The sequence below is a fragment of the Symphalangus syndactylus genome, chromosome 16 (genome assembly GCF_028878055.3).
Source record: "Symphalangus syndactylus isolate Jambi chromosome 16, NHGRI_mSymSyn1-v2.1_pri, whole genome shotgun sequence".
NCBI classification, from domain to species: domain Eukaryota; kingdom Metazoa; phylum Chordata; class Mammalia; order Primates; family Hylobatidae; genus Symphalangus; species Symphalangus syndactylus.
The window spans coordinates 71844965-71989143 of record NC_072438.2 but is presented as its reverse complement, the minus strand read 5'-3'; the positions used below and the strand labels follow the sequence as shown (position 1 = coordinate 71989143).

Sequence of the window (144179 nt, the reverse complement as noted above, 5' to 3'; positions counted from 1 at the left end):
AGAGTCTCACTCTGTTGCCCAGGCTGGAGTGCAGTGGCATGATCTCAGCTCACTGCAACCTCTGCCACCTGGGTTCAAGTGATTCTCCTGCCTCAGCCTCCTGAGTAGATGGGATTACAGGCACCTGCTACTGTGCCTGGCTAATTTTTGTATTTTTAGTAGAGACGGGGTTGCACCATCTCGGCCAGGCTGGTCTTGAACTTCTGACCTTGTGATCCACCCACCTCATCCTCCCAAAGTGCTGGGATTTCAAGTGTGAGCCACCACGCCTGGCCAGCCTTGAGCTTCTTAGTAATTTTATCTTTGAGTTTGTGTTTTAAGTGAAGGTTAACAGTTGATGAGCAATGGGGCACACACAAGGGGTCTTGGCGCCTCAGCTCATACACAGCCCCACCTACCAGCTCCTCCTCTATCCTCCTGGGTGCCTGCTACCCCATTGCACTGTGGTTCTGCCTAGCCAACTCCACACTGCTGCTCACTTCTACCCAGGGCAGCAACCAGGCCTCATTGCGCAGAGGTGTGGGCGGGTGGAATCTCCTGTGCTGCCGTTGCCATCCATCCTCCCGGTAGGTGCCTGGGCACTGTCTCACAGAGGATCAGGGTGAGGCACAGCTCCTCGACCCTCTCTGGTGTCTCCGAGTTAAGGCGGCAGCTATCTCTGCCCTAGGTTGGCAGTGCCTCAGCGACTGGCAGGGGCTTCCGCCCACCCCCGTCCAGATGCCAAATATGGCATGGGTGGCAGAGGCAGCCGTCCCTTAGGGGTCACCCATCCACTATGAGAAGGGGGGTTGACTTCCCCACTCCCTGGCCAGAGCCCCACATTCTCATTATGTGCTTGGCCCTGCAAATGATGCAGCCAGCCCAGCCTATTCCCTGTCTTATCTCTGTGTCTTTGGGCAAAGTACTTCCTCTCTCTGTGCCTCTATTTCCTCACCTCAAAATGAGGGTGACAAAAACAATAATAACTACTTCACGGTGGTTAGGGGACTGTATTAGTCAGGTTGTCTAGGGGGACAGAACTAATGCTATACATATATATATATATATATATATATATATATAGGGCATTTATTAAGTATTAACTCAACAATTAACACACAATCACAAGGTCCCACAATAGGCCGTCTGCAGGCTGAGGAGCAAGGAGAGCCAGTCCGAGCTCCAAAACTGAAGAACTTGGAGTTCGATGTTCTAGGGCAGGAAGCATCCAGCACGGGAGAAGGATGTATGCTAGGAGGCTTGGCCAGTCTCTCTTTTCACATTTTTCTGCCTGCTTATATTCTAGCTGTGCTGGCAGCTGACTAGATTTCGCCCATCCGGATTAAGGGTGGGACTGTCTTTCCAGCCCACTGACTCAAATGTTGTCTCCTTTGGCAACACCCTCACAGACACACCCAGGATCAATACTTTGTATCCTTCAATCCAATCAAGTTGACACTCAGTGTTAACCATCACAGGCACTGTTCGGAAGATTAAACAAGTTGATTCAGGTGATGTCTGGTACACAGCAAGAACTAAATAGGTGATAGCTATGCTCTATAGGATCTCACCAAGTAGAACATAACTTACTCAGTTTCAGGGATTACAGAAGGAAAAGCAAAGTGACTCCTCCCTGCTAATTAATTATGGGACTTGGTTAAAGAAAGAAGTTTGATTGTTTGTCTTTGTCTTTAACTTCTGGCCCAAACCTTGGACTAGATTTTTAACTTCATAGTTTTGTTTGGTGTTTTTTTTTTGAGACGGAGTCTCACTCTGTCACCCAGGCTGGAGTGCATTGGCACGATCTCGGCTCACTGCAAGTTCCGCCTCCCAGGTTCATGCCATTCTCCTGCCTCAGCCTCCCGAGTAGCTGGGACTACAGGCGCCCGCCACCACGCCTGGCTAATTTTTTGTATTTTTAGTAGAAACAGGGTTTCACCGTGTTAGCCAGGATGGTCTCAATCTCCTGACCTCATGATCCACCTGCCTCGGCCTCCCAAAGTGCTGGGATTACAGGCATGAGCCACGATGCCCAGCCTGTTTTTGTTTTTGAGACAAGGTCTTACTCTATTGCCCCCGCTAGAGTGCAGTGGTACAATCATCGCTCACTGCAGCATCAGCCTCCTGGGCTCAGGTAAAGATCCTCCCTTCTCAGTCTCTCAAGTAGCTGGGACTATAGGCACATGCCACCACGCCCAGCTAATTTTTGTTTTGTTTTGTTTTTTGTAGAGATGAGGTCTCACTATGTTGCCCAGGCTGGTCTCAAACTCCTGGACTCAAGTGATCCTCTTGCCTCTGCCTTGCAAAGTGCCGGGATTACAGGTGTAAGCCACCATGGCCCACCCTAGATTTCAAATTTCTAGTTCATGACACCAAATTTCCCATCTTTCAAATCATCCTGTGTCATATAATTACTTTATCCTGACTTTCAGTATCCATTTGTGGTCAGGTTAGTTTGCAATGTGATGATTCCGATAACTTGACACTATTATGGGATCCTTGGGCATGTTGCTTTTCTGGCCAGAAGCCTCTGTGGCTGGTGGCACCTTTGCCTGAGTTTGGTTTGGGCCCCCTGGGCCCACTCATCCTGGCAGGCTGTTCAAGGCCTGCACTGCCAGCCTCAATCCCACGCCTTCAAAAAGTCTGGAGCAGAGTGGCTAGGGGCGTGTGAGTGAGCAAGCACGGGATCCAGCCACTGCACAGTCAGGCATGCTGGCTGCTGCAGTGCGGCAGGCAGCTCCAGGTGCCAGCTCACTGTGAGGCTGCAGCTGAACCAGGTGCACTGCAAGCAGCTTCCATAGCTAGCACCAGGGAATGCGGCGGTGCCTGGAAGCTTGGAGGCTCCAGGAACCACTGGCCCCAAAGCAGGAGTCACAGCCCTGGCTCGGGTAGCTCCCAGGTCTAGACTCCCTGAAGGGCCACAGCTCTTCTCTCCTTCTCTCTTCTCTCCTCCTTGTGGCCCACAATATGGTAAGGGGCATGTTTCAGCCCTGTTTGTGTTACTGCTATTTTAGCGCCACCATTTGGCAGGTCCCAGGTTCTTGTCCTGCATCCGGGAAGAATGAGGTACGCAGACAAGTGGAGGGTGAGCAAGATGAAGAGAAGCTTTATTGAGCAATAAAACAGCTCAGAGGAGATCCTCAGTGGGCAGATCCTCTCCATAGTCAGGGTGTCCCGATGAGTGTTTAGCTCTCAGCAGACAGGACAGCTCTTCTCTGCTGTGCAGGTCGTCCTGACGAGTGTCCTGCTGTCAGCAGAGAGAATAGCTTCTCTCTGCAGCTGGTCACCTTGTCATTTTCCATAATTTCTCCATCCTCTGTTAGAGTCTGGCTGAGTCCAGGCGTTTTTATGGGCCTCAGAGGAGAGGAAGTGCATGCTGACTGGTCCATGGTAGGCCATGGGCGGGCCCAGGAAAAAGCACCACAAGTTCCCCCTCTGGTCCAGGGGCCTGGTGGCCCAGCCCCCAGACTTCAGGCCCTCCCTGGTTTGAAGGTGGGGCTTCACCAGGGACCAGACCCCTTCTGCGCAGAAGCCTGCCTGCCTCCTGCTGCTGTTCATGGCACCCAGGCTATTCATGCCAACGGGCGCCTGCAGGCCAGTGCTGGGCCTGTCCTCAGCACCCCCTTGGCCTCTTTCCCATGCTTGTCAGTACCCAAAGTCTGGAGGGGGCCAAGGTGGCAGGGGCTGGTGTGTCAGTGCTGCTTCAAGACTGTGCACACCCAGCTGGGCTGTGACAGCACCCATGCTCAGCCTCAACTCCACCCCATGATCAGAGGGTGTGCCAACAACAGGAAGAGGCCAGGAAGCAGGAGCAGACACCTGCAGGGGTAAGGGGGGCCTTCCTAGGCCCGCCAACAGTGCAGAGATGCCTGGGTCCGCAGCCACAACCTGGGAGGCTGCAGCCACTCCTGGGAGGGTGGGGCTTCTGCCTGCTTCTGGCTCCTGCCAGCTCCCTAGAGTGCAGTACAACCCCAGGCCCAGCTCTGCCTTAGGGCCCCTCTCTGCCTGCCCCTCTGTGCCTCACCATGCTGCTCCCCAGCCAGTGGGCAGCAGGCTCCGGCGCTGGTGGGTGCTCTGAGGGGTGGGCTTTGGGATCTGTCTGCCTCCTCCCCACACCCTCCCCGTGGTGGTGGCAGGTGAGAGTGGCAACACGGGGCCAGGGGCCAGAGAAGTGGAGGCTCCGAGCCTGGGAGTGGGTTCTGCCTGGCTGTATGAGGGTGGGGGAGCGCAGTCGGCTGCCTCAGGGACACAGGGGTCCTGCTGCCACCACTGCCACTCTCATAGCCATTCCTGCCGCCACTGCCTGTACTGCCCCCAGTCCCAGCTGGTGTGATGGCAGCGGCTGCTCCAGATGGCCCACAAAACACACAACCTAAGCTAGTCGCATGGTGGGAGACCTGAGGAGCCTACTTTTTGTGATCTGTATTCTGCCTTCTTCAAAGCACAAGTTAATGACCTGGTTGGTTTATTCATCAAGTAGGGGTTACCAGTGGGCACTGTGACTCACCTCTTAGCCTCTCCTAATAAGACTGGAAGTTCTCAAGAGCAGGGATGGTCTCCTTTATCACGAGCACCTAACCAACCACTGACACTACAATATTAAGTGAGTCCCTCAGTGAGGACTGGAGAAATGAGGACTCTCACCCATTAGGGTGTGAGTGTCAATTGACAGGGCAAGAGGAAAGGTAATTTTGCAATGTACATCAAAAATTGTCTCACAGCCTGGTACAGTGGCTCATGCCTGTAATACTGGCACTTCAGGAGGCCAAGGCTGGGGGGAACACTTGAGGTCAGGAGTTTGAGACCAGCCTGGACAACATAAAAATTAGCCAGGTATGGTGGCGTGTGCTTGTAATCCCAGGTACTTGGAAGGCTGAGGCAGGAGAATTGCTTGAACCCAGGAGGCTGAGGGTGTAGTGAGCTGAGATTGGGCCACTGCACTCCAGCCTGGGTGACAGAGCAAGACTCTGTCTCCAAAATAAATAAATAAATAAATCGTCTCAGGGCCTTGACTTCTAAAAGTTTAGCCTACAGATATACATGTGTAAAGGTTGTAAAGTTTCATGGTTGAAGGCAGATATTCTGGACTCAGACTGCCTAGGTTCAAGTCCCGCCTCCACCAATTACTAAATATGTGACCTTTAATGATGCATTTATCTTCTTGGACCTCAATTTTCTCACCTACAAAAATGATGGTTGTGAGGATGATAATGGCAACTACGTCACAGGGTTGAATGAGTTAATAAATATAAAGTGTTTAGAGTGTTGACATATATTATATGACAGCCAAGATATAGTGAGTGATTAAAGCAAGGTGCAGAGCAGTATGCGTCTGTAAAAATGGGTGGATTATAGACTACATGTATCTCTTTTTTTCTTTTTCTTTTTTTTTTTTTTTTTGAGATAGATTCTCACTCTGTTGCCCAGGCTGGAGTGCAATGGCACGATCTTGGCTCACTGCAACCTCCACCTCCTGGGTTCAAATGATTCTCCTGTTTCAGCCTTCCGAGTAGCTGGGATTACAGGCACATGCCACCATGCCCAGCTAATTTTTGTGTTTTTCAGTAGAGACGGGGTTTCACCATGTTGGCCAGGCTGGTCTTGAACTCCCGACCTCAGGTGATCCTCCCCCCCTCGGCCTCCCACAGTGGTACCTATCTCTTTATATTTGCATAGAACATCTTTGGATAGATACAAAGGGAACTATAACATTCATTGCTTTTAGAAAGGGAAATTGGGGCTGGGCGTGGTGGCTCACACCTGTAATCCCAGCACTTTGGGAGGCTGAGGTGGGCGGATCATGAGGCCAGGAGATCAAGACCACCCTGGCTAACACAGTGAAACCCCGTCTCTACTACAAATACAAAAAATTAGCTGGGCTTGGTGGCGGGTGCCTGTAGTCCCAGCTACTCGGGAGACTGAAGTAGGAGAATGGTGTGAACCCAGGAGGCAGAGCTTGCAGTGAGCCAAGATCGTGCCAATGCACTCCAGCCTGGGTGATAGAGTGAGACTCCGTCTCAAAAAAAAAAAAAAAAGGGGAAACTGGGCCAGCCACGGCGGCTCACGCCTGTAATCCCAACACTTTGGGAGGCTGAGATGGGTGGATTGCTTGAGCTCAGAAGTGCAAGACTAGTCTGGGCAACATTATGAAACCTTGTCTCTACAAAACATACAAAAATTAGCCCGGCATGGTGGCACATGCTTGTAGTCCTAGCTACTTGGGAGGCTGGGGCAGGAGGATTGCTTGAGCCCAGGAGGTAGAGGTTGCAATGAGCTTAGATCACACTACTGCACTCCAGCCTGGGTGATAGAGTAGGCCTTTCTCTCAAAACAAATAAATAAACAAACAAACAAAAGGAAACTGGGTATTTGGAGAAATTATTGGGAAAAAAATGCCCTTTTTAAACTTTTGGATTTTGAGCCATGAGAATTATTTCCTAGCCCCAACAATAAATAAATTAGTTTTTTTTGCTGTCTCAATGTAGCTTTTTTTAACTGAGGTGAAAGTCGTATAAGATAATATTAGCCATTTTATAGTAGGAATTAAAATAATCTAAATTTTAACATAAAAACATGAGCCTTTACCAAGAACTTCACCATTTTCTGTTTCTGCCTATCTTGGTGTGGGTCACCAAGTCATCCCATCCAAATGTCTGCTCTCAATGCTACCAGCTCTTTTAATATCTTCCTTAGATACTGTTGGAAGTGATCTAGAGTTAGACTCTTTCTGAATCCTTTTTTTTTTTTTGGAGATGGAGCCTTGCTCTGTTGCCCAGGCTAGAGTGCAGTGGCATGATCTCGGCTCACTGCAACCTCCGCCTCCCAGGTTTAAGTGATCCTCCCATCTCAGCCTCCCAAGTAGCTGGAATTACAGATATGTACCACCACACCTGGCTACTTTTTGTATTTTTAGTAGACACAGGGTTTCGCCATGTTGGCCAGGCTGGTCTTGAACTCCTGACCTCAAGCTATCCACCCGCCACAGCCTCCCAAAGTGCTGGGATTACAGGCATAAGCCACCGCGCCCCACCTTCTTTCTGAATTCTTTTTTTTTTTTTTTTTTTTTTGAGATGGAGTTGTGTTCTGTCACCCAGGCTGGAGTGCAGTGACGTGATCTCGGCTCACTGCAACCTCTGCCTCCCTGGTTCAAGCGATTCTCCTGCCTCAGCTTCCCGAGTAGCTGGGATTACAGGCACCTGCCATCATGCCTAATTTTTGTATTTTTGTGGAGACAGGGTTTTACCATGTTGGCTAGGCTGGTCTTGAACTCCTGACCTCAGGTGATCTGCCCGCCTCAGCCTCTCAAAGTGCTGGGATTACAGGCCTGAGCCACTATACCCGGCCTCTTTCTGAATTATTAAGCATCTAGAATCTGTTTGCTATCTTAGTCTGTCCTCGTGAATATGTCTCGGATTGACTGGAATAGGTCCATGTCTTTTCTTCTTGAGAGCTACTGCGAGCTCCTCACGGTCAAAGGCCTCTCCTGCGCTCCCCGATATGCCCTGTTACCAAAGTGCCATCCTCAGTGCTTCGAGTAGATCAACAGATGGACAGAAAAGCCTTCAGGACTTGACTGAACCATGGGAGCCGCGGGGACGAGGACACTGTGCCCTCTACAGGACGATTTCAAAAGTGGTGACAAGAAAGGTATTCTCAGCACAGACTGGGAAATTCTCCCACGTAGCTGCACAGGATAAAGGAAGATGACAAAGGAGGCTGGGCCTGGTTCTTCCCTTCCCTCTGTCACCAGGCCTCCTCTGGGCACACTTACTGGGCCCACAACCACATCAGTCATGGAGTAGAAGCTCAGCTTGAGCTGCAGGCCACCTGGGGGCTATAGAACTGTAACTCCCAGGGCTGGGAGAAAACTCATTTTGAAGACGGGGTCGCAGGGCCCGGAGAAGTAAAACAACTCGCCCAGGATCACAGTGCTGGTCAGTGCCATCCTGACACTTACTCTGACCATGTAACTTCTGAACCCTGATTCTAAGCCAAGTGGTCTGATGCAGGCAACTGAATGCGGTTATTTTATTTTATTTTATTTTTTTGAGACGGAGTTTCGCTCTGTTGCCTGGGCTGGAGTGCAGTGGCGTGATCTTGGCTCATTGCAAACTCCGCCTCCTGGGTTCATGCCATTCTCCTGCCTCAGCCTCCCGAGTAGCTGGGACTACAGGCGCCCGCCACCATGCCCGGCTAATTTTTTGTATTTTTAGTAGAGATGGGGTTTCACCGTGTTAGCCAGGATGGTCTCGATCTCCTGACCTTGTGATCCGCCCACCTCGGCCTCCCAAAGTGCTGGGATTACAGGCTTGAGCCACCGCACCCGGCCTGAATGCGGTTATTTCTGAGCTTTTTCTTTGTCAATCCGGGCCTTATGAGCCAGTCACAGTTCATTTCCAGCTCCTCTCTCTGTTTTCCTCCCTCTCCCCTCTGGGCTGAATTGAAGGCTCTAGGAGTGCACAGAGCCTCTATCTGAGGTGGGATGGGTGGGGTTGCCCATCTCCCCGACTTGGGTCCCAGGGCTGGGCTTGTCCGTTCCTTGGCAGGGAAGGTACTTGGCTCAGAGGGTGCCAACTCAGGCCTGACGTCACTCCTTCCTGCTCCTGTGCAGCTCGCTGGCTCGGTGCTTCCTCAGAGATGCAGCTAAGTCCTTTCTCACCCTTTGGCTGGCTTATGCCATGTCCTTGAACCAGTGTGCTCATTTCCTCTGCTGGGCGGCCTCCCAGTTGCACCTTGGCTCTCTCTCCTAATTACTTGCTGTGTCTCACTTGAGGGCCGTGGAAAACTTTGGAGACATAGAGACAAGCTCTGCGGCACCTGGAAAGGCCATGGCTCCATTTCAACCACTCCATACCATGCGTGTGCATGTGTGCACATGTGTGCATGTGTGTGTGTGTGCATGCAAGTATGTGTGTGCGTGCGTGTGTGGCAGGGTCGAGGGAGTTGGTCAGGAGGTCTACCAGCTACAAAACTCGCAGACAGAGGTGCAGGGCTCAGGCCCATTCTTCTCTTACATCCCCCAAATGACAGGAAAACTGTAGGGAGGCGATAAGTGGAATGACACTACCTCCTTCTCCCTCTGCTCTTTCCAGACCTGTCTCTCTCCTGGCTCAGAGCCGTCATGGCGCGTGTATGTGTATGTGTGCGCAGTCATGTTGGGAGGGAAAGAGAGTTGGGGTGTGGAAGAGGGAAGTAGCAGCTAGAAAAACCTGTTGTGTTCCCCATTTAAATTTCTCTTGGCTCATTCCAGGATAATAGAGGTCAAGTTTAGGCATCTGACTTAGGGATGATCTCCATCCAGGAGGGAGGAATGAAGAAGCTTGTTGATGTCTCAAATTATTAAGATTGACACAATTAAATGCTTTACATGTCATTCAATCAAACAAAGGCTGCACATCACAAATAAAAATAATGTGTTCTCCCTTCTGGATTTTATCTGAGATCAAAGCATTAAGTTTAGATCTGAGAATTTCTGGTTGGGCTGAGCTGATCAGGGAAGGGTGAGAACAACCAGGCTGTCTGTTCTTTAAGCTGAAGGAAGATGACACTGAGACAATCTTCTCTTCCTTCCAAGTTTTGTTCAGGGCTGAATAGGGTTTGAAAATCTGGAAGAACAATGAGAAGACACCTCTTTTCCACAGGGGAGGGCTGCTGGTGTTTGGAGCCTAATGATCTTTGAAGGAAGCTGTTGCTGACTTAGGGGCTGGGGGAACCTTCTCAAATAAAAACAGGCTAGGCGTGCCTCCCTGCTGGGATATTTGATCTTTGCTCAAAGTGCAGTCAGACCTGTTTTGGGCTTGGCTAACCGTTCCCACTCACTGAAGAGCTGAAAGGCTTATTGTTCAGGTGGCTGTAAAAGAAACCAGAGGTTGTGAAAGGCCCACTGTTTAATATTTGTAAAGGTCATCTGCCTCAGGGTTAAAATGTAATCAAACAAATTTTTTAAAAATCCTTTTTGTCCAAAGGTAAAAAAGAGAACATAAGCAATAGAAATTGTTAAGCTGCAAAGAAACATCTCTGTATTTTACAGAGTAACTTTTCTGCTTGGGCATTGTTCATGATCAGCCGTTTCCCTGTCCCCCTACCTCCCTCCAGAACACTGGAGTCTATTCACCATTCATTCACCTGGCCTCTGGAATGGGTTCTGAAAGCAGCCAAGTACAGCACCAAACAAGGCAACCTCAGATGCTGCAAATGTCTTACACACGTTTAAGTTGTCTGAAAAGAAGTTTTATGGGTTAGCTGAACTGGGAGCCCAGAAAGGGGGAGGAGCGGCTGGGGGAGTCCATTTATTTTCTCACCCCATGTAGGACGACATCAACTGAAAAGAAAATGACAAGAGAAACTCAGTTTGGAACCACATAAGGGCAGAGAAGTAATCCATTCATTTTTAGAAAGCTCCGTTCTCCTTTTTTACTGGTCTCTTCATGTCATCAGGACAACACCTTTCCCCATCCCAGAGGAAAGACTGTCACACTCGGTCAGAGAAGAAGCATCTCACAAAGGTCTGTGAGGCTGAACTCAGAAAGAAAGCAGGACATGCATATATGGGGGGAGGTGAGAGCAAGGACTTTGCTCTGGAGGTTACTGTTGGTTATAACACAGGGAGAAGTCAAAGACAAGACGAGAAGGACAGGTTGGAGCCACAGTTGGTGGGGCTTTGAATACCGTGCTAAAAAGTTTGCAATTTATCCTTAAGCATGTTGCAATTTACCCTTAGGATAATTTTTACGCCTTTTAAATTTAAATTTTATGTTATATTTTATTTTGAGACAATGTCTCACTGTGTTGCCCAGACTGGTCTTGAACTCCTGGCCTCAAGCCATCCTCCTGCCTCAAGCTTCCGAGTGGCTGGGACTTATAGGCATGCACTACCGTGCCCAGCTTACAGCTTTAAAAAAAAGAGAATTATTAAGTCATCATTATTTAATAATTATTAATTAATTCACTATTAAGCAGGAAAAATAATTACAGAAATACTAGAAACTAGATATTAGCAATTTTAATCAAATAGAAATCAAAACCCCAAACAAAACAAGCCATAATCATACTACACAGGGTAACCACGAGAACATTTTGGGGAATAATGGTCTATATGTATATTCATATCTATTCAAACAAAAAAGAATAATGACTTACACCTGTTTTTTTGTTTGTTTGTTTGTTTTGAGATGGAGTCTGGCTCTGCCACACAGGCTGGAGTGCAGTGGTGCAAGCTTGGTTCACTGCAACCTCTGCCTCCCAGGTTCAAGCAGTTCTCCTGCCTCAGCCTCCCAAGTAGCTGGGATTACAGGTGTGTGCCACCACGCCAGGCTAATTTTTAAATTTTTAATAGAGATGGGGTTCGCCATGTTGGCCAGGCTGATCTTAAACTCCTGACCTCAAGCAATCCACCCACCTCGGCCTCCCAAAGTGCTGGGATTACAGGCAAGAGCCACCACGCCCAGCCTACACTTGGTTTTATGACCTGATTTTTTTCACCAAACATTATAAAGTAGATTTCTTCATATGTTATTCGCCTACATAGTTATTTTGTCTTTTCCTGACCTAACATTCCTGAGGAGTTGACACCTCTCATGAGTAACAGGGATTGAAAAAGGAATAATATTTAAAAATGAGGCACTCCCCTTTAATTAATTAATTAATTAATATATATATATACGGGGCCTCACTCTGTCACCCAGGCTGGAGTGCAGTGGTACAATCATGGCTCACTGCAGCCCCGACCTCTCGGGCTCAAGGGATCCTCACACCTCAGTCCCCCAGTAACCAGGACTACATGTTCATACCCCCATGCCTAGATAACTTTTAAAATTTTTGCAGAGATGACATCTCACTGTGCCCCCAGGCTGGTCTCGAACTCCTGGGCTCAAGTGATCCTCCTGCCTTAGTCTCCCAAAGTGCTGGGATTACAGGTGTGAGCCACCACACCCAGCCAGCACTCTCCTTTTGACTTACTGTTGTATATATTAATTTAGGTGATTGGGCTGTATTTCACTAAAGTCCTTATGGGACAATTTCAATTGTTTTTAATGTTGCACACTTGCCAATAATGCTTCAGTGTATATATATATACCATATATATTATATATATGCTATATATATACCATATATATTATATATATGCTATATATATACCATATATATTATATATATGCTATATATATACCATATATATTATATATATAGCATATATATACTATACTATATACAGTATATATACATACTATACTATATATAGTATATATACATACTATATATATACGGGGCCTCACTCTGTCACCCAGGCTGGAGTGCAGTGGTACATCAACTGAAAAGAAAGTAACAAGAGAAACTCAGTTTGGAACCACATAAGGGCAGAGAAGTAATCCATTCATTTTTAGAAAGCTCCGTTCTCCTTTTTTACTGGTCTCTTCATATCATCAGGACAACACCTTTCCCCATCCCAGAGGAAAGACTGTCACACTTGGTCAGAGAAGAAGCATCTCACAAAGGTCTGTGAGGCTGAACTCAGAGAGAAAGCAGGAAATTGGATTTGAGGGAGTCTGTTAAAGATGTTAAAAGTTTAAAACACTTAATACTATGCTTAACCAGTTTGACCATGAGGTGAGATTTTTATAAACCTTTTGTAATCCTTTACAATTTTTGTGAAAGATTTTTTTGAGATGGAGTTTTGCTTTTGTTGCCCAGGCTGGAGTGCAATTGGTGCCATCTGGGCTCACCACAACCTCTGCCTCCCAGGTTCAAGCGATTCTCCTGCCTCAGCCTCCCGAGTAGCTGGGATTACAGGCATATGCCATCACACTTGGCTAATTTTGTATTTTTAGTAGAGATGGGGTTTCTCCACGTTGATCAGGCTGGTCTCAAACTCCCAACCTCAGGTGATCTGCCTGTCTTGGCCTCCCAAAGTGCTGGGATTACAGGCATGAGCCATTGCGCCCAGCTGAGTAAATCAGGTTTTTAAGAAAACCCTGTTGTGTTTTTTTTTCAATGTTCAATTTATGGAAAACCAAATAATAACCCTTTAAATTTAGTCAGTATGTTCACACACAAATTTTTTTGTTTTTTTGAGACAGAGTCTTGCTCTGTTGCCCAGGCTGGAGTGCAGCGGCATGATCCCAGCTCACTGCAAGCTCTGCCTCCCGGATTCATGCCATTGGCCTGCCTCAGCCACCCAAGTAGCTGGGACTACTGGCAGCTGCCACCATGCTCAGCTAATTTTTTGTATTTTTAGTAGAGACAAGGTTTCACCGTGTTAGCCAGGATGATCTCGATCTTCTGACCTCGTGATCCACCCACCTCGGCCTCCCAAAGTGCTGGGATTACAGGTGTGTGCCACCGTGCCTGGCCACACACAGAATTTTTTTTTACAAGATTAATTTTTCCACAATTTGCTTCAACTTTTACACTTATGTTATCTAATTTAAAAATCCTTTCATCCTTTAAATTAGGCAAAAATTTACATTCTCATGCCTTTTTATAATCTTTTACCAAAAACATATTTTACTTTCCTCTCACACCTTGTACATGAACCTATTTCTCCAGTAGTCTCAATTACATGTTTTATTGATAACTCTTAACAACTTTTACTTTTGGTGCATAAATTTCCTTTCATGAATCCTTTCACGACTTACACAGACCATCTATGACATGTTTGGACTTTGACTTGTCTTGAACATCTCTCTTTTTAAATAACCAGTTATTTTATTTTAGGACAAGAATTTATTATACAAGGTCTTTCTTATATAAAATCTCTTTTCTTTATAACCTTCTTTGTATAGTTAGGGGGCACTGTTAATTCCACGTTTGCAGGCCTTATGTAGAATCTAAAGCTCCAAAATAAATTGAACAATTTTTAAAGGTCAAGGAAGCAGTTTATGACCTTAAAGCATTTAGTAAACCTAATATCCAATCTGTATAATTTAGACAAAATGTTTTTATTTTGTCAATAATCTTTAAAGCTGTTTTTATTTCCCAAAGAGCACTAAAGTTACGTGAACTAAAAGACATTATAGTTTTTATTTTTTTCAAAATATTTGATTTAAGCACTTATTTATCTTTAAGCCAATTAATTAGAGCTCTTTTATATAAACATTATACACACAACACATATGTAACTACACAGACAGAAGAAGATTAAGTAGCTGTAATATTTTTCATTTACATTTTTAAGTTTCTTAATTGGATTATTGGCTTTTGGGTAGAGTCCTTGGAAGAAACAGCTACGGAAGCATGTAGTTTCTGCGGCCTAATAAGTAGGCACAGATGGAGGGCAAAAACAAATCCCCAAAATTAAGGGTCTCTTTTTTTTTTTTTGAGATGGAGTCTCACTCTGTCACCTGGGCTAGAGTGCAGTGGCACAATCTGGGCTCACTGCAACCTCTGCCTCCCAGGTACAAGCATTTCTCCTGCCTCAGTCTCCCAAGTAGCTGGGATTACAGGTGCCCACCACTACACCCAGATAAATATTTTGTATTTTTAGTAGAGATGGGGTTTCACCATGTTGGTCAGGTTGGTCTCGAACTCCTGACCTCGTGATTCTCCCACCTCAGCCTCCCAACATGCTGGTATTACAGGTGTGAGCCACTGTGCCTGGCCAAGATGCTCATTTTCTTTTTTTTCTTTTTTTTTTTTTTTTTTGAGACAGAGTCTCGCTGTCTCCCAGGCTGGAGTGCAGTGGCGCGATCTCGGCTCACTGCAGGCTCCGCCCCCCCGGGGTTCACGCCATTCTCCTGCCTCAGCCTCCAGAGTAGCTGGGACTACAGGCGCCCGCCACGTCGGCCAGCTAATTTTTTTTGTATTTTTAGTAGAGACGGGGTTTCACTGTGTTAGCCAGGATGCCAAGGGGCTCATTTTCATATTGTATCCTGGATCCCCCTACAAAGGGAAATCCTATTGGAGAAGACAGTGTAATGTTACTACTATGTATTTCATTATATGGTAAACTAAAGCCAATCAATCCATTTTGTAATTAGTCCATCTCCCATGAGAGTCTCATTCTCACTGGGGTTGGAAACATCTCCATGCTTCTTAAGGGTGGCCAAGAGTATGTTTCTCTGATACAAATGTGTAGAGCTGAGTGTTTCCCCATAACTGTCATTAGACACCCCAAAAAATATATTTTCTACCTAGTTATTACACACCAAATCTCTCTTAAAATGTAAAGTAGTTTCTGATAACCCCAAAAGTAACAAATGGTGGATAATGTAATACAAAACAGATCAGAGACTTAGATTTTGAAAGGAGTCTATCCACTTTCAATTTTGGGGATTTCATGAAGAAAACAGGTTTTTCCAAAAACGGGCTCTCTAGCATCTCCTGTTTTTCCCAAAGGGTCTCAGGCTGTTAGGGCTTGAATATCTGTTTTTAATTAAGCTGACTTTTAAAAATAGTGCTCTTTTTAAAAAATCTTTTAAAATTTCTTTTAAATTACCCTACTTTAGCCAGATCAAATGGCCAATATTTCTGACTTTTAAACTTTACCAAGTAACCTTACAGGTGTTCTGAGAAAGGAAAATTCAAGATGGTTACAGAAGGGGAAGACAATCAACAAATGGTAATGGCTATGCAGATATTAAACAAGAAAGGACTTATTTTCTAAGTCAGGAATTGAACTGGGCTGTCACTGTGAAAGGACAAAATCTTAGTTACTGAGTTACAGCACTGGGTGGTTTATATTGCCTTTTCCAGAAGGAGTCTAGAGTAGTTAATTTTGAGCTTGTAATGGCTTTTAACTACTTAGGGTAATTTTTAGAGTTAACTATGACATGAACTTTAAAATTCTTCTTCCTTGGAAGGTGGAGACCAAGAGAAAGTACAGCTATGTTGTCACAAGGTCAAGTTCCCAAGGACATAAAACAAGATGGAGACCTCATCCAGTTTTCTTGTTTGTTTGTTTCAGTAAGGTTTGTTATTAACCAGTTTGTTGAGCCATCTTGAGCAGCGGGCTTATGGGGTTTTAAGCCCATGTTCTATCCTAAAGAACTCCTCTTTATGACAGAACGATATAGGAAGACACATAAAGCTTACCAGATTGGCTATAGTTCAAAAATAGCCTCATAAATCCTTTTTTTTCATTAATCAAAACTTCACAGGAGATAATGATTTTTATCATTCATTCAACCAGTTCGTACAGGGAGAGAGAGGCAGAAGTCTGACTGGTAAGAAATTTTTACTCTTTTGCTGACATGTCAGGCTTCTGGGTTCCCTTTCCCCAAGTGGCCCTAGTGACCTGCTGGCTGCACCACAGCACTGGGGGCCAAGCTGCAACACAAAGGAAAATAATATTTTTCTGTCTCATGGAACCACAGGCAAAAGCCTCTCAATTTTGCAAGTTGCCACCCAGCTGGCTGCATGGAGGCACCAAATATTAAACTGGCAAGGCTCAAACTTGCCCCGGTGGGGCTGTGTCATCTTTAAACCATTTTTAACCAAGAGGGACTTTACTGAGGGAAGGGCCTCTAACCCAATGCCATCCTTTACTCAGGTAAAATGTACCCCATTACTTATTCAAAGTCAGTCAGTTGGTGCTGTAGTCTATTTCCTTTAGATGGGGATAGTAACTAAGTTAAAAGGTTAACAGATTTTAATTTTTGGGAGTCCTTATTTTTAAATGTACTTTAGTCTGTTGTGGTTCATTCAGAACGTTCCACTGTAAGTTACCTTTAGTAAGATTTCATCGTCTCTGTAAGACTATGCTATTTTTGTGTTTAACGTATAAGTCAGAAGGAGCTCAGTTTTCCAGAAATTAAGGATCCCACTTTTATCTAAAATATTGGCTTTACTCTCAGGTGCCCTTGATTAACTTATTCAATGATTTTTTTTCCTACCTAAGCATATAAGAAAAATGAAACAAAGGGGTAGAACACAAACATCCCCATGAATTTTTAAAAGTCAAATCTTACACCCCCTGTAATATTACTGTTTACCACCAGTTTCTTTCTGATTCAGTCAGTTGTAAGAGGCATCTCACTGGATCCAAGCCAAGTAATTACCCACTTCTTGTACTATCTGTTAAAAGAAAAAATTCAGCCAAATTAAATTTAAGGGAGTTTAATTGAGCAATGAATGATTCACGAATCAAGCAGCCCCCAGAATAACAGCAGATTCAGAGAGACTCCAGCACAGCCAAGTGGTGGAAGATTTATAGACAAAAATGGGAAGCGACACCTATGGGTGATGGGACTAGGCATGTACAGGATCATGGGACATAGAGAACCTTTTTCTTCCCAAAGGGGGAAACTTGAGAGCTAATGTGATGCTGGAGAAGATCTCTTTGCTAGTGACAAGTGGCTGTCTGACTTTTGATTCAGCATTGCTGCAGTGGGTGAGTGTTTCTCTGACCTTGCCTTCTCCACCCTGCTGCAAGCAATGCTTTTTTCCCTTTCTCCATTTTTTTTATTACTGAGGGCAATTGTCCACTCTTTGATCTTGCCCAGAGACCACATGCTGAAATTCCTGGTCAGAAGATCATTCCACCCCACTCTGAGTGGCTTGAGTTTGTAACCATGTGGCAGTACTTTCTTTTGGTCTCTGCCATTCAGTGGACCACAAATTTGGAATTCATGTCATAGTAAGCTCTAAAGATTATCTTGAGCAGTTAAAAGTCATTGCAAGCTCAAAATTGGCTGCTCTAAGCCCCTTCTGGGAAGAGCAATGGAAACTGCCCAATGCTGTAACCTGTGAGGTTACTTTTGGTAAAACTCAAAAGCCAGAAATATTGGCAGTTTAGCCTGGCTAAAGTCAGGCAATAAGAGATTAAAGAGGACTTTTTCTTTTTCTTTCTTGTTTTTTTTAAAGAGCTCTATGGATAAAAGTCAGCTTATTCAAGCTGTAACAGTCTGGGACTCCTTGAGAAAAACAGAGGAGGCGCTACAGACCGTTTTGGGAAAAACTTCTGTTTTCCTCATGAAATCCCAGGAATTAGAAGTGAATAGATCCTTCTCAAAATCTAAGGCTCTGTTCTGTTTTGCTTTGCGTTATCTGTTGGTTTTTATTTTGGGGGGTATCAGAAATTATTATTATTATTATTATTATTATTATTATTATTATTATTATTTTGAGACAGAGTTTTCGCTCTTGTCGCCCAGGCTGGAGTACAATGGCGCGATCTCGGCTCACCTCAACCTCCACCTCCTGGGTTCAAGCGATTCTCCTGCCTCAGCCTCCTGAGTAACTGGGATTACAGGCATGTGCCTCCACGCCTGGCTAACTTTGTATTTTTAGTAGAGACGGGGTTTCTCCATGTTGGTCAGGCTGGTCTTGAACTCCTGACCTCAGGTGATCCGCCCGCCTCGGCCTCCCAAAGTGCTAGGATTACAGGCATGAGCCACTGCGCTGGGCCTCAGAAATTATTTTACATTATGAGAGTGCTTTGATGTGTAATAGCTAGGTAGGAAATATAATTTGGGGATGGCTAATGGCAGTTATGGGAGGATACTCAGCTCTTTGTACGTTTGGATTAGAGAAGCATGCTCTTGGCCACGTGGAAGGTAGGGCAATATCCCAACCCCAACACTGAGAGCTAAGACTCCCATGGGGAATGGGCTAATTGGCTTCAGATTGTTTTGCAATGAAATGTAAGTTGCCAGGCATGGTGGCTCACGCCTCTTAATTATAGCACTTTGGGAAGCCAAGGCAGGCAGATTGCTTGAGGTCAAGAGCTAGAGACCAGCCTGGCCAACATGGTAAAATGCCATCTCTACTAAAAACACAAAAATTAGCCAGGCATGGTGGTGCGTGCCTGTAATCTCGGTTACTAAGGCATGAGAATTGCTTGAACCTGGGAGGTGGAGGTTGCAGTGAGCCGAAGTTGTGCCACTGCACTCCAGCCTTGGCAACAGAGTGAGACTCAAAGAAATGCATGGTAAAATATCTGCACTGTCTTGTTCTGTTGTGTTTCTCTTTTGGGGATCCAGGATTCAGTATAAAAATGGGACCCTTCATTTTGGGGGTCTCTTTTTGTCTTCCAGCTGTGCCTGTCATAGAAACTGTATGCTTTCCTGGTCTTTCCCTCCAAGGGCTCTACCCTGAAGCCCATAATCCAATTAAGAAACTGGCAAATGAGGCTGGGCGAGATGGCTTATACCTGTAATCCTAGCACTTTGGGAGGCCAAGGCAGGTGGATCATTTAAGGCCAGGAGTTTGAGACCAGCTTGGCCAACATGGTGAAACCTTGTCTCTACTAAAAATACAAAAAATTGGCTGGGCGCAGTGGCTCAAGACTATAATCCCAGCACTTTGGGAGGCTGAGGCAGGGGCAGGTCATGAGGTCAGGAGATTGAGACCAGCTTGGCCAGCATGGTGAAACCCCATCTCTACTAAAAATACAAAAATTAGCTGGGCGTAGTGGCGCATGCCTGTAGTCCCAGCTACTTGGGAGGCTAAGGCAGGAGAATTGCTTGAACCCAGGAGGTGGAGGTTGCAGTGAGCTGAGATCACACTACTGCTTTCCAGCCTGGTGACAGAGCAGGACTCTGTCTCAAAAAAAAAAAAAAAAAAAAGGTCAACCGCAGTGGCTCACACCTGTAATCCCAGCTCTATGGATGGCCAAGGTGGGCAGACCATGAGGTCAAAAGATCAAGATCATCCTGGCCAACATGGTGAAACGCATCTCTACTAAAAATACAAGAATTAGCTGGGCATGTTGGCATGTGCCTCTAATCCCAGCTACTCAGAGGTTGAGACAGGAGAATCGCTTGAACCTGGGAGGTGGAGGTTGCAGTAAGCCAAGATCGTGCCATTGCACTCTAGCCTGGTGACAGAGCGAAAAAAGAAAGAAAGAAAAGAAACTAGCAAATGAAAAATCTTACAACTACTGGATCTTCTTCTGCCTGCCTATTTATATGTGCTGTGTGTGTTGTTTATGTATGAAAGAGCTCTGATTAATTGGCTTATAAAATGAGAGCTTAATTCAAATATTTTGTCAGAAAAGTAAAAGGTGCAATGTCTTTTAGTTCATGTGACTTAAGTAATTTTTGGGAAGTAAAAACAGTTTTACATGCAAGGTGTGTAAGAAAAGTGAAATGTGTTTTTGGTATATATATATATATATATATATATATATATATATACATTTTTTTTTTTTTTTTTGAGACTGAGTCTTGCTCTGTCACCCAGGCCCAGGCTGGAGTGCAGTGGCATGATCTCTGCTCACTGCAAACTCCGCCTCCCAGGTTCACACCATTCTCCTGCCTCAGCCTCCCAAGTAGCTGGGACTACAGGCGCTTGCCACCACGCCTGGCTAATTTTTTGTATTTTTAGTAGAGATGGGGTTTTACTGTGTTAGCCAGGATGGTCTTGATCTCCTGACCTCGTGAGCCGCCCACCTCAGCCTCCCAAAGTGCTGGGATTATAGGCATGAGCCACTGCACCCGCCCCAAGTAAAATATTTTAAGAAGGCATGGGAATGTGGGATTTTTTTTTTGCTTAAAGGGTTAAATGATTGTTTCAAGTTAGGATAAAGCTGAAGGTTTGTGAAAAATTAATGGTTTTCTTGTTTTTGTTTTTTGTTTGTTTGTTTTTTGAGACAGAGTTTCACTCTTGTTGCCCAGGCTGGAGTGCAATGGCGTGATCTTGGCTCACCGTAACCTCTGCCTCCCGGGTTCAAGCGATTCTCTTGTCTCAGCCTCCTGAGTAGCTGGGATTACAGGCGCCTGCTGCCACGCCCAGCTAACTTTTTTCTATTTTTAGTAAAGACGGGGTTTCACCATGTTGGCCAAGCTAGTCTCAAACTCCTGACCTCAGTTGATCCACCTGCCTCGGCCTCCCAAAGTGCTGGGATTACAGGCGTGAGCCCCCGCACCCAGCCAAGGTTTTATTAAGAATTGGGTTTAACATTAATAGTACATTAATGCAAAGGTGAGACTGGCTTATTTGGTATAAAAATCATATAGGAAGCATTGCCAAATATGAAATGGTGGCTTTCTTTGCACTATATTTGTATAAATACATTATTGGTATGTGTTCCAAAATTATGGGAAACTTCTATAATTCTGATATGACTTAGTGTGTGTTATTAATACTTATGTTATGTAAAGTTATTGTGTGCCATAGAGGTAACCAAAATTCCTAATCTATTGTGGCTTAAATAATGGCTGGTCTAAGAGTTTTTGTCATCCACAAACTATTGTTGTTTTGTTTTAATCCTCTTCAAAAGGTGGTGTATATTAGCTATAGGACCTTGACAAGTGCTGTTGAATGCAGGTTTCTGACAACTTTGAAGACTGTGACATTAGAATAGAGGAAAAAACTTTCAGGACTCTCATGGAGAGTTGAAATGTTCACGAATATCAACAGGAGTTAACTGCATGGACTGAACTAATAGAAGACTGAAGTAATCTTTTTTGACCTTTTGCTTAAAATATTGCTAATCCTTTGTTTTGTTTTTCAGAGTCAAGACAACTTTTCTTTTGAGCTATTTACAGCTTTTAACAATTGTGTAAAGTATATTCCCGTGAACAAAATTTGGACTATATTTTTTTTCTCTCTACCTGATTTATCTTTTCAAAAAAAGCTTATTTTTGCAAGCAAATCGGTCTTAGTATGATTTGTGTTTAGTAAAAATGGGAGACTGGAAAGAGAAAAAATCAGGTTTCAAGAACTATGATACACCTGTGATTAGATTCTAGTCTCATCAGTAGTTTTTGAGTTTTTTTTAATTCTGTAATTTAGACCAACTGCTTATTCCTGTGAACCAACCAGTGATCTTTGGCTACAGCTTAGAAAAAACAAGAGATGAATGGGTACTGTGAAAAAAGTCTGGATAAGTATTCTAATTCTAGGCACATATTGGAATCAGCTGGCAACCCTGTATCAGCTTGGTTCCAACAGTTGCCCAGTTCATGGAAAGTCTTCTATTTAGTTTACTTGGGATAATTTTACTTATTTTGCTTTACTGTTGTGGAATATATTGCTGTTGTACTCTTTGTGTAGGAATGCAGGATAAGCTTACTGAATGTTTTCTTAAATTGAACACTTATTAATCTTCTAGATATTACCTTTTGTTGGAACTCAAAGTTATGAATGGCCCTCACCATACTGATTCTTTCTTACTGAGTGCCTCTCTACCACAAATACAAGAGACCCTACTTTGTTAGGCAGGAATATCATTGCCCTTATTCACCCTGAAGTTACAGAAGATGGATCTTTGTCCCTCTAGAACTCAGGATTAAGGTTTTTCTTATAAAAGGCAGGGGGAAAATATGTCAGAGGCATTCAAACCAGAGCAACTCCATCTTGAATAGAAGCTGGGTAAAATAAGGCTGAGACCTACGGGCCTGCATTTTCAGGAGGTTAGGTATTTGTAGTCACAGGAAGAGTTAGGAGGTTGGCACAAGATACAGGTAACAAAGACCTTGCTGATAAAACAGCATGCAGTAAAGAAGCTGGCCAAATCCTACCAAAACAAAGATGGTGATGAAAGTGACCTTTGGTCATCCTCACTGCTCATTATACATTAATTATAATTCATTAGCATGCTAAAAGACACTCCTACCAGCACCACGACAGTTTACAAATGCCATGGCAATGTCAGGAAGTTGCCCTACATGGTCTAAAAAGGGGAGAAACCCTCAGTTCCAGGAATTGCACACCCCTTTCCCAGAAAACTCATGAATAATCCACCCTTTGTTTAGCATATAATCAAGAAGTAACAATATGTATAAGCAGTTGAGCAGCCCAGGCTGCTGCTCTGCCTATGGAGTAGCCATTCTTTATTCCTTTACTTTCCTAATAAACTTGTTTTCACCTTACTCTATGGACTTGCCCTGAATTCTTTCTTGAGTGAGATCCAAGAAATTGGGACCCCTTTCCAGTAACAATACAATTAAAAATTTTGTCATCTAGAAATATCTTATTTTCCTTTTAGCTCATCTATGTTTTCTTCTTCTTCAACTCCCAATGCCCTTTCTTCTACCTCTTTCTTTTAGTCCAGAGAGCAGACAGGATGACAGGCAGGCTACTCCAATGTGACTGAGATTTTAAGAAGGTAAATGGATTTGGTCTCTCCAATGAAAGGACGGATTTTCTTAAGGCTGTAGCTTGCTTAAATTTCAGGCCTTCTTCCTGATATTTCTTTTGAAAAAAATCAGTGAAGAAAGCACAAGTGTTTCTCTGTGGTTGTCTGTTACATTAAGTAGAGGAGGATTAAATATCCTAATGTATAGGAAATGCCTGATTACAGAATTTAAAAATTTAGAATAAAAAATAACTAGAGATTTTTCCCAAGCTTAACAGATATGGTTCCATGTTAAAGTTGGAAGAATACATAGGTAAAATGTCTGGGGTCTGAGATATAATAAAATCAAATGCCAACAGGGCTAGCCTGGTAGACAAATAGGAAATGATGGAGGCTGTGGTAAACTGCTCAGAACAGGTTATGTCTAAAATTTATCTTCTAAAGGGAGTGGCCCCTACTCTCAGCTTTAGCTAATTGTTGCCATGTCAAAACACAAGCCCTGTGTCATCAAGTTTTCTCATTTTTCTTTTTCTTTTTTTGAGATGGAGTCTTGCTCTGTTGCCCAGGCTGGAGTGCAGTGGCACGATCTTGGCTCACTGCAATCACCACATCCTAGGTTCAAGAAATTCTCTTCCCTCAGCATCCCGAGTAGCTGGGCCTACAGGCATGCACCATCACACTGGCTAATTTTTGTATTTTCAGTAGAGACAGGGTTTCACCATGTTGGCCAGGCTGTTCTGGAACTCCTGACCTCAGGTGATCTGCCCACTGGGGCCTCCCAAAGTGTTGGGATTACAGGCGTGAGCCACTGTACTCAGCCTGAACTCTTAATCTTCATGTATTTTTAATCAGTTCCTACAATTTAATCACCTTTTCATACTTTTATTCAATAGGTTGCTTCTTTTTAGAAAAAGGCTTTCACATTAGGTTTGTTGCTAAACTGAATAGTCCTTTCCAAACTAAAGACCCAATTTCTTTAATATTAAATAGCATGTCTCACTTGGGATTATATTAGAATGAGGTGAATATATTAGCTTTGTATTTAACATAGAATCAGCTTAATTAATGTTAAAAAATATTTTTCAGGCCAGGTGCAGTGGTTCACACCTGTAATCCCAGCACTTCGGGAGGCCGAGGCTGGTGGATCACTTGAGGTCAGGAAATGGAGAGCAGCCTGGACAACATGGTGAAACCCTGTCTCTACTAAAAATACAAAAATTAGCCAGGTGTGGTGGCACTTGCCTGTAATTCCAGCTACTCAGGAGGCTGAAGCAGGAGAATGGCTTGAACCTGGGAGGTAGAGGTTGCAGTGAGCTATGATTGCGCCACCGCACTCCAGCTTGGGGGACAGAGCAAAACTCTGTCTCAAAAAAAAAAAAAAAAAATTCAGGCTTTAAGTTAGTAATATAACTGTTTCATATTTCCAGATTTTATTTTACACCCAATATTATTACACTAAGCAAGATAAAGGAAGACTAAAATTACCTAGACTACAGGTAATCAATAAAATTCACCAGGGCCTGTTGTGGGGTGGGGGGAGGGAGGAGGGATAGCATTAGGAGATATACCTAATGTTAAATGACGAGTTAATGGGTCCAGCACACCAACATGGCACATGTATATATATGTAACAAACCTGTATGTTGTGCACATGTACCCTAAAACTTAAAGTATTAAAAAAAAATTCCTTACGGAATGGGGATATTACGATTTGCTTAATATTCCAATTAACATACTGATAACTATATATACACGATTTGGCTGATGACAAAATACTCTTAATACTAAATTTAAAATATAGTTTAGTTTTGCACCATATAGTACATTATGGTCACTGCTATAAAGCATTTATTAAAGCATGATCCACAATTTGTATCAGAACCACGTACATTTTTTTGTTTGTTTGTTTTAGACGGAGTCTCGCCCTGTTGCCCAGGCTGGAGTGCAGTGGTGTGATCTTGGCTCACTGTAACCTCCTCCTCCTAGGTTCAAGCGATTCTTCTGCCTCAGCTTTCCGAGTAGCCGGGATTACTGGTGCGCGCCACCACGCCCAGCTAATTTTTCTATCTTTAGTAGAAATGGAGTTTCATTATGTTGGTCAGGCTGGTCTCAAACTCCTGACCTCGTGACCTGCCTGCCTCAGCCTCCCAAACTGTTGGGATTACAGGCGTGAGCCACCGCTCCTTGGCTTTTTTTTTTTTTCGAGACAGAGTCTTGCTCTGTCACCCAGGCTGGAGTGCAGTGGCACGATCTTGGCTTACTGCAAGCTCCACTTTCTGGGTTCACGCCATTCTCCTCCCTCAGCCTCCCGAGTAGCTGGGATTACAGGCTCCCGCCACCATGCCTGGCTACTTTTTGTATTTTTAGTAGAGAGGGGGTTTCATCATGTTGGCCAGACTGGTCTCAAACTCCTGACCTCAGGAGATCCACCTGCCTCAGTCTCCCAAAGTGCTGATTATAGGCATCAGCCACTGTGCCCGGCTTTTTTTTTTTTTTTTTTTGACATGGATTTTTGCTCTTGTCACCCAGGCTGGAGTGCAATGGCGTAGTCTCCCACATAAAATTTAAGAAAAACAAAAAGTCTAATTTGGAATGATCCTATAGTGATTGTTAGAAATGCAGTTTCTCTATGTGTACTGATACATAATAACCTCCAAGACTCCAGGATACCTTAAATAAAAAGCAGCAAGGTGTAGATCATACACAGTATGCTATCATTTTTGTAAAGAACAAACACGATGCATCCATTTATGCTAACACACACAGTGATCATCTGTGGAAGGACACACAAAGAGCTGACACTGCCTCTTGGAAGGGAGATAACATAATTGGAAGGCAAGGTAAAGGAGAATACTTGTTTTATGCTATACATCACCTTATACCTGTCAACTTTTTTAATATCATGTGTATGAACCACCCATTCAAATAAATTACCTAATATAGTCATCTTAAATTGCAGATTCTCAGGCTTTTCTGGCCTACCTCAGTAAGAATCTTTGCAGTTAGGGTTTAGAACTCAACTTTTTAGAACAGGGTTTTGCCACATTGCCCAGGCTAGTCTTGAACTCCTGGGCTCAAGGAATCTGCCTGCCTTGGCCTCCCAAACTGTTAGGATTACCGGCACGAGCCACCACGCCTGGCCAGAAATCTTAACTTTTAGAATGTTCCTGAGATGACTCATGAACAGTCAAGTTTCAGACCACTGCTATGAACATTATCATCTTTGTATGACCCTGTATTTGTCCTTTTTTTTTGTTTTTTTTGAGACGGAGTTTAGCTCTTGTTGCCCAGGCTGAAGTGCAATGGTGTGATCTCAGCTCACTGCAACCTCTGCCTCGTGGGTTCAAGCGATTCTCCTGCCTCAGCCTCCTGAGTAGCTAGGATTACAGGTGTGCACCACCACGCTCGACTAATTTTTTGTATTTTTAGTAGAGACAGGGTTTCACCACGGGCAGGCTGGGCTTGAACTCCTGACCTCAGGTGATCTGCCCACCTCGGCCTCCTAGAGTGCTGGGATTACTGGCGTGAGCCACCATGCCTGGCCAGTATTTGTCCTGTACTGGGAAAATTTTTTTAATAAAATGGCTCTGTCAAATTCGAAAAATGGTGGCTCCTCTAAAGGAACTGCTTATAAATTCATAACACATAATAATGTAATGACCATGCAAAAACAAGACTTCTGCTTTTTTTCAGTAAGCAGAAAAATTATTTACAATACTGTTGACTTAAAAAAATCAGGCCAGCCTGTAATCCCAGCACTTTGGAAGAACAAGGCAGGTGGATCACTTGAGGCCAGCAGTTCACAAGACCAGCCTGGCCAACATGGCAAAACCCTGTCACTACTAAAAATACAAAAATTAGCTGGGCGTGGTGGTGCACATCTATAATACTAGCTACTCGGGAGGCCGAGGCACGAGAATTACTTGAACCTGAAAGGCAGAGGTTGCAGTGAGCCAAGATAGCGCCACTGAACTCCAGCCTGGGTGACAAGAGCGAGACTGTCTCAAACAACAAAATCGGGCCAGGTGTGGTGGCTCATGCCTGTAAATCCAGTGCTTTGGGAGGCCGACGTGGGTAAGGACTCCTTGAGACCAGAAGTTTGAGACCAGCCTGGGCAATACAGCAAGGCCTCCATCTCTACAAAAAAGGAGCTGGGTGTAGTGGTGCACACCTCTAGACCTAGCTACTTGAGAGGCTTAAGCGGAATTGCTTGAGCCCAGGAGTTCGAGGCTGCTGTGAACTATGATCGTGCTACTGCACCCCAGCCTGGGGGACAGAGCGTGACCCTGTCTCAAAAAACAAAACAACCAAACGAACTGTCAAAGCAGAGGGTACTAAGGAATATTCAATCCAAGTTACTCTTTCATATAACTAATGTGGGTCTAGCCACAGCTATGAAAACAAGCTATGTAAAAAATACAGAAATAATTATTTTAGTAAGAAACTTTAATGGTACCAATTGCATTTTTGGATGAAGACACTCAAACCAAATGCAAAATTTTGGTCCCAGATGGGCTGAAAACATCTTTAGTACATAATTGGAGGGTGAAGGAAGCAGCCTGGCAAAGTGCTGACCATGAACTTTGAAACTGTCATTTAAACAGTGACATAAGGTGTATAATCTACATTTAGCCATTCTAGGCTTGTTTCCTCATCTAAAAAATATGATGTTTACTACCTACAATTCACTTACGATAGTTTTAAATGGGAAAATACATAAAAAGACCTAGCATGGTGCCCAGAATCAACGTGTAGTAAAGGTCAGTTCCCTTTTTTTTTTTTTTTAAGACATGATCTCACTCTGTCACTCAGGCTGGAGTGTAGTGGCATGATCTCACTGCAGCCTTGACCTCCCAGGCTCAAGCAATCCTCCTGCCTCAGCCTCCTGAGTAGCTGAGACTACAGGCATGTTCCACCATGCTCAGCCAATATTTTTGTATTTTTAGTAAAGACGGGGTTTCGTCATGTTGCCCAGGCTGGTCTCAAACTCCTAGGCTGGAGCAGATCTGCCTGCCTCGGGCTCCGTAAGTGTTAGGATTACAGGCGTGAGCCATCGTGCCAGGCCAGCATTCTTCCCTTTTAAGAGAACTGTGAGGAACGAAATTCTAAAAGAGAGTAAAATGAGACCCAGAAAAATTTAAAAAGGGAAAAAAAGCCTTGTCCAAGTTAAACAGACAGTACAGGTTGAGTATATCTTAGCTGAAATGCTTGGGACCAGAACTGTTTTGGACTGTGAAATATTTGTATCAGTTGAGTATCCCTAATCTGAAAATCTGAAATGGTCCAATGAGCATTTCCTTTGAATGTCATGTAGGCCCTCATAAAGTTTCAGATTTTGACAATTTTCAGGTTTTTAGATTAGATAATCTATATGTGATGAATCTGGGAGAAAAGTCTGAGTCTCCTACTCTATTTCCCCCGTGGTCTCCTATGGTTTCCTGGCCCTCTAAGACTCTGGGGGAAGATTCTGACCCTAGAAAGAAATTAAGCCAATATAGTATTGAATTACAAAATTTTCTGAAAATTATGTGCTTAAGCAACAAACATTTGTCAGGAATAACAAGATGCAGTACTCAATAAATTTGAATATGATTTTACTGAAGCATACATCATTTCAAAGCAAAAGTAGTTTATGTTGTCAATTCTAACATATAATACATTTAAGTCATTATATGAATTTCATTTTTTGTGTATTTCACTGTAGTGCTGTGACAACAAAATGACATCTGTGTACCAGAGCATACATATATCAACAGTAAGATGTAATTTTTCATTACATCACTGCTAGAATATTTAGCTTTGTGTAGGAGACATAAGCATGTTAATAAGATGGCCACACCAAATAATTTTCTGTTTTTTTCCTTAGATAATCTTCATTTTTTATCAGTAATACTTTATCAACCTCACTGTTAACAGAACTGTAAATTATCTGGGTGATGGGGTGTGTGGAGAAGATCATCTGTGTTATACTGTAATAGTTGCTAGAGTAATCTCACACACACCAGTAAGGAACTGTCACCATAATGAAGGGCTAGTTACTGTTGTTAGTTGCACAATGATGAAGTTCTTTTGAAAATATTGGTTAGCCCACTTATATGTGAAAAATGCCCTTTCCACTTATACACAAGAAAAAAATATTCAGAAAGTTATTTTTGGCCTTGCTATGTCAAAAAGTCAACTGTACAAAGATCTACGTGTTAAACCTAAAATTATAATTTTAAAAGTCTATTAAAAACAAAAAAGTCATGCATTTTTATTATCAATTATGCAGAGGCTTTAAAACTGTTGCAAGACCATATAGTATATATTAGCTTTTATACTGCTAATGCACAACTAACAGCAAACTTGATTAGATTAACAGAATTCTGTCTTAATTACACCTTTATATATCACACTAGAGACAAATGCCACAAGATCTGCAGAAACATTCAGTTCTGAGCACTCGAATGGCAGGGTAACTTTTTGTGTTGTAATCCTTCACATATAGAAAAACAAATTCTGCAGTCTCACGTTACAAAAAAACGTACTGCTGTAAAATATTAAGAAGGGGTAAAGGATATCGTCTATAACACAAAGTAACTTACAACTAGTGTCAAAAAGCAAACAAAACCTCTAAATCAAAATACACAGAGCAACTGAAGCACAAATCCTGCATTAAATACAGTGAAGATTTAATAAGACAATGCACTAGTTAATAAAAGACACAAAAATAGGGGGGGAAGCTAGGGCAACCAGAAAATAAAATAATGGGAAAAAATCGGAACTACTGTTTTCCCCCTAGTCGGAGCACTTTTTTTTTTTTTTTTTTTTTGGGTGCCTTTCCATTCAAATAATACCTAACACTGTACATTTTTTAATGTCATAGAAAAACTTGGTTCTTCCATGAAATCCTTTAAATTCTTGATAAATTTTTCAATGTAGACATTATTATGAATGAAAAACAGCCAACAAATGGGCACCTGTTTTTTTAACACTGAAGATTTACAGACAGTTTTTAAAAATTATCATAATCTTTTTTGTCTTTTTTCCCCTCAGCTTCAAACCCATCAACTCCATCACTATCTCTTCTTCGTTTCCTGTTGTTGTGGATGTTAAAACGTTGGCTCATTTGCGGTAATGGATCCATGCCTAGAACTTTGTGTATCTGGCGGAATGCAAGGAGTCTCAATGCAAACTGCAACAAAGAGAGTCAGAATTTTGAGTTAACTGAAAAACCCCAAGTAGTAATACTTATTACATTTACCTCCCTCCAAATGCAACATTAAAAAGCATGTATAATGAAAGAAACATTTAAAGGAATTACTTTCACAACTGAAATAATCTGTTCTCATGTTTTTATTTCCTAGCTTTTCTGTGTGCATGCCATTTTGTTTTCTTAAACATTAAGTAAAAAAAACACAAAACTTTAACACACACACAAAATTACAAAAATTATGAGAGGTGACATCAAAGAAACAAGCAGGATGTTGAAAACAAAGAAAAATGGGAGCTACCTGCTTTAACAGAATGGTTGCTGATGGCCTTCCTAGGCATTTGGTAGACAGTATATAATTTAAGAACTGTAATTATACTCACGTGGATGTACCAAACTTATTTACCTAATTTTTTACTGGTAAACACTAGGCTGGTTTCAGTATTTTTTTTTTTTTTTTTTTTTTGAGACGGAGTCTCGCTCTGTCGCCCAGGCTGGAGTGCAGTGGTGCAAGCTCGGCTCACTGCAAGCTCCGCTCACTGCAAGCTCCGCCTCCCAGGTTCACGCCATTCTCCTGCCTCATCCTCCCAAGTAGCTGGGACTACAAGTGCCCGCCACCACGCCCAGCTAATTTTTTGTATTTTTAGTAGAGACGGGGTTTCACTGTGTTAGCCAGGATGGTCTCAATCTCCTGACCTCGTGATCCGCCCGCCTCGGCCTCCCAAAGTGCAGGGATTACAGGCGTGAGCCACCGCGCCTGGCCTCCAAGTATTTTTATTACTGTATTACAATGAATGCTTGTTTTAAGATGTTTCTGTGCACTTATGTGACAAGTTCTGGAGAAAGAACTTTTATTAATCAGTGGGACCGCTGAACATATAAAAGTGGTAAGTACTAACAAATGAAGCTCCCCAAAATTTATACTGATTAATATATCCACTAGTAATATGTATGCGAGTCTGCTTCTCCCCTTCTGGATACTATAAACGGAAAAATATTCTCACAAGTATGATGGGCAAAACAGTATCTAATTGTTATCTACAACATTTTTGAGACATGGTCTTACTCTGTTGCCCAGGCTGGAGTGCAGTGGTGCCATCACAACTCACTGCAACCTCGACCTCCCTGGGCTCAGATCTCACTCAGCCTCCCGAGTAGCCAGGAACACAGGCTCACACCAACACACCTGGCTCATTTTTCTATTTTCTGTAGAGACGGGGTATTTTCGCCATGTTGCCCAGGCTGGTCTTGAACTCTGCCCACCTGCTAGGATTACAGGCGTGAGCCATCATGCCCAGCTATAACTTGTATTTATTTATTTATTTTTTGAGACAGAGTCTTGCTCTGTTGCCCAGGTTGGAATGCAGTGGCGCGATCTCGGCTTACTGCAACCTCCGCCTCTCAGGTTCAAGTGATTCTCCTGCCTCAGCCTCCAAAGTAGCTGGGATCACAGGCGTGTGCCACCATGCCAGGCTAACTTTTGTATTTTTAGTAGAGATGGGGTTTCACCATGTTGGCCAGGCTGGTCTTGAACTCCTGACCTCAGGAGATCTGCCTGCCTCGGCCTCCCAAAGTGCTGGGATTACAGATGTGAGCCACCGGGGCCAGCCAACGTGTATTTTTTAATCAATCAGTGAGGTGCAGCATATTTTTGCTGGCTCATTTGCTTAAGTTTAAAGATACCATATGAAATTTCCAATAATATCTTTCACGGCTTCCTGTATTTACAGCCTTCTTAAAAAGATCTTGCCTATGTAAAAATTATATTTTTCTTAATACTTTGATAATTTATGTGTGGCTCCTTAAGTCAGTTGGTATGTACTTGTATATATGTATAGCTTAATTTTTTCCTTAGATGATTAGCCAGTTATCTCAACACCACTTTGCTGATGATTCATCTTTTTCCACTGATTTGAAGCATCAGGTCTGTCATACATTAATTCCCTTATATCTAATGGTCTACTTCAAGGCTCTTCCATTCCAAAGGTTTATCTGTCTACTTCTGTGCCATAACTACATTGTTTAAATTTCTGTTGCTTTATAGGATGTTTTGGTATCTGGTAGAGTTGAACTTTTCTTAGCAATTCTCTTGTATTTCCAATTCCAAATGAAAATTAAAATTGGCTGAGTGTGGTGGCTCATGCCTGTAATCTCAGCACTTTGGGAGGCCAAGGTGGACGGATCACTTAAGTTAGGAGTTTGAGACTAGCCTGGCCAACATGGTGTAACCCCATCTCTACTAAAAATAGAAAAATTAGCTGGGTGTGGTGGCGTGCACCTGTAGTCCTAGCTACTCGGGAGGCTGAGGCAGGAGTATCGCTTTAACCTGGGAGGCAGACGTTGCAGTGAGCCAAAATTGTGCCACTGCAATCCAGCCTGGGTGACAGAGTGAGATTCTGTCTCAAAAAATACAAAAAGAAAATTTAAGGCTGGGTGCGGTGGCGCAAGCCTGTAATCCTAGCACTTTGGGAGGCCTAGACGGGCGGATCACGAGGTCAGGAGATCCAGACCGTCCTGGCTAACACGGTGAAACCCCGTCTCTACTGAAAATACAAAAAATTAGCCGGGCGTGGTGGTGGGCGCCTATAGTCCCAGCTACTTGGGAGGCAGAGGCAGGAGAATGGCATGAACCCCGGAGGCAGCTGCACTCCAGCCTGGGCGACAGGGCGAGACTCCGTCTCAAAGAAAAAAAAAAATTTTTTAAATCGATTTTTAAAGTTCTATCCTCTTCTCCCTCTGAAATTTTAATTAACCTTTTTTTTAAAAAAAAAATTAAAAAAAAAGGGGAGAGGGGAAAGTTCAGACCAAATGTTAATTAATCCTCTTGGCTGAAGGGCATATCGAACTATCAGCAGAACTGAGAGCCAAAAAGAGCCTATTGTTTTCCAAGATAAGGGAAGGGAAAGCAAACTTCTCACTGAATCATATCATCTTACCTTGTGCTTTTACTTCATTTTTCTTTTATTAAAATTTATTAAAATCTATTAAAATTCTAAAGCTTAGCCAGGCATGGTGGCTACGCACTTTGGGAGGTAGAGGTGGGAAGATCACTTGAGCCCAGCCTGGGCAACATAGGGAGACCCTGTCTCTACAAATAATTAGCTGGCCATGGTGTCGCACACCTGTGGTTCCAACTACTTGCAAGGCTAAGGCAGGATTGTGTGAGACGGGGAGGTTGAGGCTGCAGTGGGCCCAGATGGTGCCACTGCACTCCAGCCTGTGTGACAGAATGAGACCGTCTCAAAAAAACTGCAAAAACAAAACCAAAAAACCCCTAAAGCAAGTTTGTCCAATCCGTGGCCCTCAGTGTTGAATGTGGCCCAATAAAAATTCATAAACTTTCTTAAAACATTATGAGATTTTTTTGTGATTTTTCTTTTTAGCCCATTAGCTATCATTAGTGTTAGTGTATTTTATGCATGGCCCAACACAATTATTTCAATGTGGCCCAGGGAAGCCAAAAGACTGGATACCCCTGCCCTAAAGCTTAAAGATATGCTAATATCTATTTAATGGGTTGTTTACTTTCAGCCAGAAGCATGTGCCATTCACTATGCAATCTTAAAAATGTACTGATACTGTAGCTGGTTTTCAATGAGTCTAAGTTGCTCCCTAACAGTAGCCAATGCCAAAAGATTCCTTCCTTAGAACACAAAAAAATGTGCATCAGTACAGAAACATTGTGTATGACTGAAATCACTATGATTAGAAAAGAAAATCCTTGACCAGGTGCGGTGGCTCACGCCTGTAATCCCAGCACTTTGGGAGACAAAGGTGGGTGGATCACGAGGTCAGAAGTTCAACACCAGCCTGGCCATCATGGTGAAACCCCGGCTCTACTAAAAATACAAAAATTATCCAGGGGGTGGTGGCGCATGCCTGTAATCCCAGCTACTCAGGAGGCTGAAGCAGGAAAATCGCTTGAACTCAGGAGGTGGAGGTGAGCTGAGATCACACCATTGCACTCCAGCCTGGGTGACAGAGTGAGACTCCGTCTCAAGAAAAAAAAAAAAAAAAAAAAAGAAAGAAAAGAAATTCCTTGTTACTTCATGAATAAAAACAAAACTTTCACTACATGACCATGTCTATGTAAGACTATCTTTGGCACCAATTTAAAAAGATTTCTTAAAATCTTGAAACTAGGGGGACTTCAGAGACATGATTTAATCTATCCCTCCATTTCTAGGGATATACCCACTTAACCTAATTCAAGGAAATTTTACAGTCACTTGATTAAACAGTAACTTTCTCTACATAGTTACAGCCTTCAATGTAACTGGACTCTTTTTTTCTGGTAAAATTCACATACCTTTAAAATGTATACCTTTAAAATGTAAAATTCAGAAGCTTTCAGAATACTTAGAAAGTTACTCAACTATCACTATTATCTTATCCTAGAACATTTTCATTACCTTAAATGGAAACCCCAAGCCCAAAGGCAGTTACTCCCCAACCCCTCTATCCTCAGTCCTTGAGAACTACCATTGCCTATGATGAATATTTCATATAAACGAGATAATTAGGATAAAGTTTTTAAGGTTCATTCATGTCGTAGCATGTGTCAGTACTTTATTTCTTTTAATGGCTGGCTGAATAATATTCTAATGTATGACTGTATTTGTTTATTCACTCATTCATCAATTGATGGACATTTAGGTTGTTGCTACTTTTTGACTATCACATAGAATGCTGTTTTGAACATTTGTGTACAAGTTTTTGTGGGGACATATTTTTTTCAGTTCTCTTGAGTATACACATCTAGATATGAAAGAGTTGCTGAGGCATATAGCAATCCATGTTTAACTTACTGAGGAGCTGCTAACCTGTTTCTCTTTTCCTTTTTTTAAGCGATGAGGTCTTGCTATGTTGCTCAGGCTGGTAATGCACTCCTGGGCTCAAGAGATCCTCCTACCTCGGCCTTGCAAAGTGTTCAGATTACAGGCATGAGCCGTTGCTCACTGAACCCTCAACTTCCTGGGCTTAAGTGATTCTCTCACCTCAAGCCACCTGAGTAGCTGGGATTACAGGTACATGCCACCATGGCCCAGAGCTAATTAAAAAAAATTTTTATAGACATAAGGTTATGCTACGTTGCCAGGTCGTTCTTGAACTCATGGGCTCAACCAATCCTCTTACCTCAGCCTCCTAAAGTCTTGAGATTACAGGCGTAAGCCACTGTACCTGGCCCTAACCTGTTTTTCAAAGTGACTGCTGTTCACACTATTTTAAATCCCTGCTCTGATTTTGAGATAAAGGATAGTTACTGGTTTAGTCATCCACATAGGAATTTATTGCTCCAAAACTTTTCCCCAAAGTTAGATAATTCTAGTTGCTAAGAATTTTGGCTTATACAGCTGCTTTGAAAATCCTGAAAGTCTCAAAGTCATCTGTAGTCAGGACTTGATACAGCATTCTACTTAAGTCTATAATTATTAGGGACTTTTGCCAGTAGTTTCTCTACTTCACTTAAGTTATAAGACTGTTAACTTCCCAGGTGAGAACTAGGAATATTTATCATCATAATATACTAATTCTTTTTTCAGAGAGACTTATAAAAGGTCCTTCCTAAAGATAACATAATAGGGTTTTCTTCTACATTAATAGAAAATATCCGAAGATATCTCATATAGAATAATGAATATTTATACATTTTTACCACAGAGATATTCTTACTAAGCATCAGCCTATTTTTTTTTTTTTTTTTTTTTTTTTGAGATGGAGTCTCACTCTGTTGCCCAGGCTAGAGTGCAATGGTGCGATTTTGGCTCACTGCAACCTGTGCCTCCAGGGTTCAAGCGATTCTCATGCCTTAGTCTCCCAAGTAGCTTGGACTACACGCATTCACATGCCACCACACCCGGCTAATTCTTGTATTTTTAGTAGACGCAGGGTTTTGCCACGTTGGGCTCAAACTCCTGACCTCAGGTGGCCCACCCGCCTCGACCTCCTTAAGTGCTGGGATTGATTACAGGTGGAAGCCACCGCACCTGGCCCAGCCTATGCTAATATTTTATGAGTTTCTAAATGAAGGAATACTCCAGTAAGTAAAACCAATATAGCATTTGAGGTTTGAGTGAGCACCCTACAATCTCTTGTTCTGCATGTGGTTTGTAGGTACTTCTAAGGTCTGACAAGAAGAGAAAATTCTACCATATTACTGGCAATTATTTAGCAGCAAGCTGAATTTGAAGATTGATACAAATCATTCCCATACAAAGACATTTTGGAATTTTAATCATCATCGAGGATTAAGGGTTTATTTTATAATCCATTTCCTTCTTGGGAAGGGATGATTAACCCTATAAATTTTGCCCGTTTAAAGGTATGTTAAACTATGTACACCTACCTATAGAAAGGAATTTTAATAAATGACAAAGGCTGTATCTGGCAGAAGCAACTTAAAAAGGATCACTGGAGAAAAGACATACAGGGGCATACAAGAATAAAGGCAGACACTGTGGAAGGAAATAGGGAATCATTCCAGAGACAAAGGAAGGAAGAGGGACATTAACATGGGCACTACAGGCCACCGAAAAACAAACTGAAATTGACACTGGTACTTCAGATTTCACCAGTTATATATGCACTAATTTATGTGTGCATGTGTGTATAGCTCTGGGCAATTTTATCACACACGCCACCTTATGTCATGTAACTACCATCACAATCAAGATGGTTAACTGTTCTATTGCCACAAGACCCCCTTTAGAGCCATGCCATTCCTTCTTCCTATCCTTAACTCCTAGGAAACACTAATCTGTTTTCCCCCTCATGCAAGTATTATGTCATGAGTGCTACATAAATGCATTATATATTATGTAACTCCTTCACTTTTATTAAGAACACTTCTAAATGTTCTCCTAAATGTCCTCCTAAAATCAGACCACTTTCTTTAAGGTCACGTTTTTAGAAAAGTAAGCATTCTTCTTAATGAATTTTGTTAGTTTTCAAGTGTTTCCTCCTGAATTTCTTTTCCCTTAGATTTATAACTAATTCCTTTAAGTATTAAAGGGAGAAAGAACAGACACTTAAGGCAACTATCTTCTTCCCTAGAATATAAAATGAAAGAAATAAAAACAACGAATGCATAAGAATTTGGTCATGTTGTGAGTCTGTAAGATATCCATAATATTCTATTACTACTCTCTCTCCTTCAATACCATTTCTGGCATAACAATTTACTTTGGTCCTGACATCTTTCAAATTCCAAATTATTCAAGATAACCAATCAAGATCTTAAATCCAACAACTCCTAAGCATCTTAGAGTGGATTATTGTTCATAGCTAGTATGCTTTTTTCCCCTACTCAGCACATTTCTGGAATCAACAAAGGGAAGCTATACCAATCTTAGGTTGATTTTTTCCATTCACTCATTAGGTTCAATGTTTTTTCTTTTTCATAATTATTCAATAGGGTTAATAAGATGATGATAATACTAGCTAACATTTAAGATCCTTCCATATACCAGGTGCTAACATGGTTACACATATTAACTCATTTAATCTTCTCAACAATCCTGTTTGAGACAGATACTGCTTTTATATCCATATTATAGATGAGATGGCAGAGTTGGTAGTCAAATCCAGGGAGTCTGTCTCCAGAGCCCACATTTTTATTTACTTTATTTGACAGTGGCAGGAAAGGTTAAATTATAACAATAATGACCATAAACACCACAGCAAATTACTTTTGTACAACCAGAGGACATAAGAATTTCTGTTGATCTTGATACATAACCTATTACCCAGATTTAATGAGACACTGAAAATATTGCTGTATTTTTATAATATATAATACACTTACTTAGAAATGCCCATATAATTAAATAATAAAATTTTAAACTCTATTAGTGAAATCTAGTTTTGGGCAAGCTATTTTAATATCCTTTCTAGGGGCTTGCTTACTACAGAAGCAGAAGAATGAATATTATATAGTGACTTATAATATTCCTTAAGACAATAACAGAAAAGTAAAACCTTAATGGAGTAACCCAATAGGGCTCTGAATTTAGGAATACTAGTACCTGTGCACTGGATGTGATGTCTTCACGCTGCTGGTCAGTCATTGTTGCCAAGGTATCAAAGGGATCCTTTTCACAAGGATCCAGAAGTCCAGGACTACCTATAGCAATCACCACAGGGAGAGGAAATCATTAGCATTGTCCACTTATAAAAAAAATTATTCAACCAGCAAATGAGTAAACTCTATTTCATTTCATTAAAAACAAAGTAAAAGTTACCTTTAAGAATAATCCCTGAAGAAATGCACTCAAAAACTCTTCTCAGTGCATCCCCAGGGCTCTGAGGGCTAGAAGCACTGCTGATTGCTTTCTCTACTAATAACTCCATAGCCTAAAAATACAACATAAAAATGTGTTTAACAGCTTACCAAAGGAATTACTCATTTTCAAACACTAGAATGAAAAACTAAAATTTTAAAGATTGAAAAAGCTACATAGAACAAGTCACAAAAACAGAAAATAAATATTACATATAATATAAAAACATTCAAAATTAAGGAATAGGCCGGGCACAGTGGCTCACGTCTGTAATCCCAACACTTTGGGAGGCAGACTGCCTGAGTTCAGGGGTTAAAGACCAGCCTGGGCAAGATGGCAAAACCCTGTCTCTACAAAAAAAACCCCCCAAAAACCAAAAATTAGCTGGATGTGGTGGCACGTCCTGGTGGCCCCAGCTACTTGGGGGACTGAGGCGGGAGGATCGCTTGAGCCTGGGATTGTTTACTGGCTGCAGTAAGCTGAGATCACGCCATTGCACTCTAGCAGCCTGAGTGATGGAGTGAGACCATCTCTCTTCACAAACAAAAAAACAAACAAACAAAAACCCAATGCAGTGAGTGGTGTTTTGAAGGGTCTCATGATAAAAATTTGTATTTAGATTTTTAAAAATTGAGATATAATTCACATATAAGATTCACTCTTAAACTGTACAATTCAGTAGTTTTTAGTATATTCACAAAGTTGTTCAATAATCATCATTACCTAATTCTAGAACATTTTCATGATCTCCAAAAGAAACCACAGAACCACTAGTAGTCATTCTCCATTCTCCCTTTCTTCTAGCCCTTGGCAACCCCTAAATCACTTCCAGCTTCTACAGATTTGCCTACTCTGGACGTTTTATACAAATGGAATCATGTAATACGTGCTTTGTGTTTGACTTCTCTCACTTAGCATAATATTTAAGGCTTATCCATGTTGTAGCTTTTACTTAAAGTTTAAATGAGACTACTAACAGCAATTCAAAGAAACTAGTTTGGAACCACTATGAAATCCTTAAGATGATAATGAAAGCTGAAAAGACATTAGTGAGAATCCATACTTTTGGCTATACACTAAAAAAGGTCATGGACTTATTTATCAGAGGTAAAAACTACGTCAACCCATTCACTCCATGGCCATTTCTCAGAATCTCTTTACATTTTAAGAGATGGGAATTTAAAGAAATAGTGCACATTAACAGCTATGAAAAATAAATGATAGCTTCCAGCACGATTGGAAAAAACCTGAAAATAATGAATATTAATAATGATAAATTTAAGTCACAATTTAAAAAATTAAGACAGCTCAGTTTATTACGTTGAAGAATGCAAGAAGATGTTCAAGATTCTTTTTTATTTTGAGAAAGGGTCTTGTTCTGTCACCCAGGCTAGAATGCAGTGGCATGACAACGGCTCACTGCAGCCTCAAGCTCTTGGGCTCAAGTGATCCTCCTACCTCAGCTCAGGATCACTTGAGCTCAAGAGCTTGAGGTTGCAGTAAGCTGTGGTCGTGCCACTGAACGACTGGGACAACTGGCGCAGCCACCATGCCTGGCTAATTTTTGTAGAGATGGGGTCTCACTATGCTGTCCAGGCTGGTTTTGAACTCCTGGGCTCATGCAAACCAACTGCCTTGGCCTCCCAAAGCCTTGGGATTACAGGCATCACAGCAACAGCCCCTCAAGACATTTTTCATTTTTTATGGATTTTCATTTTAAAGTTGTCTTAATATTTTAAGGGACAAGCTTCAGCCATCTAGAAAACTCTATGTATATGTATGGAATATGCATGTGCATGGAATATTTTAAGATGCGAAAAGACTGAGACCCTTGAGGATAAGGTCAGTGTTACTCATCTTGAACCCACTTGCCTAGTACAAGTAGCCAGAAATTTTGTAAATACTTAGTAAATGATTATGACATGGAATGATTTTGGAAAGAATGTGAGAATAATCCTGACAATTCAGTGATAAAATAAACCAAGAGTAGTAATTAGCAAAATATTGATGTTGTGATTAAAACACAAAATTGAAGTCATAAAATATGCAACTTTCGATAAATGCCTCAAATTTTTACTGAGTACTTTTAGCAAATTTTATGAGAAAAGTGAGGATTAAATAATCAGCTACAGTTCAGGTATGTCAAGACATAAAAATATGTTTCAAGTAACTCAAAGCTTTTTCAAAATCTGTTTATTGATTGGCTTTAAGAATCAGGCATTTCTGATTTATACCAGCAGGTAAAAGCAGAAATTAATTAAAAGTCAAGAAAGAAATCAATTATTTATGGGACACAAAAAAGTCAATATACTTAAACACACACAATAAAACTAATCAACTACCTATCTCTGACACCATTTACTGTGAACTAAGCAATTAAAACATATTAATTTTCTAAAGAACATAGCTATTCTCCAAGCACATGTCTATAGTTAAAAGAACAATGAAAATAGAATATAATTCAAAAGTAAAAAGATAATATCAAAAATAAATAGAATCAAATTAAGGATTATAACACTTCAGGTTGTAATATAAAGGGTCTTGGAGGCTATAATTATATAAGAGAATAACTTATTAAGAGTTACTATAACTGGAGATGGAAAAAGCTCCCCATATTAAATGATTAAAAAAATCAAGGATTGTAATATTTGCTTTAAAAGATTTTTTAATTTTTTTTTTTTTTTTTACAGACAGGGTCTCGCTATGTTGCCCAGGATGGAGTGCAGTAGTTATTCACAGGCACGATCATAGCACACTGCAGCTGAGCTTGAACTCCTGGGCTCAAGTAATCCTACCTCGGTTTCCCCAGTAGCTGAGACTACAAGTGAATGACACTGCACTCCACTGCAATATTTGCTTTTATTTTTTGAGAGACAGGGTCTTGCTCTGTTTCCTAGACTGGAATGCAGTGGTGTGATTATAACTGCCTGTAGCAGGCTGGGTGTGGTGATTCACGCCTGTAATCCCAGCACTTTCGGAGGTCAAGGTGGGCAGATCACCTGAGGTGAAGAGTTTGAGACCAGCCTGCCCAACATGGCGAAATCCTGTCTCTACTAAAAACACAAAAAATTAGCTGAGTGTGGTGGCAGGTGCCTGTAATCTCAGCTACTAGGGAGGCTGAGGCAGGAGAATCACTTGAACCCGGGAGGCGGAGGTTGCAGTGAGCTGAGATCGTGCCACTGCACTCCAGCCTGGGCGACAAGAGTGAAACTCTGTCTCAAAAATAATAAATAAATAAACAAATAAATAAATCACTGTAGACTTGACCTCCCAGGCTCAAGTGATTGACCTCAGCCTCCTGAGTAGCTGGCACTACAGGACCCACTACCATGCTTGGCTAATTTTTATTTTTAGTAGAGATGAGGTCTTGCTATGTTGCCTGAGCTGGTCTTGAACTCCTAGGCTCAAGCGATCTTTCCATCTTGGTGTCCCAAAGTGATGAGACTGGCCGGGCGCAGTGGCTCATGCCTGTAATCTCAGCACTTTGGGAGGCCAGGGTGGGCGGATCACGAGGTCAGGAGATCGAGACCATCCTGGCTAACAAGATGAAACCCCGTCTCTACCAAAAAATACAAAAAAAGTTAGCCAGGCGTGGTGGCGGGCGCCTGTAGTCCCAGCTACTCGGGAGACTGAGGCAGGAGAATGGCGGGAACCCGGGAGGCGGAGCTTGCAGTGAGCTGAGATCGTGCCACTGCACTCCAGCCTGGGCGACAGAGCGAGACTCCGCCTCAAAAAACAAACAAACAAACAAAAACAAACAAAAAAACAAAGTAATGAGATTACAGGCGTGAGCCACTGCACCCAGCCCTATTTGCTTTTTAAAAACCCTCATGAAGTGTATTTTTTCCCTTCCCATCTCCAGTTATAATAAGAGTAACTCTTAGTAAGTGGCAGGCACCATGCTAAATGATCACTTACATGCATAATTTAATTCAAGATGGAAAAAAACCCCATAAATTTAAGAAGCTAAAAATAGTTTTGTCCCAGGTCATGTAGCTAGGTGATAAAGCTGAGATTTGAAACCAGGTCTTTCTGAAATCAAAATAATGCTTTTTTTTTTCTTCTTTCCCTTATGTTTTCTTTCCTACTATGTTTCAATAAGTATCTTTCATCAATGGGTGATCCAGAGAGAAAACATGAACTAGTTTCTGTGAATATTAGTTTCCAGCTCTGGTAAAGATAAAGACCTTTGTAAAACAAACAAAACAAAGCCACCTGATGAGATTTCAGTAACACAGGCACTTTCACTGGTGGGAGTGTAAACCAGTAAAATCTTCCTTTAAAGCACAAGTGGCAAACTGTATCAAAACTTTTTTTTCTCCCCAACAAGAGACAGAGTTTCACTCTTGTTGTCCAAGCTGCAATGGCGTGATCTCAGCTCACTGCAACCTCCACCTCCCGGGTTCAAGCGATTCTCCTGCCTCTGCCTCCCAAGTAGCTGGGATTATGGGCATAATCCACCACGCCCAGCTAATTTTGTATTTTTAGTAGAGATGGGAGGTTCTCCATATTGGTCAGGCTGGTCTTGAACTCTTGACCTCAGGTGATCTGCCCACCTCAGCTTCCCAAAGTGCTAAGATTACAGGTGTGAGCACCTGGCCACAAAATTTTAAAAGACACACATTAATTAGCCCAGCAATGGCAGTACTAAGATTTACAACAGGGCTATTACTACATAACAAAAGCACAAAAAATATTCTGCCCAGCTCTTAATTTGTAACAGTCTGGAAACAATCACTAGCACTAGGAGTTCTGGCTAAATAATAGTAGTAGCAGCTATCCTCTTCATTATAGCTACCACTTACTGAATGCTTATCCTTGCTAAGTGATGCTCTAAGTCTTCACATATATTAACCGATTCTAACTATTATAATCACATTCTGAAGGCAGATATGACTACCATTCCCATTTTACAAATTAAGATGTTTATGCTCTTTAAATGGGATTTTATGAATACCTTAACAACGGGCAATTGTACATACAAAAGCCACTTACATAGTCCAGTTGACATGGATCACTGTTGATACATGCACAACAGACTTTGATTTGTAAGCCCATTTGCAGGTTGTTGCATTTTTGTAATATATTTACTCACAGCACTTTATTTTATATGGTGAAATGTATGAAAGTCTTAATAAAAATGGTCATGTCTTGCAGGGAAAAGGTTTACTTACAGCTTTTAGTGATTTAGGGGTATGCATACAGTTAAATAGATGATTTTTGTTAAGGGGTATCTAAATGCTGAGTTAGTTCATGTACCATTTGCTGATTTTTTTGTAAGCTGAGACTGTTTGTTCTTTGCCCTGAGATGTCAGTGTCCTATCATTTTAGAACTCTTTGTTGGTTCTATCAGCAACAGCTAGGAGAACTGCTAGTACAAACCACCACCACTAAAATCTGTATTACTTACAAATATCTCTGAAAGCCAGTAAAATATGTGAAAAGAAATGTTAATGTATTTCAACTGATATTTGGGCAGGAAGAATAATTATAGCAGTTTTCTTCACCTTTCTTTGAGAATGATTCCTTTACATTTGATATATCATTCTTTAAAACAAAACAAAACAAAACAAAACAAAAAACTGGTCCGGAATGGTGGCTCACACCTATAATCCCAGCACTTCTGAAGGCCAAGTCTGGAGGATCCCTTGGTTCTAGGAGTTTCAGACCAGGCTGGGCAACATAGTGAGACCTTACCTCTACAAAAAATTTAAAAAAAAATGTAACCAGGCATGGTAGTATGCACCTACAGTTCTATGTACGTGGGAGGCTGAGTTAGGAGGATCACTTAAGCCTGGGAAGTCGAGGCTGCAGTGAGTCATGATCATGCCATTGCACTCCAGCCCGAGTGACAGAGTGAAACTCTGTCTCAAAAAAGATAACATTAAACATTTTAAAGTGAATAATTCAGCAGCATTATTATACTATGTTGTGCATATCAAGTTCCAAAACATTTCCATTACCCCAAAGTAAACCCCCTTACCCATTAAGCAACTTATCCTTATTTCCATAGAGACATGCACTGTCTCTGTGGATTTATATATTCTTGATATTTCATATAAATGGAATCATACAACATGTGACCTTTTGAGCCTGGATTCTTGCACTTAGCATACTGTTTTCAACGTTAATCAATACGGTGGCAGAGTTTTGGTTTTTTTTTTTTCGTTTTTTTGTTTTTTTTTTTTGAGATAGGGTCTCGTGATGTGCCCAGGCTGGCCTCAAAATCCTGGGCTCAAGAGATCCTCTTGCCTCAGTCTCTTGAGTACCTGGGACTACAGGCATGGGCCACTGTGCCCAGCTCAGTAACAGATTTTTTTGCTTAAATACTCATCACTGTCTAGAAATAAAATATATAATAAACAGTGTGTGTGTGTGTGTGTGTGTCTGAGGGAGGGAAGGAGGGAGAGGGAGAGGGAGAGAGAGAGACAGACAGACAGACATGGTCTTGCCCTGTCACCCAGGGTGAAGTGCAGTGGTGCAATCACAGCTCATTGCAGCCTCAAACTCCTGGGCTCAAGTGATTCTCTGACCTCAGCCTCCTGAGTAGCTGGGACTATAGGTGTGCACCATCTCATCCGGCTAATTTTTAAGTTTGTCTTTTGTAGACATAGGGTCTTGCTATACAAATACGGCTGGTTTTGAACTCCTGGCCTCAAGTGACCTTCCCACCTCGGCTTCCTAAAGTGCTGGGATTACAGGTAGGAGCCATTTTGCTAGGTCTATAATAAACATTAAAAAAATTACATGCCTTTTATAAGTTACTGCAGTTATACTATTATAAAGGTTTAGATAGCACACAGCAATTCTGATATCAGACCAACAGTACAGAAGAACTCTACCTATATTTTATTTCATCACCATGGATTCATGACAAAAGAACAACTAATCTGAAGGCAGAACACCATTTTCAATCCTCACTGCAGTGGTAAAGGAAAGGCCACAAAAGCAGGCTTTGTTACTTAAGGATTTGTTCAAAGTAATCTGAATGCTAAATAAAATTAAACACAATACAGTTCATAAGAATTTCAAATTTATTTGATAAAAGAAAAAAAGTTACTCCTGTTTATGACAATAGCACAGACCCAAACTGAAGATCTCTTGCCTCCAAAACATGATTAAGAAATATATTAGGGCCATGCATGTTGGCTCATGCCTATAATCCCTGCACTTTGGGAGACCGTGGCAAGAGGATCGCTTGAGCCCAGGAGTTTGAGACCAGCTGGGGCAACATAGTGAGATCTCATCTCTACTAAAAATAAAGACATTAGTCAGGTGTAGTGGCATGTGCCTATCGTCACAGGCTCTGGGAAGGTTCAGGTAGAAGGAATGCTTGAGCCCAGGAGTTCAAAGCTGTAGTGAGCCAGGGTTGCTCCATTGCACTCCAGTCTAGATGACAGAGCAGGACCCTGTCTCAAAAACAAATGATAGAATATACACACTACTGCCTTTCAAGAAAAAATGTAATAGCTTGAATCAAACAGGAAAAGGCCAGTGACGAGAACATTCCTGAAGAACAGAGTGTTTACCCTGCTTAGGCTTGGCTCTCCAGAGATGAGGGTGGGGATGACAGATGATTCAACAAATCCCAAAAATTTCACCAATAACTTTCAATTTGGAGAAAGGTAAAATGAATCACATTATAAGCAGTTCCAGAAGAAATTTTCCTAAAAGTAAAAACTCCATCTGACCATCTTCTATCTCACCAGAGAAAAGAAAAACACTAGAATTTGCTATCCTGAAGACTTTGAAAACCAGGAAAGAACAGAAGCAATCAGGAAATCAGGAAAGAGCAGAAAAATGGTAATCATTCACATCTAACTATTTCCAATAATAAATGCATTTGGCTAAAATGCAGATAAAAGAAAAAATAAAGGTAAGATCTTCCAAAGGAATTAGAGGTAGGAAAAAAAAAAACCTCATAGAGCCCCAAATTAGCTTCACATACCCAAATGCTCTCTTGGTTCAGGGGAATATAAATTGTTAGTGAAAAGAAATGGTAAAACAGGTTCAGGAAACAAATGGGAGCAAATCCTGCAAAGACAAAGCTCTAGGAGTCCATTCTTGGGCTGAAACCTGAAACTGAAGGGGTGGCAATAAAATCCAGCACATTTGGAGTGCCATAGTATATTTGATAAAGACACACGAGAGTGTAGCCTACATTTGCTAACAAGGCTGCAGGTAGCCAAATCCTACTCCTTTTCATAAGCAATCCTCCAATCATATCTCACAGGGGAAGGAAAAGAAGAGTTATCAAAGAAGATGAGAATAGATTTGCATGACACCTTTGTACTTGTGTGGAACATAGCATGAAAACTAGTGATAAAAATCTATTCTGTAGGGACTCTGGGTGATAGTCACAGGTCAATGTAGGTTCATTAATTGTAACAAACATACTACTCTAGTGTCGGGGGGGCTGTGTATGTGTGAGGGCAGGGGATATGTGGGAACTCTATATGGTTGACCCTTGAAAAACATGAGTTTGAACTGTACAGATCCACTTATATGGGAGTTATCTTTCATCTCTGCCACCAGAGACAGCAACAGCAATCTTCCTTCCTCACCCTTAGCCTATTCAATAAGAAGTTGAGGGCTGGGCACAGTGGCTCACACCTATAATCCAAGCACTTTGGGAGGCCGAGGGGAGCAGATCACTTGAGGCCAAGAGCTCGAGACCAACCTGGCCAACGTGGTGAAACCCCGCCTCTACTAAAAATACAAAAATTATCCAGACATGGTGGCGTGCGTGCTTGTAATCCCAGCTATTTGAAAGGCTGAGGCAGGAAAATCGCTTGAACCCAGGAGGTGGAGGTTACAGTGAGTTGAAATCACACCACTGCACTCTAGTCTGGGCGACACAGCGAGACTCGGTCTCAAACAAACAAACAAACAAAAAAAACAAAAAAGGAACAAAATGACTGAAGTTAAAAAATTAAGCGGTATACATTATACCTTGTTGAGAGCAGATCTCTTAACCATAGTTTATAAAAATTGAACACATATTAGGCAACAAAAAAACCCTTTAAATTCCAAAAATTGCAAATAGCTGACTACATTTTTTGGATCACAATGCCATAAAAACTGAATTATTATTTACAAAAACAACAGCAACCCTCCTTCAACTGCGCAGAATATAAAAATTCCCTTGGCTGGGTGCCGTGGCTCACGCCTTAATCCCAGCACTTTGGGAGGCCGAGGCAGGCAGATCATGAGGTGAGAAGTTCAAGACCAGCCTGGCCAACATGGTGAAAGCCTATCTCTACTAAAAACACAAAAATTAGTCAGGCGTGGTGGCGCATGCCTGTAATCCCAGCTACTCAGGACGCTGACACAGGAGAATCGCTTGAACCCGGGAGGTGGAGGTTGCAGTGACCCCAGGTCGAGCCACTGCACTCCAGCATGGGCGACAGAGCAACACTCTGTCTCGGGGAGAGGGCGGGGAAATAAAATTCCCTCAAAACTACTGTTGGCTTACAGACAGTATGAAAACAAATTACAAAGCATTACCTCTGCAGCCAAAACTCTGTGTTCATCTTTAAACTGCAGCTTTAAAACCTCTATAACTACAGAATAAATCAATGAATCAAGCATCTAACTCAAGAAGCTTGTAAGATAATAACAGAAAACCCCAAGGAAAATATTGAAAGATAAAATCATAAGGTAATAAATTATTAATGAGGACTACAATAGAGCTGATTTTGAGGAGACAAGCAATAAAACAGATAAACCACTGCCTAAACAATACAATACTAGGAGCGAATTTTAAATGTCAAAATACTGACATTTTGGTGGTTTTTTAAAGTACCAAAATACTAATGTATTTGTTGTTATATGTAAATGATTTCAAAGATCAGCCAGCAGCTTTTTTCACTTTTGACTTTCTTCACAATCATTTCCCCTGCCATGGCCAATGCTCCTTCAATTCCTTTGACCTGTGCATTCTCTTTTCTTCTCAGTTCTTACGGCTCTCCACCCTCAAAGAAAACATCCCGTGAAGTGCATGGGTGACTCTCTCAAAGAAGGCCTGGGTAGGACCAATCTGCAGTGCTGAAAATCCAGACTGCAAGAGTGGCCCAGACGCAGTGGTCTTGAGAGTCTATTCATACAAGTAACAACGTGGACTTACTACAACAGAGATAGCTTCAAGGACACCCTGGGTGGGTAGAGGGGACCAAAGTTTAAGAAAGCAGGAAGCAGGATGACGATGTACAATGCTTGTATTTCCACACATTCTTAAAATTTGGGACGGGCACGGTGGCTCACGCCTGTAATCCCAGCACCTTGGGAGGCCAAGGCGGGCGGATCACTTGAGCTCAGGAGTTCTAGACTACCCAGGCCAACATGATGAAACTCTGTCTCTATTAAAAATACAGTCAGCCAGGCGTGGTGGTGCATGCCTGTAATCCTAGCTACTCGGGAGGCTGAGGCAGGAGAATCGCTTGAACCTGGGAGGTGGAGGTTGCAGTGAGCCAAGAAAGCACTGCTGCACTCCAGGCTGGGGTACAGAGCGAGACTCAGCTTCAAAAATAAATAAATAAATAAGTAAAATTTGAAGCTATACAATGCCTACAAATTATTGTATTTAGAATCTATCAAGAATCTAATAAATTCCAAACACCTAAATACTGAAACACCCACATTGTTATTTTGCTCCCATCTGGCAAATACTTTACTGGCTAGTCTAATCAACGACACAAAGAAGAATTAAAAGTAAACAAACAAACAAACAAACAAGCAAAAAAAAAAAAAAATCCTAAAATAGCGTAACTCTATTGAATGGGTTGATTTTTTTAAGGGAAATATAAATTGCCAAAATTAACCACCAGAGAGAGACTAATTACAATGGGAGAAATTGAGAAAACACTATTCCCTTAAAAGGAATTGGAAAGTGATGATGTCACATAAATTTTTATAAACTGTCAAGAAACAAAGTTTTGATGCTATTAAAACTGCTTCAGAGTTTAAAGAAAGCTTCCAAATTATTTTTACAGAGTTAGCGATCACTGCTTCTAAATTTGACAAAGAGCACAGAAACAAAACGTAAAAAATTTGTTTCATGTCACTGAGAAATTCTTAAACAAACTATTGGCAAACAGAACTTAAGAGTTCATTACAACACTTTTCTCATATGTATGAAGAATCATTCCCAGAATGCAAAGGTAGTTCAATATGAAGAAATCTATTTACACAGTATTAACAGGTTGAAGGAGAAAAACTATACATTCATGTTAGTAAGACTTAAAAAATTGATAAAAGTTCAACTTCTGTTACTGATTCAAAAATTACTTAAACTGCAAAAAGACTGATAATTCAACGTGACAAGTAAATATCTCAAATAAAAGGCTATATACCGTCATGCTTAATACACTTTATAGACCAGAAACATTTTTAGTACAATCAGGAACGTATCATACATGTCAAGTAGTATTTCTTTTATTCCGTATTTGTTACTCTAGAATTCTTTTAATTAAAATAGAAAAAAAAAGTATTGGAAAGAAGGCAAAATATCATTTGTAGATATGTCTCAAAGAAAAAAAGAGAGATAAGGTCTCATTCTGTCACCCAGGCTGGAGTGCCGTGGCACAATCATGGCTCACTGTAGACCTGACCTGGGCTCAACAGATCTTCCCACTTCACTCTCTCCAGTAGCTGAAACCACAAGCACATGCCACCAAACCTGGCTAATTTTTGTATCTTTTCTAGAGAAAGGGTTTCACCATGTTGCCCAAGCTGGTCTCCAACTCCTGGATTCAAGCGATCCTCCTGCCTCGGGCCTCTCAAATAATGGGATTACAGGCATGAGCCACTAGACCACAACTGGTTGATCGTTGATCTATCGATTTATAGTTTTTAAATTAGTTTTTTCTTTTTGAGATGGAGTCTCACTATGGCGCCCAGGCTGGAGTACAGTGGCATGATCTCGGCTCATTGCAACCTCCGCCCTCTGAGTTCAAGAGATTCTCCTGCCTCAGCCTCCCGAGTAGCTGGGATTACAGGCGTCTGCCACCGAGCCCAGCTAATTTTTTGTGTTTTTAGTAGAGATGGGGTTTCACCACCTTGGCCAGGCTGGTCTTGAACTCCTGACCTTGTGATCCACCTGCCTGGGCCTCCTAAAGTGCTGGGATTACAGGCATGAGCCACCATGCCCGGTTTTAAATTAGTTTTTAAGTAATGCACATGTATACTTTATCCTGGCAAAAATTAAACATTACAGATCTCTATACTAGTCATCTCTTCCTCCCACTCTTCAGAAATAATCACTACTGTAAATTAGAATATATCCTACCAAAAATTTTGCTATGTATTTAAATTTACATATACGTATCTATAGAAAATATAATTCGATGAAAAAAAAAAAGCCCTAAAACGAAGGAGATGTGCCGGGCACAGTGGCTCATGCCTATAATCCCAGCATTTTGGGAGGCCAAGGCGGGTGGATCACAAGGTCAGGAGTTTGAAACCAACCTGGCCAATATGGTGAAACCCTGTCTCTACTAAATATACAAAAATTAACCAGGTGTGGTGGTGCGTGCCTGTAGTGTGTAGTGAGCCCAGATAGCCGTACTGTCTACAGCTGCCACTGCACTCCAGCCTGGGCGACAGAGCGAGACTCTGCGTCCAAAAAAATAAAAAGAAGAAAGCAGGTGTGAACTAATTTGCCAGAATACAAAATCCAGAAATGATAAAAAAAATTAATGAATCAAAATTTGTAATGCCAGGTATGGGGCTCAGGCTTATAATCCCAGCAGTTTGGGAGGCCAAGGCGGGCAGATCACCCGAGGTTAGCAGTTTGAGACCAACATGACGAAACCCCATCTCTACTAAAAATACAAATTATTAGCAGGGCGTGGTGGCCCCAGCCTGTAATCCCAGCTACTTGGGAAACGGAGGAAGGAGAATCGCTTGAACCTGGGAGGCAAAGGTTGCAGTGAGCCGAGATCATGCCACTGCACTCCAGCCTAGGCGACAAGCTGTCTGAAAAAAAAAAAAAAAAAAAAAAAAAAAAAAAAAAATTGCAAAAATGTGGCAACTTTCAGCCGGGTGTGGTGGCTCACGCCTGTAATCCCAGCACTTTGGGAGGCCGAGGTGGGCAGATCACGAGGTCAGGAGATGGAGACCATCCTGGCTAATACAGTGAAATCTTGTCTCTACTAAAAATACAAAAAATTTAGCCAGGTGTGGTGGTGGGCGCTTGTAGTCCCAGCTACTCGGGAGGCTGAGGAAGGAGAATGGCATGAACCTGGGAGGCGGAGCTTGCAATGAGCCGAGATCGTGCCACTGCACTCCAGCCTGGGCAACAGAGCAGGACTCCATCTAAAAAAAAAATTAAAAAAAAAAAAAAAAAGTGGTAACTTTGCTTCTCTTTCTTTCTTTCTCTCTCTCTCTCTTCTCTCTTTCTTTTGAGACAGAATCTTGCTCTGTTGCCAGGCTGGAGTGCAGTGGCATGACCTCGGCTCACTGCAACCTCTGCCTCCCAGGTTCAAGCGATTCTCCTGCCTCAGCCTCCTGAGTAGCTGGGATTACAGGTGTGCATGTTGGTCAGGGCGGTCTTGATCTTCTGACCTTGTGATCCACCCGCCTGGGCCTCCCAGTGCTGGAATTACAGGCGTGAGCCACCGTGCCCAGCAAAATGTGGTAACTTTCATATAGCAAAAATCATCATAAAGCTGAAAAGTAGATGAAAAACTGGAGAACACAATTTTCAACACAGGTAAAGGCTAATTATTGTAAAAAGAATTACTTATAATAAAATGATAAGAAACTGGCAGTTAAGAAAAAAACAATTACAAATGCCAACCATTACATAATTAAAGAAATACAAAAAATAAGATAGCATATATATATTTTTTTGAGATGAAGTCTCACTCTGTCACCCAGACTAGAGCTAGTGGCACAATCTCGGCTCACTGCAAGCTCCGCCTCCCGGGTTCAAGTGATTCTCCTCTCCTGCCTCAGCCTCCCGAGTAGCTCGGATTACAGGTGCCCGCCACCATGCCCAGCTAATTGTTGTATTATTAGTAGAGACGAGGTTTCACTATGTGGGCCAGGCTGTTCTCGAACTCCTGACCTCAGTGATCTGCCCGCCTCGGCCTCCCAAAGTGTTGGGATTACAGGCGTGAGCCACTGTGCTTGGTGAATACCATATTTTGCCTATCATATTGTTAACTATTAAGAAGTGTGAGTGTGATAATATCCCAGAACTATGAGAGTGTAAAGAATATAATTAGTCTAATAGTTTTTTGAAATTTTCAATGACCCAACCTTCTGGTGAACAATTAGTACATGTTCTTTGACCTTGATATTTCAGCCCTAGCAATTTATTCTGCCCTCAAAAGCCTGACAGCAATATATACAATGAGGTATAACAAGGATTTAACAGCAAAAGATTGTAAACCTAAATGTCTATCAAATGAATGTAAGTTAAATAAAATACGGCATGTCCATAGAAAGAATGCAGTAGATGTGACTGCCTTTTCAAAGAACTCTAAGATGAGCTTTGTTAAGAAAGTTTTAAACTGTACAGTTTTAAACTGTGATAGCAAGGCCATGCTTTTGTTAAAAAAGATTAAAAAAAAAAAAAAAGAACTAAGGTAATCTTGCCTATTAACTCTGATTCAACTCTGGAGTCAATAGGTTGTTTTATTTTTTGATGAATCCCTGTCTATCTGAATTCTTGCTCTTCAGGAATCAAAGTTTCAAACAGTAATGTACATAAAGATAGAAACATATACTGTATATGGGTATAAATTTTTCTCCTAGAAGAAATCACAGCAGATTGTTAAGATAATCTGCCTTTAAATAAGAAGGCTTTTGGTTATTTCGTAGCTTTCTGCGTTACTGAATCTCCTATTTTTTTGTATTATTTTTGAATAATATATATTTCTGAATTTTTACAGTTCCCAGCCACATACATTATTTTAAAAAATGTCCCTGCATAAGGAGATTAACAGTTCTTCAGTCTTCTTTATACATTTGTATATTATATGTAAAAGCCAACTAATAAATGCTGTAATATTTAAAAAAAATACTGTGAAAACAGCAAAAAGAAAAAAATACACGAAGAGAAACATCAATGAAAATTCTTTAATTAGTCACATCTGAGAAAATTAAACATTCTAAGACTCCCCCAGGATTTTTCAGCAGAAAAGAAAAACTGTATTTAGTAAATGCAAATAAGGCTGATAATTATAATGTAAACTGAGAGGATAAAAACTGCAGAATTATTTCCTACATGTTTTTACACCATACAGTTATGTACTACTTACCCAGCTTGGAAAATCAGACCAAGTTGGAACTCGCTGACAGAGGTCTCGAAGAATGCGTATGATAATCACACAGGACTGCAGACCATTAGCTCTAGCCTTGAGAGCAACACAAAAACCAATTGAATTAATCTTAGAAATACTGAATATATCCCTTGATGAAAAAAAGTTAAAATACCACCGTTCAATGGAAGCTCAGATAAAAACAAAAACAATCACACTTAAAATTGGATTCAATGAGCTGCCATTTACAGCAGTATTTTATGCCAGGGTTAGTATTTAAAAGCTGGTATTTAGGTCAAAGTAAACAGATTATACAAGAATAATATTTCTTGATCCCCTGTGAACCTTGACCTGTGTTCATTTAAAACAGTAAACTTAAAAAAAAAAAAAAAGTCTGCCTACATTAGAAATAAAAGAAAAAGTAAAGAGCTAAAAAGTTTGTCTAGGGACTGAAAGGTTAAGGAAATCTGTTTGGTTTCCCTTCTGTGCCTTTGCATGACTGCAAAGTCACTAAACCAAACAGCTGCTTCCTCACCTTTCACTCCCTACACTTATTAACTTAGAGAAAGAGGGGGAAAAAAATCTTAAAACTATACACAAAGCTTTAAACACATATTCCATTATTTAAAGCAAAGTTAATCTGCAGCCTTATGGAATATAATATATATACACAAACATGTGATGTTCCTAAACAAGTCAACTTTAAATATAGCCACTAAAAATAAAAAATAAAAAAACCCCAACTACAAAACACTCCCCAAACCTAAGTTCATTGTCAAATTAATAATAACTGCAATATGCAGATCATCATACCCAGCTTTCTATGTTAACATATTTTCTGATATTTAATTTAAAATAGTATTGCTTGGGCAGTCTTTTGAAATGTTTAAGCACAGTTAAACATGTTGTACTGAACTACTCTCTCATAAGGCTACAAGAAAAAAGTAAAATGATGTTCCGAACCTGGAACCACTTAGCGTGGCGTAGAGCAGCCAGAGCGTCAAGGCATTTTTGCCTGTCCAAGACGTCCGGTGGGTCTTTCACCATACCCGAGGTTACATCTAAAATGGATTGAATTGGCAAAATGCAGTGAGGAATGGGTGTTTGACCAGGTGAGCAAGACACTTCCTTAAGGTAGCATCAGTGTCACATGAGCCATTTGAGAGCTTGTCAGCACTTTAATATATTCACGGAGTTATTTTCAACAAATTTACATAATCCAATATGAGGAACAAAAGAAAGGTTAACTTATTAATTTAGTAATATAATAAACAATTTCTGGAAATATAAACCCTACCCACCAAAATGAAATCTGAAGGAAAGATTACTGGACACAGTGCACTAGCACAAAGACAACAAGACAAGAGGGAACACAAAAATCCACCTTAATAAATGAGAATGTACAATAAACTACTGAGTTTGTTCAGTACTCTAAATGGTCATAAATTATCCTGGAGCTAATATAACAAAGAACTGATGATAAATATAAAATGCTCAATATAGTTATAGTTACAGAAAAAAAATGAAGAACCTAAAACAGGCATTTCTTTTTTTTGAGACGGAGTGTCACTCTGTCCCCCAGGCTGAAGTGCACGATCTCAGATCACTGCAACCTTGGCCTCCTGGGTTCAAGCGATTCTCCTGTCTCAGCCTCCCAAGTAGCTGGGATTACAGGTGTGCACCACCACACCAGGCCAATTTTTTGTATTTTTAGTAGAGACAAGGTTTCACCATGTTGGCCAGGCTGGTTTTTAACTCCTGACCTCAAGTGATACACCTGCCTCGGCCTCCCAAAGTGCTAGGATTACAGGCGTGAGCCACTGCGCCCGGCCCAAAACAGGCATTTCTAAAAGTTAAATGCTCCCCCTTCCACATGAAAATTTTAGTTACCAGAGAGTATGAAATGCCCTTTAAAATTTAAAGTTCCCATAAAGTATTTCAAAAAGTGATAAAAGAGAAACAATAGGCAAGCAGAACAGCGAATAGGAACTAGCATGGTTAAACAGAATTAAGAGTGGAAAAGATGCAACAAACAGCATCCTGTGATGATAGATGTGTAGGGTTTTTAAGCTGATTAAAACATAAATGAGCTACACAAAACTTGAGAATATATGAAACTAAACCAGGACAAGAAGTTAACTTTACATTAATATGTCATTCATAAAAGTAGACAAAGGGCTATCTGTATATCCATCTAAACATCTGTAAAATGTGTATATTAACAGCAGATCTGCTAATCAAGCTATTAATAAGCAAATGGCAATTATTCCAATCTAATTCACAGCTCTCAGTGATTTAAATAGTATATTTTCTCAATACAGAAAAATTATATAATCTATTAAATATAATAGTCCTTTGGAAATTATGGGGCATTTAGAATACAGTTTAGTAATTGAGTATATAAAATGAATATGGACAAAAGAAAAAATACATGATAAAAGTATGAAAAAGTTAATTATCTTCAGAGTACTAGTTGCAGTTCTGGTCAAGTTATTCATATCTCATAAGCATTCAGATATCTTAAAAGATAACTTGTTCTTATTCTGAGTACATGACATATAAAAAACATTTTGAAACTGATAGAGAATTCTATTCTCTGTCTAAAGTTTCTTTTTCTTAGTTTTTTACTCCTTGAGTAATCAGATGGACACAGATTCTTCAGAAGACATATTTAGAGGAAAGACAGATAATCAAGGAAAACTGTGTGGCATTTTGAGAATGAATACCAAAAGAGGAATTTGGTGCTAAAAAGAAGTTATCAAGACAAAAATATTAGTATTCTCAAAACTTATAAGACCAACTATTGAACCTAGAAATAACCTGAACATAAGAAATGAACTATTCTGTTAGGAAGAGATAAGAAAAGGGACCCAAGAAACAGCTAACTATGAAGTTTTAAAAAAGAAAAAAAAGGCCAGATGCAGTGGCTCATGCCTGTAATCCCAGCACTTTGGGAGGCCGAGGCAGGTGGATCATCTGAGGTAGGGAGTTCGAGACCAGTCCGGCCAACATGCTGAAACTCCATCCCTACTCAAAAATACAAAAATTAGCTGGGCGTGGTGGCACATGCCTGTGGTCCCAGCTCCTCAGCTACTTGGGAGGCTGAGGCATGAGAATTGCTTGAACCTGGGAGGTGGAGGTTGCAATGAGCCGAGATTGTGCTGCTGCACTCCAGCCTGGGTGACAGAGCGACTGTTTCAAAAACAAAACAAAAGCCCTCACACACAAAAAAAGAAAAAGCTGACTTCCCCAAAGCAGTATTATAACATGCTAAAGAACCTCTTTCTATGTCCCTTATTTATTTACATTTGCTAAAGCTAGAATGCAAATAGGTGACAATGTGCAATCTCTTTCTAAAATGTTTCTAAATTTCTAATGTTAATTCACAATTTTATTTCCTCCAATATGCAAGAAAATTTTGTTTTGCACATAAGCATTCATAACTTTGGAAATTTTAATCCATGATATAAATTCAAAGATGCCAAGACACCTATTGCAATTTTTTTTTTCTTTGAGATGGAGTTTCACTCTTGTTGCCCAGGCCAGAGTGCAATGGCATGATCTCAGCTCACTGCAACCTACACCTTCTGGGTTCAAGCAATTCTCCTGCCTCAGCCTCCCAAGTAGCTGGGATTATAGGCACCCGTCACCACGCCCAGCTAATACCTATTGCAATTTAAAAACAAATTACAGCTGTAAGTAGAAAATTTTTGTTAAATTTAGTGTGGATTTTTGTACCCATTTTCTATTTCAAGTAGATTAACCCCTTAGATATATTCTGCTAAAATCATACTTGTTGCCTAACACCCAGTTAACAAAGCAAAACAAAAACCAGTTAATTTATAAAAACAAAATGCTAATTCTTGTTCTACATGAACGTATTTCATAGATTTTAAGGGGTTAATCACCAATTAGAAGACATGCTGTGTCCACACTATTTTAAGATTAATCGTTAATGGGAATATATTAATTCAAATTAACATGGTAATGTAAAATATATAACCCACTCAACCATTTAAAAACTAGTGTGAACACTGCTCAATACTAGAAGAGACGAAGACAAAACAAAACAGCCACACAAAGGACAATAAATGCCAGGCTCTGCATCCAAAATCCCTCCTTTATCAAATGGCAGATGTGACACTGAGCTTTTGAAAACCTTGGTCAAAAATCCTTCCGATGTCTTGGCAGCAACCCCTGACAGGATCAATCCCCTCTGCTAGAAGGCTTTGGACCGGGCCTGATAAGCTACAGGTGGGAAAAAACACACAAAATACTTAACTTGCTGCAGAAAAGATTCTGTAGCAAGGGTTAGAGCATTCTGAACATTCCAAGCCTAAAGTCAATTAAATGTTTACTTAATGTTTAACTGTCAAACACAGTATCATAAAACAGATCTGTCATGCGTTTAACAGTTATTTGGACAACATAATCATTTCCTTTATTAATTAATTTTTGGTATTAAAAAGGACCATTATGCACTAAAGAGGCTACCACACAATGTGCACGTAGTAACGCTCATGATTTACAATTGTTCTTCCGGCAAAGCCTTCCTTAACCCCTGTACTAACTCCCCAAAGCAAGCTATAGGCTTTAAATGATTTTAAGACACAGAGCATTGGGAGCTGCAGTGAGAGAGAATACATACCGTTATTCTGCAGCAAGAAAGAAGCAATCTTCATAATGAAGCTAAAGACATGGTTTACTGCAGTTATCTGCAGCAAGGAACACTATCAATGTTTCTACACTTTGGCACATCCAACTTTTCAGCTCAGTGTCTTGAAGCAGAATCTTTCTATTTTGGACTGACCATTTTCCTCATCATAATATTTATGAAATTCAGAACAATAATTCTAACTCAAGTCTGGGTCAGACAAAAATATAATTTTGTTTCCTTTAGAAGGGATAGGTTATCAAATAATTTACTGCAAATATGATACTACTCACTTTAGACTTTTACAACATAATAAAATGGTTTGATACTGTACAAATTTAATTAAGTCTAAACATAAATGAACAAAATGTATTCTGAAATAAAGTTAATGGTTATCATTTTACACTAAATATAGCAACATTTATGATGTATCATATTAGTTTTATCAAATCCCATATGCTGTATATGACCTGACCAGATTGACTCAGGAACTGTTTCTCCAGCAACACCCATGGCCAGACCTTGACTAGAAACTCACATTCACATAAGAAAATCCTTTACATAAAACTCATTTAAGATGCAAAGCTTAAGATATAAATATCATCTGATTATGGTATACATGCAAAGTATGTAAAATTAGACATAGCTCCCAATGACATTTTTGGTAAAATGTTCTTTTCCTGGGTTGTGAAAAGCCCAGTGTCTTAAAAAAATTGCTTTGTTATAAGCAAACAAATTTAAAGAAACAGTAATTGAGAGACTACTGATGCTATTTTATACAAATGAATTTTAATATTAAGTATGTTGTACCCTCTTCCTCCTCAACCTGTATCACAAATAAATATTAGTGTAGACTGTTATTCCATACTCAACAAGATGTACAAAAACATGAAAGGAAACAAAGTAAATTTTATCTGACCCATAAAACAACAGAACCAACATACTGCAGACACTGATCATGCTTTTCAGCTTAAAAGCTTTTGAAGCTTTGAAAATGTTACAGAATAGTCCCTAAAGCAACATTGCTGGCACCAGCAGGATTTCATATTCTATAGTTGTAAATTAAGTTTAAAAACCCTGAATTGTGCTGTGACTCACTATCTACATTTACACAGTTTATGTTTCAGTATCTCAAGTGTGATATTAGGGTCAAATGTCCAAATCCTCCCGCTTTAGGATGTTCTGCATTTATGAAAGCGCTCCAAGCCAAAGAGCAACCTCAGAGAACTAGAAATATTTACCACAGGACAAGCCAAATCCATTATTACATATATAAAAATGCCTCTTAAAAATATAAGTGTTACGAATACTTAGCCAATTTTGTTTGTGAAAACTCTTGTCTGTTTTGTAATAACAAGGCAAGAGCAAAAACTTCTTAATCCAACTTAAAGTTGTGCCCCCTAGTCACTAGCAACATTTTAAAACCATTTTTTCATGCATTGACTATGCCAGTAAAAATAATTTTGAAGTTTTTTTCCAGAAATCTGAGGTTAGCAAGAAAAGAAAGAAATCAAGAAAATCAATCATACCATAGTGTTTTATATGAAAATACATCACTAAAAAGAGCATTTACTCTGTGGGAAATTATCTTAGGCAAAACCAGTTGCTAAATAAGTCAAATCTATCAAATTCACATGTAATGCCAGCATGTTGCCTTCTAGGGCTTAATGCCATCTTAAAGAGTAGATAAATGAAAAAAAAAGTTAACAGAAAGTAGAAAGTTTAATGGCTTTCCAACCTCCTTCCCTCATGTTCTCTTCTCGAATAATTGGAGATGTCAGTGTGATAGTGACTTGCATTTTGGGTTCCACACATGAATTCAAAATTATTGCCGCTTCAGATACAGCACATTTTATGTCATACTTCTCAGGGCTTATAACCTGTGTAATGAAGATTATAAGAAACAAATTGGATTGATCTGTTGTATTAACAAACAAAAGCACCTTCATTATGGCTCTTTCACTCTCTTACTACCCTAACCATTCTATATGAGGACTGGATCATATACTGCTCCTTCTAGGAAGCCCTGCCATACATGCCAGTATTATTAGTCTTACTCCCTACTTTCAGAATTCTGTGTTGAACTAATATTTACCATTGTTTGTACTGTGAGTTATTTGTACATAGGTGTGTCTCTCTTAGATGATAAATTCTTGGATAAAAGAAACACTGCCATATTTATAATATATATTTGCATAATTTGAATGAAGCTAAAATGGCTACCTGACCTTAATAGGAGCTACAATTTATTCCCATATTGTACATTTTCTGTGAAATCGACATTTTATCAGGGAGCAGAAAGTCTCAGTAAATATCCAGAAAAACCAGGATTTGCTGTAATTTGGTAGACACGTAATAAGCTCCATTTTATACGAACAAATGAAGACTCTACAGAAACTACATACAGTATTTACAGTACAGTATCTAGGTTTAAATCCTAGCTCTGATACTTTACCAGTGATGCGATGATAGACAAATTATTTAACTATCCTGCACCTATTTCTGTAAGAAGGAGAAAATAATTGTACCTAACCTGTAGGGTGGCTGGAAGATTAAATGAATCAACTATATAAAGCACTTACTATAGTACAAATTAACTATAAATGAATTTTATTTCACTTGCTTATCCACTTATATAGATGGGTTTGAAGAGTATTCCACTTTTAGCTTAACTGGTTGTTATTTAGTTATGATATATTCCTTGGTTTGCACTTTTACTAAACACCACAATTAGGATCAAGATGTTCCTCGCAAATTCTATGATTCTTCCAAGGCTTCCAAACCTTTTATTTTCCCCCTTCATTGCCCTAGCAGCCTCAACAGGAGTAAGAAGTAAACACACAACAAAGCCAATTCTCCTGGCTCCTGATAATTAAAAAAAAGACTCATCTACAATAAAAAGTTTCCCATCTGGAATAACGGTAATATAAAACAAGCAACAGTAAGTGCAGAGTTGTCAGTTTTAAGTTTAATACTGTGCTTCATTGTCCCTTTTGTCATCAGTTGCTCTGTTACAGTAAGGTACTGTTCTAATTCACTACTGTAGAATACATATTACCAATGAAATCTGATTCCTTGAATTTAGAATGCTTCATTAAATTGTGAGTTTTATACCCTCAATTATTAAAGGAATCACTATTTTAAATCTCAGTCATTCTGACAAGCTAATATATAAAATTTTTATAAATTTAAGCTTAAAAAAAGTTTGTTTTTGTAGGACCCAAATAAAATATTAGTTTTGCATTGCCATGTTTTGCTGAATGGAGACAAGATAAGTATTTCCTACCATATAAACATCTAGGAAACTGAAAATATGCACAATAAAACTGGGGAAATTAAAATCAGAAAGACTATTTTAGTTACTATATTTTATTAAAAGCATTAAACTACATAGGCAAGAGATTCATGAATTAAAAAAATTTAACCTTGCTACACATGGGATTTTTTTTTTTAAAATCACTTTGTCCTAACAACTGCCTTCTTATGATTCAAGTCTTGGAAAAAGAACAAGAAAGGGAAGGCATATGCTGCAATTTTACATTTTTAAATAAGTCAGTAAGATGGCTTCATGCCACATATAATCACTATAAAACCTAAAAAAGATGAAGTAGAAAATAGTTTCATCAGTTTGCACAGTCAAACAAAAAATACAGAAAGTCAAGCCAAAATTTTAAAGGCTGGCTTAGGTTTAAACCGAAGTACAGTGAGTCCCGCCAAAAACTTCTGAACCAGACAAGGGGTAAAAATTAACATTTCCATCATACTTACAGCAAGCTGTTTGGGTAGGTTTTCTGCAATACGGCTTAATAATGTCTTTGAAGGTTTCTCTGAGCACAGCAAAACAAGGTTGACATTTCTATCTCCTCGGAGAAGTAATCCTTTTGCCAATACTCCCACTCGCAAAACTCCTTTCAAAGCTCTGCAGTAAAATAAAATTATATTATGATATTTCTCTGCTTAACCAGAAGCATGATATTCTGTAAACATACAATAGTAAGTGAAATAACTTTTATACCATTAAAATTTCCATCAACCGCAGTAGAAAGACATCCAGCATTTTTAGAACTATACTTCATTTAAGCAATGTGGATTAAAAAAAAAAATAAGAAAGAGCTAAGTTCTTTACAGAAAGACAAGTGCAAAGCAATGGACATTAATACTTCTGTTTCTTATTTCACAAGTCAGAATAATAAGAGTTATGTTTAATGTAATACAAAAATTTTTCCAAATGGTAAAAGGAAAATAAAAAGTTACAGCTAATAATGCAAACTTGATATAAAGACATTGCTAAAGCTTAGGCTTAATCATGCTTTATAGTCAGTGCTTTAAGGAAATAGTTACTAAAACAAAGACTGGGTGTGGGGCAGAACCAACAAATAAATAAAAACAGAAAAACAGCAGCTGAGTACAACTGTAAAACTATAATGGCTGCTTTGAAATAGACTCAAAATAGTTTATATAAACTTAAAATGCGTACAATCACAAGGTTAGAGACTACATATGTCCGTGGAACTGTGTATTTCTATTTTTGCAAGCAGCGGCTGAATATATGAAATATCTAACACAGGTATGGTTAAAACAAATAGAACTCACACCAGAGTTATCAGTCATAAGCTATATTTCAAATGTAAGAAGTCCACATAAGAAAAACCAAAATTACACATGGTAAATAACTTTCAAAACACACCTGTCTTTACCTCCCTCTTTCTTATCATCTCCCTCTTTGTTCTTGTTCTTCTCATGTTCAGACAAACTGTCTGAAACGAGTTTTAAAGCACGTTCAGTAATAGAAACAATTTTCTGAACTGCCTGTAACTCCTCTTCAGTTGGATAAATGGTGGCATGTTTTGTCATTACATAACGGTCATCAGATGAGTCAGGACGACGTAAGGGCTACAGAGAAACAAAGTTGCTCAATTTAAAAAAAAGTTTCCTGAGCAAAAGCAAATTATATTTTTCAACTATACATATTTGTTGTATCTTTTCAATAAGAAAGCCTTTATCTTCTTTTTTCCATTTCAGTAAAAATGAAAATGCAAACTATGGAAAGTTATACCATCAAGACTATATGTATGTATGTAGGCATGCATGCATGCATGTATACCCACTTTGCCTCAAAACAAGTAACATTTATAATACATATAAACCTAAAGCTATGAAAATGCTCTTTACTCAACCTTAAAAACAAGTGATTCTGAAACTTTCTTTGCTTTCAGTAATTCAAGTCTTATAACTGCCAACCCTCTGAGCAAAGATAAATGAGAGAATAGGTTAAAGAAGAGAAGTCTACTTTTTTCTTATAACTGCTCTATAGAGAAACAAATCTTGCTTTTGGTAGACTGAACTTACACAAAATGTCCCTTTTATCCAGCTTCTGTACAACATAAACTCTCAAGATGCAGATTTTTCCTATAGTCTTAATAACACATCAACTCTGGGGCTTATCTTAAAACCATTTTATCTACCCCTTATCTTTCACTCAATTCAGAAGTAGTAGGTTTTAGATGGTCAAAACTGGAAGAAGGAAAAAAGATTCTAAACCACTGGTAATGGAAAAATAAGAATAAATTTCTTTTTATTAAAAAAAAAATGTTTATAGACACTGGGTCTCACCATGTTGCCTAGGCTAGTCTTGAACTTCTAGCATCAAGCCATCCTTTCACCTTGGTTTTCCCAAAGTACTGGGATTATAGGCATGAGCCACTGCACCCAGACCAGTAAGAATAAATCTAAAGACAAAGCAGTTGCCTTCAACATCAGTTGTTCCTGACAGGTATACAGGCTCATGCCTGTGTCCCGGCTACTAGGGAAGCTGAGGCTGCGGTGAGCTATGATCATGTCACTGCATTCCAGAGGAAAAATAAGAAAAGAAACAAGAAAAAAAATTAGTTGTTCCTGCTCATGTAAGGAAAACCAAAGGCAAGAGTTTCATGTGAAAGAAGAGTTGGCATAAAAAGCTCTGTTCCCGTTTAGCATATACTGAAAATAAGAAAGATTCCCAGAAATTCTATGAGGTCCTTATACAGAAGACACAGGAAACATATTCCCTTCCTGTAAAAAATGGAGGAAAGATTCTAAATCAGATTCAAAACTTTTATCAAGCTGGGTGCGGTGGCTCATGCCTGTAATCCCAGCATTTTGGGAGGCCCGGGCAGACGCATCTCCTGAGGTCAGGAGTTCAAGACCAGTCTGGCCAACATGGCGAAACTCTATCTTTACTAATAATACAAAAATTAGCCAGGTGTGGTGGTGAGTGCCTATAATCCCAGTTACTTGGGAGGCTGAGGCAGGAGAATTGCTTGAACCTGGGAAGCGCAGGTTGCATGCAGTGAGCCGAGATCACGCCACTGCACTCCAGCCTGGGCGACAAGCAAGACTCTGTCTCAAAAAAACTACCAAGATTACAAGATTATTAAGTCTAAACATTAGCCCCTCCAAAATTGTTTTCTTCTAATGCTGAACCAGTCAAACTTTCACCCCTTATATTACCAACGCGGACACTCACTGCAGGCCCCTGAGGCTGAGGAGGCATGCCTGGTCGGACTCCCAGAAGGCCTAATGGGCCTGGAGGACCATGAGGATAACCTCCATCTGGCATTCGGCGGCGATCATCCCAATGATGTTGTTCTTCCTCCATTCTTCTCCAGTACATGTCCTCTTCGTAACGTCTGAAACATAAAGAATGACATTATAAGCATATGAGGAAAAATACAGCCCAAGAACTTACATCAATAGTGACATTAAAAGCAATAAAAAATCCCACCAACATCAGCCTAGCTAAAATTCCTTCCCAAATGTATCTGATTTTCCATGTTTGCTTTCATTGCGAAGTAAATGAAAGAGAAAAGAGAGAATGAAAAGCAGAAGAAAATTTCAGCCTGAGGAAAAAGTAAAAAGAACAGGCATCAGAAACCTCACAGTTTCTTACAACCTCTCTCCTGCTTTAAGTATGAATTAGAAACCCAATGCCACCAAAAGGAGGCAGGCCAACACTGTGAGTAAATGACCTGAAGTGCACATATCACATTTGGGAATTTTCTTCATGTCCTCAAAGAAACATGCTCTTTCCTATGTCTCTACTATGAAGAAAAACAGTGCAAGGCAGTGATAAATGGCAAGTCATAGTCAGTATTACTGTTGGAGACATATTAAGGGTGTTGGGAATTATGGTAAAGTAGAAAGAACATGTCCTGGCTAGAGATAACAGCTGCTGCAACTCAGCTCCTATTAATTGTCACCATAAGGGAATACAATAGTCCCCACCATCCTCGTCGCTGTGGTTTCAGTTACCTATGGTCAACCACAGTATACAAATATTGAACACAATCTTCCAGAAACAAACAATTCATAAGTTTTAAATCTTGTGCCATTTTGAGTAGTGTGATGAAATCTTGCGCTGTCCAGCTCCATCCCACCTATGAAGCATCCCTTTGTCCAGCATGTCCACACAGTATACGCCCTACTAGCCTATTAGTTGCTTAGTAACTAACACCGTTATCAGATGGAAAACACATAGTATATACAGGGTTTCGTACAACCTGCAATTTTAGGTATCCACTGGTGGTCTTGTAACGTAACCCCCTTGGACAAGGAGGGACTACTGTACAGGCTGTATTGCTGAGGTCATCACGATTTTTGTGAAACTTCACGGTTGCTTGTTCAGATTATAAAATACTATGCATACCAAATATAACACCTCTGAGCTGAACTCAGAATGTGGGCAGCTAGTGTATAGCCTCTGCTTTACTGACCAACATCTGCAGAATCTACTTTTTTTTTTTTTTTTTTTTTTTTTTACCATCTCCTCCCCTCTGCCCTCCCAGTTCTTTCCTTATTTTCAACTTCAAACTAGGATATCAATAATTCCCAAGGGAAACCATGTGTCTACAGCAAATTCTGTTAACAATTAGGTTAAGGTTTTACTAATGTAATCTGTTAACACCTAAGAAAGAAGTGTGCTTCCTGACTACCTTTATAGAAACTACCAATTTCCTCAGGTTGGGAATAAGCAGTGCTTTTTTTTTTTTTTTTTTTCCTTAAATTGGCAGAGTCCCACTCTGTCACCCAGTGCAGTGGCGTGATCACCGGTCTCTACAGCCTTGACCTCCCATGATCAGGTGATCCTCCCACCTCAGCCCCCCAAGCAGATGGGAATACAGGTGTGCACCACCGCACCCGGCTAATTTTCATATTTTTTGTAGAGACGGGGTCTTGTCATTTTGTCTAGGCTGGTCTCAAACTCCTGGGCTCAACTGATTGCCCGCCTTGGCCTCCCAAAGTGCTGGGATTACAGGCAGTGTGCCACCGTGCCCAGCCAGCAGTGCTTTTTAGGATCATCCAACTGGGGACTGATAGAAACCATTCTTCTATCTATGCTATTTAGGCTTTGAGGAAAAAATGAATAAAAACAGCTTAAAGGTTCTGGAAAATCCCGTTCATTCCAGTTTCTAATAGTTTACTGTTACTGCTAACAACGTTTAAGTCAAATGAGGGCAGGGACCTTTATCCATTGTTTACCAATTTGTGCTCACTACCTAATACAGTTCCTGGCACACTGTGGATGCTTAATAGTTGGTATTATCAGTGAAAGAGGAAAGCACTGTATAATCTAGATATAGAGGAGAATTCCCAATATGTTACAAAGGCAGAAACTTCATAAAGGACAAAACTGATAAATGTGTAAAAATTAAAACCAACACATACATAATAGTAAAAACTATTTAAAGGTAACCCACAAAAAAGGATTAATAATAACAACGTAAGAAATGTCTGTACACATCAACAGGTAAGAAAAAACAAGCAATTTACCACAAAAGAAGTATAAATAGCCAAACATGAAAACAATTCAAACTGAAACAAAATGGCTACCACATTTAATTGGTAGAGATTTTATTAAGCTGTAGCAAGGGTTCTCCAGGTGCGATCCAGGGACTCCAAGTGGTCCCTGAGACTCTTTCAGGAGATCCATGGGGTCAAAATTATTTTCACAATAAGGCCAGTCGTGGTGGCTCATACATGTAATTCCAGCACTTTGGGAGACCAAGGCGGGCAGATCACTTGAGGCCAGGAGTTTGAGACCAGCCTGGTCAACCTGGTGAAAGCCCATCCCTACTAAAAATGCAAAAGTTAGGCAGGCATGGTGGCAGGTGCCTGTAATCCCAACTACTTGGGAGGCTGAGGCAAGAGAATCGCTTAAACCCCAGGAGGTGGAGAGTGCAGTGAGCCAAGATCGTGCCATTGCACTCCAGCCTGGGCAACACAGTGAGACTCTGTTTAAAAAAAAAAAAAAATTATTTTCATAATAAATACTAAGACACTTATTTGCTCTTTCATTCTAGGTGTACAGTGAAATTATCCAGAGGCAACATGTGTTATTCACCACATATGAACACAAAAGCAAACATGAGAATCTTGCTGCCTTCTGTAAAACCAGACATTAAAGAGATGTACAAAAATGTAAAATAGCGTAACTTTTCCCACTATTCTGCGGAATAGTTAATTTTTTTTACTGTATTTTATTGATTAAATATATCATGTGTAATATTTTAACAAATATACATGTAACCATATTTCAAAAAATAATTAAAATGTCATTTTAAAATGAATTAACAAATATTTAAATTTCTTAGTTTTAATTTTTTTTTATTTTTTGAGACGGAGTTTTGCTCTTGTTGCCCAGGCTGGAGTATAATGGCACGATCTCGCCTCACTGCAACCTCCTCCTCCCGGGTTCAAGCGATTCTCCTGCTTCAGCCTCCTGAGTAGCTGGGATTACAGGCATGTGCCACCACGGCCGGCTAATTTTGTATTTTTAGTAGAGACGGGGATTTCTCCATGTTGGTCAGGCTGGTCTTGAACTCCCGACCTCAGGTGATCCACCCGCCTCACCCGCCCAAAGTGCTGGGATTATAGGCATGAGCAACTGTGCCCGGCCAGTTTTAATTTTTAATACAGTTAAGTCTTGACAGATATAACCCACATAAGGACTCTTTGGAGTCCTTCATAATTGAGGATAAAGGATCCTGAGACCAAAAAGTTTGAGAACCACTGAGTTATGCTATCCAGTATAGACAGACATGTGAGTATCCTTCAAACATTTCCATTTCCAATATTCTATTATTAGCAACTAACGATAATGTATGCAGTAATATCACCTCAATAGGTTCACATACTTGGTGAAAGAAACAAAAAAGTGCCTCAAGGAGGGTCAATATATTAATAATTATAATAAGGAAACACTAGAAACTACCTAAATATCTAAACAATAACAACAAGGATTGGTTATAAAGAAAATTTTACATATGCACAAAAATTACTATGTCCTCATGAAAAACAAAATAATCCAAATTTAGTTTTTAAAGTTGAAGATACGTAAACGAAAAAAGTGGATTATGAAAATAGTGTATGTTTCTGCTAAAACTGTATTTTAAAAGTTATACAAAAATATTCACAGCGGCAATATTCGTAATAGCAAAAATGTGGAAACATGTTGCATGTCCATTAACTAATGAACGAATAAACAAAATGTGGTACATAAGGATGTATTATTTGGTATTATTTAGTCATAAAAGAAAATGGAATACTGATACATGTTACAATCTGGATGAACCATGAAAACATTATGCTAAGTGAACAATGCCAGACACAAAAGACCATAAACTGTATTAAGTTGCAAAAATAATCGCGGTTTGTACCAAATGAATTTATTAATTCAAATCGTCATCTGGCACAAACCATGATTACTTTTGCATTAACCTAATATGACTCCATTTATATGAAATCTCTAGAACAGGCAAATCTAGAGACAGAAAGGTTAGAGGCTGTCTAGGGCTGGGGCTGGAGGAGATACTAGGGGACACATGGGGAATTATTGTTAATGGGTACGTGACTTCTTTTGAGGGTGATGAACTGTCCTAAATTGATTGTGGTGATTGTTGCACAACTCTGTCACTGTATAAGTTTAGAAGATATGTTATATTTCAATAAAACTTAACATTTATATCTTTATGTATATAAATAAATATTTGAAATATGTTTTCTCAATTCTCCTTCCCTGTAGCCACTAAAGTTTCTTAATGGACATTATTAACATGTAGAATCTATCCAATCTTATACTTCTATCAGGTAATGTATGTCTATTTTGCTTGTTTGAAACCGAGGCACTTATTTATAATACGAAACTATTTCTTCATATGTTTAATTTATAAAAGATGCCACTTAAACATATAACTCTAATACCAAGGCCACAGTAAAATATTAGTATAGCCAGTAACAATTTTAATGCATGTCTTTCCTAGACCTAGGATCTTCCTCAAGAGTGAAAATTGGAAGTGAATAAATCGGATTGCTTTGAATGGGAGTCACATGCCCAGAATGGCTAAGTTTTTAAGAAAGGCTGAACCACTTACTAGGCTATTAAAAGTTAAAGATATTACCTCATTTCCATTCTCCAACGCTCCTCTTCTTCTCGTCTTCGCCAGTACTCCTCCTTCTGCATTTGCTTCCTCATTTTCTCTTCTTGAATCTTTCTTGCTCGAATACTAGGCTTCACTTCTACTTGCAAATCTGGATTTACTTTTTTCTATTAATATAAATAAGACGTTAAAAAAATAGCAGCCCCAAAACAATCTACATGTATTTTTAATCATACAATTACATGTATTCTTTAATCATGGAGGCTTTTAGTTGCAAGTTTCCCACTAGAGAGTAAAATCAATATAATTAAGGTAAATCAGAGAAAAGATTCAAAACACATTAATAAAAATTATGTAAAAAGTACGTAACTTAGTGCTGACCAACAAATCATGAAATCCTTAGAAAAACTAATGGATATTTAATTTTACTTTACATTTGACCCTTGAACAACACGGGTTTGAAGTGTATGAATACCCTTACATCTATGCTGCTGAGTTTCTTCTGCCTCTGCCACCCCTGAGAGAGTAAGACCAACCCCTCCTCTTCTTCCTCAGCCTACTCAACTTGAAGATGATGAGGATGAAGACCTTTATATGATGACCCACTTCCACTTAATGAATACTAAATATTTTCTCACCGATTTTCTTAATATCTTCTCTTCTCTAGCTTACTTTATTCTAAGAATACAGTATATATGAGACACACATGACATACCAAATATATGTTAACATAAAAATAACTGTTTATGTTATCAGTAAGGCTTCTGGTCATCAGTAGGCTTTTAGAAGTTTTTAGGGAGTGAAAAGTTATAAGCAGCCTGGAATCCCAGCACTTGGGGAGGCCAGGGCAGGCGGATAACTTGAGGCCAGGAGTTTCAGACTAGCCTGGCCAACATGGTGAAACCTTCTCCAGGAAAATACAAAAGCTAGCCAGGCATGGTGGCACATGCCTGTAGTCCCAGCTACTTGGAAGGCTGCGGTGGGAGGATCACTGGAGCCCGGGAGGTTGCAGTGAGCCACATTCATGTCATTGTACTCCAGCCTGGGCAACAGAGCAAGGCCCTATCTCAAAAAAAAAAAAAAAAAAAAGAAAGGCAAATTTTTGAGTGCATGAGGGGCCCCTGACCTCCATGTTGTTCAAGGGTCAACTGTAACTGTTTATAAACAGATGACTCTAAATGTCTATGTTGGGGTTAAAAAGTTTCTTTCCATATTTAAGTACTACCCTTTTACACTGTTTTAATTTTCACCTCCTCCGTGTTTAAAACAGAAAACATGGATCTAGTACATCAATCCAGCCTAGTTAAAAACTTCAAATACAGGCCGGGCACGGTGGCTCACGCACATAATCCCAGCACTTTGGGAGGCCAAGGAGGGTGGATCATGAGGTCAGGAGTTCAGGCCAACCTGGCCAACATGGTGAAACCCCATCTCTACTAAAAATACAAAAATTAGCTGGGCATGGGGGCGCATGCCTGTAATCCCAGCTACTCAGGAGGCAGAGGCAGGAGAATTGCCTGAACAGGGACCCAGGAGGCAGAGGCTGCAGTGAGCCGAGATCATGCCTCTGCACTCCAGCCTTGGCTATAGAGCGAGACTCCATCTCATTAAAAAAACAAAAAAACAAAAAAACAAAAAAAACAAAAACAAAAAAAACAAAAAAACCTTCAAATACAATATCTGATTTATCTTAACATTTGAAGTGTATTCAGTGAAGAATTCCTACGCTAAGATAAGTGAAGGGATTTTCCAACGTATCAACTCGTCTCAAAGTTCATTTTGGGGGGAATTCTACCAGATAAAGGTGGATAAAGAGTCGAGACTTTTTTCAAACATTTTATGTGAATTAATTATCTTTACATGACTGCTTGGTCCAGGCAATGCTTCAGTTTTTGCCACAATTACTAAAACTGATGAGAATGTTATTCTTCTTTAAGTATAAAAATGGATAAATAAAAACCAAACATCCATCTGAGTCTATCAACATGACATGCTAATCTTAGAATGAGACATCATGGACTTGGCAAGCTGTGTTTAGATGCTTTGTTTTGCATATAGAATGCTCTGGGTGTTTTTTTTTGTTTTTTTTTTTTAAAGAAGGTAATAGCTGAAATTTTACTCACTTTATATTGAAGTCTGTGTCTTCGCCCTTTTAAGTGCATCTCCTTAGCATTGGGATCATTAAAGCTGCACTCGCATAATTTACAATGGAAGCGAATTACTTTTCCTTCATCGTTTCGTACCTTGGTGTGGAAAAAAAATTCAAGAATCATCATAGTTGAAGATGATATCATTCATAAACCCCCACATATTATTTGATGAAGTTGTACACAGTTAGAAGCGGCAATGTCTGTTACTTTTTTTTTTTTCCCCAGGACACAGTCTTGCTGTGTCGCCCATGCTGGAGTGCCGTGGTTCGATCTCAGCTCACTGCAACCTCAGCCTCCTGGGTTCAAGCGATTCTCCCGCCTCAGCCACCCGAGTAGCTGGGATTAAAGGTATGCACCACCATGACCGGCTCATTTTTTTTTTTGTATTTTTAGTAGAGAAAGGTTTTCACCATGTTGGCCAGGCTGGTCTCAAACTCCCTGTGATCCGCCCACCTTGGCCTCCCAAAGTGCTGGGATTATAGGCATGAGCCACCGCGCCTGGCCTATTACTTTTTAAAAGGATAGAAACTGTAGAAATGGGAATGAAAAGTTGGAATTTTAGTATGTAAGATGTGATAGCATATGTTTGCTCTTGTATCTTTCTTTTTTTTTGAGACAGAGTCTTGCTCTGTCACCTGGGCTAGAGTGCAGTGGTGTGATCTTGGCTCACTGCCAGCTCCGCCTCCCAGGTTCACACCATTCTCCTGCCTCAGTCTCCTGAGTAGCTGGGACTACAGGTGCCCGTCACCACGCCCATCTAATTTTTTGTATTTTTAGTAGAGATGGGGGTTTCACCATGTTAGCCAGGATGGTCTTCATCTCCTGACCTCGTGATCCGCCTGCCTTGGCCTCCCAAAGTGCTGGGATTACAGGCGTGAGCCACCGCACCTGGCCACTATCTTTCAATTTAATATTTTTGTCTGTATGTAAGCATTTAGATTTAAATGTAGCTAGATGTCTTAAATTTTCTAATAGTTACTGAATAATTGCTGCTGGCCAAGCATTGTTCTTGAAAATGAAGATAAAGAAGATTAACAGCATTATTTTGGTATACAAAATTTCTCAAAGCTCAAGGTTTTATAATATGTAACTTTATGGAAAATTAAGATGAATGTTTTTTCTAACTCAACAGTTATAGGAGGACAAGTAAACTTGAGTCTTACTATGAAGTCTATTAAGAATACTAAGTTCAAATTGTGCAAGCTTTAAGATCGGTTCTGAATGTAATTCTCTGAAGTTTAGGATTAAACAGTATCATCAAAAATTGGGTGTTTTGGTTGAGTTTTTTTGAGATAATCAAATCTTACTCCTTTAAGAGATGAAACTTAAAAGTCAGAATTATTTCTGAACTAATTATAAATTCCATAATCCAGCTATCCACCCTGTACACAAAGAATTCAATATACAATTTTTCTTTGTCTTGTTTTCTTTTCTTTTTTGTGAGACAGAGTCTCACTGTGTTGCCCAGGCTGGAGTACAGTTGTGTGATCTCGGCTCACTGCAACCTCCACCTCCCAGGTTCAAGTGATTGTGCCTCAGCGTCCCGAGTAGCTGGGATTACAGGCGTGTGCAACTACTGGCCTCGAACTCCTGGCCTCAAGTGATTCAGACACCTCGGCCTCCCAAAGTGCTGCAATTACAGGCGTGAGCCACTGTGCCTGGCCATCAATATATAATTTTTCTTGATAGGAAAAAGGATGCAAGAACAAATATTTATTTAAAACCTACTAGGCTGGGTGCAGTGGCTCATGCCTGTAATCACAGCACTTTGGAAGGCTGAGGCAGGCGGATCATGAGGTTGGGAGTTCGAGACCAGCCTGGCCAACATAGTGAAACCCCATCTACTAAAAAAAATACAAAAATCAGCTGCGGGTGGTGGCATGCACCTGTAATCCCAGCTACTTGGGAGGCTGAGGCAGAAGAATTGCTTGAACTCAGGAGGCAGAGGTTGCAGTGAGCCAAGACTGTGTCACTACACTTCAGCCTGGGTGACAGAATAAGACTCCGTCTCAAAAAAAAAAAAAAAAAAAAAAAAAACAAAAAACAGAAACAGAAACAAAAACCCTCCTAGATGCTAGACACCATGCTAGGTACTTTATTTCATCTACTCTTCACAACTTTGTTAAGGAATATCCCAATTTTGGCCGGGTGTGGTGGCTCATGCCTGTAATCCCAGCACTTTGGGAGGCCGAGGCAGGCGGATCATGAGGTCAGGAGATTGAGACTATCCTGGCTAACACGGTGAAACCCTGTCTCTACTAAAAATACAAAAAACTAACTGGGCGTGGTGGCGGGCACCTGTAGTCCCAGCTACTCGGGAGGCTGAGGCAGGAGAATGGCGTGAACCCGGGAGGCGGAGCTTGCAGTGAGCCGAGATCGCGCCACTGTACTCCAGCCTGGGCAACAGAGCAAGACTCTGTCTCAAAAAAAAAAAAAAAAAGAAAAGAAAAAAAAAAAGGAATATCCCAATTTTATAGATATCGACACTGAAGCTCAAAAAACATATATGCTCTAAAGTCAAAGTAAATAGTAGTCATATGCCACTGTATGTCTTTCTGCTAAGAGCAGGTATTTATCCAGTCCCCTCTGATATCCCTTCACTCCTTTATTTTACTGAGTTTACTTTACCTGTAAAACAGCAAGTCTTCTACTCCACTTGAGAAACCAAATGAATATAGTTAAATCAGCAAACTTATTTTTATCACAAAACTGACTATTCAAAAATATACTGGTTCTCTTTATCAACATTTTTGCTGCTCAGAACTTTTAAACTTTTATGATAGTTGAAGGATGTATTACAAGAATGCTTGCTAGTAAATAGAAAGTTACTTTGCACACCACAGTGACAATACACAGGGAAAATAATATAAAAGTTAGCAAAAAAAAAAACACTGTGATGTCACTTAGGCAGGCGTAAAGGACCTGCTTTCTTATAACAAAGATTCCTTTAATATCCTTTCATTAAGTAAGCTAAATCTAAAATACAACTAAGTATATTTAATTTTACACATAACATATGCTTGTAATGCACTTCTTCCCTTTATCCAATTTCACAGCAATGGTATTCTCAAATCAATTACCTCTTCCACATAATCATGGCCCACTGGCTGCACATCACTCTGTAAAACAGCAAGAGACGCAGGTGTGACTGGTTCTGACACTGTGTCTTGCTTTACTTCAGGAATCTGCACAGCAGAAGTGACAGGAGTACTTTTAACACATTCGGTTCCCTTTATGTCTTCTGTTTTATTTCCTGTTGACTGCAGCTTATTACCACCTAGAAAAGTATCAAAAAGTTAAAAAAAATTTAATTTTTGTATAAATATATATACCTGATAAGATGAAAACTTCAGATAAAGTTCTTTTCTGCTAATAGTCAAACTCCTATCTGACATACAACAGATGAGAATTTTGAAGAACTACATAAACTACTTGGCTTTTTTACCCTATTAGTGAAATACGTTTCTGAATTTTTCTCTTTTCCATCTTCGAACACCCAACACCCTCCTCATCCCCCCTCAAAGTGAATAGCAAGTACCTGAAATGGTAAGACTAAGCCTAATTCATGTTTGTAGCCCTAGTTCCTTGGCAAGTGACTGAAATGAGTAGTATTTATTCCTTTAAAAATGCTAACTTCCAGTTGGGTGTGGTGGCTCCTTGAGCCCAGGAGTTTGAGCCTAGAAGTTTGAGACCAGCCAGGGCAACATGGCAAAACCTGGTCACTACAAAAATTAGTTGGATGTGATGGTGCACACCTGTAGTCCTAGCTACTTGTGGGGCTGAGGTGGGAGGACTGCTTGAGCCTAAGAGGCAGAGGTTGCAGTGAGCTGAGATCGCACCACTGCACTCCAGGCCTGGTCAGACCCTGTCTCCAAAAAAAGTTGGGGGTAACGTCTAGGTCACGCCCTACAATTTAGAAAAATTAAAAAAAGGTAAGTTCAATGATTAGATCTCTTTGCAAACTTAGTCCAAATAAAGTTTCCCATTAGGGAAGGAAATAGAACCAATTTAGGTTTTATCACTGTTTATTTCCTTTAACTTATTGTCTACTGAAATTAGACATGAATTTACACTAAGAGTTATTTACAAAAGATTTTCTATTATTGTTCTAAACTGAAAGTATGAAGAACCTCAGAAACTGATGTAGAAGTGACTATAAATGATAGCTTTCATTTTTATTATCAATTAAACTCAACACTTCAACTAACTGTCCAAGAGAATACCATGTTAATTGTGAATCTCCTACTTTTAAACTTTTCTTTCAAAAATATTCTTAAGTATCTACAACAATCTGGATATGGCGCTAAGTTCTGGTAATACAGTAAGAGAAGACAATGTAGCTGCCTTTCAAGTGCCCAATTTATGGGAAGATACAAATAATGATAATGCAATGTGATAAGCACTATAATAAGCATGGACTGAATATTGCGGAAATGTAGAAGAAAGGAGCCACCACCCTTTAACATGATCCAGTAAGGAAAGGTTTCACAAACGGTGTGACACTTGAACTGGGATTTGAAAGAAGAATATGAACTGGTCAGAAAGAAAAGAATGACGTTTAAAAAGAAAAAAATAGCATGTACATAAAAGCACAGCAACATGGTGTGAAAAAGGCTATGGTAAACTCAAGGAAGAGCCAGTAATTCAATATGAATTACTACATAGGTAGAAGGGATGAGTTATGAGGCTGGAAAGGTAGGCATGGGTCAGGTAATGATGGCCTTATATGACAAACGAGGACTACAGATTTTATCCTATTGCAGTGGAAAGCTGCTGAGCAGAAGACTAACACAATAGATATGTATTTTAATAAAATAATAAGAGTGTGGAGAATATGTTGAGACTGGGTATAGTAAGAAATAAAGCTCCAAGGAAGAGACTTTTAAGGCCTAAAAAAAGGCAATGGCAACGAAGAAGTTTTTGTAGAAATATTACAGAGATAGAAACATTAAGACTAGGTAAACAGCTGGAGGAGGCAATAAATACGAAGAAATAATGTTAGTGGATTTTCCACTTGAGAAATCGGCAATTTTATGACGTTATTTCATGGTGTTTCTCATGAATTAACTGGTTAGAATGAGAATTGGGAGGCATCTACACAGCCATATAGAAGATGTCCAGGGAATATTTAAAATGTGGCTGTCCAAGTCAGGTGGGGGTTTTGAATTCACCAGAAATATTTTAAAAGTCACTGCCCACATGGGAATGAATGAGACCACCCATTAATAGTGGCGGACAGTGAGATGAGGGCCAGGGTTACAATCTTAGTAACACTACCATTTAATGAACACATAGGCAGGACAACCAATAAGGAAAACTGAGAAAGGGGTGGATGGACACATAATTGAGAGACAGAGATGTATCTTAAGCCTAAAGGTATAGCAGTCAACTGTGTCAAGTATTAGGAGAGTCAATAGGATGAAACTGAAAACTGGCCACTGGATTGGCAATTAGGTCTTCGGTGACTACTGAAAGCAGCTTCAGAAAAAGGTAGAGTAGAAACACTATAGCAGACTGAGGATTGCGTAGGAAGTACAGACATAGAGAAAAAATCAGGGCCATGCGTTGTTGTGCATGCTTATAACCCAAGCACTTTGGAAGTTGAGGCAGGCAGCTCACTTGAGCTCAGGTGAATTCGAGATCAGTCTGGGCAATGCGGTGAAACCCCATCTCTACCAAAAAAAACAAAAAACAAAAAACGAAAAACAAAAAACAAACAAACAAAAAAAACTGGCTGTGTTTGATGGTGCACACCTATAGTCCCAGCTACTCAGGAGACTGAAGTGGGCGGATCGCTCGAGCCCTGGAGATTGAGGCTGCAGTGAGCCAAGATCATGCTACCGCACTTCAGCCTTGGTGACAGAGTAGGGCTCTGTCTCAAAAATTAAAAAAACAAACGAACAAAAAAAAACCAATCAGGTTACCTTAAGATTACAGAAATGGGAAAAGGGTCTTTGTGTGTGCAGATCTTTTTTTTTAAACAACTAGAGGAAGACACAGATATATCTGTATGGCTGAAGGGAAGAAATGAGTAGACGATAGACTAAAAATTAAAAATACACACACACTAGGCAGATATGTGAAGAAACAAGGTCCCAGAGAGAAGGGAGGAGACAGGTCCAAGAACACAGGGAGAAGTGTTAGTGCTGCAATGGAGAAGAAACAACACTATGACAGAGTCAGCAGGGACAGAGAATATCAGTACTTGCCAACAAAATTTATTTTGGGGGTAGATGTTTTCTTGGCAGCCATATTTGTAGGCACTGCTGATACTTTAGTGTTAGTTGTGCTATTAAGAGACGAGTTTCCTGTAGTCGTAAGACCCTTCATTGAAGACGTTGCAATTGATGACGTATTCACAGTACAATTGTTTGCTGCAATGCTTGAAGGAGAGGCAGTCGGCTTTGAAGCAGATACAGCTGTTGAAGAAGTAGCTTGGCTAACAACGTTTGGTTCTGTTGATGGAATGGGTTTACCAAGTTTTGTGTGTAACTTAACCACCTATAAAACAAAAGCACACTTATTTGTCAGGAAACTCCAAATAGATTTTGAAAAGTCTGCCTGGAACATTATAAAACGAAAATCTAAACCATGCTTTTCTTTGTTGTATTTTTTCTGCTATATGTTTTTGTATACACACACATATACAAAACTCATTACTTTCAAGGTAATCTCTGTGAAGCAAATATGCATACCTATTCCATCTACTATTAGGTGAGGAAACTGAGGTAGAGAAAGATGAACAGACTTGGCTACATTAAAAATAATCACATGACAATTCCCAGTTAGTGAAATAAATGGTTTAGTTCAATTTAAAGACAGGTCTCCAGTCTTTCCCTCTTTTAGCAATGATTATTTGATGTCACCTTTATGTATTATTAGCACATAAGCAAGGCTTATAATGCACTTAAAAGTTTTCAAAATTTGAAGTTACCTTTACCTAACCCCGTTTGAAAAAGTAAAAGATAACAGAATCAAGACATAAGGGTGTGTGGGAAAAAAACACCTACTTTCTGATGCTTAGCACCACGAATGTGGGCAGCATATGCATCTGCTCCTGTACAAGACACATCGCAGAGCTCACAACGTAGCTGATTTTGAGTCCCACGAGTAGAATTGTTGCTGCTGCTGGTATTTTGTGAGGCTTTCAATGCAGCTTCTTTTTTTTTATGTTTCTGTCCTTCTAAATGTTCTTTATAAGTCTGTTTCAAATAAAAAGGAAACATTTTGCTTCACTAATTTTCTTTATACATTAAGATTATTCAATTCTCAAGAAATCTCTAATACTCATTTAAAAATGAGACCAAAACAAATCTTTTTACGTTGAAAAAGGGCATGTGGCATTCGTTACATATGTGACATATCTATGGTTCTCTGTATCTTGTTTATCAAGAATATTATCTAACACTGAGTTACAAAGTACTTTCATACATGGCCATAATATAAAGCAATGGCTTTCAGTTTTAAAAATTTTATCTTTTGTTGCTTATATAAATGTTGGACAGAGAATAATAGACAGTGATCATTCTATAAAGAAATTATATTTAGTTACAGGGTTAAGATGAGGCGGAGGAGATGTGCCTATATCATTAGAAGAAAAGGTTACTGTATGGTAACAAGATTCTTTACAAACAGCTATGTTTATAAAACTGACTTTTCTAATTCAGAATACATTTTGACATAGAATCTGTATTAGAATCCATGGCCCTTAAATGAATGCTTATTTAAAATACATAAGGGCCAATATGGTACATACTTGCAAGCAAAAATAGTATAGTAATATTAGCCAATAAAATAGTGAAATTACATATTAAAAATCATTGTGAATGCAGATGATTGAGGAAGGCTGTTAATTAATATGAGAGGAAATTAGTAAGAACAACTGGACAGTTTTGTGAGTAGAACCAAATGGTTCCTCTGTTACTTTTTTTTTTGAGATGAGTCTCACTCTGTTACCCAGGCTTCAGTGCGGTGGCACAATCTTGGGTCACTGCAATCTCCGCCTCCCAGGCTCATGTGATCCTCCCACCTTAGACGCCCAAGTAGCTGGGACCACAGGTGTCTGCCACCATGCCTAGCTCATTTTTCATATTTTTGGTAAAGATAGGAGTTGGCCATGTTGCCCAGGCTGGTCTCAAACTCTCTTTTTTAAAACTGCCTCTTAAAAGACAGTTGTAAACTGACAAATAATTAGCATACAATTATATGTTCATCATACAATTTCAGAGCTGGATGGGACTTTCATTATCTGCAGTGGCTGAAATAGCTCCACCAAGCAGTCTGAGCCTCAAATATTTAGGGCAAGTCCTGTTACAGAAAAGTGAGGAAATAAAAGCCCAAAGAAGTTAAGGTCTCTAAATTGCCCAAGGTTATATAGCTAGTAGCAGAGCCAGGACTGCAATCTTGGCCCCCCAAAGCTGAATCAACTTACTCTTTTCCTTCTTATGTACACATCTAGAACTCTAACTCAATCTCAATGATATTTTTCGCTAAGGCTCATTAACTACCCCCTTAAGGCACTGACACTGACTTGCAGAAATACCTGTGGCCTGTTCTTTTTGTAACCATCCAGCACAGCAAAAACAGCCAGCCTTATATGCACTCATTCCACATACTGCTGTTAACCTATCACCCAAGCGTCACGTTGTATACTTTCATATAAGCCAGGTAATCAATAAATTCCTTACGTCCAAGTCTGGCACTCACGACACTAACCCCTCTGAACAGTCAACATAGAGTAGGAAATGCTCCTTAAATACTAAGACCGCCCACCATTCTTGTTCCCTTTCATGTTTACTCCAGGTCCCTGCAAACATTTCCCACCTGTGCCACATCTGCCTCCTGTCACCTCCTGCCAACCATGCAATCCACAACAAAACTATTTCCTGCCATACTCAAAACAGGGGAAAAGAGGGTTTTATATATCTAGCCACATATATTAAAATGTTCTGTAATTTGGTATAACTCAGGGAACGTTAGAAACTGAAAATACCCCCAAAATTCGGAAGTAGAGAAAACTAATCCAGTAAAGTAAAAAACATGTTACAGAGGTAGGGCAAATGAGAGATGGATATAACTTGGAGAAGCTAGTAGACAGTCAAAATTGGTTGTTTCCAAATAACAAGCCTTTTATCTGCCAAGCTGTTTACCAAATTTTAATATAAAAAGTTGACACTCTTAAGCATAATAATAACGCTGGGAGTTGAATCCATTAATTTTAATAAAGAGAATCACGCCATAATCACCCATTTTAACGTTTAGCAACCAGAAACAATACAATACCGAAAAAAGAATAAGGGTTTTACATTTACATGCCTCATTAATTGGTATTTTTGAAAAAGACACTTCCTTACACCTTCCTTGTTCCCGAAGTTCCTACTCCCCTTATGAAAGAGATTACAGAAATAAGTAACATACCATAAAGTATATATCAAAGTCAGTCTCATTAGAAATGCAATCCTGAAAATTATAGATTATCAGTAACCTGTTATATTAAGTTAAAGAATTTTGAATAAAGGCTTTGGCAAGTAAATTATAGATGCTAAAAACAAAATGAAATAAAAATTCAATCTTACCCAAGTCGCAATTAATTTGACTACAAAATTTTTAAACTAAATTTAAGTTTTAAAGAGCAATGTCTCCTTCTGGAAAAAAAGCTCTATTTGCCTATTTATCATTTACATTCACAATCATCTTTACAGTTTTTTTTTTTTCCCTGAAAATTCTCATGGCACAATACAAGTAACTTAAAAAATGCACTGGCTAAAAGCTAACAGGGAAAAATGTAAACCTCTTTGTAGGCTCAGGAGTTAGAATACCAACTACACTTAATTACCACTGAAGACTCAAGGTAAAACATACAACGTAAGTACCTGTGGTCCAGCACAGCTGATCTTACAAACATCACAATAGTGAATCTGTGGTGGTTTGGGAGGCTGTTTTGGTTTCAGTTGTTTATTTTGGAATGGTGCTTTTTTAGTAAAGGTGGTCCCTGTCCAGGCAGCTGTTGCAGCAGCAGCAGCAGCTGCTGCTGCTGCCTGCTTCTGTTGCTGCTGCTGCTGTTGATAGTAGGAAGATGCAGCTGAATACACTGCTGCTTCATAACCTGAATAAGAGGTACCTTACAAATGAAATCAAACAAAAATTATGTTACATACTTATAGAAGGACAAGTTAAAATTTACAAATTTAAATTAAATTAATCCTGCCAATAAAGATAGATTTACATGTGCATATTTACAAATGTGTATCTCACAGAACCAGAAAAAATCTTGTTTTCCTTCTAAGAAAGTCATCAACTAGTATTTACTCAACACATGCCAGGTGTTATAGAGGTATAAAGACAGTGTAAAATTTGGTCCCTGCCTTGAAGAAGCTTATAGTTTAATTGGACAGATGTGATAGTGTGTTTGACAAACTTGTCTGTTTATAGAATCTGGTAATATGTCCGCAAATAAAATCCTGTGAACAAAATTTAGGAAGTGTTGGATTTGAGGAAGAATCTGAAGTAGGATACTACATAGGAAAAACAAAAACTCATGAAAGTAAGATTCGACATGCTTGGTAGCTAAGAGGACAAAAGAGATAAAAGAAGAGGAAAATATACAAATACGACACTAAAATCTGGAGCCCCAGCGATCAACTGATGGGTTGTGCAACTGCTAGAACCAAGAAGCTGACAGACGCTAGTCTGGGGAGGCAAGGTAAATAAAGTTTAGCAGAAGTTTGTGATGTGGAACTGAAGTTCACATGAAAATATAGAACAACTGTTAAAAGATTTAGGAATCAGGGACCAATACATTGGTTCTCATCTTCCAAAAGATGAAAAAACATTGTGTTTTCTGGTTAAATGTATGAATTATACCCATTTCCACTGTTCAGAGACTCCACTGAGGAAGTACATTATGCAAGCTGTTTATATAATATATACATGTTGTTTATGTTCAGTGATTTACAGATTTTTAATCTGTGAACGTGGAGACGGGGTTTTGCCATGTTGCCTAGGCCAGACACAGACACAGCCTTGTATCTGTTTTCCTATAATGCTTTTTATAAGAAATGTACATTTGTTTGCCAGTAGTTATAGGAGAATTTAAGATAGCCTTTAACAGAGTTCCAGAATCTTTAGCCCACCTTTCAGTGCATGCTTTACTTTTATAATTAAGTAGTAAGTTATAATTAAATTTGCCTTTTATTAGTTTTAGACTACTTATGTGCAAGTAGAGATTATTTTATGAATATTAAGCTTAACTTGGTGATTTTTATGGTTAAATTAGATCAGTGTTTAAAGGATACTGCAATTTCTAAACCTAACTATTCTCATATTTAAAGATAGTGATACTTGTCTTATAGATCTGTTCTAAAAACTACAGTGTCTGGCACATTGCTTCCTGTACTGTGAACTCTTGATAAAAAAAAACAAAAAACAAAAAACTGGAAGAACTATTCTTTCAGCACTGTTGGCCTCTGTTGTCCTTATTCTGCTTCATATTTTCTTAATGCATAATTCATAAAGTTACATTTCTGTGGCATTTGTATAGTTTCCATATAGAAGAACTGAAGTCATTTGGAAAATATGCGTTATAAAGATTTTATGTAAAAATCATGATCCTACTTGGTAATAAATCTAAAAACATGTTTATTATTTGTAATTGGACAATTTTATGGTATTTCTCTACAGTAAAATTTGAACTACACGTTTTTGCCTGTAAGCTTGAAAACATTTGGCTGTGAGCTTGTGTTCTTTTATCACATTCGTAAGTAATAGAGGACGTTTGTAGGACTGCCCAGTAGAGTTTATTGGTTTATAGAAATTTTCTTTTCAGTAATTACGTCAATTGTTTTCTCAGTTTTATCTGATCATATATATGCTTTATCATTGATATACAGCTACCTGTTTCTATTTTCATTTCAGGTGTTTTCTTGTCTATTATCACACTTTCTATCTTAAAACTTTATATACTATAGTGGCCTCACATAAAAGTCTAAGAAGGCTTTTCTCAAAAGTTGCCTGACTACTTTTCTTCTGGATATGTCTGGTTTTCCATGCATTTTAGCTCTCACCATTCCAATTTATTTTTCCTTCCCTACGTGTACAGACATATTGGAGTTAGGGGGTCCCAAGTCTTTCAGTATTGCAGTCTGCATTTGAGACACCAAAAAGTTTAATTCTCTGTAAGCAGTTCTTCTGTGCTATTCTGTCAACCAGGAATCTCTCTCAAGCTTTGTATCACTCTTTGCCCATCCATTACCACTTAAAGGAATAAGGAAATTTAACTGAAATACGGTGAATAGGCAGTCTACCAAATTTCCAGAGATCTTAGTTTAGAAACGGTCAGTTTACCAGTTTTCAGGTAGGCTTATACGTAAAATCCACAGCTTTCAAATTTAAAACGTCCTCTTAAATACATTAAATTATCTCTGGATTACTTACAATACCTAATACCATGTAAGTGCTATATAAATGGTCAAGCTGTACTGAGTTTTGTATTATATTTTCTATTCCCCCCACCAATTTTTTTTTGAGACAGTGTCTCACTCTGCTGCCCAGGCTGGGGTGCAGTGGCGCAATCTCAACTCACTGCAACTTCTGCCTCCCAGATTCAAGCGATTCTTATACCTCAGCCTCCCAAGTAGCTGGGATTACAGGCGTGTACCACCATACCTGGCTCATTTTTATATTTTTAGTAGAGACGGGGTTTTACCACGGTGGCCAGGCTGGTCTGAAACTCCTGACTTCAGGTGACCCACCTACCTTGGCCTCTCAAAGTGCTGGGATTACAGGCATGAGTCACTGCACCTGCCTCTGAATATTTTCAGTTCATGGTTGATTGAATCCACGGTTGCTGAACCAATGGATACAGAGAGTGACTATATTATAATCTGTTACTCTCATTTCTCTCTTTGAGGCTCACAAGGTTTTAAATTTGCCCAATGGGATCTGCTCAAACCAGCTTAGCCAAGTGTGGTGGCGTGCCTGTAGTCCCAGCTACTCAGGAGGCTGAGGTAGGAGGTCGAGGCTGCAGTGAACAATGATGATAGTGCCACTACACTCCAGCCTGGGTGACAGAATGAGACCCTGTTTCAAAGAAAAAGAAAAAAAGAAATCTGTGTCTATAAACTAAGTAAAAGCACAATTTTTGAAAACTAAAATAGTTTCACTTAAAAAGTACTTTTACTAGGCCAGGCTCGTGGAACACTTGAGCCCAGGAGTTCAAGACCAGCCTAGGCAGTGTGGTGAAACCCCACATCTCAATTAAAAATACAAAAAATTAGCCCGGTGTGGTGGCATGCACCGAGGCGGGATGGATCATTTGAGCGCAGGAGGTGGAGGTTGCAGTGAGCTGGGATTGTGCCACTCTACTCCAAGCCTGGGTGACAGAGCAAGACACTGTCTTCAAAAAAAAAAAAAAAAAAAAAGGGCCAGGCGTGATGGCTCACACCTGTAATCCCAACACTTTGAGAGGCCGAGGTGGGCAGACTGCTTGAGCTCGGGAGTTCGAGACCAGCCTGCGCAACATGGCAAAACCCTATCTCTACAAAAAATATAAAAATAAAAAATTAGCCAGGCATGGTGGCTCACGTCTGTAGTCCTAGCTATCTGGGAGGCTGAGGTGGGAGGATCGCTTGAGGTGGAGGTTGCAGTGAGCTGAGATGGTGCTATTGCACTCTAGCCTGGGTGATGGAATGAGACCGGGTCTCAAAAAAAAAAAAAAAAAAATCAATTAGTAAGCTATGATATTAGAAGAGCTGGCATACAGCTTTTAAATGTATGATAGCAGAAACAAAAAAAATAACATTTCAGTAGTAAATTCATCATGCTACAAGTCATCATTTAGTAGGGAGCAATACTCTAGAACTCATTTTACTAAGATAAAGAGAATAGCCGACCAAAATTGTAGCTGCCAAAAATTGCAGATAAATAACTCATAAGTCTTAATAATGGTTTCTCTGATTTGGCAATTCCGGACTGTGTATCACGTAGCCTTTAAAAAACAGATACTTTTTAACAGTTCCACAACTAGAAATTTATCCTAGGGAAACAAGTGGGCAAATGTACAAATCTTTACATGTAAGGATGTTCTACCTAGTGCTGTTTCCAGTTTCTGTCTCATATACAACTAAATGTCCTCAAATACACATATTAAAATATAGTACATCCATACAATAAAACACTTTGTGGCCATTAGAATGGTTTCTAAATACCACTGGCATTTAAAAGAAATCATGGCTCCTGTGTGACATGGCTGACTGTGACTCTAGGGCAGGGAAAGCTCAAAGTGTATCTGTAATAACTTTCATTGGCAAAGAGGAAAGATGTGCTCAAAGACGAAAGAGAATATGTCAAAAAGACTCAGGAGCTGGTTTGAGCGGATCCCACTGGGCAAATTTAAAACCGTGTGAGCCTCAAAGAGAGAAATGAGAGTAACAGATTATAATATAGTTACTCTCTGTATCCATCAGTTCAGCAACCATGGATTCAATCAACCATGAACTGAAAGTATTCGGAGGCAGGTGTGGTGACTCATGCCTGTAATCCCAGCACTTTGAGAGGCCGAGGTAGGTGGGTCACCTGAAGTCAGGAGTTTCAGACCAGCCTGGCCACCATGGCAAAACCCTGTCTCTACTAAAAATACAAAAATAAGCCAGGTATGGTGGTACACGCCTGTAATCCCAGCTACTTGGGAGGCTGAGGTATAAGAATCGCTTGAGCCTGTGAGGCAGAGGTTGCAGAGTCGAGATTGTGCCACTGCACCCCAGCCTGGGCAACAGAGTGAGACGCTGTCTCAAAAAAAAAATGGGGGGGGGGGGCGGGGAATAGAAAATATAATACAAAACTCAGTACAGCTTAACAACCATTTATATAGCACTTACATGGTATTAGGTATTATAAGTAATCTAGAGATAATTTAATGTATTTAAGAGGATGTACATAAGGATAAAGGCAAATACTATGTCATTTTATATATGGAACTTGAGCATCCACAAATTTTGGTATTAATGGGGGCCCTGGAACCAATCTCCCATGGATAGCAGGGACGACTGTACATTGAATAAAAATGAGTAAGTTCATAGTAATAACAAAAAAGGCAGTGGAAGGAGGGGACTCTAGAGAAGAATGCCTAAGAATCAATGTGAAAGGATTTTGCAACTACCACTCTAGAAACTCATTCAGTTTTCAAAGGATCTACCATCACAGGGTGAAAGACAGTTGAGAAACAGGCCCACAGATTACTTGTTCATTATAAAGGAAAAAGGTATCTTTATAATGGAGAGATCTGATAGGCACAGCTTTAACCAGTAAAGCCAGCATCAATAAGGAATAAACAAACATTACTTATTACATGCTTCTGATGTGATGAAATGGAAGGCTGGTCAAGTAATCTTCTTGTCTAAAAAGTTACCTGAATCTAAACATAAATCATCAGATAAATCCAGATATGGGACATTCTACAAGACAACTGGCCTGAACACTTCAAAAATATCACTATCATGAGAGACAAGATAAAAATAACGAACTGTTCTACATTAAAGCAAATTAACAAAGAATGGCAACCAAATACAATCCATGATCCTTGACTAGATTCTCAATTTCAAAAACAAAGCGCAAGCACAAACATACATACACCAAATACATACAAAGCCCAGCCATAAAATACATTTTCGGACAACTGGAGAAATTTATGTATTAGATAGTATAGTATCCATGTTCAATTCCTTTTCATAATGTTGCCATTGTGGCTACATAAAAGAATGTCCTTATTCTTGGGAAATACCTTCTGAAGAATTCAGGGCAAAGTACCATGTCATCTACAACTTGTAAAGCATATTGCTTATAAAACATATTGCTGAGCCATTTGCAAATAGCCTTTCAGAGAAAGGAGAGATAAAGCAAATTTGAAAAATTATTAATAATTGGTGAACCTAGCTGAATGGCATAAAAAACAGTTCTTGGAACTATTTTTTTCCACTTTTCTGCAGAATTAAAATTTTCTGGGGCGGGCACGGTGGCTCATGCCTGTACTGTAATCCCAGCACTTTGGGAGGCCAAGGCGGGTGGATCACTTGAGGTCAGGAGTTCCAGACCAGCCTGGCCAACATGGCAAAACCCTGTCTCTACTAAAAATACAAAAATTAGCCAGGCATGGTGGCACATGCCTGTAGTCCTGGCTACTTGGGAGGCTGACGCAGGAGAATCACTTAAACCCAAGAGGCAGAGGTTGCAGTGAGCCAAGCTGGCACCACTGCATTCCAGCCGAGGCGACAGAGTGAGACTCTATCTCAAAAACAAAACAAAACAAAACAAAAACAAAACAAAACAAAAAACAAAAAAAAAACCTGACAGAAAAAGTTGGGAAAAAACATTAATCAAAGGTATATATCTATACTTAGTGACACGAAAGGCAATCATAGTAACATTAAAGCAGTTTACAGAATAGCATGTATAAAACAAATGCATTTTTATAAACTGTATTTATACATGTATATTCCATGGAAGAAAAGTAGACAGAGACACGCACTAAAATGTTAATGACGATTAGTGTCTAGGAGTAGAAATCTAGTGGGTTAACTTTTTTCTTTCTAAAAAAATAGTTTCTAATTTTTAAATAATAATATATTACTCGTGTAAATAAAAATTATCTTCATACTGTATAAGCAACCAGAGAGAGAAAGAGAAAGGAAAGGAAGCACATGTAAGAGAGAAACAATGAATAGGAAAGGCTACTCTGGTACTTCCTATTTTGTTGACACTAATGTGGACATTTAAAAAAAGTGTGACTAATCAGCTTTCATTGTAATATAATCCTAGTTACAATTCTGGCTAGTCAACCAAATAGGGAGAGACAGTAAAGTCCTATCTGAGAAATCTTAAATGACAGATCTAGGAATCATAAATTCAGTATTTTCTTGAGATCTTAACAAAAGATTTCTTTCCTAAATAAGGAATCTCCTGTACTATGCCTTTAATAGATTATAAAATGTCTCTCTACCATCATTCATACTGGTGAATGATGAGCAGGTCCTCATCATTCACCACTCCAGCCAGAGTTGTCAGACGATAATGTCTCCTCATTCAATTCATTTACACCTGGTTGTCCGGTTAACTTACAAATCTGCTCATACCACTCCATTTCTTAATATAGCCTCTGCAGCTCCCTTTCTGCCCACAAGATAAAGACACACACCATAACAGAGCACACATGGCTTTACATACTCTGACACTTCTGGCCTCATCTACTGACATTTACCCCATGTATCCTGTATTCCAGCCACAATGACCTGCAGTTCTCAAACACTCCATGTATGCCTAATTCATCATTGTATCCCTAGCACCCCAGAGTAAGAGGTAAGAAATCCCTGAAATAAAAAAGTGTAATTCACAGCATATCTTCTGGGAGGAATACAAAAGCTGAGTGTCTACAAAAAAGGCAATGTGTGATTTTAATCACTGTGAAAATGCAAACTTCCTCAGCTAGAAATTGGCAACAGCAGTGGACACAAAAAGGTTTTAGCCATTGTACCTCTCTGGGAGAAATATATAATTATTTAAGGAAAATAAAGGTACTCTGTTCTTCCAAAAGAGGTGTGTTACATAACCACCATCTTATGGATGTTTAGAAAGGGCTACCCAACATTTCCATGATGAACTATTTCTGATAATAAAGAAATAGCTCTTCAAGAGCCAAAATAAACAGAAATAATTTGTCTATGGTATTCCCTGAGTATTAACCTTGAGTTTTCAATTTCATTTGGAAAAGCAGGAAAGTAAACAATCCTGTAGAAAACTGGGTGTTACTTCCTTTAATTGCAATGCTAAGCCCAAGACTCACAATGAGCTTTAAACCCCCCAAGAACATTTTATATTCTTCTAAGATCTTCTCCTCCCCACTCCCCTAAAAAAGCATACAATTTACAGTACAGTCACATTATGTACCTATATTTATGTCTATCAATTAATTTAATACCTATTATTGGGAGTAAGGTAATTTCATAGACAAGATAGTTTCTACTAAGTCTCTTCCTAATTTGTTTACTCATTTAAACACAGTTTATCAGTCTTACCAGAATAAGTAACTGCTGTGGTACTGTAAGTAGCACTCTGAGTATAGGATGGCACCACAGTAGCCGCAGCTGCTACTGGCTGTACGGTGGAGGATACAGGATAGATGGAGAAAGTAGTGGTAGCTGGACTTGGTGTGGCTGGTTTTATGGCTGTCACTTGTCGAGTTTGCTGGGCTTGAGTATACTGAGTTGCACCTTGGCTGTAACCTGCTTTGGGGGCTGAAGTGGGTAAGAGACATCAGAAAATTAGAAGAGTAAGCCACTATACTGTACCAGTATCCTTAAAAGCTGGAAAGAATAGGTACAAACATCATTAACTATAAATTTTATGCCAGCAATTTCTCCTTAGCAAAAGGTATAAAACTCTTATTACCAATATGAATAGAATATATAAATTAATATACTATCTTCTGCCAAATGCTTTCTATGTATTTCCAAAATGATTATTTTGGCAAAACTTACAACTAACTGAAATAGCAGTGCTACCAGTAAACAAACTTTTCTGAAAAGGGGTCTATGTGTGTGTGTGTGTGTGTGTGTGCACGTGCACACTAGTCAGTCTACTTCAGTTAGGCTTAATACTGCAAACAGGATAGAATGAGTTACAATGTACATATTTCAATTCACAGTAAAAACTTCAATATTTAATCATATGAAACTTGTTCATATACCATTCATTGCATTTTAACTGATTTTTCCATAGTGAACTACAACCTAACAAGGTACTACATAATTTTTCAAATGTCAATAACTTGAATGCAGCTATTCTTAAATGGCTGCCACTGATGTCTGGCAACTTCTTTGCTGCCTCTGACATACTCAAAACAATGTATATTTTTAAAGAGTCTTAGAAGGCTTATGACTAAATTAATAACCACTTGTAAATGATCACTAAAGCACATAAATGTTATTTCTGAAAAAGGCCCAAAATCACGGGGCCAAGCTCATTTTATGTTCAGTTAAGTAAAAGCACATTAGAACTTTCATCTTTTTTTTTTTTTGAGACAGGGTCCCATTCTGTTGCCCAGGCTGAAGTTATGGTGGTGTGATCATGGCTCACTGCAACCTCAAACTCCTGGACTCAAGTGATCCTCCCACCTCAGCCTTGCAAGTAGAACTTTTATCTCAAGTAGAACTTATCTGCTTATGAAATCCATGTGACACAAAAAGATAATACTTTACAGAGATAAGACTAATATCCAAGAGCTAAATAACTTAAAAAAGTCACAGTCAATACCAGAGTTAGACTAAATCAAGATTTCTCTTAGATAATTCAGCACTCAAGCACAACCTAAGCTTGGTAATTAAACAGGAAGTTTACTATAGATTATTATACATGGAAATCAACAGAGAAGAGACCACAAGGCTGGGCATGGTGGCTCACGCCTGTAATCCCAGCACTTTGGGAGGCCGAAGCGGGCAGATCACCTGAGGTTAGGAGTTCAAGGCCAGCCCAACCAACATGCAGAAACTCTGCCTCTACTAAAAATACAAAATTAGCTGGGCATGGTGGCGCATGCCTGTAATCCCAGCTACTTGGGAGGCTGAGGCAGGAGAATCGCTTGAATCCAGGAGGCGGAGGTTGCGGTGAGCCAAGATCGCACCATTGCACTCCAGCCTGGGCGACAAGAGTAAAACTCCATCTCCAAAAAAAAAAAAAAAAGAAGAGACCACCGGAAGAGTCAGATAGTCACTATAATTCAAAACATGTTAAAACCACTTTTAAGGGACTCATAAAATCTTAGAACTAGAAGGGGCCCTACTGAAATTTGGGTCAACTACCTCATTTACAGGTAAGAGAACAGAGATAAGAGAGGTAAAAAATCACTTGCCCACATTAGCAATAAAGCCAGTACTGGAATGGAAGCCAGTTCTACTCTTTTACAATCCAAGGCTCTACCCACACCCTCACAGCCTTCAAAAATAATTAAAGGAAGTGCCCTTTTTTTTCTTTTTTTTTTTTTTTATTATACTTTAAGTTCTAGGGTATATGTGCACAACGTGAAGGTTTGTTACATGTGTATACATGCGCCATGTTAGTGTGCTGCACCCATTAACTTGTCATTTACATTAGGTATATCTCCTAGTGCTTTCCCTTCCCCCACCCTACGAATTGCCCACTTTTCAAAATCTTTGTTTTAAAAATGATATATCAAGTCTCTCTCTAAAAAAAAAAAAAATCCATCTTTTAAAGTCTATAAATATACAGGTTTCTTTGCAAACGAAATGCTTCCTAGCTTTGAACCATTCTACATACTGTATTTAACACGATTGGTGGCTGATAACAGAACCAACTGTCATTAGAGATCAGAGAAAGATTAATTAAAAATACGGGCCCATTAAAGAGTCTCCACTGGTTACAAAGGCTGTTTGTTGGCAATATCATATGTTCTGGGCATTTCTGGCAAAGATAAAAATGTGTTCAGAAGTTATCATCACAGGTTCTTTTGCACAGCTTATTTCAGCAGGAATGGACTGTGGGCTGAAAATCCAGAAATGGAGTACATTTCCAGGAGAGAAAGGCATGATTATGAATTGTGACTCCAAGGCATTTAATAGGACATGTCTAGAACCTGCCTCCTAAGATGATGTGATATGAGTTTAGATGGACTCAAAAGCTTATCTTCATTAAACACAATAAGTCATATACTTCAATAGTTTACAAAGAAACTGTGTAGGTTAAGAAAACCCACCTGTCTGATAGTAAGTTTCAGCAACAGAAGGCTGAGGTTGGGCAGCGGCAGCTACAGCAGCAGCAGTTGCTGTTGGTTGTTGGTAGTATTGCTTACTATCATAAGCTACAGCAGGAGCTGTGGACCTTACATATGAGTATGAATCCTAAAGAAAAGGAATTAAAGAAAATCTTGCTATGAGACAAGTGGAAGGAAAAAAAATACTATATAAAAGCGCAATAAAGGAAAACAAAACACTAAATACGTAGTTTCATGACAGATCTAAACATAAAAGAATCAAATTAAATACACAGAAGATTCATTTTGTATTTCATTAAAATAATCAAGGCTGGGTGCAGTGGCTCACGCCTGTAATCCCAGCACTTTGGGAGGCCAAGCCGGGCAGATCACAAGGTAAGCAGATCAAGACCATCCTGGCTAACACGGTGAAACCCCGTCTCTACTAAAAATACAAAAAATTAGCCAGGCATGGTGGTGGGCACCTGTAGTCCCAGCTACTCAGGAGGCTGAGGCAGGAGAATGGCATGAACCCGGGAGGCAGAGGTCTCAGTGAGCCGAGATCATGCCACCGCACTCCAGCCTAGGCGACAGAGAGAGATTCTGCCTCAAAAAAAAACAAAAACAAACAAAAAAAAACAACAAAAAAAACACAAAAGCATTTCAAGCAGCATGTTGAACTTTTACAATCAGAACAATCACCAAAACATTTCTAAATAATACTTCAGTAAAAATTAATTTTATTAAAAAATTCATGGCAGTTTTGCCTTAAAGATGGATCCCACAATATTACAAAAGAACACCTGTGTTACTAAACTTTGTAATTGCTCCTTTTCAGTATTTCTTTTTCAAGAAAGATCAATGTGAGCTGAGTGAATTCTGGCAGTCCATGAAGTAAAGAGGGGTAGAAAGGTATGTAGGTGAAATGGCTGAAGAAGCAGGTAGGGCCCAGAAAACACTGGGTTTCACAGACACTATTAAAAACAACAAAATTTATTATATTCCGTCTCTGGGCATAAATAATCACACCTCAAAAGGAATTTCATTTAGTAACCTGCCTAAAATTAATAGCAAATACTAATATTGTTGATTTACATTTCAATTTTTTACTGCATAAATTCCTATGCTTTAGAAAGAATATAGCAAAACCAGGGAAAGTTCAGAAGGACCAAAGTTTAAAAAACAGATCCTAAAAGCAAATAAGCAAAAAAACAGATCAAATAAATTAGGACCAAATTTAATTTAAATAAGCAAGTAGTAATCTAGTACTGTTTTCAAACATAATAAAGAGAATGTAGAATTCCTATAAGACTGAGTACGAGGCAACTGGATGAATAAGGGCATGATCAATTTTTGTTATAATATGTATTTAAAAAGAACATCTTGACAGGATAAATGTAAAGGGGACAGAATTTCCACCTTTGCTAAGTTTCAAGAAGAAAATATGTAATATGTTTGTCCTGTTCTCAAAATATTCTCAAAGTAGGAGACATACCTGTGTTCCAGATGAATAATGCCCTAGTACAAACAAGGGAAGTCTTTTCTATGTCTTCAGTTAAAACAATAACAAACAACGAACTTGGGGTAAACAATGAAATATTTAACTAGCAATTAATGTGAAAGTTTTTAACAGACAGCTACAAATAATAGAGTCAAATGGACGGGGGGGTGAGAGGAAGGATTATTAATACGAAGCTCATTGCAAGGAATTTTTTTTTTCTTGAGACAGGGTCTCGCTCTGTCACCCAGGCTGGAATGCAATGGCATAATCTTGGCTCACTGCAGCCTCTGCCTCCTGGATTCAAGTGATTCTCGTGCCTCAGCCTCCCGAGTAGCTGGGACTACAGGTGCGCACCACTGCACTGGCTAATTTTTGTATTTTTAGCAGAGACGGGGTTTCGCCATGTTGGACACACTGGTCTTGAACTCCTGACCTCAGGTGATCCACCCGCCTCAGCCTCTCAAAGTGCTGGGATTACAGGCATGAGCCACCGTGCCCAGCCGGCAAGGAACCTTAATGGTTGGTATGTCCCCAAACTACCAAGGAATACTCATTTACTGTTCTCTATCAGTACATGTGTATTTTGGAAGCCCCAAGTTTGAGAAGCAATGGCTAGGGCATTACATTATACACAGAGGACAAAGAAATTCGCACGTTAAGGCTAGCAAAACTAGTAGTTTTCTTACCTGGTAGTTTTGTGTAGTAGCTGGGGGTGGCGGTGGTGGTGCTTCTTGTTGCCTCTGAGTATAACCATAATCAGTTGCTGTGTGTGCAGTGGGGTAGCCTCCATAAGCAGCAGCTGTTGCAGCAGCTGCAACAGCTACTGGAGCAGGCCTGGCAACTGCAACTGTGGCGGCTGCTGGTGCATAGGCAGCAGTAACAGTGTGAGCAGCTACTGGAGCCTGATGGACAGTGTAGCTAGCAACTGTAGTTGGATGAGAATAGGCTACACCCGACGCTGGCTGCTGGCTACATTGTGGAGTACAAGAATAAATATAATACAATTTTAATATCCAGGAGTTAACCAACTTCAATTAAAAGCTATTTATCAACTGAAATAAAAAGCACATTTTCAAGTAATTTAAGCATGCACCACAAAAGGTCAAGTACTTGAACTCAATAAACTTCCTATTCAATATCATATTTATTACTGTTCTGTAATTTTCATTCTTTAATTTCAATACATTATACAGTCACACGTTTCAGATCATAGATTGTAACACGTAACAGGAATTAAAAACTAGAATAAAAAACAGTATTAGGAAGAAAAGAAAAAATTGACCAAATTAGGAACTTTAGTGTTAGTTACATGTAAAGTTCTTTATTATGTTGTACAGTTTTACAAATCTCTACAAAGAAATCATAAGAAAAATATTCTATTCTAGCCCAATTACAGAAAGAAATTTAAGGTAGAAACTATTGACCAGCTGATTAAAAAATACTTCTGTTGCTTTAGGACAGTTGGTATTCAACTGGGGGAATTTTTCCCCCAGGGGACATATGGCCATATCTGCATATATTTTTGATGACCAAACTGCAGAGGAGGTGGTGATATGTGAGCTATTGGCATCTAGTGGATAGAGGCCAGGGATGCTGTTACACATCCTACAATGCACAGGACAGCCGTGCATAACAAAGAATTATTTAAAGTATGTCAATATGACATACTTGAGAAGGGTTGAGAAGTCCTGTTCTAGGGTACAAAACCTACAATGGAATATCTATTATTTTAGATACATTTTCCAGCTTACAGGGAGCATTTCATTATACAAAGTTACTTTTAAAAATATAATAGCATGTTTTGTAAAAGAAGACACAAGTCAGACGCTTTGCAATTAAAAACATTTACACCTCAAAGAGACAAAAACATTTTCCAAAACAGCAATTAAATGAATTTCTAGCTAAAGTTCTTAGAGCAATATGTTTAACTTTTAAATTGAAAGCCTGTATCACTAAAACCAAAGGCCTACAGATGTTAGCATACAAAAGTGTATTTCTTGTTCTAGGTTTTCTGAATAATACACTCAATTTCACTTGGTGAAGCTACATTACTAAGGCAGAAACACCTACTAAAAAAAAGAGAGCCCCAACAGTTATTTAGCTGGTAGGTTTTAGCTGACCCCATTTTAGTATGAGCCAACAACTGAGAATAGCTAAGAAAAAGAAAAAAAAAAGTTGAAGCTGCACTAATTAACTCAGTCTCTGATTAATGGGCTATAGTACAAGGTATTCTACACTGGTGTGCATAGTAACATAGAAATATAGTATAGAATTAAATTAAAATTTGGGGCTATCATATTTTAACTGTATTATGGAAAACACTGATAACTAGGATGTTTATATTAGATTATAAGATTCCAAAGCGTATCAATGTGAAGGTCAGAGATATGGGTTTTAATTTCATATAAAAAGGGGAGGACACCTGGAGAAATTCAGTCTAGAAAAGGTGATAGATGCCTTCTAATAGAAGACACTTACTCCATGCTGCTCCAGAGAACAGAACTAGAACCAATAGTTGGAAGTTACAGGGTGGCAGATTTCAGTCCAATATGAAAAAGAAAACAAAAAACAAAAAACAAAAAAACTTAGAACAGAGTCCAAAGAAACTCATATAATTTCTATCTGGATGAGGTTTCCATATTTTGATATAAAACTAACATTTTCTACATATATGCCAATATGACAGGAAAAGTTTACATTAAAACAGTGAAAAACTTGTTTGGGAATAACATTTTCTAAGAACAACTCCATATCCGTAAGAAAATGCCAGTAACATGTCATACTTTTTCAAAATTCCTCGAACTGAAAAAAAAGATACTATTTAAAATACAACAGGTCTGTGAAACTCATATTTAACATTTACTAATAGGATAAGATTAAATACATCCAGACTATACCACCTAAGAGCAATTTTGGTTATATAAAAGACTGTTTCTATTCATCCCACTGCTCCTTATCTAGTATCTGTCCCCAAAACATGTCCTATTAGACAAAAAGCAGGTGGGAATAGGATGGGAATGTTGAGTCAACTAGGAAGGCAATTTAACTGATGATACTGCCTCTGATCCTCACCCTAAATGTCCATGAGACTCAAGAAGGAATGACCATATGTTCTGGTTAATGCCTACTGCCGGTGTAATTATTACTTTTAGTACTTTTCACTCTCCTACGTGTCTCAGTTTGAACAATAAATTATACAGTCACCAGTCCCAGGAAAACATGAAATATGAAAAAGATGCCAGCAGATTTAGCAATTGCTATTTACACATCCCTGGCATTGTCTAACTCTGCTCTGTATAGCCAGGTCTCTACCTATCATCTGGACTGGAACTGTATCTTCTACCAAAAGCATGAGGAAGGCTGAGCAGGGTGGCTCACACCAGTAATCTCAGCACTTTGGGAGGCTAAGGCAGGAGGACTGCTTGAAGTCAGGAGTTTGAGACCAGCCTGGGCAATGTAGAAAGACCACATCTCTACAGAAAATTTTTTTAAAATTAGCCACATGTGGTAGTGTGTGCCTGTAGCCCCAGCTAGTCAGGAGGCTGAGGTGGGACGATCGCTTGAGCAGAGGAGGTTGAGGCTACAGTGAACCATGATTGTGCCACTGCACTCCAGCCTGGATGACAGAGTAAAACCTGTCTCAAAAAAAAAAAAAAAAAAAAAAAAAAAAAAAAAAAAGAAGCCAAGAAACACTTCAAGCGTCAGTCATAAATGGAAGAGTACTTTCCCTGAGGAGAAACAGGAAAAGCAAGCATGTAAGCAAGTATTACAGAGTACACAGACTCTATATTCTTACTCAAGAAATGGCCAGCTCCTTACCTACTTATCAAAAAAAAAAAAAAAAAAAAAAAAAAAAAAAAAAGTGAGCCAGGGACTCACTACAAGAAATAAGACTTTCAAGACTTCCAGGCAATCTTACTGCTTAAAAAAATAACAGTCAAGCTGGGCCCGGAATACCTGTAATCTCAGCACTTTGGGAGGCCAAGAAGGCTGGATCTTGAGTTTGAGACCAGACTTGGCAACACAGTGAGACTCCATCACTACAAAAAACACAAAAATTAGCCGCGTGTCGTGGCATGCATCTGTAGTCTCAGGTATTTGGGTGGCTGAGACGGGAGGATCACTTGATCCCAGGAGGCAGAGGTTGCAGTGAGCTGAGATCATACCACTGCAAGCCTGGGCAACAGAGTGAGACCCCTGTCTCAAAAAAAATTTTTTTTACTTTAAAAAAAGTTTTAAAAAATGAACAGACAACATAAATCACCACATGTCTGAAGAAAGTCGATTATAAACTGCAAAACAAGTAAGAAAGACCATGTGGGAAATGAACGTATGAAGGCAACAGATGAGAATTTTCAAAAACTCTAATTTGTATCTATAAAACAAGAACTTTATACTACCTAGAAGAGAAGACAAAGTTGAGAAATAGACAAGATAAATATATGAAAAATATAAAAGAAAGGATAAGTCTAGGAGGCTCAATGTCCTGCCTGAAGGAATGACAGAAAAGAAAAAAGCAGATCAAAAAAATTAAGAAATAAAATTTCCCACTCCTGAGGGGAAACACATTTTCAAATTCAAAAAGCTCACAGAGAGCAAAACCGAGTGAAAAAAAAACGAACCTAGAGACATAGCATTCTACTTTTCAAGACAAAAAGATTCTGTCTCCAGAGAGGGAAAAACTGGGCACCTGCAACTAAATGAAAATTAGACTTCTTACCGGTAACACTAGAGCAAGAAGATAAGGTATTATCTTCAAAATTCAAGGGAAAATGATTACTAATGTAGAATTTTGTACCCAGCCAAACTATGGGGAGGCAGAATAAAGATTTTTTAACCATTCAAGGATGGAAGGAGTTTACCTACTATAACCTTTTCTTAGGAAGCTACATAAAGATATATTCCAGCTAAAACAAAAAGCAAACCAAGAAAACATGGGATCCTGCAAACAGATGAAAGCCTAGGTCAGCAGCTGTGGCAGCAGGCCCAGAGAGAAGTGAGTATAGGCTGGAATTAGAGGAAGGACAGAAGCATCTCAGAGAAAGATATCCAGAAAAACAGAGGACTTGGCACAGAGCCAGTAGACAGGGAGCCTAGACAAATTTTAAGAAATGACAACATGATTAAGAAAAAAAAGGTAATGAATGAATTCAGGAAATGTAAACTGCTCAAGAAAGGCATGATCCCAATAAAAGACTTTATAGGTGAGCAATCAGTGTGGTATAAAAAAGGAAAAAATCCATTTGAACTTGAGCCTAGGAAGATTTTCTAATAAGTGGTACAGGATGGTAAAACGGAACACATTAGAAATCATAATCATAGAATGGTACTAGGCTTCACAATAGATACTATTGATAAAATAGTTTTTGCTTTGAAATTTTAGAATCAATCTAAATTAGAGAAGATAAACTATGATTACAGAACCTAATGTAAATGTTATCACAAATAAGAGTATACATTAAATTTGGGGAGTGAAGTAGGGAAAGAGAAGTGAAACACAAGAGTTTCAAGAATTCTTAAAAAGTACAGAGTACTGATATACTATCTAGCTTTGATTGAACTAGAAATGGAGTATATCGTCCAAATTAACAGAAATAGTCTGAATTTGGGAAGAGGAGAAATGAGAAGAGAGCGTATGCAATGCAGTCCTAAACTGTGATTGTAGGAAATAAAAATATATGCATAAAGTCGATAAGTTACAAAATAGCAAGAGGAATACTATTCAGTGATGTGGAGGTTAGCATCAAAAGAAATAAAACCAGAATGCTTTAAAGGTCTCTGGGGAGTTTTTAATTTGTATACAACAGTGGTTCTCAATGTGATCCAGGGACCCCCCCTAAGGGTTCCTGAGACCCTTTCAGGAGGTCCACACAAGGTTGTTCTCTTTTTAATTACACACTGGCGTGAGGCCAGGCTGCCTTCGTATATTCTAATCCAAATAATTTACTGCAACAGTCTGAATGCAAAAGCAAATTTTAGAATCAATATTCTTAATTTAAGACATTAAAAAAGATTTGTAAAAATGTAAAACAATGCCTCTCATCTCACTGTTTTTGAAACTAATTTTTCATAAGCATATTTTTGGTTAATGTGTAATAGTTTTATTCTTTCTTTTTGAGTTGGAGTCTCACTCTGTAGCCCAGCTGGAGGGCAGTGGCACAATCTCGGCTCACTGCAACCTCTGCCTCCTAGGTTCAAGCAGTTCTCCCTGCCTCAGCCACTTGAGTAGCTAGGATTACAGGCGGCTGCCACCTTCTGGCTAATTTTTGTATTTTTAGTAGAGACAGGGTTTCACCATGTTGGCCAGGCTGGTCTCAAACTCCTGACCTCAGGTGATCCACCCGCCTTGGCCTCCCAAAGTGCTGGGATTACAGGCATGAGCCACCGTGCCCAGCCTGATTCTAATACAGAAAATACCAATATAACCCAAATAAACAAAAACTCTGGGGTTCTGAATAATTAGAAGTGCTACAGGAATCTTGAAACCCAAAAATTTGAGAATCTTCATTTCAGATGCAGACCATTAACTTGGAGTCTGTAATGGTTATTCACTATTCATTTTCTTGGTCTCTACTTATTATCCCTTTATGCAAAAAGTTTCTATCATGCAACAGGAAAATGAAATTGCTTAATTCATTAATAAAAACTACTAATTAAAGTAAAATAAGGTTTACAATTAATGGAAACCTAGCAGAAAATTATTTAATCTAAACCCAAGATATGAAATCACTAGCAAGTGGCAGAGCAAAAGCCAGAACCTAAGCAGTGTGTGTGTGCTCTTAACCATCACATCTACTCTCTACAACATTTGTGTTTTCTTTAACAGTTTAAAATACGGTGACAAGTTCAACATATAAATCAATGTAATACACATTAATAAAATGAAAGACAAACCCAAGCAATCATCTCAATAGCATTTGACAAGAGTCAACATCCTTTTATGATTAAAAAAAAAACAAAACAAACTCAACCAACTAGGAATTGAAGGAAATAACCTCAATATAATAAAAACTATGAAAAGCCCATAGCTAACCTCACACTCATTGACACACTGAAAGCTTTTCCTCTAAGATCAGGAAGAAGACAAAGCTGCATGCTTTTACTGCTTCTATTCAACATAGTACTTAAGTTCCAGCCAAAGCAATATGGCAGGAAAAATAAAAGGCATCCAAATTAGGCCAGGTGCTGGTGGCTCACACCTGTAATCACAGCACTTTGCGAGACCAAGGCAGGTGGATCACTTCAGCCCAGGAGTTCGAGACCAGACTGGCCAACACAGTGAAACCCCGCCTCTAATAAAAATACAATAAATTAGCCATACATGCTGGCATGTGCCTGTAGCCCCAGCTACTTGGGAGGCTGAAGCACAGGAATTGCTTGAAAACCCAGGGGGCGGAGGTTGCAGTGAGTTGAGATTGTGCCACAGCACTCCAGCCTGGATGACAAAGAAACACTCTTTCTAAGAAAAAAAAAAGCATCCTAATTGAAAAAGATCAAGACATCTGTTCACAGATGACATCATTTTATGCATGGAAAACACTAAACACTCCACAAAAAACTGTTAGAACTAATAAAGGAAATAAGCAAAGTTTCAGGATACAAAAATCAGTTGCATTCCTATACGTTAACAATAAACAGGCAATTAAGAAAACAATCCCACTTACGATAGCATCAAAAAGAATAAAAAACTCGGGCCAGGCACTGTGGCTGGCTCACGCCTGTAATCTTAGCACTTTCAGAGGCTAAGCTGGGAGGACAATATAGTGAGACCTCATCTGTACGAAAAATACAAAAAAAAAATTAGTAGGGCATGGTGACACGTGCATGTAGTCCCAGCTACTTGGGTGGCTGGGATCACTTGAGCCCAGGTCAGGGCTGCAGGTGGCTGTGATCGTGCCAGTCTGGGCAACACAGCAAGACTCTGTCTCAAAAAAAAAAAAAGGAAAAGAAAAGAAAAACAAAGAAAAAAAAAAACCCTTATGAGGAAACCTAGCCAAGAAGGTGAAAAACGTGTATATTAAAAACTACAAAACACTGCTGAAAGACTTAAAGACACAAATAAATGGAAAGACATCCCATGTTCATGGATTAGAAGGCAAACTATTGTTAAGATGTTAATATTACCCAAAGTGATCTAAAAATTCAATGCAATGCCTATAAAAATCCCAGTGATTTTTTTTTTGCCAGAAAAGAAATCTATCCTAAAATTCCTGTGGAATCTCAAGAGACCCCTAATAGCCAAAACAACCTTAAAATATTAGAACAAAGTTGGAAGTCTCACACTTGCTAATTTCAAACTATAATAATCAAAATAGTATAGTACTGGCATACAGACATATAGAGCAATGAAATAGAATAGAGGAACCAGATATATAGCCTTGCATATACAGTCAAATAAATTTTGACAAGGATGCCAAGACCATTCAGTGCGCTGTCTTCTCAACAAATGGTGTTGGGAAAACTGGATACCCACACGAAAAGGAAAAAAGCTGGAGCCTCACCTTACAAAATATACAAAAATTAACTCAAAATGGATGAAAGATCTAAATGTAACAGCTAAAACTATACAACTCTTAGTAGAAAACGCAGGGGAAAAAAGCTTCATGACATTAAATTTGGCAATGATTTATTGGATGTGACATCAAAAGCACAGGCAAAAAATTAAAAATAGACAAATGAGACTACATCAAAATTAAAAACCTCTGTGTGGCTGAGTGCAGTGGCTCATGCCTGTAATCCCAGCACCATGGGAGGCCGAGGTGGGCAGATCACCTGAAGTCAGGAGTTCGAGACCAGTCTGGCCAACATGGTGAAACTCTGTCTCTACTAAAAATACAAAAATTAGCCAGGCATGGTGGCACATGCCTGTAGTCCCAGCTACTCGGGGGGCTGAGGCAGGAGAATCGCTTGAACCCAGGAGGTAGAGGTTGCAGTGAGCTGAGATCACGCCACTGCACTCCAGCCTGGGCGACAGAGAGAGAGTCTGTCTCAAAGAAAAGAAATCAGTCTAGCATGTAGGTACATGCCTATAGTCCCAGCTACTCAAGAGGCTGAGACAGGAGTATCACTTGAGCCTAGGAGGAGTTCCAGACTTCAGTGAGCTGTGACTGCACCACTACACTTCAACCTGAGTGAAGAGGAAGACTCCGTCTCAAAACAAACAAACAATTATAGTACGTTTAGCAGCTGGTTGACTTACATTATCCTACAAATAACTTTTATGAGGCAGTAACAAGAGAAGTCACAGAGCAGCACCAGTCTGCCTACCACACTTTGAGTAGTATAAAAGCAGAGCTTCCCACCAGATGTTGGTGTTAGTTCTCAGGGAGAATGCACAGTGCATGAGTGGCCTGACGGAGGTCCCGATTCTGTTGCCTGCAGCTGCAATATCCCTTATCCAAGGCTCCAATCTCTCAGCTTACACAGTAAGCTACTGTACAAATACCACTTTCCGTGTTAGCAGAGACATGGAACAATTGGAAAGCAACAGCTTACAACTTTGGGGTTACCAAATGAACCACCACAATAGGTGAATTAGAAAAAAGTCTTCTTCCATCTTTTTTTTTTTTTTTTTTTTTTTTTGAGATGGAGTCTTGCTCTGTTGCCCAGGCTGGAGTGCAGTGGCGCAAGCTCGGCTCACTGCAAGCTCGGCTCACTGCAAGCTCCGCCTCCCAGGTTCACGCCATTCTCCTGCCTCAGCCTCCCGAGTAGCTGGGACTACAGGCACTCGCCAGCACGCCCGGCTAATTTTTTTGTATCTTTAGTAGAGACGGGGCTTCACCGTGTTAGCCAGGATGGTCTCGATATCCTGACCTCGTGATCTGTCCGGCTTGGCCTCCCAAAGTGCTGGGATTACAGGCTTGAGCCACTGCGCCTGGCCTCTTCTTCCATCTTTAAGGGAGAACTGTAAGGAAACTTTTTCCTATATCAGTCTTGGCTCTGGGTAAAGAAGAGAAAAGACTTCCTGACAGTTATTAGGCACAAGACGTGGTGAAACCCTGTCTCTACTAAAAAATACAAAAATTAGCAAGGCGTGGGTAAAGAAGAGAAAATACTTTCCTGACAGTTCTTAGGCACAAGACAGTCTTCCCCTAGGTTTGGACTCTAGGATTCACATTATCTGACCAGGCAAATTCCCAACCAAGAAGTTAGTTTAATTCAGACTGACTATCTATTATCTGAAATGCATGGGACCAGAAGTTTCCGATTTTGGAATTTTTGCATTACACTTACCCATTGAGCAAGCCTAACCCGAAAATACTTAACCTGTGTAACTCTAGGCTGACAGTGCTTCCAGGTCACACAAAACACATATTATTCTGTAAATGCTGCAAATAACATTCCAACAAACAGGAAACCTCAATCAAAAAAATCCTAAGAGGCCAGGCGCAGTAGCTCATGCTTGTAATCCTGGCATTTTGGGAGGTCAAAAGGGGAGAATCACTTGAGGCAAGGAGTTTGACACTAGGCTGGGTAATAAAGGGAGGCCCTGCCTTTAAAAAAAAATTTTTTTTTTTTGTTTCAATTAGCCAGGTATGGTGGGGTCCTGAAGGCTGAGGCAGGAGGACTGCTTGAACCCAGGAGGTGGAGGCTGCTGTGAGCCACGACTGTACCACTGCAATCCTGGGTGATGTTGCCTGGGATGTAGCCTGGGTGACAAGAGTGAGACCCTATTTCAAAAAAAAAAAAAAAAAAAAATCACGATAAAACCCAAGGGAAAAACACTACTATAAGCAAAAGTGTACAGAATTAAAAGAAAAAAATTTTTTGAGACCACAGGCATTAGAATTATTGGATACAAAATGTAAGCATACTTAAGTAAAAGAGATTGTCAAAACTAAGACTAAGGAACAAGATGGGTCAAAAACAACCAAATGAACTTTTAAAACTAAATCATCTGACAAATTTATAGTCAGGAACTCAGAAAGGTTATTGCATAACTAATTAGACATGGCTGGCAATAAACTGGTGAATGAGAAAATTATCTGTAAAAATTACCCAGAATGCAGAGAGAGAGGAAGAGATGAAAAATATTAAAGAGATTAAAATACTTGGAAGATAAAATAAAAAGTGGTAACTTACATCTAATTGGAATTACAAATGGAGAGAAAGACTAGGAGAGAACATAGAAAAAAAATGTCAAGACATTCCCTAAAATTAATGAAAGATAACAATGTCAGATTCAGGAGTCCCAAGAAACCCTAGTAAACAAGAATTTACAGTAAGATATATCTAAGTGAAACTGTAAACATGAAAGATAAACTCTTATAAGCAGCCAGAGGGAAAAAAACCCTAGTAAACAAGAATTTACAGTAAGATATATCTAAGTGAAACTGTAAACATGAAAGATAAAGAAAAACTCTTATAAGCAGCCAGAGGGAAAAAACAGCCTACAGAGATTAAGTGATGACGACTCAAGGAGGTAGAATCAAAGATATTTTAAGATGAAGAAAAAAAAACCCCAAAAAATCTCAGGCTGATTGTGGTGCCTCACACCTGTAACCCCAGCACTTTGGGAGGCTATTGCAGGCAGATCTTTTGAGTCCAGGAGTTTGAGACCAGCCTGGGCATCACGGTGAAACTCTGTCTCTACTAAAAAATACAAAAATTAGCCAGGCATGGTGGCGTGCCTGTAATCCTAGCTACTCAGGGGGCTGAGGTGGGAGGACTGCTTGAGCCTGGGAGGTTGAAACTGCAGTGAGCTGAAATTGCACCATTGCACTCCAGCCTGGGCAACACAGTGAGACCCTGTCTCAAAAAAAGAAAGAGAAAAACCTGTTTTTTTAGACCACGCTAATGGAAATTCTCAAAGATTTACTTTAGAAAGAATAAAAATGATCTCAGAATGAATGAATGTTGAGCAAAAAGAGTGGTAAATATGAAGGTAAACTTAAATAATCATTGACTATATAAAACAAGTAATTATGTCCAACAGTAATTGGTCACAGGGTTAAAAAAATCTGAGCTATCATATAACAAGAACACAAAATCAGAAGGACTGATCAAGTTTAAAACGTTTTAAGTCTATTGGTTAGGGGAATAAAACTAATGACTAACTTTAGACTAAGTGAAATATTCACGTTAAATTTCTAGAGGAATCACTACCAGGTGGAAACAGAATATTGTATTTCTGCAGTTATAAAGAATGAAGTGGGAAAAATCTGAAGAAAACATAGCTTCTGTTATTCACATTAAATGTGCTTTTCATACCTTAGAAAACATACTGTGTGTGTGCATGTTTCAATTTTGGGTAAAATAGCAAAGTAATTGATAGATACAACATTTCTTTCTCTTTCATGGCACACAAAACACAATCTGACCTTCCCTTTAGTCCAAGTTTAATGCTCAACAGTGTTGGACTTTTCTAGGTCAAATTGTGGTATTTTATGTATCTACGAAATTACTGACATTTAAATGTCTTTAAATTAGGTATAACATTGAAAAAAAAAAAAGACAAACTTCCTCACAGAATCACCCCAAAGACAAAGCAACTTTATTCCTTTTTTTGGTTTTGTTTTTGTTTTTTAACGCAACAGGGTTTACTGTTTCCCAGTAAGTGCAGTGACAAGATCATGGCTCACTGCAGACTAGACTCAGATGATCTTCCCACCTCAGCCTCCCGAGCAGTAGCTGGGACTATGCACGTGTGCCACCACGCCCAGCTATTTTTTTTTTTTGGACACAGGGTCTCACTTTGTCACCCAGGCTGGAGTGCAGTGGTATTAACGTGGCTCACTGCAGCCTCAACCTCCCAGGTTCAAGCAATCCACCCACCTCAGCCTCCTGAGTAGCTAGGACCACAGAAACCTGCCACTAAACCCGGGTAATTGTTTGTAGAGATGGGGGTCTCGCTATGTTGAGCTGGAGATGTTGAGGGTACAGTGAGCTGTGATTGTGCCACTGCAAGTTTGTGCATCAAAGTTGAACAGTTAGTTGTATTTAGAGAACATGGTCCATATACCTTTCAGGGCAATACAGAATAAAAAATTGGGTTTACTATAACGTAGTTAATAGCTCACTAAATGTGAGGTGATGGCTCATTGTGGTTTTGATTTGCATTTCTCTGATAGTGATGTTGAGCGTCTTTTCATATGCTTTTTGGCCATTTGTATGTCATTTTTGGTAAAGTTTCTATTTGTCTTTTGCCAACTTTTAAATTGGATTATTTGACTTTTGTTGAGTTTTAAGAGTTCTTTATACATAGCTGGTCTCAAACTCCTGAGGTCAAGTAATCCTCTCCCCTCAGCCTCCCAAAGTGTTGGGATTACAGGTGTGAGCCACAGCACCTGGCTATTCCTTATTCTTGATGTTGTAATGTCATGCTCCCATTATCTTTACAATGTTGTTATAATAATAATTTTATTACCATAGAATTTTAGAAGAAATTTAAATTTAGGTTCCATTTATTCTTTTTATTTTTTCACTCTGTCACCCAGGAAGGAGTGCAGTGGTGCAATCACAGCTCACTGCACCCTCAACATCCCCAGCTCACATGATCCTCCTACCTCAGTCTTCTAAGTAGCTGGGACCACAGGTGTACTCCACCAGGCCTGGCTAATTTTTTTTTTTTTTTTACAGAGATGAGGTCTTGCTATGCTACCCAGGCTGGTCTCAAACTCCTGAGCTTCAAGTGATCCTCCCGCTTCAGCCTCCCAAAGTGCTGGGATTATAGACATGAACCACTGTGCCCTGCCGCTTGATTTCTTCTTAAAAACTGGAGTCAGATAGCTTATCCTACAATTCCTACCAACTCACTAGAATGGTAGACCACAGGGGAGGGAGGTGGTTAAATGTCGTATGAAAATTGTTAATTTTCTTGTAATCTTTAATTCACTAGGAAAGACAGCTATCACCATTTCCCATCTGCGTCCATTGGATCTTTTAAATTATTTTAATTTTAGTCATTTAACAAGTAATTTCCATTAAAATAAGGGATAATGAAAAAGAACTATTAGAAACTTTTATAAATAAGAATTACAGTAGTTAAAAAAATTATAGTAAACCCAAATTTTTATTCCATATTGCCCTGATTTCAAAGGTATATGGACCATGTTCTCTAAACACAGCTAACTGCTCAATTTTGATGCACAAACTTGGAACACGCCCATCTCACAAATGCTAACTCCAAATTTAAAATATATCTCTAACAGGTTCTATCTGGTTCATCATTACTTCTGGTTCTTCTTCCTGCACTTGCAGGGTCAAAATACAATCCATAAAAATTTTCTCTGAAATGTCTGATGGCTCCTATTTTGTTAAAAAGATGGCCATCTTCTTTACTCCCTAACTGCAAAACATTTTCAATTTTAGATTTGGAATGTTTAATCTAATAACTCATTTCTACACCAACTACTTTTTTCCAATCACTTTTGTATAAAGCATCTGTTTTCAGCATTCGTCCACTAATGAACCATGTCAAGTATATTTTAGTGCACAAACGTCACAAAAGATGAAAGAATTCACCAGGCACGGTGGCTCAGGCCTGTAATTCCAGCGCTTTGGAAGGCCAAGGCAGGCGGATTGCTTGAATCCAGGAGCTTGAGACCAACCTGGGCAACATGGCAAAAACCCAATGTCTACAAAAATAAGCTGGGCATGGTGGCACATGCCTGTAGTCCCACTTACTCAGGAGGCTGAGGAGGCAGGATCACTTGCGCCCGGGAGGCAGAGGTTTGCAGTGAGCCAAGATTGTGCCACCGCACTCCAGCGTGGGCTAGAGTCCGAGACCCTTATCTCAAAACAACAACAAAAAGGTGAAAGAATTCTGCCAAGTATCTGCTTAGCAAAAGAGGATGTTCTGGTTCTCGTCACAGAATATTATATAACTAAGTCCCTTCTAGTGAATGACTAACTGAATGAGAATGGCGTATTTCCTTTCTAATCCTTAGAAATATATTATGTATTGATTCTTAAGTTTGAAAAATTCATGTAGGACATTATCAGCTAAAGACTTGTAGCCTGAGATTTTTTGCTTATACAATTTCAACATTATCATTGGTCCAGAGTGGTGCTTTTTGCATTCCTCTTATGATATAACTGATAATTGGGAAACATTTTCCTGTGTCAGCTTTCTTCTCCTTTGCTGGTATGGGCAGAGAATGAACCATTTTGCATTCTCAACTGTGTTGAAGGAAAACTAAAAGCCAACTATGAAGTTAGTGTCTCTACTTTCTTTTCTAGCTTCTTGAAAGAAGTTATGATACTTAGGCAATGCAGTATCATCCAGTTATTTCACTACTGTACCACCCTTGTAGGTGATTCCAACATTCTTCCATTTTCCAATTTTATTAGTCTTTAACATAGTTGGGAATACATGATAGAGGAAATAATTCACAGAATGATAAAACAGCAAAATGTTTAAGATCCCATGATGTAAATCTTGCTAGATAGGATGAATTTTATTCCATTTTGAAAAATAAGGGAAATGTTTTCTTTGCTCTTTGGAAGGCCTCTAAGAAAGAATAAAAGTCATGGAATGTCAATCCTTGTAACTAGAACTACTCAAAAAGGAAACTCACTATTGGTTGGGTACAATAAACCCTGAAGGATACCATAAATTAATTAAAATGAAGTGCTCTATAACTTTCTTTCTTTTTTAAAGATAGGCTTTCACTCTGTCACCCAGGCTGGAGTGCAGTGGCTCGATCAAGGCTCACTGCAGCCTCGACCTCCCCAGGCTCCGGTGATCCTTGTACCTCAGCCTCTCGAGGAGCAGGGACCACAGGTGTATACCATGATGGGGGGCTAATTTTTGTAGAGGCAAATGGATTGCTTGAGGTCAGGCTGGTGACCTCAAATTCCTGGGCTCAAGCAATCCACCCACATCAGCCTCCCAAAATGCTGGGATTACAGGCATGAACCACCACACCCGACCTCTGTAACTTTTTATACTCACGAAAAGCAAATCCTTCATAATTTCTCAAATGTATTAACATTTCTTCAAGGAAAGGTATGAATATTCACACTGAGTGAGATGGGAAAAAAGCTAACCTTCTGTCAATTCAGTTTTTACTGTCAAGCTTTTACAAGCTTACTACGAATATTTTCGGAAGTGTGTGAATTTCATAAATGTGGGTGAAGCATTACAGACTTCTAAATATAAAACTAGGATAACCAGATATTGATAGTAACTTAAACAGAAGACTGTTATCATTAAATTTACATTTCATAGAGACCATTATGCTTACAGTATAAAACGGTTTGGGAATGGGCAGGATTGGGGAAGTAGGAGAAGCTATAAAGCCACTTTCATAAATCACAGCACTCTTTGCTTTCATCTACATGGTTATTGTTTAAAGTTTTATTGTTTTCCCCATCAAAAAGGGTCACATTTCTTCAAGTCTATTTTCAAAGACAAGCCTTGCCCATTTAATGCTGACTACCATACTAGTAGTGTATTTTATACTATAGCTTTTCCCAGAAATATGAATTCAAAAAATTTATTTTCATTTGATTGATTTCAACCACAGTGCTTCCCAATACTTTAAGCCCATGTGACCTCTGGAGCTCTTAAGTATCTAGGTGAACACTAGACTACAAACTTATTTTAAGCAAAATTTCATGCTATTTTTTTTCTGTAGCTCCAAGTGATCAGATTCTAGTTTCCCTATAAAGGCTACTCATTAAAATTACACCAGTAATTTGATAACTTACTAAATCCCTAATCCAGCATCTCTAAAGCTGACGACCTCACTATCATCTTTTGGTTTTCATGACCCTAAATTCTTCTGGCTCTCTGTTCACCTAGGATTTATTTCTTTCCCTGGTCCTACCTTAAAGTTGGTAACCACAATTGTATTCTTTTTTTTTTTTTTTTTTTTTTGAGATGGAGTCTCGCTCTGTCGCCCAGGCTGGAGTGCAGTGGCGCGATCTCTGCTCACTGCAAGCTCCGCCTCCCGGGTTCACGCCATTCTCCTGCCTCGGCCTCCCGAGTAGCTGGGACTACAGGCGCCCACCACCACACCCGGCTAATTTTTTTTTTAATTTTTAGTAGAGACGTGGTTTCACCGTGTTAGCCAGGATGGTCTCGATCTCCTGACCTCGTGATCCGCCCGCCTCAACCTCCCAAAGTGCTGGTATTACAGGCGTGAGCCGCCGTGCCTGGCCCCATAGTTGTATTATTTTTCTATAAATAATTCAAAACATGTCTACTGAATGCTTGATATATGCCAGGCACTGTACTTTCTCTGGTTTCATCCATATTCACCAGCCACCTACTGAATAATGGCTAACATTGATAGAGATATAATACATGCCAGATACTGTTCTGAACACTTCACAAATAATGTTTTCTTTTCTTCTTCCATTAATAATACAGACAGAGTCTCATTTTGCTGTTCACGCTAGTTTCAAAATCCTGGGATTAAAATCCTCCCGCCTAGGCCTACCAAAGTGCTAGGGTTACAGGTGTGAGTCACTGCCAGGTCCACTTTACAAATAATATTGAATCCTCAAAACAACACAATGGAGAATGTAAAAACCTCCTGGGATACTGATAATGTTCTGTTTTTGTTTTTAATTTAAGTGCAAGTTACACAGGTACACTCGGTTTATGACATTTCATTGGATTATCCTCTTACATGTGCAGTTTTCCTATGAGGCAAAGAAAATATTATCTTCAATTTATAGATAAAAAAACTAACAAGAGACTGTTTGCCCAAGGTCACATGGCAGGTAATAGGAGGAGCCAGATTGAGCTCAGGTAGTCTGACTTCAGAGCCAACCCAGTCTCTATTGTATCATGCAATCCAGATATTTGTCTTGGCTCAATACTTTTCCTTTGTCTAAAATGACCTTCCCTTGATTTTCAGAATGAAAGAACACGAAGTCTACCTCAAACTCCATTGTCAAAATCCTCCAATTTCCCATTTTAGTATTTCATTAAAACTTAATTATAATGGCATAGTTATTTGTAGACTCATCTGTCTCCACCCTCATGCCCCAGAAGTGTAAACTCCCTGAGAGCAGGGACTATGCATACTGTAGACGCTCATAAAATATTAAATAAGTGAATTATTCCCTACAAATGCACTTTAATATAAAGTGTATACAAGACTAATATTCAAATAAAACAAAAAAACCCAGTTTATTTCATTCATTTTATCTCTGTATGAATAAAAGCTGTACTGTACATGGCTTTTATGAAATACTAAGAAATGATATACTCAGAACAATCACTGTAATCCTGTATTCTGACAGAGAGGTGTCATGGACAATTAATAGTCAAGCACCTTTAATAAGTAGACTACAGATCCATCCAAATAATTCTAACATACTTCATCAATTACAACATTTATAAGCCTGAATGGTCTTCTGATTAACCTGATGATCTACGTCTCTGAGTAATAATGTAGCTGATTTTTTTTTTTTTACAAATACATCTATTTAAACAGATATATATTAGACCTATATTCTAATCCATCTGCTTATATAAGCATGTCTATCTCTGGGATCTCTATTTTAATTCAATAATCTATTTGTCTATCCCTGTACCGATACCACATTTTTCTATTAATAATATTTTGGTATCTGATAAGTCCTTCCTTATCATTTTTGCAAGACTTTCATGATATTTTTAGCTGAACACTCTCCTCACTATATACATTAAAATCCCTTTATCAAGTTATACCAAAAATCCTACGAGATTTTTATTGGAGTAACACTAAATATATATAGGAGATAATAATTTCATGGCATTAGTTTTTCACTCATGAACACAGTACATCTTTGTCATCTTTTATGACTTTTTTATCCTATTGTATTTTCTCCTCAAAGTGTTTTGAATATTTCATTTGTTTTATTCCTGCTTACTTAATAGATTTGGTGGCTATACACAAACAGCACTTATTTGAAATTTAATAATCTAATTCAATATTGATGAAACAAGAATGCTACTGATTTTATCTGATTTTTTTTTTTTTCTGAGATGGAGTTTCACTCGTCGCCCAGGCTGGAGTGCAATGGCGCGATCTTGGCTCACCGCACCCTCCACCTCCTGGATTTAAGCGATTCTCCTGCCTCAGCCTCCCAAGTAGCTGGGATTAGAGGCATGCGCCACCATGCCTGGCTATTTTGTAGTTTTAGTAGAGACAGGGTTTCTCCATGTTGGTCAGGCTGGTTTCGAATTCCCAACCTCAAGTGATCTGCCCACCTCGGCCTCCCAAAGTGCTGGGATTACAGGCATGAGCCACCACTCCTGGCCTTTGCCTGATCATAGATCCAGAAAACTTGCTGTACTCTTATTAGTTCTCACATTTTTGCCTGACAAGCATAATAATCATGTTACCTGTAAACAGAAACTTTCCTTCTTTCTCTATTGGTAATGAGGACTCCAAATGTTTTACTTTTAAAACATTTTACTGTGAGATTATGAAACTCTCTATATAAATATATGATAGATATTAACCAAGGAATCCTTCTAAAACCCTTATAATATTATTACTTAAATCTCTACAGGAAACAGCATTGGTAGGAATGCCTACTGATAATCAGGCACTAGGCTAGAAAATTTTATATTTAAACTTCACCTCAAGGCAAGTCAGGTGAGGAAATCAAGTCTTAGAGAAGTTGAGACTTGGCCAGGGTGCCTGAAGGGATGGAGCTGGGATTCAAACTCTAGCTAGTTCCAAAGTTATGTCCTTTTGTTCATAGTGTACTATAAGGCAGTTTACAAAAGCATACTCAAGCAGATACCTATTCTATACAGGGATATTCTGGCTCACCCTACTCTATTAAGACTAATAGCCATTATATCATCAGTGTAATAGCAACAACCCTTTTGGAAAGAAAATTATCTCATTTCAAGCTTATCCATGCAGTATGCATCCTAAGGTCTCTGATTCAACAATGGAAGGATTGATGTTATTAGTTGTTGCAATATTTCTTTTTTTTGTAAAGCCAGTAAATTTCCATCACCAAGGTTGGTTTCAAAAACCTGTTCACCTGGTTTTTTTACTTTCTCAGTGTTTAATCATTTTCTACCTTACTAGTGTTACTTTTATTCTTTCCTGAATTCAAGACACAATATTCTTAACACTACATTCAAATAAAAAGTAAAAAAGAGAAAGGAAGAAAGGAAAACTCATTAGCTTATCAGCCTATCCAAGCTACTGTTACCCTACCCCAGTTATCCTTTAGGAATAGAAGTCCCTAAGACATCTCAAAATCATTAGATGAGATGCCTTCTTTTGACTGGCAGATGCTTAAGGTACAGCAATAGTCAAAATCCACTTACTGCTATGTCCAAGGTTTTTCTAAAGTATAAATAAAGAAAAAGTGGGTGTTTACAACTCTCAACGGGGCTGCGCATAGTGGCTCACACCTGTAATGCCAGCACCTTGGAAGCCCATCGCAGGAGGATCACTTGAGCTCAGGGGTTCAAGGCTGCAGTGAGCTATGATCACCACTACACTGCAGCCTGGGTGAGAGAGCGAGACCATGTCTTAAAAACAAACAAACAAACAAACAAAAACCTCAAAGAAATGGTTATGTCTCATTAATTGTGGGATATAATGGGATTATTTTATAACGTTTGTTACATATGCTTTTATAAATGTATATGCCACAAATTCTCCTCAAAAACTGAAGAATTCCTATCAGAACTTCTCTATCACTGACAATGAAGAAGTTAAAAAAAATGATTTTTGATCCTATGAAACTATTAGGAAGTTTCTTCTGAGAATCATCTTTCCTCATATTCTTTGCTATCCTAAAGTCCTTAGAACTGTCATAATAGTTCTCTCCACAAGATTTATTTAAAAATAAAACTAGATTTATGTAAGTGCATTTCCTCAAACAAAAAAGGTACTCTACTCTTAACAGGTTATCTACCTAACCAAGTTCCCTTTTGGCCATGAAGCCATCCTTACATTTTCACCATGTCTGAAATCTGCTTTCTCCTGTGCACCCTCAAATTATCATGCTATCAGAAATGTACACATGTAAACACATACAAACGAATACTTAACTGGCATATTTACTTGACTTAAAAAAATGCAAAACAAGGCTGGGCGTGGTGGCTCATGCCTGTAATCCCAGCACTTTTGGAGGCTGAGGCGGGCGGAGGACCCGAGTTCGGGAGTTTGAGATCAGCCTGGCCAATATGGTGAAACACGTCTCTACTAAAAATACAAAAACTTGCCAGGCGTGGTGGCACACGCCTGTAATCCCAGCTACTCAGGAGGCTGAGGCAGGAGAATCACTTGAACCCGAGAGGCAGAGGTTGCAGTGAGCCAAGATCGTGCCATTGCATTCCAGCCTGGGTGACAGAGGGAGACTCTGTCTCAAAAACAAAACAAAACAAAACAAAATACAAAACAGGAAAAAAAAATTCCATAGTTTATGGGACTTAGAACACAAAGACTGAGAAATGCTTACCACAAAATTGTCCAATATGCATTAACACAAATGAAAAACGTGGTAACTAATCTACAAGTTACTAGTAGCCATACTTGACAAATTCACTATTACAGATCTTTACATCTTAAAGAATCTGATCTTTAGCATGCCATTATGAATCTCAAATATTAACAAGCTAAAAAGTCTAAATCTAAAATAAATTTAATCAAATATCTTACAGAGCTGTAATCAAGGAAACTAAGAGCTGGAATTCCTTTTATTTTATTTTATTTTGAGACGGAGTCTGTCTCTGTCGCCCAGGCGGAGCGTGATGGTGCGATCTTGGCTCACTACAACCTCCACCTCCCCGGTTCAAGCGATTCTCCTGCCTCAGCCTCCAGAGTAGCTAGGATTACAGGCGCCTGCCACCATGCCCAGCTAACTTTTGTATTTTTAGTAGTAGAGACTGGGTTTTGCCATGTTAGTCAGGCTGATCTCGTACTCCTGACGTCAGGTGATCCACCTGCCTTAGCCTCCCAATGTGCTGGGATTACAGGCGTGAACCACCACGCCTGGCCTCTGGAATTACACTTAGGTGTAGGATGTTTATCTGTATTCAATGACAGGTGAAGCAATTCAATCACATCATTCACACATAAATACAGTCATCCCTCCATATAAGCAGGGGATTGGTTCCAGGACTGCTATGTATACAAAAATCCATACATAAAGTCCCACAGTAGGCCCTGTGGAACCTGCGAATACAAAAAGTTGGTCCTCCATGAATATTCTATTTTCTATCCAAATTTGATTGAAAAAAAAAAATCTTCATATGTTTTCAGGTGTGAACTGTACTGAAGATTTTCCTGAGTTTGAGATCTTTCAAATTTGAAAAAATATTAGCAAAGTAGATCTTGGTCTTCCATCTCTAAAAGTTCCATTATAATTATTTCCAGCCAGGAAGAAAAATTAGCATCACCACCACACTTTTTGCATGTGCTTTTGTTATTAATGTTATTCATTCATCTTCCTTGCCAAAATTCCCAGTATTATTGGGTCTGATTTCTTGCCATTAAATGCAAACAATTTTCATGTACTATGTTTAATATACAAGGCCTTATGTACGAGAGTGCCTAAGTTTTAGCAATATAAGTAATGTCAAAAGACTAGTCTTTTCTCATCAGATGTACACTTAATCAATTTAGTAATCTGGATTGTTGTTACAGTTTAAACTTTTGAGTTTCAAGGCCAAAAAAAACCCAATTATTAGAAACAGAAATTCTGTCACAGTTCCCTATATTGGGATAAAACAATCACATAAATATTTTATCAAAAAATTATTATCTTTAAATCAGCATTTCCTTCCTTCATTTCTATCTGTAGGTCTGCATTTAGGAAAAATATTTCAGAAGTGCCACAAAGAACCCACCACTTTACAGTAAATAAAGTTAGTAATTCAACAAATCTTATCACTCAGCCCATATTAGGAAAACACAAAAAACCTGAGTAAAACAAGTAAAATTTTAATGGTTAAACACAATCTTTTCTAGACGGAACACTAGTACTTGCCAGCAGATTTATGGCACAGATGCTGATTAGCTATCTGTTCTCAGAAAAAGATGTTTTTTTCCTCTCCTTGAAAATTATTAGCCCTACTAAAATCTCAGAATTCACTATATAATTCATCCATGTAACCAAAAACCACTTGTACCCCAAAAAGCTGTTGAATTTTTTAGAAGTCCTAAACAGTTTTATCAAAGTAGCTGAAACGTTTTTCGTTGTCTAATTATCAAAAATTATAAGCAAAGGATTTGCTAATACCTGAAATGCCTCAAGATTTTGCTGTAATAATTTGTCATCTCAGTGCTTTTTCTGGAATGCAGGCCTCATGAAAAAACACTTGTAAAATGCCACATGGCATTCAACAATTAGTAAAATCTAGTTTTACCAATATGATGCACATTTATACATTTTGACATCTGTTAATGGAGTCTTAAGCAGTGTCTTATTTTAACCGGCAGTATTTTTTTTTAGTGCTACATACAATAATGGTACCTTTCACAACAAATGGCAACTTAGGATGCCATGGAATACAGTAACTTGGTTTCTCAAAACCACAAGTTTCAGCCCAAAAAGACAGTTTGCCCAGCATCTCATTTTACAGATGATGAAAATGAAAACCCAACTATATGATGTTCCCAACGTCATAAAATCAAGAGCAAAAGAGGCCAGGTGTGGTGGCTCATGCCTGTAATCCTAGCACTTTGGGAGGCCGAGGCAGGACTTGAGCCCAGGAGTTCGAGATCAGCCTGGGCAACATAGATCCTTTCTCTGTAAGAAAAATTATTTATTCAAAAAAAAAAAAATCAAGAGCAAAAGAGACTGAACTCGGGTCTTCTGGCTCCCAGTGATGCCCTTTCCATTAAACATGCCTCCTGAAGTAAATCAGATGAAAACAACTGCCTGGGTTTAACCAACATCTAATATACATAAAAAGCATATCATGCAGGAGCCTGTGCGCTTATGGCCTGAATCAAAAGTCTCAGATTGACTCAAAAGTAACAATTTAAAAATCCACTGTTTTGTGTGTTTATCTTTGATAAGATGTATAATGAACTACAGACTTCAGAAATGAGAGCTTCCCTTAAGGTAGGGATTTCATCCGGTACATTACAATGACTCAGTACAATCTCACTTGCATCTTCTTCCCTCCCCACCATTCCCTGCAGGGGAAAGACCCCCGCAAGGAGAATGACAGGCCCACCTGGGGCCTAAACTCCATGGCTCAAACAAGGCTGTGCTCTCATTTATCAGCACTAGAAACTTCGCACATCTTTTCCAGTCTAAGAACTACACAATTTACAGGTGGTTGGTATGTGAACCTCTCTCCTTGCAGGAAAAACTAAAGGAACCCGACGAATACAGTGACACCCGCAGTTTGTCAGCAGGACTCGCCAGCGATGGAGCGTCTGGGGAAGAAGCCCCAAGGCGGAGGAAAAGGTATCCGAGACAACGACACGTTATCTGGGCTCCGGGGGCTGAAGCACCAGGCGACGACGCAGAGAGGCGTCGCAGGAGAAGCCAGTGGACCTGCGACACGGCACTCCCCGTGTGGTCCCTTCAGCCACCCTCTCCATCCCCCAAGTGGGAAGAAGATGGGAGGTGGGGGCTGCACGCGCGGAGGCGGGGACTGGGGAGGCCTGCCGGGCGGCGGTGGCGGCTCCGCTCGGCGGCCGCAGGAGGCCATTTTAGTTAAGGGGCCGCCGAATGGCCCTGAGGCCTCCACGTCCCTACACCTCCGCCGTCTCTACCTCCCCCCTACTGGGGGCCGCTCCCCGCCGCGGGCCGGGCCGGGCCGGGCAGGGCAAGGCGGGGCGGGGCGGGAGAGGCCGCGGGGCTGGGCCGGGCCAGGCCTGCAGCGGGCCGGGGCACTGGGCTGGCTGGGGGCGGGCGCGGGGGCGTCGCATCGACAAGATCCGGGCTGAGGGGAGAGCAGAGGGCGAGCAGGGAGAAGACAGGGTGCCGTTACCTATATTGGGCCGCAGCCGCCGCCGCCGCCGCCCCGCTGTGGGTGAATCCAAAGTAGTTGCCGGTCGCCATTTTGGCATCTTCCCCCAGCCGGCTGGGCACTGCGGCGGGCACGGAGAGTCGGGTCCCATGGCGGGAGGAGAGACACAGAGGAGCCGAGACGCCGAGGGAGGGCAGGGAGAGAGAGAGAGAGGCGGCGTGAGAGCAGCCCTGGCGGGGCCCAGGCCGCGGCCGCGCCGCCTCCACCTCCCGCCTCGCACTCCCTCACTCACTCGCACGCCCGGGTGGCGGCCGCCGCCTCCTCCCCGGAGCCTGCCCCAACCCCCGCGCCTCTCCGCTGCCCGGGGCCAGGGAGGGGGCCAGGCAGAGGCCTCGCGGGCCACATTAGACTCACCATAGGTGAAAGAAACTACAGGGCATATGGGAATCATGGGCTCGGGCTGCTGCTGCTGAACTCTGAACTCTCACCCGCTGCCTCCCTCCTCTGCCCCGCTCCTCCTCAGCGGAGAACAGACCGCCGCCTCCGGCCGCACTGCGCAGGCGCGCCCGTGCTCGGCATCCTGGGAGCTGTAGTCCCCGCCGTCTTCGCGGCTTCCCCGCGCGCGTGCTGGGGCCTCGGCGGTGCGGGAGCGGGGAAGCTCGCGGTGGAAGAGGGGCCTGGCCTTCTCCGAAGTGCTGGTGACGCCGCGCTTCCGCGGGACGACGGGGGCGCGTGCCAGGAGCGCCTCGCCCGGCCTCGGGGGAGTCGGGGAGCGTGACCAGAGAGAGTGACGTCTGTTCGCCTTTTTCCTTACTTTCCACTGGTTTCCTTCACTTTTGCGTGTGCATTCTCTGCCTCCCTATCTTCCTCGCTCATGAATTTTTCATTGGAATTCGAGCTGGACAATTTAGGATTTTTCCTTATTTCCTGCTTTCCCGCAGCTTTTCCCCAACCTCTGAAGTGCGGAGGGAGGGAGAAGGAGAGGAGAGAAATAGAAAGAGGATGGAAAGTGCTTTTCTGTTGGACTAAAAGCACACCCTAAACATCCCTCCCGGACACACTTCTTGCTATACCCTTTCCTCGACCTGCACCCACTCCCTGAGCCATCCGGCGTATATCGGTCACCCAGCAGGATGTCAGGCACTGTTGTAGGTGCTGGAGATACAGCAGGGAAGAAAACAAAGTCCCTGTTCCCTTGGAGTTTACGTTCTAGGAGCGGGTATATGTCAGACAACAGCCAGTAGCCAAAACACAGAAAGTCTGTCTGGTGGTGACTGGAGCTTCAAGCATAAAGAAAGCAGAGTAAGGAAAATAAGGGTAAGGGAGGTGCTATTTCATGTAGAGTGTGGTTAGGGAGACCACTTGAAGGAAGGAAGGACAGGCCTGGGAGATGCCTGCAGGAAGAGCAGCAAGTGGAAGGGTCCAGATGCAGGAATGTTCAAGAGCGAGATCAGTCTGGCTGGAGTCAAGTGAGAGGGAGACCAGATCACGTGCCAGATCTTTCGTGGTGAGGACAGAACAGTACTTGCCCCCGTGTAAGCATTTCTTCTTTCCCTCTGTTTCCTCGCTGTCTTCCCTTTAGTTTCTCAGGTCGTTTTCAACCATTCTCTTTCCTCTTCCAGTCCCTCTTCCGATGGTCTAGTTTCTCTGGCCTTATCTGTTTCGTGTCTTCCATCAATGCATACCTACTGCCTGCATTTCACCTCTTGCTTACCTTCTCCATGCGCATCCCCCAGACTCCCTGCTCTTCATCTCTCCTCATTGTTGGATATGAACATTAAAACGAAATGCTAGCCGGGCGCGGTGGCTCATGCCTGTAATCCCAGCACTTTGGGAGGCCGAGGCGGGTGGATCACGAGGTGAGGTCAGTGGCCAACATGGTGAAATCCCGTCTCAAAAAAAAAGAAAGCCGGGCGTGGTGGCGGGTGCCTATAGTCCCAGCTATTCAGAATGCTGAGGCAGGAGAATCGCTTGAACCCTGGAAGCAGAGGTTGCAGTGAGCCGAGATCCGATATCGCGCCACTGCACTCCAGCCTGGGCGACAGAGCGAGACTCCGTCTCAAAAAAAAAAAAAAAGAAGAAAAGGGAAAAAAGAAATGTAAAGGGTGAATCAGAACCCACCCGTGAAATTCAGGGCTTTGTCCTACTTTCTTGTGCCAGAGCAGAAACAATGCCTCAATTCTTTCTTGTGCCAACCTGCTCCCCACGCCTCCTACAAAAGTACAGGCTCTCAGAACCTGTCTGATTTGTCCTGTTACTCATTTCAAAAAGAGAAAATGTAGAACTTTGGAGAAAAGGGTCATTATTTTTGAGAATACTGATGTTTTCCCAGGCAAAAGTTATTTGTGCTCCAAGGATGTTGCTAGGAAGAAATACCTACTACACATAGGACATTAGAACTGTATTTTAAAGGTACTTTGCGTTGAACCTCATTGAGCAGTCAAGCTTCAAGACACTTACTGTAACTGCTTTGATGAACCGGCTCTATTAGTTACTAGGCTATTTGAATAAAGCTGGAGGAGAAAAGACAGGTGTTAATTACTTGCCTAAAAAGAGTCTGTGTAGGCCAGTTTTATGCTTGGTTGCTTGGCAGGCCTTTGGAGGCCGGCGTGCTGCTGGCACACCCCAATGAGCAAGCACATAACTAGAAAGAGGAAGACAGGGCCTCTCCCCTGGTTCTTAGGGGTCAAAGTAGGTGTGGCAGTAGTGAAAATTATTTACAACAGCACTCTCAAAGATGCAGCCTGTAGGAACAGCCTTTCAGTATAGCGCCTACTTGCCTCTGACTTGGGCTTCTTTAAGGAAGGAGTTTTGCAGGGGTCCTGAATATTTTTCCTGGGCACCTAGTAGTGGAGTAACCTGAACATGTTATTTAACCTATCTGAACCCATATGGCAAGAATAACAATAACATCTTCCTGACGGGACTCTGGTGGGGTTTAAATGAGGCAGCATTTATGTAAGACATCTAGTTTTTTTTGTTTTGAGATAGGGTTTCACTCTGTCGCCCAGGCTAAGTGCAGTGTTGTGATTTTAGCTCAATGCAGCCTCAACCTCCTGGGCTCAAGCTATCCTCCCACCTCAGCCTCCCGAGTAGCTGGGACTACAGGCACATGCCACCATGCCCAGCTAATTTTGTATTTTTTGTAGAGATGGAGTTTTGCCACATTGCCTAGGCTGGTCTCCAATTCCTGAGCTCAGGCGATCTGCTCACTTTGGCCTCCCAAAGTGCTGGGATTACTGGTGAGAGTGAGCCACCATGCCTGGCCTAACACCTAGCTTTTTGATGTAAAAAGACGAGGCTAGATGATTGTCAGTCCTTTATTTTTATTTATTTATTTATTTAAGACAAAGTCTTGCTTTGTCACCCAGACTGTGCAATGGCGCGATCTCAGCTCACTACAAACTCCGCTTCTCAAGATCAAGCAATTCTCCTGCCTCGGTCTCCCAAGTAGCTGGGACTACAGGCATGCGCCACCACATCCAGCTAATTTTTGTATTTTTAGTAGAGAGGGGTTTCACCATGTTGGCCAGGCTGTTCTCAAAGTCCTGACCTCAAGTGATCTGCCCACCTTGGCCTCCCAAAATGCTGGGATTACAGGCGTGAGCCACCATGCCAGGCTGATTGTCAGTCTTTTAAAATTAACCTTCTGGTAAGTGAATGCACTGTGCAAATCGCACCTACAAGTCAAAAGTAGGTGGCTCTGCCCTAGAAGAATTTATGTTCTAGAGTACCTGGTCTAGGCAACATGGCTGTACATAGTCTTCTGGTCAGCAATTAAAGACGAAATACTTGACCAGAAGCAACCAATTATAATAGGGATTGTCATCCTTCATGTCCAGAACTGGTTCGGTCTGCAAATCTGATCAAATCCTCTGTGCTTTCGTCTCTTAGGATAAAGCAAATTCTTCCATGTGGCCCTCAAGACTCTGTGGCCCGGCCCACCTGCCTTTTCAGCATCTTCCTCCTTATTCACTCTATCCCAGCTATCTTGGCCTCCTGTTCACCATGCTCCCTCCCACCAGGGGCGTTGCATGTTCTCCCTGCCTAGAATGTTCTCCCTTCTTCCCTTTACCTGGTTTACCCTCATGCTTGGGGATCGCAACGCAGTCAACCCCTCGTGACCTTGATGGGTCAAACCCTTGTTATGCTCTCAGAGCACCAGAGATCTCTTCTTAGTTGCCCTTGTCACAGTTGCAATCTTATACTTATTGTGTGATTATATGATTAATATATATTTCTCTCTCTCATCAAACTATAAGCTTCATGAGGGCAGGTTGCCAGTATTGGATGCCTGGTGGTAGGCACCCAATAAGTACTTATGGAATGAATGAACCATGCTGTGCACAGTTTAATCTTTCTTTCATGATTCAGAAGGTGGTTCAAGAACCTGTAGTGCCTCAGGGTCATAATTATGAACCTCAATTAGGATCTGAAGGTAAATGAGGAAATGTCATTGACAGTCAATTAGCTACAAGGTAGAGCTAGCCTGAGAAAGCCAGCCCCTAAACTCACCAAAAATAAATCTGTAATAGTTGTCTTCTGTCACAGCTTTGAGTCAAGTTGTGGTATCTTGAAAGACCTTGATAAAATACAGATAAATTAGCCAGAAAGGATATCATACTAGCTACTCTATACCAAGAGGAGTATAGTGAGGTGAATAAGAGCAAGAACTCTAAAGCTGGACACACCTGGCTTCAAATCCCAGCTCTGTCACTTTCTGCTCTGTGACCTCAGCCACAATCTCTCTGCTTCATTTTTCTTCCTCCTCTGTAAATAGAGATGTAAAAGTAGTGTCTTCATCAGGGGATTGTTGGTAGCGGTTAAAGACTTCCCGGATGTAAAGCTCTTAGATCGGTGCCTGGCTCATTGTAAGCACATTTTCATCATCTCATAATAAATCCTGTACCCATTAGTGGTCACTCCCCATTTCTACCTCCTTCCAATGCCTAACAACCACAAAATTACTTTGTGTCTCTATGGATTTGTCTATCTTAGACATATAAATGGAATCATACAATAATGTGGCCTTTTGCGTCTGGCTTCTTTCACTTAGCATAACGTTTTCAAATTTTATTGTCCATTGTTTGGATATACCACATTTTATTTATTCATTCATAGGTTGATGGATGTTTGGGATGCTTCCATTATTGGGCTATTATGAATAACGTCACTATGAACACTGATATGCAAGTTTTTGTGTGGACAGATGTTTTCAGTTCTCCTGAGTATATCCCTAGGAGTGGAATTGCTGGTATACCTTTTTTCCCCCAAACTCTCTGAATATCTGAAATTCTTTTCCTCTCTACAACCACTACTCTAGTTCATCTCTTGCCCAAGCCTACTTCAACAGCCCACTAATTGGTCTCTCTTCCCAAGAATCTAATCCTTTCAAATCTATCCTCTACACAATGATCAAGAATCTAAGATTAAAAAAAAAATAAATAGGGCTGGGTGCGGTGGCTATAATCCCAGCGCTCTGGGAGGCTGAGGAATGTGGATCACCTGAGGTCGGGAGTTCAAGACCAGCCTGGCCAACATGGTGAAACCCTGTCTGTACTAAAAATACAAAAATTAGCCTGGCATGGTGGCACACACCTGTAATCCCAGCTACTCGGGAGGCTGAGGCAGGAGAATTGCTCCAACCCAAGAGGCAGAGGTTGCAGCGAGCCAAGATCGCGCCACTGCACTCCAGCCTGGGCGACAGAGTGAGACTCTGTAACAACAACAACAACAAAAGTAGTAGTAATAATAGTGTACATTATAATGCATTGTCTCTTTTATTCTTTACAAAAACCTACAAGGTAGGTACTATTATGATTATCCCATTTACAGATAGTAAAAGTGAGTTCACGAGGGTAATAAGTGTCAAATGCAGGATTTAAACTATACCTTTCTGTTTCCAGAATGCCTGACCTCTGTGACATACTGCTTCCCTGAAACACATCTGAACATGTGATTACCCTGCTAAAAGTCTTGTAAAGATTCACACTTGCCTAAAGTAAGAACACGTCCTATTACTGGTGGGTCACTAGAGTCACCTTTGTGTTTCCGGTTTTAGTGCACATGGCTGGTTTTCATTTGTGAACTCCTAGAGCACTTACATTACTGGCTCTCTAATTATTTCATTCCGAGGCATCCTATAGTTCCCATTTTGTAACACTCATCAGACTGGTCATTTCTTACTCAATCTCTCTCTTCCCCCAGGAAAGAACATAAACTCCACAGGGTCAGGAACCATGTCTGTTTTATCTGCCAATGAATTTCCAATGCCTAGAACCATTCCGGCCGAGCATGGTGGCTCATGCCTGTAATCCCAGCACTTTGGGAAGCTGAGACGGGCAGATCACTTGAGCTTAGGAGTTCGAGACCAGCCTGGGCAACATAGTGAAACCCTGTCTCTACAGAAAATACAAAAACTAGCTGGTCGTGGTGGCACGCACCTGTAGTCCCAGCTACAGGAGGCTGAGGTGAGAGGATCCCTTGAGTCTGGGAGGTGGAGGTTGGAGTGCGCCGCGATCATGCCACTGTACTCCAGCCTGAGTGACAGCATGAGATGCTGTCTCAAAAAATAAAATAATAAAAAGAGAGAACTATTCCAAGAATACAGTATGCACTTAATAAATATTTTGGGGATGAATGAAATTAGTCTTGTGTCCACTTTTTGAGGGCAATGGTTTTATGATATAGGTCTTTAATATCTTTCTTCCCCCTCCCCCAAGTACCATCTGACATAGTGCCAGGCACAAATGCAGATGCCAACCTATTTTAGTCCTTGCAGCTCCCTTGACATTCTAGCAAATGCTATCTGCTGCCAAGCTTGAACCCCCAACACCAATGTTATAAGGGTTTCTTTGTGTCAGTAACATATGCATAGGAACCTGAAGAAGCTACAGGACTCAAGGCAGCCATAGGAGTAGCTGTTTAGCAACTTGGAGAAGAGTCTCAGCCACACTGTGACCTGATGTAGAGCTTGATATGATTATCAATGGGAGATGCTGAAGGACATATTGGTTTAAAGCCCACACTCTAGATCAACACTGTCCAATAGAACTTTCTTCAAAGATAGAAATGTTCTCTCTCTGTGCTGTGCAATATGGTAACCGCTGGTCACATGTGGCTATTGAACACTTGAAATGGGGCTAGTATGACAGCAACTAAATTTTAATTTAATTTAATTAAAAAAACCCATACATGGCTAGCGGCTACTATATTGGATAGTATAGTACTAGAGTCAGATGATCTATGTTCAAATCCTGGTTTTACTGCTTACTGACAATATGACTTTGGTCAATTTACTTAACCTTCTCATGCCCTGGTCTCATCTACAAAACAGGAAAAATAATAATAGTACTAACCTCATAATTTGACATGAGGATTAAAAAACTAAACACATATTTTGTACAGGAGCCCATCAGGCTAGCACTGAGGTGGCTGGGGAAAAGGGCTGACTGTTGCTAGGCGTGGTGGCTCAGCTGTAATCCCAATGCTTCGGGAGGCCGAGGAGGGTGGATCACTTGAGCCCAGGGGTTCAAGACTCAGCCTGGGCAACAGAGTGAGACCCTGTCTCTATTTAAAATAAAATTGTTTTTAAAAGGCTGACTGCGGCCAGGCGTGGTGGCTCACACCTGTAATCCTAGCACTTTGCGAGGCCAAGGTGGGCAGATCACTTGAGACCAGGAGTTCGAGACCAACCTGACCAATATGGTGAAACCCCATCTCTACAAAAAATACTAAAAATTTGCCAGGCATGGTGACGCATGCCTGTAATCCCAGCTACTTGGGAGGCTGAGGCATGAGAATTGCTTGAACCCAGGAGGCAGAGGTTGCAGTGAGCAGAGATTGCACCACTGCACTCCAGCCTGGGTGACAGAGTGAGACTCTGTCTCAAAAAAATAAAAATAAAAAATAAAAAAGGCTAGCTTTATGCAGTGGCAGTATCATAGACAATGGGGTTTATCTGAGGCGCGATTATTGCTAATTGAGAAGAAAATAAAGGCTGACTGCCATCTATAAAACAAGTCATCTGCCCACCTGATTGATGAAGTGCCCCCTCCACTGGGAACACTCTGGTGGGCATTTACATGGTATATGAACTTCTTATTGCTGCTGTAAAAGATCACCACAGAATTCCTGGCTTAAAACTACACGTGTTTATTATCTTACAGTTCTGTAGTTTAGAAGCCTCACTGGGCTAAAATCAAATTGGCAACAGGGGCTGGGCTTGGTGACTCACTGTAATCCCAGCTTTGGGAAGCTGAGATGGGTGGGGTGGATCACTTGAGGTCAGGAGTTCAAGACCAGCCCTGACCAACATGAAGAAACCCCGTCTCTACTAAAAATACAAAATTTAGCCAGGCATGGTGGTGGGTGCCTGTAATCCCAGCTACTCAGGAGGCTGAGGCAAGGAGAATCCCTTGAACCCGAGAAATGGAGGCTGCAGTGAGCTGAGATTGTGCCACTGCACTCTAGCCTGGGCCACAGAGTGAGACTCCATCTCAAAAAACAAACAAACAAAAAAAACAAATTGCCCCCAGGGATGCATGTTTGTCTGTTTGTTTTTTCCAGCTTATAGAGGATGCCTACATTCCTTGGCTCATGAACTCTTTTTTATTTATTTTATTTTATTTTATTTTGAGATGAACTATTGCTCTGTTGCCCAGGCTGGAGTGCAGTGGCGCAATCTCTGCTCGCTGCAACTTCAAGCAATTCTCCTACCTCTGCCTCCTGAGTAGCTGGGATTATAGGTGCCTGCCACCAAGCCCGGTTAATTTTTTGTATTTTTAGTAGAGACAGGGTTTTACCATGTTGGTCAGGCTGGTCTTGAACTCCTGACCTCAGGTGATCCATCCGCCTTGGCCTCCCAAAGTGCTGGGATTACAGGTGTGAGCCACTGTGCCCAGCCATGAACTATTCTTTAAAGCTAGCAGTATAGCATCTTCAAATCTCTCTCCGATTCTGACAATCCTGTCTTCTTCTTATAAGGATCCTTGTGGCCAGGCACAGTGGCTCATGCCTGTAATCCTAGCACTTTGGGAGGCTGAGGCGGGAGGATCACTTAAACCCAGGAGTTCAAGACCAGCCAGAGCAACATAATGAGATCTCACCTCTACAAAAGATAAAAAATTAGCCTGGCATGGTGGCATGCACCTGTGGTCCCAGCTACATGGGAGACCGAGGTGGGAGGATTGCTTGAGCCTAGGCTCAAGTTTGAGTTTGAGACTGCAGTGAGCTGTGATTTTATCAACTGCACTCCTACCTGGGTGACAGAGGGAGACTGTGTCTTGAAAAAAAAAAAAAAGGATCCTGGTGATTGCATTGGGTCTACCTGGATAATCTAGGATACTCTTCCCATCTCAAATCCTTAATCACATCTACGAAGTTCCTTCTGTCATGCAAGATGACATATTCTTAGGTTTGAGGGCCTAAGATATATGGGACATGGCTCCACATTCTGTGACCATTTTGAAAGGTCCGTTCATGTACTTTCCACCCTCCAGATCTTATTGTCACAATTTTCTAGCCTAATTCTTTCCCAGGTCCTGATCAGCTAACAACCCACCAGCCAGTCCCCATTTATAAGTACAGATCCATACTCAGCCTACCTTTATTTACACATGAAGTAGATAATAAAGTGTCCTCCCCTAACCCTGTCCTTTACCACTATATTTCAGGGCCCCCTTGAGTGGAGCAGTAAAGCAGCAGTTGTCTAATTTCATCTCGTACCAACATGCCATGCAGATCGATCAATGAGGCAGGTCCTTGATTCTTCCTTGTCTGCCTCTTTCATTAACTGGCCACAGGGAACTCCCCATGAGGGTGTAAGGATGGCTGGAGGAAGGTACCAGGAGCAGGTATCATGGGCTTCTGGGCCACCTGCTTGTGATAGTTTATGGTGCCTTCTGGGCTGTTCCAGCCTGGTCTCATACATGATCGCTTCTATCTGGAATGCCACTGTGCATGTTTAATTATATGATTTGATGGATCATGAGTTAACTACCCCTCATGAATACTCAGTTCATGATGGGCATTTTTCATAGGCACACGGGGTCCCAGATTCAGGTGTTAAGTCTCTACAGGGGCTCAGGAGCCTCTTAAAAGCTACTTTTCAAGTAGAAGAGTATTCATTGGCAGACAAGGTCCTCCAATTCCAAAACCTTAGGGATTTGTGTTTGATTTTCCTTTTGGGGCTTGCTAGGGGCTACATATAGCATTTTCGGCCGACACAGAAATTTCCAGGACCACTGTATCCTTGGGTTATAAAGCCCAGTGACAGGGAAGCTGGGATAACAGCCTGGACTTGCTTCAGAGTCTTTGCTTAACTGACTACACTCAAAATCAGTAGCCTTATGAGTTGCCCACTAAGTGGATTAGAGCAGCATGCCCAAATGTGGTCCATATTACCTCAAAAATCCAGATCAGAAGGAGGGGAGAGACAAAATTTTTTTTTTTGAGATGGAGTTTCGCTCTTGTTGCCCAGGCTGGAGTGTAATGGTGCAATTTCGGCTCACTGCAACCCCCATCTCCCGGGTTCAAGCTATTCTCCTGCCTCAGCCTCAGCCCCTCAAGTAGCTGGGATTACAGGCATGCATCACCATGCCCAGCTAATTTTTGTAGTTTTGGTAGAGATGAAGTTTCACCATGTTGACAGGCTGGTCTCGCATTCCTGACCTCAGGTGATCCACCAGCCTCAGCCTCCCAAAGTGCTGGTATTACAGGCATGAGCCACTGTGCCCAGCTGAAGGATTTTTTAAAAATCCAAAGATGTCCACCAAGCCCTGTGCCTTGAGGCAATAAGGCATGCGGATGTGGGTCCTCAGAAGAGGCATTGGCTTATAAGGCAGCTGTCCCAAAATGCAGCATTAAAGGGCTTTTGTGCAGGGAAGGCTGGCTCTGCAACCAAGGGTGGTGTGGGGAACTTGGGGTTGAGAGTTCTTAGCCTTGATTATTTCTTCCCATAGGTCCCATCCCATCCCGTGTCTCAAAGTTCCACCCTTTCCCCACTGGTGTTCTAGACTTAAACGCTTGTCAACATTCAGCTTTTAATCAGTACTGAAACTCTGTAGCTCTTACCATTAACCGTTAGGCCCTAAAAAGTTGGTCTTCAGCCATTCTTTCCCTGTGACCTTATAGGAGATGGGGGACTTCATCAAAACTGCCATTGAAGATTTCTGAATGACAATGTATTTTCTCAGTTGGAGTCAGTTGATTTCCCAATGCCTTGTCCTACCCCTTCACATCGTCTCATGCCACACACCAGTCATATATGGGAAACTGTGATACCATCGCATGCCTGTCACTATTCATGTTCCTGTTCCCCTGGATAAGGTGAAGTGCCATGCACTCCTTAAATATGTGTGTAAACCAATTTATTTTTCCATTTCTTCTTCCTTAGCCACTCCTGGTACATTATACTGTACTACTCAGGACCTCCAAAAGGAAACAGAAGGTATGTTCAAATTGGGCAATTTGGCCTAAACTGTCAAGGGAAGGGATAAGTTGAGGAACTCTGAGAGAGAGCTGTGTGGAGAAGGCCACCAGACAGGAGCTGTTGACCTGGAAGGGAGGGAGACAGGAGACAATAAATACTTCAAGCTGACTATCCTCTCTTTCTCTCTCTCTCTCTCTCTCTCTCTGATCTGCCAGGGCTCCAAATTGGCCGACCTTAACACGAAGCATCTGTAATGCATACAATTCAGCCTCCCAGGACACAGAGAGGGGTGGAGAATGGTGGAGAGTGGATTTTGAGGAGCAAATAAATGGAAGTTTTTTTACCTAAAGATATAAGAGTTAAACTTGTTTGAGACCTAGACTTAGTTTTCACTTGTTTTATGAACATCTTCAATTGCATATTTCTCTCAGGCACCCCACAATCAACATAAGCAAAACATAACTACTCTGGCCTTTCAAACCCTCTTTTCTTCTTAAGCCCCCAACTTTATATGGCACTATTTTTCATTTAGGCAGCTAGTCCAGAAACCTGGGAATTATACTTCTTTTTTCCTTTTTTTTTTTTTTTTTTTGTGGAGACAGGGTCAGTCTTTGTCACTCAGGCTGGACTGGAGTGCAGTGCAGTGGTGTGAACATGACTCCCTGCAGCCTTGACTTCCCAGAGTCAAGCCATCCTCCCATCTCAGCCTCCCAAGTAGCTGGGACCACAGGTGCAACCACCATGCTCGGCTAATTTTTTAATTTTTTTGTAGAGACAGGGTCTCCCTATGTTGTCCAGGCTGGTCTCAAACTCCTGGGCTCAAGTGATCCTCCTACTTCGACCTCCCAAAGTGATGGGATTACAGGCGTGAGCCCTAATACTTGGCCTTTGAAATCATCCTTGATCCCTCCCTCATATTCTGCATCTCTTTGGTCAACATTCTACAAATATCTTTCAGCTTCATTTCTTCTCCCTCATTTTCCTACCAGTTGTCAGTTAAAGCTGTCATCGTTTCTTGTCTGAATATGTCAACAACCTCTTAACTCATCTTACTTCCCTCACCCTTTTAAATGACAATCTACCATACCACCAGAGTGATTTTCCTGAACTTCAAATGTGAATCCAGATAGATCTCCTCTTTGTTTACAAACCTTCAGCACCCTTAACCCTGAGGATAAAATCCAAGCTTCTTAGGATGTTACCCAGCACCCTTGCAATCTGGTTCCTATGTTCTCCTAAAGCCTCATCTGCTAAGCTACCAATGTGTACTCTGTTGTCCAGCCATACAAGACACTTGACATTTTCCAAATGTGTCTTGTTTTTCTACATCTTTGTGACTTCCCACATATTTCCTCCTTTTGTCTCTTCTGTTCATTCCTTTCTGCCTGCCAGGTAAGTGACACTTCCTTTATAGGAGTCAGCTCACGTCTTCTCTGGGAAGCCAAAGTTGAAAACCACCAACCTGGGGTCCTCTAGAAATGCATGAATGAGTATTTAGAACATAATTGGAAGACTGCTGAGTATTATATTAATGTGCAAACATAAAGCTTTATTATGTAGCTACTCATAGAGCTAAGTAAAGTATTTAATTGAATCTAATATGCTGTAAATTGTAAAGGCAGCCAAGAAGAAAACTCTGCCAATAATAATTGTGAGACACCCATTGATTATAAGATGCATCCCAAGTTCAGAAATACTAAAATGTGAAAAAAGTGCACCTTAGAATAAGCAAAATCAGGTACCACCTAGTCTACACTTTCATTATTTACATAAGGAATCAGGTCTAGAGATATAAGTGACTTGCTTAAGGTCACATAGCTCCTTAGTGGCAGTGCCACATCAAGACATATCTGATTTCCAGTCCAAAGCCATTTCATTTCATCATATATATTTATTATTGATGATCAGTGTGAGTAATAACAACTCCCAAATTGGCAAAATAAACTTAAATTAAGTGCCCTTATTCCTCTTTATGTCAGGAATAACAGAAAAAATAGATGCTGGTTCTTTAATGCCTGCACCCTGCCTTCCCCCAACACCACCAAAACCAGGTAAAAATACAAGGATCTTTCAGTAATGACTGTGGAAATTAGTTTGTAAAATAGTTTGGATGTTTGTCCCCTCAAAATCTCATGTGGAAATGTAATCCCCAATGTTAGAGGTTATATTAGTCTGTTTTCACACTGCTATAAAGAACTGCCTGAGATTGGGTAATTTATAAAGGAAAGAGGTTTAATTGACTCACAGTTCTGCATGGCTGGGGAGGCTTCAGGAAACTTACTATCATGGTGGAAGGTGAAGGGGAAGCAAGGCACATCTTACATGGTGACAGGAGAGAGACAGCAGGAGAAACTGCCACTTTTAAACCATCAGATTTTCTGAGAACTCACTATCATGAGAACGGCATGGGGGAAACCACCCCCATGATCCAATCACCTCTCACCAGGTCCCTCCATCAACATGTGGGGATTACAACTAAAGATGAGGTTTGAGTGGGGACACAGAGCCAAACCATATCATTCCACCTCTGGTCCTTCTCAAATCTCATGTCTTTTTCACATTTCAAAACCAGTCATACCTTCCTAACAGTCCCCCAAAGTCTTAACTCATTCCAGCATTAACCCAAAAGTCAAAGTCCAAAGTCTCATCTGAGACAAGGCAAGTCTTTTCCGCCTGTGAGCCTGTAAAACAAAAAACAAATTAGCTACTTCCTAGAGACAATGGGGGCACAGGCATTGGGTAAATGTTCCTGTTCCAAATGGGAGAAATTGGCCAAAACAAAGGGGCCACAGGCCCCATACAATTCCAAAACCCAATGGGGCAGTCATAAAATCTTAAAGCTCTGAAATGATCTCCTTTGGCTTCATGTCTCACATCCAGGGCACCCTGATGCAAGGGGTAGACTCCCAAAGCCTTGGGCAGCTCTGCAGGGTATAGACCCTGTGTCTGGTTTCATGGGCTGGCATTGTGTGCCTGCAGCTTTTCCAGCTTTGGTGGATCTACCATTCTGGGGTCTGCAGGATGGTAGCTCTCTTCTCACAGCTCCAGTAGGCAGTGCCCCAGTGGGGACTCTATGTGGGGGCTCCAATCCCACATTTTCCCTCTGCATTGCCCTAGTAGAGGTCCTCCATGAAGGCTTCGCCCCTGTAGCAGACTTCTGCCTGGACATCCAGACATTTCCATAAATCCTCTGAAATCTAGGCAGCGGCTGCCAAGCCTCAGCTCTTGATTTCTGCATGCCTGCAGGCCCATACCATGTGGAAGCTGCCAAGGCTTGGAGCCTGTACCCTCTGAAGCAATAGCCCAAGCTGTACCTTGATCCCTTTTAGCCACAGCTGGAGCTGGAGCAGCTAGGACACAGGGCACCAAGTCCTGAGTCTGCACAGAGCAGCAGGGCCAAGCCCTGGCCCAAGAAACCATTTTTCCCTCCTAAGCTTCTAGGCATGTGATGGGAGGGGCTGTCATGGTCTCTGACATGCCCTGGAGACATTTTTTCCCATTGTCTTGGCTATTAACATTCGGCTCCTCCTTGCTTATGCAAATTTCTGTAGCCACCTTGGATTTCTTCCCAGAAAAATGGGTTTTTCTTTTCTACCATATGGTCAGGCTGCAAATTTTCCAAACATTTATGCTCTGCTTCTGTTTTGAACATAAGTTTCAGTTTCAGATAAACTCTTTGTGAACACACATGACTGAATGCTTTCAGAATCAGCCAGGTTACCTCTTGAATGCTTTGATGCTTAGAAATTCTTCTGCCAGATACCCTAAATTGGCGGGGAGTGGTGGCTCACACCTGTAATCCCAGCACTTTGGGAGGCTGAGGTGGGCGGATCACTTGAGGTCAGGAGTTCAAGACCAGCCTGATCAACATGGTGAAACCCTATCTCTATTAAAAATACAAAAAATTAGTGGGGTGGAGTGGTGGGCGCCTGTAATTCCAGCTACTCAGGAGGCTGAGACAGGAGAATCGCTTGAACCTGAGAGGCAGTGAGCTGAGATCACACCATTGCACTCCAGCCTGGGCAACAAGAGCAAAACCCCATCTCAAAAAAAAAAAAAAAAGAAAAAAGAAAAAAGAAATTTCTTCTGCCAGATACCCTAATCATCTCTCTTAAATTCAAAGTTTCATAGATCTTGGCTGGGCATGGTGGCTCATGCCTGTAATCCCAGCAATTTGGGAGGCTGAAGCAGGTGGATCACTTGAGGCCAGGAGTTTGATACATGGCAGAAACCTGTCTCTACTAAAAATATAAAAAATTAGCCAAGAATGGTGGTGCACGCCTGTAATCCCAGCTACGCAGGAGGCTGAGGCAGGAGAATAGCTTGAACCTGGGAAGCAGAGGGTACAGTTAGCCGAGATTGTGCCACTGTGCTCCAGTCTGGGTGACAGAGCAAGACTCTGTCTCCAAAACAAAACAAAACAAAACCATGTTCCACAGACCTCTAGGGGAGGGGCAAAATGCCACCAGTCCCTTTGCTAAAGCAGAGCAAGAGTGACCCTTGCTCCAGTTCCCAATAAGTTTCTCGTCTCCATCTGAGACCACCTCAGCCTGGACTTCCATATCACTATCAGTATTTTGGTCAAAACCAATCAACAAGTCTCTGGGACATTCCAAACTTTCCCACATCTTCCTGTCTTCTTCCAAGCCCTCCAAACTGTTCCAACGTCTGCCTCTTACCCAGTTCCAAAGTCGCTTCCACATTTTCAGGTTATCTTTATAACAGTACCCCACTATCCCGGTACCAATTTTCCATATTAGTTCATTTTCGTTCTGCTATAAAGAACTGTCTGAGAGTGGGTAATTTACAAAGGAAAGAGGTTTAATTGACTCACAGTTCCACATGGCTAGAGAGGCCTCAGAAAACTTAAAATCATGGCAGAAAGTGAAGGGGAAGCAAGGCACGTCTTACATGTAGCAGGACAGAGAGAAAGAGCAGGGGAAACTACTTTTAAACCATCAGATCTCATGATAACTCCCTCACTACCAGGAGAACATCATGGGGGAAACTGCCCCATGATTTAATCACCTCCCACCAGGTTCCCCCTGACACATCGGGATTACAATTCGGGATGAGGTTTGAGTGGGGACATAGAGCCAAACCATATCAGAGGTGGGGCCTGGTGGGAGGTGTTTGGGTCATGGGGACAGATCCTTCATGAGTGGCTTGGTACTGTCCTCACAATGGTGAGTTATCACAAAATCTGGTTGTTTAAAACTGTGTGGTACCTCCCTGCTCTCTCTTTTGCTCCTGCTTTTGCTGTGTAACATGCCTGCTCCCCCTTTGCCTTCCACCATGATTAAAAGCTTCCTGAGGTCCTTACCAGAAGCAAGTATCAGCACCACACTTGTTGTACAGCCTGCAGAACCATCAGCCAATTAAACCTCTTTTCTTTATAAATGACCTAGGCTTAGGTATTTCTTTATAGTAACATAGGAATGGCCTAATACGGCCTGCATACACAGGCACACACATGTGCACATGCATGCACATGTGCACATGCACACGTGTGCCTGTGCTCACAAACACACTCAAGCTAGGGAAGGCCCTACAAAAGGTACAGTCTGTGTAGGGAAATGAATGCATCTTCTTGAGAGATTGTTTGCACTACTTCAGAGATTCTTCAGCTGTAAGAAGTCCTTTTGTAGGGGGCTACATTTCTAGTCCTAAGTTCCAAGTGTTTGGGTCATGTTATCCATTCAAGCTGAGATTTGGATTAAAACCCAGTCATACCCATCTGGGGAAGGCTTTAACTGCCTTCTGTTGTCTGTAGCCATCTCCATTTACTACCCAGCTTTTACAGAAGAAGTCCCATACGTTTCTCTCGCGATTGATCCAAGCTCTCTAATCTTCACTGAATTGCCCAGAAAAGATGCTCCTTTCCTTGAGTCCGTGTCATCAGAGCAAACTAAATCACAATTACAAGCTTCCATGCATGCAAAAGCAACAAGACCAAGGAGAGGGGCCAACATTCCCCACTGTTACTGGAAAAGGGCCCACATGATGGCTTTCAGTCATTTTACTATGCTCCCATAAAGGCACCTTTCTTCTTTCTTCATTAGTTCTGATTTCTACAACATAATATCATATTAGGATTTCTAAAGGGCAGAATATTATAGGCTTTTGAAAATTTTTAACTGTTAGAGACTCTCTAAATCCAGTGTTTCTCCAAATTCCTAATAATAAGAGTCACCTAGAGATTCTTCCAATTATACAAATTCCTAAATCCCACTGCATTTTCACTAACTCAGAATCCCAGGGCCTTTGGTTGGAGAAATCATATGTTAAACAAGTCCTCCCAAATGAGTCTTACCAGCAAGTAAGTTTGGGAAACGTCCTGCCCAGCCTCATCATTCTAAGGATGAGGATGCTGAAGCCCAGTTTTTGTCCCCTCTAAAACTCATGTGTTGGAAACTTAACCCCCAAGGCAACAGTATAGGGATGTAGGGCCTAATCGGAGGTGTTTAAGCCCCACTGAGGGGTCCACCCTCATAAATAGATTAATGCCACTTGTGAGGACACAGTTTCTCTTTGTACACTGCCTTCCACCATGTGATGGCGCAGCAAGAAGCCCCTCACCAGATGCCAGCATCTTGATCTTGGACTTCCCAGCATGCAGAACTGTGAGCCAATAAATTTCTGCTCATTATAATAAATTAGCCAGTTTACAATATTCTGTTATAACAGTGCAAAATAGACTAAGACCCCTAAAGAAGTTGAATAACTTATTGAAGATACCTGTGTTTACGCTTCTGTAAGTACAGACTGCTTCTGGAGGGACTGTGCCTGTCTTAGGGGAAACAGCCTGGAGAACTGTGAATCTAAGAGGTAAAAAAGACTTTATTTTTTCATTAGATGCCCTTTTGTGATGGTTGGGGAAACATTTTCCCCATATGATGAATAATTTTTCAATAAAAACCTAGTTCTGAGTACATCTGATTTGCCTACATCTTAGAAATATAGTCATTGTACCCTAGCTTCCCCCACTCCCACCTACCTTGAATCTGCTTTCTAGCTGTCAGACAGCCCCCTCATTTCCCTTTCCTCTGCCTACTCCAGACTCCTCCACTTGTGCACAGTCAGCCCTGCTTTACTCCAGCCGCCCTGACTGGGCTGAAGGGAAGGAGCACTTGAAGAACCTCTTCTTCTACCAGGAGGGGCATGGAGTGAATCATCCTCTGTATGAGACAGAGCCCCAGAGCTGACTGCTGGGCTAGGCTGTGACTCAGCCAAGGCCTTTCTCCTTGGTGCCACCAATTCCACTAAGTGGCACCCAACCTTGAGTACATTCAGACATGATGTGGAACAGGAACTCTGTGCTGGGGTGGCCATACTCCCACCTTTGTAGTTTCACACAGCAACTTCTCAAAGTCACGTAGACAAGCTTCTTTATGACACGGTGTTAGAAAAAAACATTTAAATATCTAAATACAAAAGTGTGGAGCAAGTGGAACTTTCATTACTAGGGTGGGAGTGCCAATTGTTTCAACCACTTTCGAAAACTGTTTGGCAGAGTCTGTTAAAGCTCAGCAGTGCATACTTATACGATCCAGCAATTCTATTCTCGGATCTATCTCAGAAATGTGTATATATGTTTACCAAAGGATAAGTACGCAAATATTCATGGGAGCAACTATTCCTATTAGTCCAAAATTGGAAACTACCAAAGTGTTCATTGACATGGTTTGGCTCTGTGTCCTCAACCAAATCTCATCTCAAATTGTAATCCCCTTGTATCGAGGGAGCGACCTGGTGGGAAGTGATTGGATCATGGGGTGGTTTCCCCCATGCCGTTCTTGTGATAGTGAGGGAGTTCTCACCAGATCTGATGGTTTTAAAAGTGGCAGTTTACCCCTGAGCGCTCTCTCTCTCCTGCCACCTTGTAAAGAAGGTGCTTGCTTCCTGTTGCCTTCTGCCATAATTGTAAGTTTCCTGAGGCGTCCCCAGCCATGTGGAATTGTAAGTCAATTAAACCTTTTTTGTTTTTAAATTACTCAGTCTCAGGTAGTATCTTTTTTCTTTTTTTTGAGACAGAGTCTCTTTGCCCAGGCTGGAGTGCAGTGGTGCGATCTCGGCTCACTACAACCTCCGCCTCCCAGGTTTAGGCAATTCTCCTGCCTCAGCCTCCTGAGCAGCTGGGATTACAGGTGTGCACCACCACACCCAGCTAATTTTTATATTTTTATTAGAGACACGTTGGCCAGGCTGCTCTCGAACTTCTGAACTCAAGTGACCCACCGGCCTTGGCCTCCCAAGGTACTGAGATTACAGGCATGAGCCACTGTGCCTGGCCTCAGGTAGTATCTTTATAGCAGTGTGAAAATAGTTTAATACATTCATCAATAGTCAAATGAATAAGCTATATCCTCTTCATAAAATAGAATATTATTGGCAATGAAAATGAATGAATTACTGTTACATGCAACAGCATGGATGATTCTTGCAAATATAATGTTCAGCCAAAAAAAAAATAGCCAGACATAAGTAAAGATTATGTATGGTTATTTACATGAAGTTCTAAAGTTGAGCAAAATTAATCTCTGTTGTTTTAAGTCAGGATAATGGGTGGGAAGTGGCTGGGAAGGGGATGATAGTATTAGGGTCCAACCAAGGAGATGGGTAACTTATAACATTTAATTTATAAATGTATAAATTGGGTAAGAAATGAGTAATTTATAGAAATTCATCAAATGGCTACTCGTGATTTGTATATTTATCTGTATGTATGTTTACTTCAACCTAAAGCTTACTTAAAAAGAAATAGCCCCGGCCAGCCACGGTGGCTCATGCCTGTAATCCCAGCACTTTGGGAGCCTGAGGTGGGTGGATCACCTGAGGTCAGGAGTTCAAGACCAGCCTGGCCAACATGGTGAAACCCCATCTGTACTAAAAATATAAAAATTAGCCAGGCCTGGTGGCAGGCACCTGTTATCGCAGCTATTTGGGAGGCTGAGGCAGGAGAATTGCTTGAACCCAGGAGGCGGAGGTTATGGTGAGCCGAGATCGCGCCACTGCACCCCAGCTTGGGAGACAGAGAGACAGAGTGAGACTCCATCTCAAAAAAAAAAACATCGGGTTTCTCCATGTTGGTCAGGCTGGTCTCAAACTTCTGACCTCAGGTGATTTGCCTGCCTTGGCCTCCCAAAGTGCTGGGATTACAGGCGTGAGCCACTGCTCCCGGCTGAAGAAGGCTCTTAATTACCTAGTGATGATGCGATTTTTTTTAAAGTGGTAAAACAATCTGTGCTAAAAGTGATAAACAGAGCACAGTACAACCACCCTTCCATTTATATGATAATGACATCCCTTTAAAATCTAGAGTATGTTAAAACTAGGTAAAAATACTTTGTGTTTATATGTCAAAGCAGACTTAGATTCTAGGTTCAGATTGTTAAAAACATATCTTACTTATATATGAATGTCCATTTTGATATTATAAAGTCGTGGGGGATGTAGGACAATCCATTGTCTTACAAGACTGTCCTGCGCATTGTAGGATGTCTAACACTCATGGCCCCTGACCATCAAATGCTAGTAGTCTCTCTGTGACAACCAAAAATAACACCACAAATTTCCAACATTCCTCTAGGAGGTGCTGTCACTTTGATCAAGAACCATCAATATAGAGGATAACTTCCAGGCTGCAAGCCATTTATGTTTGGATTCATGAAACCCTAGATGATCCATGGCCATCAAGGTAATTTGATGGGCATGATAATTTGAGCCAACTCTCTCACGTCTTCAAGGCCTCTCTACTCATTGCACTATAGATCTGTTCCAAATTAGGCTCCCTGGAATCTCATCTTAATGAACATTTGGATGTTCTGTGGTTGGTGACTGACCTCAAGAGTCTATCAGAAGATGTGGGTAATGTTCCTGGACAAACAGGTGGAAATTATGCCTGAATGTTTCAAACTATATTCCTATTTCTGCATTGAGATTTCACTTCCTTTATAAATAAGACTCCTCAGATGTTCTAGAGCAGAGCCAGGCACAGTAGCTCACGCCTGCAATCCCAGCACTTTGGGAGTCCAAGGTGGGAGGATCTCCTGAAGTCAGGAGTTCAAGACCTGCCTGGAGAAACCCCATCTCTACTAAAAATACAAAAATTAGCTGGACGTGGTGGTGCGTGCCTGTAATCTCAGCGACTGGGGAGGCTGAGGCAGGAGAACCACATGAACCCAGGAGGTGGAGGTTGTAGTGAGCTGAGATTGCACTACTGCACTCCCGCCTGGGTGAGTTAGATTCCATCTTAAAAAAAAAAATTAAAAAATAAAATAAAATAAAAAAGGGCCAGGCGTGGTGGCTCACACCTGTAATCCCAGCACTTGGGAGGCTGAGGCAGGAGAATCGCTTGAACCCAGGAGGCAGAGGTTGCGGTGAGCTGAGATTGCGCCACTGCACTCCAGCCTGGGCAACAAGAGCGAAACTCCGTCTCAAAAAGAAAAAAAAAAAGAAAAAAAGATGTTCTAGAGCAGAGGGCTCCATTGATTTCTCAATTTGTACAATCAAGGGTTGGAATCCATGCTGGACATTATTGTCCACTAAATACTGGAGACCTTGTACCTCACCTTCTGTCATGGGATATAGCTAACATTTGAGTGATTATTATATGCTAGGCTATATACCAACCCAGTGCTATGCATTTTATAGGAGTTATTTAATTCTCAGAACAACCTTACAAGGTAGGTACTATTATTATTCCTAAAACGTGGCAAATAGACTGTGTTTGTTTGTCAATGCTGACTTGGATTCTAGGCTCAGACCGTGATAAACACACATTTGGTGTTTATAAGGTTTTGGCCAGGTGCTGTGGCTTACGCCTGTAATCCCAGCACTTTGGGAGGCCGAGGTGGGTGGATCACCTGAGGTCAGGAGTTCGAGACCAGCCTGGCCAACATGGCGAAACCCCATCTCTACTAAAAATACAGGAAATTAACTAGGTGTGGTGGTGGGTTCCTGTAATCCCAGCTACTGGGGAGGCTGAGGCAGGAGAATCGCTTGAACCCGGGACATGGAGGTTGCAGTGAGCTGAGATTGCGCCACTGCACTCCAGCCTGGGCGAGAAGAGCGAAACTCCATCTCATGGCGGTCGGGGGGGGAGGTTTTCATGAGGAAACTGAGGCACAGAGCAGTTAACTAACATTCTCAAGGTTACATAGTTAATAAGCTAAAGAGCCAGGATTTGAACCCAGGCATCTGATTCTAAAACTGGAGTTTTTAACCGTTTAGGGCATTCTGCCTCCAATGTAGGAGGACACACTTGCCAAGAAGCTGTATCTTGGGCCTAGATAAATGGTATAGCCTTACACTGGATAAATGCCTTTTGGCAATCAGCCTGCCTAGGAGAAGTCTGGTGCATTCCTGTATCAGTGAGGTTGCATTCAGCTTCAAATAGTAATAGAAAGCTGAGTAGTAAGTCTGAACAATAAGAACATTTATTGCTTATTCAGTGTGAAGCCCCAAGGTTGGTTGAATGGCTCACTAATATTGTTAAGCACTCTCGGCCTCACAATCATCAGGATATTAACTTTTCTTCTTCTCGTGTGTTACCTCTTTGCCATGAGATGGCTGCTGCAGTTCCAATTGCACAAGAGAAAGGAAGGAGCTAGTAGCAGAGGAAAAAGGACTTTTAATGGCTTTTTATCCCTAGCCAACTTTCTTTTGGGTTTCATTGACTATAACTGATTGATATGCCTACTCCTAAACCTGTTGGAAAAGGGACATGGTAGGTAATATGATGATTGCCTTAGACAAATCACTATTTATCCCTGGGGTTCTGTTGCCAGGGGTTTCAACCATTACCAAATTAGGGTGCTGTTAGGAAAGAAAGGGGATGGCTGTGGCCTTAGCTTGGGCTGCCATAACAAGGCCCCATAGACTGAGTGGCTTAAACAACAGGCATTTATTTTCTCACAGTTCTAGAGGTTGAAAAGTTCAAGATCAAGACCTGACAGGGTTCAATTTTTGGTTAAGGCTCTAGATCCCTAATTACATCTAAAAGGCTCCATCTGCAATTATCATCAGATCTGGGATTAGGGCTTCAAAATATGAATTGTAGTGGACACAAACATTCAGTCCATAACAGCTGCCAAGTAGGCAATAAAACAACATCTGCCACTTATTTGTGGGGTGACTGGGTAGTCTCAGCTTGGGTAGCAACTTGGGAATTATGTTGGTTGCAAGGGACACAAAAGATATGCTTATGATAATGTTAGTAATGGTGAAATCACATGTCACTAGTCACCCAGACCTGAGAGCCAGAAGTTCCCCCCCGACATTCTCCCTCAGAGATTTCCAGAGCTTGAGATTCCTGATGAATGGGCTCTGTCCACAAAAGGTGTCCTTGATCATCTCAGACATTATGGGGCAGGCCGAGTATGGGTAGGGCATTGCTTCTGTCATAACAAGACTTGGTTTATTTCAAATAATCTAAAATCTGTGAAGATATATAAGAGCCTATTGGCAGATTCCTGAGTACCCCGTGCATGCAACCTTTGTCTGCCTATGCCCAGTGTCTCCAGCATGAATGACTTCATGGTTACCCATGTTGCCCAATTTCTAAGCAAAGCCTTAGGACGGGTGTTTCAAGTCTTCTGCACAAAGGAAGTAAATACGACGAATTAAGTTTTACCAACAGTAATTGATGTACTTACTCCTTTGATATCCCAACAGGTCTTTCTTTCCAGCACCTTCACCCAAAACAGCTAGAGCTGAGCCATCCACTTTTCTGGGGGTATAAAAATTAGGGACCTTTGGTTGCAAGGAATGGAAACCAATTCTGGCTGATGTGATAAACAGGAGATTTTAGGGGAGACCATAGACAGCCTAGACTCAGTGGGAATGCTGGGAGATCAGGCTTGGAATTGGGCAGGAACAAAGTCAGCTCTTCAGGGTGAGAAAGCAGGACCTGGAGGAACAGTCTGGACAGACACCACTGCCTAATGAACGAATGCCAATCATTGTCACTTCAATTCTTTGCAGAATATTCAAACTAGAGACATGATCAATTTCAGGTAGATTGCAGATTTAAATGTGAAAGGAAAATCAATAAAGCCTTTAGAGGAAGACTGGGCAGAGACCCTTTGGGCCAGAGAGAGCAGGGCAAGATGTCAAACACAAGCCAGGCCTGTGGACCGGAGGACTCCTGGCCCAGACCAGGAATGGGAAACAGAGGTAGAACCTAGAGGTTTGGAGGGTGACACGTTCCTATGGCTTAGGGTTTTGAGAAGCTCAAGCATAGCAGACATTACGCCCCCAGCAACCTGACTGACTCCAGATCCCTACTGTGGTGCCTCAGGTGTGCCTATTGCACCTCCCTTCTTGGTCAAGGTCAGTTCAGCCTGCCAAGAAAGGACCTCAGGGCCCATAGCTGAGCAGGAAACAGGCAAGGGTTCATGCATCTCTTCTCCCAGTGAAGGTGCCCAACTAATTGGGTGTAATGGATAAGGAACCAGCCTGGGGGCTTAGCAGTGTGGAAATCCAGTGCTCCCAGGGAAGCTACCTGAAAATGTGCAATGCACAGCCACAAGACCAAGAGGCTGCAATTCAGGGCCACTGATGACTGCAACAGCTCCACAGGGTATAGAGCAGTGGAAACAGAGACTTTTGCTTTGTATATATTTTAATAAAAAACAACAACTACTGTTGTGCCAAGTCTGTTCTAATCACTGTACACGTGCCATCTTATTTAATCCTCGTAAAAACTCCATTATGGGAGTTACTATCTCCATTTTACAGATGAGGAAACTAACACACAG

The 144179-nt window shown here is 40.6% G+C and overlaps 1 protein-coding gene across 2 annotated transcripts; it reads right to left on the bottom strand.

The window, feature by feature from the left end:
- Positions 1-28513: 28513 nt before the first annotated feature.
- On the bottom strand, positions 28514-119731 carry ZFR (zinc finger RNA binding protein). 2 transcript variants are annotated; one of them, XM_055245684.2, is made up of 20 exons: positions 119403-119731; positions 119010-119109; positions 94831-95113; positions 92647-92791; positions 89954-90172; positions 81764-82011; positions 78902-79093; positions 78101-78392; positions 74972-75168; positions 71865-71984; positions 69763-69908; positions 64833-64995; positions 63015-63220; positions 62096-62246; positions 60066-60207; positions 54637-54734; positions 53674-53769; positions 38369-38480; positions 38153-38250; positions 28514-30110 (listed from the first exon to the last, which is right to left on the bottom strand). In XM_055245684.2, exons 1-20 carry the CDS (start codon positions 119437-119439, stop codon positions 29931-29933), a joined length of 3225 nt encoding a protein of 1074 aa, XP_055101659.1. In that variant the 5' UTR covers positions 119440-119731; the 3' UTR covers positions 28514-29930. The 2 variants fall into 2 exon arrangements, with proteins under 2 accessions (XP_055101659.1, XP_055101660.1); XM_055245685.2 differs by lacking the exons at positions 28514-30110; positions 38153-38250; positions 38369-38480; positions 54637-54734 and having other exon boundaries at positions 119403-119661.
- Positions 119732-144179: the final 24448 nt, after the last annotated feature.

What these genes read in the sequence shown, in the direction of transcription:
- ZFR (XM_055245684.2), bottom strand. Translation starts at nt 119,439, where the DNA reads ATGATTCCCATATGCCCTGTAGTTTCTTTCACCTATG. An exon ending in GCGGCTGCGGCCCAATATAG is followed by an intron (nt 95,114 to 119,009) that starts GTAACGGCACCC and finishes TCCACAATGTAG; the next exon opens with CCAGCAGCCAGCGTCGGGTG. An exon ending in TGAAACTTACTATCAGACAG is followed by an intron (nt 90,173 to 92,646) that starts GTGGGTTTTCTT and finishes TACCCACTTCAG; the next exon opens with CCCCCAAAGCAGGTTACAGC.